Raw genomic sequence first — 131651 nt, 5'->3', positions numbered from 1 at the left:
ACTTCCTGTGCTCCCCTGCCTGCTCCTTAACTTGGTGGCCCAATCACAAGGCTTGGTGGTATTTGGAAAGCTTTCACAGAAGTGATATTCCAACACATATTTCTGCCATTTCCTTTTTTTTTTTAAATTTTGTTTGTTTTGAGACAAGTTCTCCTGTAGCTGAGGTTGGCCTTAAATCCCCTATGTAATCTGAGGATGAACTTGAACTCCTAATCCTCCAGCCTAAGTGCTCAGAGTCCAGCTGTGAACCACATTGCCCATTTTCTGTGGTGCTGGAGATCAAACCCAGGGCTTCCTGCATACTAGGCGAGTACTCTGCCAACTGAGCCAAAGACCCAGCCCTTTGTTTTATTTTTTATTACTTAACTAACTAAGTTTTGAGACAGGGTTTCTCTCATAGCCCTGGATGTCCTGGAACTCACAATGTAGACCAGGCTGGCCTCAAACTCAGAGAACCGTCTGCCTCTGCCTCCTGAGTGCTGAGATTAAAGGCTTCCCCCAAAGTGCCTAGCTTTTTATTTTATTTTGGAGATAAGATCTCTCTAGGAGCCGGGCGGTGGTGGCGCACACCTTTAATCCCAGCACTTGGGAGGCAGAGGCAGAAGGATCTCTGTGAGTTCAAGACCAGCCTGGTCTATAAGAGCTAGTTCCAGGACAGGCTCCAAAACCACAGAGAAACCCTGTCTCGAAAAACAAAAAAAGATCTCTCTAGGAAGACCAAGCTAACTCGAACTCAAGATCCCCCAGTCTCAGCCTCCCGCGGGCCAGAAGTCAACCATGCAGTATCATGCCGAGTCCTAGATACTTGGGATCGTGAGCTCTACTTGTCACGATACAGAATACCCACATGCTTCAGAGTGGAGCTTCTGTTTTGTTTTAGAGACAGAGTTTCACTGTGTAACGTTCTAAAGAGTGTCACCCTCCACTGTGATGACGAAAAGAGAGGTGATGGGTGGCTTCCAGCTTGTTCTCACCTTCCTTGGGTCTATTTCCCAGCAGAGGACACCATTGACCCACAGTGACCGCGGGCCATCACAGTCTCAGCTAAAAGCCAGAAACGCTGGTTATTGGTTACGTGCTGACATCCCTGAGACTGCTCTGGGAGAATCCTCCTGCATCTTTTTCAGGAGATGAGGCAGTGACCCTGAGTCCTTCTCTAGTCTCAAGCCTCCTTTGGTTACCCTCTTCCTTGCTGTATCCACAATGGTGTGAGGCCATGCCAGATCAGGAGTATCCAACCTCATAACCTAAAGGTGATTCTGACTCCCCCAACTGACACAGTAACTGTTTTTGTGGCCTCCCATTACGGTTTTGTAGGATAAAGAATAAATCCTGTATTCTACTTTCATAAATATAAAAATCACTGACGATGTAACTTGGTTGTAGAATTCTTGTCTACTGTGCACAAAGCCATGGCTTCCATCTCTAGCACCACATAAAAGCATAAACTCTTGTGCAGGATCCTGGCTGGAGCAGCTGGGAGCCATAGGCTTCTGCAGGTTTGGGGGCGCTTATTTTCCCTTAAGAACTCTACACAGCAGGGCGGAACCTGCTAGTCCCGCTGAAGCTCAGGTCCTGGACACACGGGGGAGCCAGAGTCAGTGTAGCGCTGCGGCAGCTTGCTGGTGCTGTAATATGCGTAAGCAAGAGTACAAGGATCTGTCCTCAACACTAATAAGACAGTGACTCGGGCCCGCTACAGGGACACGAGGAGGGAGAAGCTATGGATCAACCGGTAAAGGAGGAGACTCCGGTGGAGGTCAGAGGACATCTTATAGGGATTTGGTTTCTTCTTTCTACTACATGTGTCTTGGGGATTGAACACAGGTCTTCTGGTTTGGCAGCCTTATCTGCATGCAGGCCCTGTTTTTTGTTTTTAACAAGAGCTCATGTAGTCCAGGCTGACCTCCTTCTCACTATGTAGCCAGGCATCAAACTTCTGGTCCCCCTGCCTCCTCCTTTCATGGTAAGGCCTGAGATTCCAGACCTGGGTTTTGTGAGTACAGGAGACTGAGACCACTATTTCATCTAAGACCCGGCCTTCCTCCCCAGTCCTGTGTTGGTTTTTGTTTGTTATTTTTGTTTTCCTTTCTTTCATTCGTTCCTTCGCTCTTTTCCAGATAGGTTTTCTCATGGAATAGGCTGGCCTCCATCTGGTTACATAGCCGAGGATGACCTCCTGCCTCTACCTCCCTGAGTGCTATGGTTGCACCATCCCTGGTTTAGCCTGCCCTTTATTAATTTATTTTTTTTTTGAGACAGGGTCTCACTAAATTACTAAGGCTGCCCCTGAACTCACTCTGCAGCCCAGACAGGCTTTAGACTCCTGATCCTCTTGAGTGCTAGGATTACAGGCGCTATCATGCCTGGCTCCAAACGAACTTCCCAGAAGCCCAATTTCTAATACAGACAAGCAAGAGGGAAAGAGATGCTTCTAGAAAACGGATGAGCTGACATGGACACATGCACATAATTTGAAAATACACATAAAATAAAAATTAAAAAAATAAATGAGGGATTAGAGAGACGGTGCAGTGACTACGAGGCACGGAACGCTCTTACCGTTCGGTTCCCAGTAACCATAATTCCATTTCCAAGGGATTCAATCCCCCTCCTGTGGTCCCCGTGGAAACCAGGCATGCACATGGTATACATACATGCCCACGGGTAAACACTCATAGACATGGGGTTCTTTTTTATTTTTAAACTAAAAAATAAACCTTAAAATAATGATGCTAATAATACCTGTACTGACTAGTTTTATATCAACTTGACACAAGCTAAAGTCATCAGGAAGGAGGGAGCCTCAACAGAGAAAATGCCTTCAATGATCAGGCTGTAGGCAGGCCTAAAGGGCATTTTCTTAATTAGTGATTGATCAGGGGCCGGTGAACTCATTGTAGGTGGTGCCATCCCTGGTCTGGTGGTCCTGGGTTCTGTAAGAAAGCAGGCTGAGCAAGCCATGGGGAACAAGCCAGTGAGCAGCACTCCCCCATGGCCTCTGCATCAGCGCCTGCCTTCAGGATCCTGCCCTGAGTTCCTGTTCTGGCTTCCTTCAGTGATGGACCATAATTGGTAAGTGTAAACCAAATAAACAAACTTTTCCTTCCCAAGTTACTTTTTGGCCGTGGTGTTTCATCGCAGCAACGGACACCCTGACTAAGACAATACCTGAAGCTGTTGTGAGAGAATTCAATGGCCCAGTGTTTCAGAAAGCCTCTGCAGACCGCGTAAAGCTGAAGTGGAACTTTTTCTCCTAGGAGGCCTCCTCCCGGATTGCTCTTCTCTGGAGGCTCCTGGCCTGGTGTCTGCTGCCCTCACTGTCCTCCCATCCCAGCAGCAGGGTCCCCACCCAACTCCCGGCCGGAATGTGACCTTTTTAAGATGGAGACCATGACTGACTCACCAATGTGTTCTTTCTCAAGTTGCTTTTTGGTCATGGTGTTACACAGCCTGGTAAGATTCAGCCAAACTATACTAAAACTCATCAAAGAGAAACAAGTCTGTGACAGCGACATTAGAAAGCAAGCAGGGTGTGAGGAGATGGTGGTGCCAGGTACTGACACGCGGAGAGGGGCTGACAGGTCTTTGTTTTTATTTTTTTAATGTGCAAATGAAAATACCAGTGTTGGGAACTGAGATTGGTGGTAGTCTTTTCACCAAAGGCCCTAGGCTCAATCCCCATCCCCGGAAAAAGAAAACAAAATGCATGCTCCTTATGACAACAGCTCCCTGAGAATCTGTGTCTCTACAGGTGTATGGGGGCAGGAGGTGTTTGGTTTGGCTTGGTTGTTTTATTAACTGCAGCAAAGAACTGGCAACAGCCCAAGGGTCCATCAATAGAACCCATCCAAATAAAGAGAGGTGCGGCCACACAAGCAAGGCTGAGCAGCTACTAAAGAAAAAGGAACGGGTCTGTGCTTGCTGGGCTAGTAACAGCTTAGAGATGGGGGACTCAGCACAGGAAGTGCTGGAGAAGTCTCTCTTTCATTACTCTTTTCTTTTCCTTCCTTCCTTTATTCCTCCCCACCCCCACAGGGTCTCTATACAGCTCTGGCTGCCATAGTGTACATATAGAAAAGTCAGAAGATAATTTGAAGACGTCAGCTCTCTCCTTCCATGAGTAGGTCCCAACAATCAGATAATGGATTTGGCAGGATAGATCTGTGCGCACCTGTAATCTGGTCCTTAGGAAGTGGAGGCGGGTGTGTGTGTGTGTGTGTGTGTGTGTCAGAATTTCAAGGTCATCGTCACCTAATATGAAGTTCGATAGCCTACAGACTAACCTGATCCTGTCTCTAGCCTAGCCAGACCTTACACCAAAAATAAACAGATCAGGGCTGGAGAGATGGTTCAGCGGGTAAGAGCACTTGTTGCTCTTGATGACCTGAGTAGGCTTCTCAGTACCCGAATGGTGGCTCACAACCACCCATAACTCCAGTTCCAGGGGATCTGACACCCTCTTCTGACCTCTTTAGGCACCAGGAACACACTTTGTACACGGACATACATACAGGCAAAACAATCATACACATAAAATAAATAAAGCTTTAACTATACATAACTCGGGGTTTGTCAGGGCACAAGGATAGAGGTGCTGATGGTGCTGAGGTACCCCAGGAGAGGCAGTGTGAAGGGATAAGAAGCATCTGGTGTGGAGGTAGAATCAGCAGGCTTTGCTGTGAGTGGGGCTGGGAGGCAAGGGTGACTTCGAGGCTCAGGACTGCTAGCAGGGTTGCTAGCTATCATCCCTGAATCCACCCAGCCCAGTAATCAACACCTCTTTCTCTGGGACCTATGTATACACATGTCTACATGTATACACATGTACAAGACTGTGTACTCCAGACCAGCGCCCTCGCAGGTCTAGAAAGGCACCAGCCTTCTCCAGGAAAGCATCCTTCCATGGGCCACAGTCCTCGCTACTTGTGGCTGGCTGCCTCCTGGTTCTAGTCTGGGATGGGGCACGGACTCAGCCTGGTGGGTACTAAGAAAGGAAGCTATATCTGATCCCAGAGGCTGCCCCAGGTAACTGGCCACTGGATTAGTGCCCTGCTTTGGGACTCCCAAACTCCTGCCCTTGAGCCTAGATCTATGGGTGTGACCAGCGTCCTGTTCCACTTGCTCCTGAGCCTTGTATGAAGAACCTGCTCAGAGGTGGCCCAGTCCCCCTATCTCAAGGCTCTGGGCAGCCCTTGCCTCTCCTGTTGGATATGGTCTTTCAGAACCCTGTTTTGGGGGCTCTCCTTCTCAGCATTCTGCTTAGAGCACCCTGGCTGGACTCGCACTGCCTGAGACCCTGCATTCAGGGCAGCAGTGCCTTCCGGTTGGCGGGGCCTGGCCTCTGTTGGTAACAGCACTACCGCTCTGCTTTCTCAGAACTGGCTCTGCATTCAGCTCCACATAGCCGATCCTCTCAGCCCGGCTAGCGTCTGTGCAGAAGGTGCTGGGGTCTGGTGGAATTGCATGCATCTGTACAAGGCCTATGTCAGGGGATTTTGAGTTGGAGAACACCCTAAGCTACTTAACAAGACTCAAAAGTAAATAAGGATCTGGTTCGACAGCTCAGAGGGTAAAGGTGCTTGATGCAGAGTCTGACCACCTGAGCTCCGTCCCCAGGGTCCATAGTGGTGGAAAGTGAGGACTGACCCAGTTCCACCAAGTTGTCATCTGACCTTCAGATATACACCACGGCTCGAGCACACACACATACACACACACCTGAGCAAGTCAATAACACAATAAAGAAATACCTGAGGACGGAGCTCCGTTGGTGGAGTGCTTGCCTGGCACCCGCCATATTCTGAGTTGGAGCCCTAGCACTGCATATACTGGGCATGGTGATGCATGCCCATAACCTCAGCACTTGGAAAGTGGTGGCAGAAGGATCAGAAGTTCAAGGTTGTCCTCAGGTACATAGCAAGCTGAGGACAGCCTGAGCTGTCTCAAAAACAAAACAAACAAGCAAAAAAAAAAAAACAAAGTAAGAAAGTAAATGAGAGTGGACTGTGGGTACGATGAGCTTGGCTGTTCATCTGTATGTGGCTTCGGCCGATCACATGACTTCTCCACATCCTCACCTGTCTGATAGCATCCCCAGCACACCAGAGGCCCTTGTAAGTCCTCTCTGTATTGCCTAACAGGAAGCCTTGCCTGGAGCACATGCACAAAGTCAGCTACTCATCTCCACCTGCAGATGCCGACGCAGGGCTCACAGGGAGCGTCGTAGCTTGCAGGGACTACAAGCCGGGAAACCATAAGGCCCGTCTGCTGTATCCTGACTCATCATCCATCCTCCCTGCATCTGTCTTGTCATTTTGGCCCCGGGAGGCAAGCACACGTGTTGTCAGCCCAGGATCAAGAATGCAGAAGCCAAAGTTTAAACTCTCTGAGAACCCCTGAGGAGACAATTGGAGAGGGGAGTGGCTATCATCTCTCCTATACAGGTGAAGCTCTTGCAAGTTGAAGCATGCAGGAAGGCCTCTAGGTTTACGGTTGGCCACGGAATCAGCAATGTCACAGAAGGACCATCAAGATGGTTCACAGGTAAAGACACTGCCACCAAGTCTTATGATGAGAGCACCAGAAAGGAGAAAAGTGATCCCTACAAGTTGTTCTCTCTCAGAAACAATTAATAAATGGGACCTCCTGAAACTGAAAAGCTTCTGTAAAGCAAAGGACATGGTCAACAAGACAAAACGACAGCCTACAGAATGGGAAAAGATCTTCACTAACCCCACATCAGACAGAGGTCTGATCTCCAAAATATACAAAGAACTCAAGGAATTGGACACCAAAAGATTACATAATCCAATAAAAAAAATGGAGTACAGACCTAAACAGAGAACTCTCAACAGAAGAATCTAAAATGGCTGAAAGACACTTAAGGAAATGTTCAACATCCTTAGTCATCAGAAAAATGCAAATCAAAACAACTCTAAGATTCCATCTTACACCTGTAAGAATGGCCAAGATCAAAAACACTGATGACAACTTATGCTGGAGAGGTTGTGGGGAAAAGGGAACACTTCAGCATTGCTGATGGGAATGCAAGCTGGTACAGCCCCTTTGGATGTCAGTGTGGCGATTTCTCAGAAAATTAGGAAACAACCTTCCTCAAGACCCAGTAATACCACTTTTGGGTATATAGCCAAAGGATGCTCAATTGTGCCACAAGGACATGTGCTCAACTTTGTTCATAGCAGCTTTGTTTGTCATAGCCAGAACCTGGAAACAACATAAATGCCCCTCAATCGAAGAATGGCTAAGAAAAATGTGGTACATTTACACAATGGAGTACTACACAGCAGAAAAAATAATGACAGCTCGAATTTGGCAGGAAAATGGATGGAGCTAGAAAACATTATTTTGAGTGAGGTAACCCAGACACAGAAAGACAATTATCACATATACTCACTCATATGTGGTTTTTAAACATAAAGAAAGCCAGCTTACAAACCACAATCCCAGAGAACTTAGACAACAATGAGGACACTAAGAGAGACTTACATAGATCTAATCTACATGGGAAGTAGAAAAAAGACAAGATCTCTTAAGTAAATTGGGAGCATGGGGACTTTGGGGGAGGGTTGAAGGGGGGAGGGAAGAGGCAGGGAGAGGAGCAGAGAAAAATGTAGAGCTCAATAAATATCAATAATATATATTTATAAAATACTGAAAAAAAACAAATTGTTCCTCCCTCCCTTTCCCCCCACACCCACACATACATACTAAATAATCACATAAATAAATAATGTTTTATAAACAGGCACAAGAACCAGCTCTGGTGGGGGATGCGTGTAACTCCAGCACTCAGAGTCTGAGGCAAAGCAGGTCTAAGTTTTAGATCAGCCTGGGTTGTACAGCAGGACTTTGTCTCAAGAGGGTTGGGGAGCAGGGACAATAGCTAAGTTACAGAACCAATTTAAGTGTCCAACAACAAGGCATTGGATAAGGAAAATGCGGCAAATGTACACAACAGGAAAATAATGTTATATTGTTTCCAGGAAAATGGACACAACTGGAATCATACTAAATAACTAAGCCAGTTTCAGAAAGTAAATATTGTAGCTTTTCTCCCCTTTTTGGTTTTTCTCTCACTTTAATAAAAAGATGTGTGTGTGTGTGTGTGTGTGTGTGTGTGTGTGTGTACCTGAATGTATATATGCACATAGACCACATGTATGCAAGTGCCTGAGATGCCTGAAGAGGGCATCAGATCCCTGGACCTGGATTACAGACAGCTGTGAGCTGCCCAGTGTGGATGCTAGGGCAAGAACCCCGGTCTTCCGCAAGAGCAATGAGTGTTCTTAGCTACTGAGACATCTCTCCAGCCCTGGTTTTTCCCTCTTTCATGATTTTCTAGATTTTTTTTTCTGGTTTTTGAGACAGGGTTTCTCTGTGTAGCCCTGACCGTTCTGGAACACACTCTGTAGGCCAGGTTGGCCTTGAACTCACAGAGATCCACCTGCCTCTGCCCCCAAGCACTGGGATTAAAGGTGTGTGCCATCACCACCTCCACCCCCACCAATGATTTTCTAGATTTTTATGTAGTCATATACAATCATGTATGTATGTACGTGTATGCGTGTGTTGTGTGTGTGTTAAAGGAAAGTAGAAGTAAAGTTGTCTAGGAGACAAAGGGGATTAAACAGGAAAAGGGAAGGCAGAGAGGAGAGGAGATCTCACGAATCTGCAGAGGAGTGTGAATTGCTGTGTTCCAAGGTCACCTAGGTGCCACAAAACTGGACCTGGAGCCTTGGATAGCAGGCAAGGCCTCCTAGCTGGCTCCCAGGTGCCCCTCCTGGCCACCTAGACTTACCTGATACTCTGAACCTGCCACACACTGCCTTTGCCAGTCCCAGTTCCTCCGGGTCACCTGCCCACCCTTCCCTCCCTCCTCAGAAGCATTAAACCCTGTGCATTGTGTTTTTTTTTTTGTTTGTTTGTTTTGTTTTGTTTTGTTTTTTTCGAGGCAGGGTTTCTCTGTGGTTTTGTAGCCTGTCCTGGAACTAGCTCTTGTAGACCAGGCTGGTCTCGAACTCACAGAGATCCACCTGCCTTTGCCTCCCAAGTGCTGGGATTAAAGGCGTGCGCCACCACCGCCCGGCAACCCTGTGCATTGTTTAGAAGCTGACTCAGATGCCACCTTCTCTGGGAAGCTGCCTCCTGTCTTACCAGCGAGCAAAGAGCTTCTCTGTGGATGCCTCTGTCTCACAGCCTGAGGAGCACGGCCATAGAACTGGTACCTGGGCCAGGAGTCAGTCAAAGTGACCAGGCAGCACTCCCTTCGCCGTCCCAAACCCTGGGTAGGTCAGCCATTCCAGTCACCTCCCTAATGAGCAAACACGCTTAGGGCCCAAAGACTATTTTGCCCCTCCTGGCAAAATTGTCCTGTCCCTCCCCTCTCCTCTAGGAGCTGTTGAGGAAGGCAGAGTCATCTCTAGGGACAAGCCTGACTCCTTCACGAAGCCTTGTGCCAGCCTGTGTACCTAGCAGCTGGGGACTCAGGTGAGCTCCCTACCGGCCCCTCATGAAGAGGCCCTGTCACTACAGCAGTTATTTACCTGAGCAAAGCATCTGGGGCTGAGGCAATGGCTTAATTAGCAAAGTACCCAGCACCCACAGAAAAACTGGGTGCTGTGGTATGTGACTGTAATCCCCCTGCTGGGAAATGGAGACAGGAAGGTCCCTGGAGCTTGCAGGCCAGCCAATTTACCGAATTAGCGAACTCCAGAATTAATGAGAAATCTTGTTTCAAAACAATGAGATGGCTCAGTTGGCTTTGTGAGTCCCAGGAACCACATGGTGAAAAGAGGGAATTGACTCCTCCAAGTTGTCCTCTGAGCTCTGTGTGTGCATCATGATGCGGCCCCTATCTACACCAATAAATAAATGTAGGTAAACTAAAAAAAAAAAAAACTTAGAGCAATTAAGGTAGATATCTGACATTGTTCTCTGGCCGCGTGCGTGCATACACACACACACACACACACACACACACACACACACACACACTACTTCAGGGATATAGGATATGAAGGAAGTCATCCCCACTGAGGGAAGAGGGAAGTTTTCTCCTTGGCTCCCCTCAAAAGCAGATCTCCCAGGGTGGCTTGATCGGCTGCTTCCGGCTCAGCTTGAGGGCTGAAGGCTTTCGCTAATTTGCAACCAGTTTCACACATTTTGTGAGCCAGCTGAGGGGGTTGTACCCTGGGCCGAGACAGGGAGGTGACTCTGAGACCATTTGGTAAACAGGCAGTCCAGCTGAGCTGGGAGCCTCTGACTTGTGCCCCAGCATCTGTCTCCTCTTCAGAAACCACTAAGTTTACAGTCAGGACACCAAAAAAGAAAACAGAGGAACGTGAGACTCTGGGTTGGATAGATAGATAGATAGATAGATAGATAGATAGATAGATAGATAGATAGATAGATAGATAGATAGATAGCCAAATAAGTATAAATAAATATAAATAAAAGTAGACAAACAAAACACAGAAAGGCTGGACAGAGCTCTTGTGTGCCAGGCACAATTGTAGGCACTGAGATAAAGCAGGGGAAAAACCAGGTCTACTTCTTGCCCATGTGGAGGGGAGAGTTTATGTCTTGCCCAGGTTATCCTCAAACTCTTCCACCTCCCAAATGACAAGATGACTGGCCAGCATAGAGTGTGCTAGGATTTACGGAACATTCTCTCTTTCTCTCTCTCTCTCTCTCTCTCTCTCTCTCTCTCTCTCTCTCTCTCTCTCTCACCCTCCTCTGTGTGTGCGTGTGTGTATGTGTGTGTGCGTGTGTGTGTGTGAATGTGTGTGATACATGTTTGCATGCAGGTGTGGCTACTTATACTTTTGGAGATCAGAGGTTAAGGTAGGGTATCTTCCTAAGATGGGTTTTGAGTTTTGTTTGTTTGTTTTTGTTTTTTCGAGACAGAATTTCTCTGTGTAGCTTTGGAGACAGTCCTGGAACTCACTCCGCAGACCAGGCTGACCTTGAACTCACAGAGACCCGCCTGCCTCTGCCTCCCTGAGCCCTGGGATTAAAGGTAAGTGTCCCCGCCAAAGTTGTTTTTAAAATACATTTTAGCCCAAACAGCTAAGTACTCAGGATATAAAAGGTAGATCCTTCCTAGGAGATCCTGGCCCCATGGGACATCTTGACCACTCATTTCAAGCCTGGCTTTTTTCTTTTTCTTTTCTTTTCTTTTCTTTTTTTTTTTTTTTTTTGAGAAAGAGGGTTTCTCTGTGTAGCCTTGGCTGTTCTGGCACTTGCTCTGTAGACTATGCTGGCCTCAAACTCACAGAGATCCACCTGCCTCTGCCTCCATAGTGCTGAGATTAAAAGCATGTGCCACCACTGCCCAGCTTTTTTTTTTTTTTAATGTGCATTGCTGTTTTGGCATGGGTGTTGGGTCCCCTGGGACTGGAGCTACAGACAGCTGTGAGCTATCATGTGGGTGCTGGGAATTGAACCCAGGTCCTCTGGAAGAGCAGTCCATGTTCTTAACCACTGAGCCATCTCTCCAGTCCCTTGTTTTGTTTTTTACTGTACCCACAGTTCACTGGTTTAGCTGGACTGGCTGGCCAGCAAGCTCCTTGGATCTGCCTGTCTGTGCTCCTATCTGTCCACACAAGAGCAGCTGACACACGGCACAACTCCAGCTTTTTGTGCAGGCCCTCAAAACTCACCTCTCCAGTCCCTTAAGCGATTTTTTAAAACAGTAGTTTTATACATTCAGTAATGTGTAAAAACACATTACATGGATTCTACGGCGTAATTCTCACCAACATCCCTATGAGGCAAGGCCCTAAAGGATTCTGAAAGTCCTTCCTGGGTGTGGGAAATTCCCAGTTCAAGGAAGAATCCAGCTTCTACCCTGGAGGTGAGCCATACCCAACACACCCCCTTTCCAGCTGCCCTTGCAGCTAAGGCACGCGCCCAGGTGTGTCAATCACCAGGATGACCCCAGACCCTGTGAATATCCAGATCAATCGCTTAGAGCAGTGGCAACACAGCCTGTGGCTTTTTCATCCCCTGCTAGTGCGGCCAGCCTGTCCCTCTCGCTCTGCAGCGGGAGGTTGAGAGTGGCCCCTTAACTAGGAAAGAAGAACAAAGTCCTGCCTGCCTGGGAGGAGGGTAGGACACACAGACAGAGGGGGTCTGGGTGGAACTTTCTCTCAGTCTGAGCCTAGAGTCCTGCACTGGACTAGAGGTGGACACTGTCGTCTCAGAAGCCTGGTGGAACCTGAGTCCCCTCAGCTTCTCTACTCTCAGCCCTGTTCTTCCACGTTCCTTTCGGTCCTTCCTACTCCCGAAGGCCTGTTTCTAGCCACATGACCTTGTCCTAGACACATCAACAGCTCCTCCTCGAGTGACCTCTGGAACGTGGGGCTGACAGAACCACACACCCCTCCTTTAGGACCTACTAGGATGCCTTAAAACCTCAGCCTCACCCCAGAGCTCTCATGTAGCCCAGGCTGATGTCCTGCCTCTACTTCCTGAGTGCTGGGATTTACGGGTATGTCCCATCTTGCTACACATTATGGGAATTGAATCCAGGGCCCCATGCATGCTAGGTGAGCCAACTCAGCCACATCCCCGTCTGATTCCATTTGTTCTTTTTCTTTCATTCATTTTACATACCAACCACAGTTCTCCTCCCCCCCCCCCCGGCTTCCCCCTTTACTTCTCCCCCACCCCACTCCCCATCCACTCCTCAGAAAGCAATTCCATTCCTTCTTAAAGCAGCTTCCAATATCATCTCCTCTGGGACTTTCCTCCCAGCCACCCAGACTCCCAGGAACCCTGCTCCTGTCACATTTTATAGGCTCACAGCGTGCCACTGTTTGGATCAGCTGCTTTACTGTAAAGATGAGTGTATCTGGCCCCAGGGTCTAATCCAGACTTTGCCACTGACATGCTGAGCTGCTGCAGGCAAGCCCCCCATTTCTTTGGCCCCTCTTATCAGAAGAATCAAAAGCAGTGTCTAGCCACTGAGTGGTCATGAGTATGCACCCTGAGCAGTCCCCAGTGGGTGTTTTTCCTGCCAGTCTATCCTGTTGGGGCAGGAGAAGATCCTCCAGGTTCCAGGATGGGAGGACACTAGCCACAGGGCCTGGCTGGTGTGTGGGAACCTTTCTGAACTATAACAACCGGCGAGAGGCCGGCCCGGTGTCCTGGTTTCACTTCCTCTCCTGAAAGCCATTCTCTACCATGAAATGTGCTGTGGGTCAGAGGGCACAGGGTGTCAGCCTCAGCAGGGCATCTGGAACCAGTGGGAGCTACAGCTGTGTTTCCATCTATGGTATGCTTGCTAAGAGCAACAGGTGGCTCTGCGCATGTGCATGCAGCTGTGTTCAAAGTAGGGTGTGTGAGGGTGTGTGTGCGTGCGCGGGTGCGTGTGTGCGTGTGTGTGTGTGTGTGTGTGTGTGTGTGTGTGTCCGTGCATGCGCGCGCGCGTGTGTATGTGGGAGTGTCCGTGCCCGGGCGCATGCGTGTGAGTGTGTGTGTAGCTGCTGTGGTTGTCAACTCAGAGTGAAGAACCCACTCTTCCTGTTCAGAGTCAGAGCATTTTTCACAGCAGCCCTGATCTCCTTGTGCCATGCAGGGGGTGGTGACAGGGAGGATGGTTTCCCCTGAGCGGGGTCAGGAACTTAGGTTCTTGCCTCTCAATACTGCTAAGTCACCGCATGACCTAACCTGCTTGGCCACATCTGGGCTTCAGTTTCTACTTCTACTTCTGTGTGTGTGTGTGTGTGTGTGTGTGCGTGTGTGTGTGAGTGTGTGAGTGTGCATGTGTGTGTGTGTGCGTGTGTGTGTGTGTGAGTGTGCATGTGTATGTGTGTGTATGTGTGTGTGTGCATGTGTGTGTGAGTGTGCATGTGTGTGTGCGTGTGCATGTGCGTGTGAGTGCGTGTGCACGTGTGCGTGTGTGTGTGTGTGTGTGCATGTGCATGTGTGTGTGTATGTGCACGCGCCATATGTGCCAGATGATCTCTGACTTCCTCCCTCCGTGGAGACTCAGATTTGGATCCAGAAGGGCATCTGGTGATGGAGACACCAGGCGTGTTGCCCTCCCCCACCATCTCTGGAGACACCTAGACTCTTCTCTCTGAGGTCTGAGGAAGAGACAATGAGGGAGTTTCCAGCCAGGGAGGGCTCCCTGGCAGCTAGTCTCCTACCCTCAGCAGCAACTTCCTCTCCACCCCATCCATATCTGGGTCCCCAGTCATCAACCGGAAGAGAAACAGAAACCAGCAGTGCAATAGGAAAAAGTTAGAGCCCTCCCCGGACTCCCCTGCCTCTGCAGGGAGGGAGAGGCCGTGGAAGATGGATGGCCCATTTCATACAGCTGGCTCCTGCATTTACACATGAGAAAACCTACGTCCAGAGAGGCTGTGGCTTGCTCAAGGGCACCCAGCAAGACAGAGCCAGTGTAGGATGGGGCTCCAGTCAACCCACCTGAGAAAATGCCGGACCCAACCCCACATCCAGTGAGAACAGGAACAGTAGGACAGGAGCTGACACTGCAGCAGGGAGACTTAGGGAGGACACCAGGAAGCACTTCCCTTTGGGACTGGTATACCTGGGCACAAAAGCATGCTCACCTCCCGCTATAGTAGGACCTCAGAGGAATGCAATGGCTACCAGCTCATATGCCCTGCAGGGACAGCAGCAGGAGCCTGAGGCAGGAGGAAGGCACCCATGGCTAAGCTGTGTGCTCAGAATCACTGTACCCTGCCACAGAAGGGGGAGAAAGGATCCCATTGTGTAAATTAAGAAAGTCTGAGGCCAGCCTGATCTACAGAGTGACTTCCAGGACAGCCATGGCTACACAGAAAAACCCTGTCTCAAAAAACGAAAGAGAGGAGAGAGAAGGAAAGTGAATTCCAGAGAGTCCAAGCAACATTCCCAAGACAAGATCACACAACAAAACAGAGGGACCTATGTGGCGTGACACCAGGACCTTTATTCTCTCCACTCATTCCCAAAGCATGGACTGCAAGATAAACTTTAAAGGGTCTGGAGAGATGGCTCAGTGGTTAAGAGCATTGACTGCTCTTCCAGAGGACTTGGGTTCAATTCCCAGCAGTCAAAAGAAGAAGAAAAAGATAAACTATAAAACAAGGCCTGTAGGTGCACATAATCCTTACAATGCTAGCTAGCGCTAAGGAAGCAGGCAGATCTCTGTGAGTTCAAGCCAGCCAGCATGGTCTACATACAGTTCCAGGCCAGCCAGAGCTACATAGTTTGACTTTGTCTCAAAACAAAACAAGCAAAGACAGACCGTGAACCAAGTGTGGTAGCTCATACCTGTAATCCCAGCCCTTGAGAAGTAGAGGCAGGAGGATCTAGAACTCGAGGTTGCTCTCAACTAAGTAATGAGTTCAAGACTAGCCTTGACTGCCTGAGACTCTGCTTCAAACAAATAAACGGGAAGGGGGGGAGATCCACAAAGCAAGTTTGTGGGTGAACCATACATTGATTCAAACGATAATCAGAAAAAACAAATTAGCTCCTTAAGCAATGACTTTACAGATAGACAGCATATCTTGGGATTATAGGCTTAGATGTTTTATAGACCTTCTGTGAGTGCAGTTATGAGTGTGTGCGGGAGTCCTTACATGTGTGGGTCAGAGGGCAATTGTGGGAGCTGGCTCCTTCCACCTTGTGAGACTCTGGTTATCAAGCCTGGCAGCAAGGCCCTTTACCCAACAGTGAGCTCTCTTGCCTGCCCAAAATTTGTCTGGGGTGTGTGTGTGTAGAGAAACCACAGGATCTCATGTAGCGGACGCTGGCCTTGAACTCCTGATTCTCTTGACTCTACTTCTCAGAGTGCTGAGAGTTCATGTTTCATGTACCACCCTGGATGGTCTTTATTATTATTGTTAGCATTTTAAAGACAGTTTCATGATGTAGCCCAAGCTGGTTTTGAACCCCTCACCATCCTTAGTTCAGCCTCCTGAGTGCTGAGGGATCACAGGTATACACACCGTGTTCCACCTAAGCTATTTCAAAGAGCTGGCTGTGGGGGGACATATTAAGTGGATAATAATTTAGGGAGCAAAACATCCGGAAAGCAGTGAATGAATGGCTCAAGTTTCACGATGGTGCTTAGAACCCATGAAGTCCAAGGCAGCTTAACTGATCCTGTCTGGGCCCTACGGTTGCCATGCGCAGTGGCTTGTGAACATGGTCAACCCGTATGTGGGGGTAGGTCATCCCTGGTAATGCTAGCCCAGGGAGACAGGGTAAGAGTCAGCTGCTGCCCTGAGGTGGGCAAAGGGAAAAGGGTTAGACTCTGGGCCTGAAAGTATGGCTACCCAGACTTGGCTCTGGAAAGGGGTGGGAGCTCCTGGCCTGCCCTGTGTGGGTGCCCCTTCCTCTCTCAGTTTGAGCTCCTCATTTTGGGTCCCAGTTCCTAGTCTCTTGACAGGCTTAGTTTCAACTTTGCTCACTGTGACACCAAAAGCAAGAGACAGAACACTGGGCCTCCCTGAAGAGGCAGGTCATTTCTAGGCCTCCTACACCAGCCTCGAGGCCTGGTCAGAAATCCAACTGCATGGAGCTGAACATCAAAACTGGCAGCCAGCCACCTCTGGGCCCCAGGGACCGAGGGAAGACTCAGGGCTCAACCAGAGCCTGACCCTCTGACCCTGCAGTCTTCGGTCATCCCTGGAGGGACAGGCCATTGGGGATGTCAGGCACACTCTTTCCAAGGCTTGACACAAGGGGAGCCTCCAGGGAAGTGCCTTGCCTGTCAGAAAGCTCATGATGGAGGCTCTGTCCTCCTTGAGTGATGACACACATCTTTAATCCCACACATAGGAGGAGGGGGCAAAAGGCTGTGAGTTTGAGGTAGCCTGATCTACTTGGTGTGTTGAATGCCATTCAGGGCTACATAATGAGACCCTGTCTAAAGAAAAAACAAACAAACAAAACAACCAGGTGGTGTTGGCGCACAACTTTGATTCCAGCACTCAAGAGGCAGACACAGGCAGATCTCTGTGCATTAGAGGCCAGCCTGGTCTACAGAGTGAGTTCTAGGACAGCCAGGGCTACATAAAGAAACCCTGTCTCAAAAGGAGTGAATTGTCTGGGTTTTTCTTTCCTCTCTCTCTCCCTCCCCCCCTTCCTCCCTCTTTTCCTTCTTTCTTTTGGAGCTAAGGTCTCATATAGCCTAGGCTAGCCTCGAACTTGTTATGTAGCCAAGGACGAATTTACCGATCCTCCTGCCTCAACCTCCCGAGTTTTGGGATTACCGGCCTGGGCCACCACACCCAGTTCCAATCTAAACTTGATTGCCGGTTTCAAAACAAACCCAGAACCCCTGGAGGAGAAACCAGCCCCACAGTGCTCTTGGCTGCAGGCACTCGGTGTCAGCGAGCTAATGATTACTGTGGCCTCAGATCACAAATGTTTCCCCAATGACCACATCATCTAGTCCATGCCAAGAGGAACACACATCACTGTTCCCCGTTCACAGTGGAGGAAACTGAGACTGAGCAAGGTGCCTCCACCAGAAACTGCTCCCAGCCACTTTGTCCCCACCACAAGCCCCTCTCTCACCCCATTTTCCAACAGCCGCACAGGCGGTAGGGTGAGGACCCTGCACTCACACAGGTACAGGAAACTACAGGATAAAGCAGGCCATCGAGAAATTCCCCAGGTTCACTTCCAATCTCACATCCCTTTTCCCAAATGGCAACTTATGCCTTGAATCCCAGCACTCAGAAACGCAGGCTGAAACGGGAGTGCGGGCATTAGTTCAAGACCAGCCTGAGCTACAGAGTGAGTTCTAAGCAAGCTATGCTCAGGGGCTGGGGTGGGGACTATCTGACGTCCTCTCCTCCAAATGCTCCAACATCCACCTCTTTTCTGGCCAACATTCCCCGTTTCCTTTAACTCTTCCTCTTACGGCACTGATTCATGGTGACTGCATGTGTATGAAGAAAAACACGGGAGAGCTCCAGGTTGTTCCGACGCGAAGTTAAACAGTGTCAATGCTTTGGGGAAGGTTTGTGATGGACTGTTAGCAGCAGGCACTTGGAGAGCCGAGCCGTGGATTGCTCACTGGTCAGCGCTGAGAGTCTTGGAGCTGAGCTGCATTCCACTAACCAGGATGCTCTCAGCTTTCTGGTGACTAGAAAATGGGCTTTAATCCCAGCACTCTGTCAGTTCAAGGCCAGTCTGGTCTACAAACAGAGTTCCAGAACAGTCAGGGCTACACAGACAAACCCTGTTTCAAAAAAACCAAAAAACTAAAAGACAGAAAAAAGAAAAGAAAATCAGGACCTGAACTGGAGATGGCTTAGTGCTTAAGAGTGCTTACTGTTTGTTTGTTTGTTTTTGAGATAGGGTTTCTCTGTGTAGCCCTGGCTGTCCTGGAACTCTCTATAGACTAGGGTGGTCTTGAACTCAGAGATCGGCCTGCCTCTGCCTCCCAAGTTCTGGACTAAAGGTGTGTGTTCATTTCTTTTTTTAAAAGTTTATTTATTCTTATTTTATATACATTGGTGTTTTGCCATGGGTGTTGGGTCCCCTGGAACTGGAGTTACAGACAGTTGTTAGCTGCCACGTGGTTGCTGGGAATTGAACCCAAGTCCTTTGGGAGAGCTGTCAGTGCTCTTAAACACTGGCCCATCTCTCCAACCGCGCTTACTGTTCTTGCAGAGGATCGGAGTTCAGTTCCCAACACCCATGCCAGGTGGCTCACAACTGACTGCCTGTTAATCCTATTTCCAGGGAATCCCACTTCTGACCTACGAGGGTATTGAACTCACATGCCCAAACCCATACACTGGACCTTTGTGAATTCAAAGCATTTAGGACAGCCAGGGCTACACTAAGAAGCCCTGTCTTGAAAAAACATAAATAAATAAATAAATGTATAAATGTATAAATAAAATAAAATGTAGTCATCCAACAATTATTAGTGGAATTTTTAGTTGTTATTGTTTTTGGAGGGAAGTTCTAAGGTTCAAACACAGGACCTTACACACGCTGAGCAAGTTCTTTGCCACTGAGTTAATTCATAACCCAAACATATATTTTCTTTGTTTGTTTGTTCTTTGAGGCAGATTCTTATATATCCCAGGCTGGCCTCGAACTCACTGTGAAGGTGAGGATTACTTTGAATTCCTGATTCTTTTGCCTTCATTTCCTAAGTGCTGAGATTACAGGTTTGGGCCATCATGGTTAGCTTCTACTGTTTTTTATTTTATTTTTTTTCATTAGATTATCTTATTTATGGTGGAAGATGGTGTGTCTGTGTGTCTCTCTCCTTTTACCATGCGGGTCCCTGAGAGCAAACTCAGGTTGCAGGATGAGTGGCAAGTGCCTTTACCTGACGAACCATCTTGCCAGTCCTATGATTTATTTTATAGATGTGTATATCAAATGTAGAGTCTGCTTGAATGTCTATGCACGTAAATGCCTAGCAAATAGGAAGCGCCTAGCCAAAGGCCTCAGGAAATGGGGCCTGTGTGCCCGGGCCTGGACTTTTGCTGTGGTTATACCATTTGGCATCAAGCCAGGTCTTTCCCCATAACCAGTGGTTTCTGTTTCTCTCACACTGAAGCTGCCCATGAGGGGAGCTATCACTTCAGAGTTGCCTTGGTCCACAGCCCAGCAGCACAGAGGCCCCGCCCCCAGCACATCTCAAGCCCCCCCCCCAGGCCCTCAGCTGCCTGTATCCTGGGAATCCCCTCCCACCACTTCCCCTCTTGACTCATCGCAGGTCACATGAGGAGCACATTTGTGAGCCCATGACTCAGCCAGCGCTCACAGACCAAGGAGCCTGCTGAGCGCCTCGCTGGTGTCAGCCAACAGAGGTGGCATCTTCAGAGCACAGAGGACAGCTGGAAGCCGGAGAAGAGCTTCTATCCCTACAGCTCCTCCTAGCTGATCCTGCAGACCCTGGACCCAGGCTCTCTCTCCTTTGGCCAAGCTCTGTCATCCAGCCATCCTCCCGGCCCTCTGCCTTCCCTCCCAGACCTGTCTGTCAGATTCCATCAGTATCTGCAGCACATGTACAGACCAAGGGCAGAAAGAGCCATGTTTAAGTTTGGGCGCTGGTTAGCTAGAGAGGCCTCTGCCTTCCTCAGTGACCTCATCTGTCCCATGGCCACGCTGAAAGTGCCACTCCACCTTTCATTGCTCTTAAGGGGACCAGAAATAGTTTGACCATGAGGAGGAATCATCTCGAACCAGATAGAACGACTAACACCAAAGTAAATAAATAACCAGCGAGATGTCGGCTTCCCGTACACTGTTGGTGGACATGGAAATTAGTGCAATCACTATGGAAAACAGTATGGAAGTTCCTCAAGAACTAAAAATAGACGTATCATATGATCCAGTTATCTCACTGTGCTGTGTGCCCAGAGGGAAGGAAGGAGATGGCTACACGCCCATGAATTACTGTATTATCCACAGGAGCCAAGCTACAGAATCAACCAGGTATCCATGGATGAATGGATGCAATAAAATGGAACACACACAAACACACATACACACACGTACACACACAATGCACACATACACACACTATTTGAGCATAAAAAAGTGAAATTCTATAATTTGTAGCTCCATGGATAGAACTGGAGGGCATCGGGCTGGAGAGATAGTTTAGAGGCTCAGGTGCCTGGTGTGTAGGCTTGAGGACCTGCGTTTGATCGCTGCTACCCCGTGAGGAGGAAAAAGTCAGTTGTGGTGGCATGACCTCGTGTCCCGTGTTGGGAGGTGGAGATAAGAGGATGTCCGGGGATCAACTGTCTAGCCTAGCCAATCAGTGACCTTCAGGTTCAGTTTAAGACCCTGTCTCAAAAGGTAATGTGGAGGATGGTGAACAACACCCAGTGTGAACCTCTGGCTTACATACACACATGGGTGGGCAAGTACACAGGTATACGTATACACACACACACACACACACACACACACCGAACAAACGCCAACCATAACAACAGGAGAACCGAGGGATAGCACAGTAAATGAAATAAGCCAAATACAGAAGGAAAGGATCACCTGTCTCTTATCTGAAGCTAAGACAGTTCCTCTTAGAGCCAGCGAAATAGCCAAGTGGGTAAAGGTGTCTACTACCAAGCCTGTCGACAAAAGTCATTCCTGGGACCTACATGGTGAGAATTGATTCTCAGAAACTGTCCTCTAACCTCCATATGTACCCATGGCATAGGTGCCTCCCCACCCACCCACCCAAATAAATAAAAATATAATTCAAAAAAATACTTGTTTTCAGATTGGGTCTCACTATGTATCCCTGGCTGGCCTGGAACTCTTCTGCAGACCAGGTTGACCTTGAACTCATAGAGATCTGCCTGCCTTTGCCTCCCAAGTGCTGGGATTTAAAGATGTGCACTAACTATCATGCCTGACCCTAAGTATTTTTTTTAAATTTGATTTTATGCTGAAGAGATGAATCGATGGTTAAGATCGAGTACTGATCTTTCAGAGGACCAGAGATCGGTTCCCAGACCCTACACAGGATGTCTCACAATTACCTGTAACTCCAGCTCCAGGGGATCTGACACCTCTAACCTCTATAGACACCTGGACACTGACACACACATACACATAATTAAAAATAATAAAAATGAAATTCTTAAAAGTTGACTTCAAAGAGGCCAGAGAGACGGCCCTAGGCTCAAGAGCACATAATGCTCTTTCAGAGGACCTGAGTTTAGTGCCCAGCACTGGGGTTGGACAGCTAGCTCACAGTTGTCTAATCAAGGACTCTGACACCCTCTTCCAGCCTGTGGGCATCCAGCCACACAGATATAAATAAATACTCATACATAAAAATAAATATTAAAAACAAACGAACAACCCGGTCAACCAGGTTACCAGAGCTGGGGGCAGTGGGGACTGAGATGGTGGTTAATCACACAGAAGTGCTTAGATGTTCCGCTGTTCTGTAGCATAGTGAGGTGACTCAAACGGATGCAGACAAAACACTCACACACATAAAATAAAATGTTTAAAAAGAAAGAAAAGCTAATTGCCCTGATCTGATCATCGCATATTATACACGTGTCAGAACATCGATTATTATGTATTAATTAGAAATTAGGAGAGTTTTAGGGATGGACTGGTGACAGACAACGTATCCAGCACTCTCACGCACCTGTGCCTGATCCCCAACCCTGCAGAAAGACTATACAGTTTTATTCACTAGAGGCAAGCTCTTGCAATATAGTCCTGGCTAGACTAGAACTCTCTATGTAGACCAGGCTGGGTTTGAACTCACCAGTGATCCACCTGCTTCCGTCTTCCCAGTGCTAGGATTAAATACTTTCTGGGATAATAGGCACGAGCCACCACACCCAGCTTATAAACACACTATGAAGCCCAGCTGTAACATGCTTATAACCGTGTTTAGGGATGGGGCATGTGGCTCAGCTGGGAAAGAGCTGCCGCGCAGGACACCCTGAACCTGAACTACAGCACAGTGCAAACAGGTGCACTGGGAGGCAGAGGCCAGAAGGTCAGCACTTTGAGGTCATCCTTGGCTATATAGTAAATTTGAGGGGTAATCTGAAGAAAACAAAACAAAAACAACCTCCTTCCCATGTCGGTGTGAAAGTACTTCAGGAACTATAAATCATTTTCTTTTTTTATTTTATGTTATTTGGTTTTCTGAAACACAGTTTCTCTGTAGCTTTGGAGCCCGTCCTGGAACAGGCTGGCCTTGTAGACCAGGCTAGCCTCGAACTCACAGAGATCCTGTCTCTGACTCTTGATTGCTGGGATTAAGAGCGTGCGCCGCCACCGCCTGGCTCTATAAAGCATATAAAGCATTTTCTTTTTCTTTTTTTTGTTTTTTTGAGACAGGGTTTCTCTGTAGCTATGGAGCCTGTCTGGAACTAGCTCTTGTAGACCAGGCTGGCTTCAAACTCACAAAGATCCGCCTGCTTCTGCCTCCCGAGTGCTGGGATTAAAGGCATGCGCCACCGTCCGGCTTCTATAAAGCATTTTCATAGCTCATCTTAGGACTCATAGCTACGTGATTTGATGTGTCTCAATTCTCAGGAATCTAATGGGGGAATAATACAGAGGAAGAGCTTCAGTGGTGAGAGTTCAGGCAGATGGAGAAAACCATGTAACCCGTAGGCCCTGCCACACACTCGGCCTCACCCCTTCCCTAAGTCACACACCAAGGTCTGCCCGTGGAGGCAGGCTCTCTGCCCACTTAGTCTGGGTAAAAGCTGGATGTGACTCCACTGAACTCCAAACAGGAAGTTGCCTGGGGAAGCAGGCGTCAGGCCTGCTTCTGCTTTAGATGTGATTTGCACACTTTGTCTTGGCAACCACAGCGGAGCTCAGAAAGCCATGTGAGAGGAAAACTGTTTCTGAGAGTGGATGCTGCACTGCCGGGCAGAGCCTGTGGCTTCCGGGATGCCTGGATTCCTCTTTCTGCTCTGCCACATGCTGCTTGCCTGTGGGGAGATCGCAGGTCGTCTCTGGGCCTGCGTTTCCCTGGGCTGCAGCAACACCAACTCAGCAGGGTCTTTTTACACATGGCACAGATGTCTGCAGCTGACGCAGCTGGGTGGGATGCAGCCCCTGTGCTGCCAGGCAACCTTGCCCATCTCTTTGGGCAACTTTTAATCTAGAACTTACTGTGGGGGCAGGACCAGAGGCCCTGAAAGATGCAGACTGTGTGTCTGCGTTTCCTTTGTGTTCAGAAAGTTCATTAGCTTTCCTTCCTGTAGGCTCGGAAAACTCCAGGCCCTGCCACCAGTTGTCCCGGGGCATTTCATGAGTGCCCTGCTGCCCCTGGCTTTTTTGTTGGTTTTGGTTTTATCTTTCAAGACAAGGTCTCATGCTGGCCTCCAACTTGCTGCACAGCCAACAATGACATTGAACTCCGTGAGTGCTGGGACTGCAGGACGGAGTCTCCACCCTTGGTTTTATGCTGTGCCGTGCTATCCAACCCTGAGTTCCGTGCATTCCTACTGCCCTGCCAACTGAGCCACACGGCCAGCTCCATAGACTGTTTTTAAATGAACTCTAACTGCCCTGCCAAATCCCGCAGCTGTGTTTCAGGAAGCCAAGGCCTGTGAGTGGATGTCAGGAAGGACAGTTCCTATCTCTTGTTTCCTGATTCCAGGCCTGGATGGAGGGAAACAGCCGGTTGGTATCTGGGGCTCTTACTCCCAAAGTACAAATGTCAGGGCTGGGCTAATGCCCTGATGGGAAGAGAGATGAATGCAACGGGTGCATTCTGGCTTCTCCTGTGTGACCTTCGCCAAGACCCTTCCCTGGTCTCTCCATCCGTAAAATGTAGCTTGGTTGCTTCTTCCCGTTTATTTTATTTCTTCTCCCCCACCCCCATAATGTTGGGATTGAACCCAGGGATCACCTACCACCTCTGGGGTCTCATGCTTGTAAAGTAAGTATTCATCACTGTGTCTCTGCTGGGCCTCGTCCTTGGCTGTGGCGTGCAGGCCTCTGAGGTCCAGCCTCATACTTTGTCTTGTGTGTTTCTCCACCTCTCTAGCACTGGGATCACAGGGCTTGCTCATCACTACCTGTGGTTTTATATAATACGGTGCTAGAAATGGAGCTCACGGGCTTGTGCAGTCGGACAGCACTTAGGGGATAAGCACTTCCCGATAACGCTCCCTCTGCAGCCTGTAGACTTTCTGTCTTAGAGATGCCCAGGCGGCCCGAGAGGGACAGACTCTCCAGAGAGGTGCATTCATAAATACAGTGGCATCGAACACCTTGATCCCAGCACTCAGGAGACAGAGGCAGGCGGATCTCTGTGAGTTCGAGGCCAGCCTGGTCTACAGAGAGTTCTAGGACAGCCAGAGCAGTTACACAGAGAAACTCTGTCTTAGAAAACAAAGCAAAAAAGATAATACTGTGGCAAAAGAGAAAACTACTGCTTCCTGAAGCCCTGGGGCCAGCACTACCGAGGTGCCCAACAGGTATGGCCTCATTCTGTCCTCAAGCCTTAGGTGGATATTATTCTCTGACTCTACAGAAAGAAAAACAAAACTAGATTAGAGGGGTTGGGTAAAGATCACAGAGCTGGAAGGTCCATGCCACAAATTCAACACTTTAAGAAGGCTGAAGAACTCTAAGGATCCCCCCTGGGGCTCCCAAAAGGGACTGAACCCTGGGTTCCCAGAGATCCTGCCTCACAGAACCTCTGTATGGCTGACTCTGGCTCCGGCCTGATGGGTGACTCTGAGCTGAGTTCCTCTCAGGGAAGAACAGAGGGCCTGGGGTGTCCTCTGCTTCCCCACACCAGAGACCCTCCATACTGTGGGTCTTCTCCTCAGCATTCTTGAGCCAACAACACGCTCCCTACCCCACAGAACGGCACACTTCAATGCCGCATCAGGCCCTGGGGACTCTTAGGACATGCAGACCTCAGCCTCTGAGCAGCCTGGCACCGACTAGAGCAGGGCAGGCCAGCTTCCTTTTAGACCCAAGGCCACAGGCAAGGAAGGAAATGGAGGTGGGTGGGTCCCAGAATGCTGACTCAGCTAGAAGGCTTCACGGAGGGAGGCGCCAGAAGGGCTGGCCTTACTTGGGCAAAGCCCATTTAGCTGTCCTGGCCTCTGCAAATTCAGGGCCACAGAGATCCCGTGGCTGCGTAGGCCAGATTGTGGACAGGAGAGGGGCAAGGAGGGTCCTGAGTATGGGCCTAGGAAGGCTGACTGGAGCCGGACTTGCTGTGCTGCATACAATACAGGGCTTTGTGTTTACCAGCAGCTATGGGATGGATGATAGGCAAGGAAATGCGAAATGCCTGAATCTTTTAAAATCTTCTTTTGAAGGGTTGTCTCAAAAAATAAATAAATAAATAAAATTTAAGAAATCTTTTAAGTGTGTGCGCATGTTGTGCAGGTGTGCACAGGCCGGAGGAAGAGAGCAAACAAAGCCTCTTTGCTGCTGTGTGAGAGCGGGAACCAGTCAAGCCGGGACAAATCTGACAGAACCCCAGATTGATGGTCTGAGCGGCTGCTGAACCATCCTGACATCATAGCCTGCGGGGCACAATCTTGCTGGTTCATAGAGACAAGACGAGCCATTCACTTTACAATCCGTCCAGTTATGGCAAAGGGACCATACATTGCCCGGGAAGGTCACAGTTCTCAACCTCAGCATTGCTGACATGTTAGGTCAGAGGTTGTGGATTGCAGCTAGGATGGCCAGCAAACCCCAGGGCTCTCTTCCTGCCTCTACTTCCCCAGTGCTGGGATTACAAGTGTAGGCTGCCAAAAAAATAAAATAAAATAAATAAAAAAAACAAGTGTAGGCTACTATGTTCTGACATTTTTTAATATTTAAAAATTTCGTATTATGTTTAGTAATGTTTCTGAATGTGTGTGAGTATGTGCACGTAAGTGTGGTGCTCCGAGGAGACACCAGACGCCACGAAGCTGGAGTGACAGGTGGTTATGAGTCACCTGATGTGGATGCTGGGAGCTGAGCTCAGGTTGTCTGATGGGGCACAATGTATTTTTTTTTCTGTTTGTTTGTTTTTTGTTTGGTTTTGTTTTGTTTGCACGATGTATTCTTAATCACTGAGCAAGCATTCCTGTAGCCTTCATTTATTTAGAGAGAGAGAGCTTGGAGCACACATGTGTGCAGATCAGAGAACAACCTCTCTTTCCAGCATGTGGTTCCCAGGATCAAATGCTGGCCTTCAGGCTTGGCAGCAGGGGCCTTTGCCCTCTGAGCCATCTGGCTGGCATGAGACGACTGGATTTGCAGAGGAGAGACATGAGCTTGGCCTAACTCTCCAGGAGCCAAAGGTCACTGTCGCCCTAAGTAACAGACAAAACTCAATGTGCTGTTCCCCACTGTCCAGAAGTCTGGGACTGCCTGCCCTGTCTAGGCCAGTTCTGGTGCCACCAGACCCCTCCGTGTGGCCATCATCCTTTATCTCGCTCTCCCACAGAGTCCCTACCCCAGAAAAAAAAAGAAGAAGTACCCGTCCCTTCAGAACTGGAATAGGCATTTCTAACTTCAATCCTCTCTACCTCCATAGAGTATCCAAGTTCCCCTTCAAACCCAATTCTGCCTCCTAAGAGAACCCTCCCAATGCCACTTCCAAGACGGCCACGCCACTGAGGTCTACCAACCCTCACCCACTCTACTATGGCTGCCTCCTAGTGGGTTTCCTTCTGCCCAGGTTCCACCCCTCCGTCTTTACCTGCCATCCTTGACACCTTCGAGGATAAAGTCCACGCATTCTGGGTGACCATCTTAACCTTCAGCCTCCTCCTACCGCACTGTCTGGTCCCTCTCCATCCCTTAGTGAGGCCTCCGCTACAGGATGCCTTCCAATGAACTCACCGTAGGTCTAGAACCTGTTCACCTGTCTCAGATGTTCTCCCTGCTCCTGTTGGGTGAACTCTTAGTCATTCTACACATCCCAGGAAAAGGTCACCTCCTCCATGAGGCCACATCCCATCCCCCACCCACAGCAGCCAAGGATCTCTGCCCTTTGCTATAGCATTTGACCATCCAATGAAGAACATGCCCCACTGCATTTACTGTCTCCTGAGTGGCAGGAAGCAATATGCAGGAGGGTCCTATTTTCTTGTACTTGGCATCTTCACACCAATGCTGGTAATGAGTATATGATTATCCATTTACTAAGTCCTTACTGTGTGACAGACCCTAGGCTAGATGCCTTACTAAAATGATCCTCAAAAAAAAATCCCTCCTTGGGAAATAAGACAGATTCAGAGGGGCTGAGCAGCCAGCCCTGTCCATGCAGCTTATGAACATTGCTGTTGGAGACCAATCCTCTGTCACACATGGTTCCACACATGGTTCTCCCTTGAGATATGGCCTCGAGCCAATGTTGACCTCCTGCCCCCCAGATGTAGTCTCCAAGGACACACCACTCCTGCAGCTAACTGGAGCTGAGTGTGCAAAGCCTTTTGCTTCTGTGCAGCAATCAGGTTGGGATTTCCTCTTTCTTTGCTGTTTAGTGTTGGGGATCAACTCCAGGGTCTCTTACAAGTGAGGTGAGCCTTCTACCACTGGCCCCCATGTGTAACCTAATTGGGGATTATTTTTCTTGTTTTTTGAAACATGGCTTCATTTTGCCCTAGCCAGCCTCAAACTCAACAGATAGTTTAGGATGACATTAAACTCCTGACCCTCTTGCCTCTACCTCCCAAGTGTTGGGATTACAGGAATGCACCGTCACGCCCCGTTCTGGTTTGGGATTTCTTTAAAAGGAACTTTGAAGAAACCAAAGAAAAGCCAAATATACACACATACCACACACGTTTTTAGCACAACAGATAAGCAAGTTTGGGTCCTCCCTCATAGCTGTTACTTCCCTCATCTAAAACTGGTAATTGAGACGAGATGGTCTGTAAGATGTTTATCAATCCCCGCATCCTGTGACTCCATGATTGGTTTCTCAGCTGGACAGTGGGGCTGGTGAATTCTGGGGACATGAACTTCAGGAGGGCTACAGGGTGAAACTGTCATCTGACCAGTACCCGCCCTCTCCTGGCCGAGGAACCTCCCTGAACCCTACTCGGGGCCATTAGAGAATTTAGCCAGCTAAGCATCAGTGGGCTGCAGCCATCCAGGCCTAAAACCTAGGGTCTGGACCCCCACCTTTCTGCTCCAGATGGGTTCTGTTACTTCTCTTTGCTTCAGTTTAGTATGTCTGTTCCTTTCTCTGAGCCAACCCTCCCACTCCCAGTCTCCCAGGCCTTGCCTGGACCCTCCTCTCATCCCCAGTCCTACCAGTGGGACTTGGTGGAAAGCCCCACTCTGAGCAGCTCACACAGGATGGGGACAAGAGAGGCTTGTGGGTGGGTTCCTGCAGAGGCTTGGGGCTCTCAGTCATTTCCCTTCCCCCGCCCACCCAGCTGGAGACCGTGAGGTTTCATCACAGCTAAGTTGTTGTCCTTATAAGGGAAGGCCCACTGAGCCGCAGCAGCACACTCTCTGCCCGTGGCCTGCTGGTGAAGAGCCAGGCAGGGCCTCAGGGCATCCTCCAGATGTGGAAATGGAGATGGCCCAAGCCCAAATGTCCAGGCCGAGCATCCACCTGAAGCACAGACCCTCTAGAGAACTAGAAGGAAGCCTCCAGTCATGGGCCCAGGCTAGGCCCTGCCAGAGAGAGGGTCAAATCCCCTGGTCCTAACAACTGGTCTCCTAGGCAAATTGCTTAATCCTTAATGTAGGCTGTCAAGCGGGATAACATTATGTCTTTCTCATGAGGGTTCTGCAATGAGAAAAATTCGAGAGGCTCAGCAAACATAGGTGCTCTGTGAGGATAGAGTTGGGGTTTATTAAGTGCTCTGTAGTAGACTTAGCACCCCCAGAATCATCCACATTACAGACAGGAGGAATTGGGGTCTCTGCCTTGAACTGAGGCACAGTTTGTCTTGATCCCTGTCTCCACCTCCTGAACACTGGGATTATATGCCACCTGGCTGGATTTTATTTAGTGCCAAGATAGAACTGAAGGCTTCATTTACAATAGGCTTAAACTACATCCTCAGCCCTATTCCTGGGGATTGAATCCAGGTATATTCACTTCCAAATCTAAAATCCTTGTTTTTTTCTCCTTAGACCCTGTTTCCTTCAGAATCTTGTCTTTGTCGTTTTGGTTTTTTGAGACAGGGTTTGTTTCTCTGTGTAAAACCCCTGTCTGCCCTTGAACTTGCTCTGTAGGCCAGGCTGGCCTCAGATTCACAGACATCCACCTGCCTCTGCCTTGCAAGTGTTGGGATCAAAGGTACGCTTTATTGACCAGGCAGTGTTGGCACTAGGGAGGCAGAGACAGGCGGATCTCTGTGAGTTCGAGGCCAGCCTGGTCTACAGAGTGAGTTCCATGACAGCCAGAGCTGTTACACAGAGGAAACCCTGTCTCCATGAACAAAGAAACAAACAAAACCAACAAAGATATATATTACCAACATGCTTGGTTAGAGTGAATTTTCTACGGTCTTTTTGTTTTGTTTTGATATTTTGACAACCCAATTGACTAGGCCTGAGACTTGGAGGAAAAAAAAAACCTGTGTGGCTCCAGACACACAGGGGGCTTCCGGGGCTAAGTGTGCATGGAAATGGAGAGGACTATCCCTGCTCGCCAGGACCTCCTCTTGTTGCTGGGTTCTATGCAAAAGAAACCAAGTCATGGTTTGCAGAGCTGCCCACAGGACTTCAGGCGCCCAAGGTGACAGCAGTGTATGTTCAAAAGAAAGGCTCACCTTTTCTGCACAGGCCCCCGGTCCCCGAGACCAGAGGGAAAGTAAGTTCTTACCACATCCTTCCTTAGCCACCAGCACCATCCCAGCAAGCTAGTTCCTGGGTCAGGGCTAACCAGAGACTCCCATCAATAAGAAGACCCTCCCAGACTGAGGGGCTATATGTGTGAAATGTCATCTGAGGCCTCCAGCATCTGCAGACCCCTGACTCCTCACCGCCGTCACATGCCAGGCTGGTGGCTGGGGAATTCACAAGGGTCATGGCCACAGTTCACACATCCCTGGTCAGGTGCTTCCTGTTATGCTGGCCACAGGGCCTGGCCAGCAGGGTCACAGAGGAGGACGGGAGCCTAGCCTTGGCAAGCTCAGTGGTGCTTCCCACACAAGGGGGAGAGCTTCGCAAGCTCCTTTTGTGGGCGAGGAAAACGAGATTCCTCCTTAAAGCTTGAGACTCAGAGGCAGTTCCTGGGTGGGACTTACACCTTGACAGCCTGACTGGAGATCTAGCACAGGGCTTTCCTAAACACAACGGGGCTATGACGGCAGGGGTCCAGGTTCATCCCTAACCAGGCCCAAGCTCTGAGGGTTAAACAGAACCAGCATTTTGGAATTACTGTGGGTAAACACTTGTTCTGCAAGCATCATCAGTAGACACTGGGGACTTTGCAATGGGGTCCAACATATTGTGCTTGCTTTTCCATACCTCCCAGAGCTAGTTGCAAAAGGAAAAATTAAAACAAAGAAAAACACCAATTACACAGCAGGGAATAAAAAAAAGTCAGACTCATAGCCCAGGTGATCAAACTAAACAGTGACGCTGGGGATGGAGCGCCATGGTGGAAAGGACGCTTACAACATGTGTGAAGCCATGTAAACATATGTAAACCCCCAACACCATGAAAGAGAGAGAGAGAAAGGCACCAGATGTCACGGTTTCCAGATGGGATACCCTGAGAAAGACTGTTGGCACCCACACAATTCTAACTTCCACTTAAATCATGAAAAAATCCCAAACCCAAAAGAGGTCTATTACTAAAGGCGGAGGGGTGGCTGTCATCTCAGCACACATTTTTGTAACCCGAGCACTTCTGAGGTGGAGGCAGAAGGCCAGGGTTTTAAACTCATCCTCATCTACAAGCTGAGTTAAAACGTCAGATTGAGTTAATGTTAAAAAAAAAAAAAAGCCTGAGGGGCCAGGCACTGGTAGCACATGTCTTTAATTCCAGCACTAGGGAGGCAGAGGCAGGCAGATCTCCATGAGTTTGAGGCCAGCCTGGTCTACAAAGTGAGTTCCAGGACAGCTAGGGCTGTTACACAGAGAAACTCTGTCTCAAAACAAAACAAAAACAAAAACAAGGGCTGGAGAGATGGCTCAGAGGTTAGGAGCACAGGCTGTTCTTCCAAAAGTCTAGAGTTCAATTCCCAGCACACACATGGTAGCTCAAAACCATTTACAGTGAGATCTGGTGCCCTCTTCTGGCCTGCAGGCAGTACACTGTATACATAAATAAATCTTAAAAAAGAAAAAGAAAACAAAAAAGCCTGAGGGGTTAGGGCACAACAGGTATACTTGCTCATATGTCTATCCTTAACACTGAAAAGACCGAGGCAGGAGAATTGAGTTTAAGGCTGTTTGTGCTTTATATCAAGAGCCTGTCTGTCTCAAATTAAAAAGGGGAGTGAAGAGGTGGGTGAATCTCCGGAGTTTGAGGCTAGCCTGATAGGCAGTTCCAGGCCAGCCAGGGCTATCTAGCGAAACTGTATCAAACAAGACAAAACCACAAAAAAGCTGGGTGAGGTAGAACATGATTTTAATCCCAGCGGATCTCAGAGTTACAGGACAACCAGGGTCAAACAGAAACCCTATCTAGGGGTGAGGGAGCACACACGTACATACAGTAAGACAACACCCAGAAAGGGTTGGAATTATTAGGTGGAGGAGGGATATCTGCCTGTAATCCCAGCTCACAGCAGGTCGGAGGCAGGAGAATCAAGAGTTCTAAGTCATTCTCATTTCATAACAAGATTAAGGACAGCAGAGGGTACTTGAAATAAAAAGAAGAGAAAACAGGCTGGAGAGATGGCTCAATGGTATAGAACACTAGCTGCTCTTCCAGAGGGCCCTGGTTCAATTCCCAGGACCCACAGGGCTGCTCACAACTGCTTGTAACTCCAGTTCTAAAGGATCTGACGCCCTCCCACAGACACACACGCAAGTAAAACAAATAAATCTTTAAAAACAACAAAAAGTCATTGTTTATGAAAAAGAAAGACATGCTGAGGAAATACTGCAAATTAAGGGAAACTAAAAAGAGAAACTACGGCACAGGCCAGGCAGGACGGCACAGGCCAGGCACACGGCACAGACATGTAACTCTACCACTCTGGGGGCGGAGGTAGAAGGACTGTTGTGATTTGTGACCAGCTAAAGCTGCATAGAACTTTGTCTAAAAAAAGAAGTGAAATTAAGAACTGATGTAATGGTACACTCCTTTGATCCCAGAACCCGGGAGACAGAGGTACAAAGATCTCTGTGAGTTTGAGGCCAGCCTGGTCTATATAGCGAGTTCTGGGATAGCCAGGGCTACAAAGTGAGATCTGTTATTTCCTCAAAGAAAGAAATAACAAAACTATTATTCTGACTTTAAGTCTGCTGTGGTTTATCACTTTATGTTCCAAAACACACAGTAGGTTTGACTTGACTTATTTATTTAAACTATCTATCTACCTATCTATCTATCTTGGTTTTTTCAAGACAGGGTTTCTCTGTGTAACAGCTCTGGCTATCCCAGAACTCACTCTGTAGACTAGGCTGGTCTTGAACTCAGAGATCTGCCTGCCTCTGCCTCCCGAGTGTTGGGATTAAAGGCGTGAGCCACCACCACCCAGTTGAGATTGACTTTTTAAAAAGTACATATTTAAGTGTATAAAAGCATGACAACTGCCTTTCCAGAACTGAGTTTGGAAGGCTGCTAGTGCCCCTGATCAATTGCCACAAGCCCCTTGCTCCCTGGGGGCCGGCCTCTGTGCTCGTTCCCATACCAACATACAGGCTTGGGGCAGAGAAGTTCCATAAAATGAGATTTATTGCCAAATTTCAAGAAAGATGGTTGATAAGCAGAAGACACTGGACGCCTCCTTCCGCAGTGACAGGGAGGCAGCCCTGAACAGTCCCCATCCCCAACCCACCCCTCCAGCAAGGGAGCCAGTGGCATTTGGCCATTAAGGTAGTAACCCCAGGACTGCTTGCCCAACTAATCACTTGACAGTACAGACTGGGGCTCTAATTCCTGGAAGCAGGTGACTTGGCAGAAGTCCAGCAGCCTTCTTGCTGCTGTAGAAGGCGATTGTTCTCAAGACGATGGCAAGGAATCAGGACTGGACACCTAAAGACATTCTTGTTCTTGTACAGGAGATGGAGGGACAGGCAGGCTGGCATAGGAGCCCCAGGAGTGTGGCTTGAGGCTGACAGTGTGGGGGGGGGGGGGCTCAGGAGCCAGACATTGCTGTTCGCTCTGCCACTGACTGCGACCCACAGCAAGGCAGTGACAGCACAGAAATGAAGGCATCAGCCTGCACAGGCCGGCAGGCCTCGGTGGGCACAACTGGTGGCTGGGAGCAGGGTGAGTGGAAAGGCCACTGGCTGCTGTGACCCTCCCTTCTCTTCCAGTAAACAAAAGTGCACATGCAGATCCCAGGTGAGGGCTCCTCCCCCAGCGTCCCCAGCCCAGGCTCCAGCCTCAGTCCTGCTGGCTGCCGCAGTGGGTTGAAAACTCTAGGGTAGCCCCCAGAGCCAGAGGCGATGGGGAAGGGAGGGAGGAAGGCGAGGGGAGAAAACACTCCTCTCATTAAGAAAGGAGGGGCAGCCCACCAGGGGCCTGAGAGGTGGGTTGTAGTCACAGACTCCAGCATGTGAAGGAAAGGGGGTGGATATCAGAGCATGTCTCAGCTGAGGAAGAACCACAGAGACCCAGATAAATCCCATCTGGGAGGCACAGGAGGCGGGGGTGGGGGCAGAGGCCTGTGAAGGTTGATTAATGATAATTGCATACAGGTTTTTCCGATGGTAACACAGGCCACACTCTAGGGTTTTCATCTTCGGAACTGTGCAAGGCTGGATAGAAGCTGGCCTGGGAGCAGAGACTGCACCAGGAGGCTGGCGTTCCTCTTCTCCCCTGAAAGCCTTGAGATCTGACCATCTAATGACAGCTCTCCAAAGGGGAAGGGACACTGCCGGAAAGATCCGGTTTGCAGAGCAAATGGCTCCATCACCCAGACGCTTACCCCTCTTTAGGCTCCAGCTAAGGGCCAGATTTCACTCAGCTGACAGATGACCCTACAGCCTGGACCCAAGGTCCCTATAGCTACTCCAAGTGGGTGTGGCTGGGTGGAAGCTGCCTGATGAGCAGGAGATGGGAGCCTCAGGCAGCTCAGCTGTGCTCTCCACAGAAGTCAGGAATGTAAACTATTGGGGTGAGAACCGAGATGATGCCATCCCGGAAACTCCAAGCATGGTGCCAAAGGCCTGAGGCAGTTTGCAACAACCACAAAGACCACAGGAGTATGTGCTCCATCCTAAGCCCAGAGCCTGGGAAAGAGGCCGGAACAGGGAGCCGGCCAGGTAGCCCCAGGTGATACCTGGCACCACTAGCCAGGGTAGGGTAGAAAGGACATCAGGAGCTTCAAGGCCTGGCCAAACTTGACGGCTCCGATGATGTGTCCACAGTCTGTGCTGTAGCTCATTTCTTAGCAAGGCTAGGCAGTGACGTGCGTGTAGGTGAGCTTGTGCCTCAGGCTTGGCAGGCCTAGGGTGCACTTCTCCTGTAGAGGGTCACCAGCTCCTTCCGTTTCTGTGCTAGCCCAGGCGCTTCTTGGTTCAGCTCTCCCAAATCCCTCATTTCCTGCAGAACCTGGGTAGCCTGCCTCAGCTGCTCCACAGCCTGGCTGAGCAAGGACTCAGCACATACAGGTTGTGGTTCGCTGCCCAGCACCTGGTTCAGCAACTGCTCTGTCTGTTTCGAGGCCACCTTCACTTCCAGCTGGGCCCGATACAACTTTTCCTTGGGCAGCTGTGCATGCCGAGGCCCGTCTCTGAGTAGGTCCCCAAGGGAAGAGGAGCGAGGATGAAACTGGGATGGCAAGCCCCAGGAGGGGTGTGCTGGGGCTGCTCTTGTCTCCTGTGGAGCAGTTCCAGGGGTGCCCATTGCAGACTTAGGACCGTCATCCATGCCATTCACAGAGACCTGTGTTGGGCCTGAAGCAGTGGTCTCAGGGGCCTCAGAACTCTGGGATGGACCAGAAGCATCCACCCCACTAATACAGGCCTTCATCTTCTCTGAAAGGATCTTGGGAGGGGGTGCAGGGGGTTTTTTGCTCTCCCTGGGGGCAGTCTCTGGAGTCTCCGAGGAGAGCACCTTGGGCAGCTGGGCACTCTCAAGAGCAGAAGACTCCTCTGGACTGGGGTTCTCCCAGCTCACCTTCAGTTTCTCAGACAATGTGCTGTTAGGGAGCCTCTTAAAGTCACTGTCCTCCTCTGCTGGGGTCTCCGCATCTTCTGGACTCTCAGGATTGGCCTCGGGGCCTGCTGAGACAGGAGTCGGGGCTCTCTCTCCTGCAGGAGTCCCCATACTGTCATCAGCGCTGGAAGTCTCGGGTACCGGGGAGGGCTTGGCAGGAGGCATGAGAGCCCGGGGTGGCTCCTGGGGCTGAGTTTCATCTGCTTCACTGACAGGAGCAAACACTGGTGGTCCACTGTCCGGAACATCGAGGTCCAGGCGCAAAAGCCCGTCAGAAGCCGCACTGGCTACCTGGTGTGAGGGTGGTATCCAGGTGTCATCTTGGATGGCCACTGGGTCAGATACAGGCTCCCCCAAATTGTTTACTCCACCTACTTCTACTTGCCTAGAGAGCTCTATCCAGCCTTTCTGCCCTTGACCTGGCCTGATTCTGGGACCTTCCTCACAGTACAGGGACCTTCCAGGGAGCTTCAGAGGTCACAAAGTTGGGCTGAGCAGGAAGCCAGTGCGCTTGAGTGGGGAGGGTGGAGTCCAGGCTAGGACTCTCACACACTTTTGCACTCACCATGCGGTATGGCCAACACTTGGGATCACTACTGAGGCAGGGCCCTCCCTAAATTCTCAGAGTCTCTTCTCTAAGGCTGGGTTCAACCTCCTGCACACCCTCTCCTGGCTTGCCATTCCTTTCTCTCTGCGACTCTTCTCTCAGCTGACAGATAAGAGCAAGCTATCTCACTACAGAACAAATCTTCCAAGGACCCTGTGTCCTTCCGGCCTGTGGTTCTCTGTTTTGGGGGCCCCCTGCAGCTGTACCTGGCAGCCCTAACCTGACTCCTTCTCTGTGAAAATATTCTGCACACATGGCCACTTTCTTTCCCCTCAGTTCTTCCCTTGCTCCTGCAGCTGCCTGGTCCTGTGCTGATGTCCCCAAATCCTAAGCCACCCAAGTCCACTTGCTTCTACTAGTGTTTCCTGACGACCTCTGTACTGGCTACCAGCCCTCTCCTTGTCAAAAGCCTTCTCTCCCGCGGCAGCCATTGCTGATAGCCTTAAGTGTCTTATTTGCTGAGCATTTTTTCCTGGCCTTTAAAGTCTCTCCCCGACAGTTCTACTGTCGAGGCTACTCCTTACCACTTCCCCTTGCCCAGACCTTTTCCCAAATCACCTGTATCTGGGCCTGTGACATCGCTTGTTTCCCACTGTGTATTACCAATCCCTTTCTCTTCCTCTTCAACCCCTGACAGAGCCTGGAATCCTTCTCCCTTCATTTCTCCCTCCTTCGACCCAAATCCACCCTAAGGATCTCAGAGAGATCTCCGAAACATTTCTTCAATCATATCCCCAACTCCTGCATCTAGGCCTCCATAGCTCCTCCCACTTCACGTCCAGTCTAACCCCCAAACCAACAGAGCCCTGCAGCACAGCCTCAATTATTAAGCCGGGTGCCTTAGCTCCTACTAACTCCTCCAAGGGTCCCTCTCACTCCCACCCATCAACTAACCTGGTGCCAGCTTCAACTGTAACTACTCCTCCATGGTCCCTCCTGCCCCAGTCTCCTGGATCTGTCCCTCTACTGAACTAGTCATAGCTAATGGGAACAGGCCTACCCTCCTGCTGGAAGACGACCTCTAAGTCACAGGGACTAGCTTCTCAAGCCTGTTTCCTCTGTCCAAGTTCACTGTGTGAACCATAGTTGGAAAAGGGCCCAAACATCTCTGTTGTCCTTCCTAAGCACATACCACTTAGCAAGCCCCAACTCCAGGTTAGCCCTGAGTGTCGATTGCCACCCTAAGGACCTGGAATCCCAGGTCCGCTGACCTCCCATTATTCAAACCAAGTGAAGGCCTTACCTCCTTTAAGTGGATTCTTGTTGGTGGCCGGCGCCGTTGACCCCCACGAACCCGGTTCCGTGTCACATGCTCGAGGGCACAGGTCTGATCTACTTTTACCTGGGAAGGAGTTAGAAGCAGCTGAGTCCCTGCCAGGTCTTGGGAAGACAGGAAACACTCACTGCCCAGACTCAGAGTCAGGGTCTGCACTCAGCATCCTCACTGCCCATATGTGTCTCCCTACTGTGACCTCCACTCCTCTCTGTGTCCACCCTGTCACCGGTGTTCCCTCTGCTGAGTGTGACAGTTCTCATTCTCCACAGCTTTCCTTCAGCTCAGTCTAGCAGATACATTCCTAAGCAGCCCCAAGACTGCTCGGGGGCTCAGCTGGGACAAGAGGGGAGGCCAGATCAGGACCCTCTGGGACCTAGCATGCATCAAAGTCTTGCCCTGACCTCTCTTACTCTCCTAACCCATGCCTAGGCCAGGAAAGGGGACGGCCTCTATGGCTGGGTCTGGCTGTGTAAAAGGCAGCCTCTCTTCCCTGAGTCAGGAAAGGTGGGCCCATCACATGGGAGGTCTGGACTCTGAATGCCGGAACTGCCTGTTCCTGGGAGGGAGCAGGACTCTTATTCCACTGAGGAACAGAGGGAACCTGCCAAAACTGCCAGAGACCTGTGAGGTCATGGCTTCTGTGGCTACTTTACCATCCATGATGTGGCCCACCATCCCTTCTCCCATATAGAGTCACTTTTTCCATACAGCGAAAGGCTGGGTGTGATACAGTGACGCGGGTGAACACACAGGACTCACAAGCTGGGGCAGGGCAAGGAGGCGGCTCTCAAGTCTCGTCTTCTGCTATCCAAATTTGTTTGTTTGCTTTTTCGTTTTTTGAGACAGTTTCTCTGTGTGGCTTTTGAGCCTGTCTTGGAACTTGCTCTGAAGACCAGGCTGGCCTTGAACTCACAGAGATCTGCTACCACCGCCTAGCACAAGCCTAACTTTTTAAACCACCATTACCCTATGGCAATGCACAGCACAGGGGCCTCAGGAATGAAGGTCATTGCAGACAAACAGGGAAACCCTGCCCAGCTCAGGTCCATGGGCCAACTGAAGAAGGAGCTCACAGGCTAGGCAGTGGTGGCACACTCCTTTAATCCCAGCACTCAGGAGGCAGAGGCAGGCAGATCTCTGTGTTCAAGGCTAGCCTGGTCTATAGAGTTTCAAGACAGTCCACGCTATACAGAGAAACCTGTCTCAAAACAAACAAACAAACAACAAAAAAAACCAACAAAAAAAAAAAAAGAAAGAAAAGAAAAGGAAGGTGTTCATGGGCTCTAAGCTCACCCCAGCCCTCAGCCTTGGAGCTGCCACTGTTTACCCAGTGAGGCTGGACTGGAAGGACAGACAGACTGTGCAGCCAGTTAAATCCCACCCACTGCGTACATTCCCTTTCTTGGGTGATCCAGCCCAAGACCCTGTGCAGATGCTCTACCACAATTATGCTCGCAGTCCACATGCTTTTCAGTTTAAAATGAACCATTAAGGGCTGGGAATGTGGCTCAGCTGGTGGAGCGCTTGTCTAGCATACAGGAAGTCCTGGCTTAGTCTCCAGCACCTCAGAAAACCAGGCTGGGTGGTACACCTGTAATCCTAGCACTCGAAGAACCAGAAGTTCAAGGTCATCCTTAGCTACACAGTGAGTTCACAACCAGAGTGCAAAAGATAACATTCTGTCTCAAAGAAACAAACAAACAAATCCTGTTTACTCATGCCTTAGTTTCCTTGGTAGAAACTGGACACTACCACTCACGTTGAAGGGCTTTGAGATTAAATGAAGTAGCCCCAGTGTTTGTAGCCATGATGGAGCTGAGGGGCAGTGTGGAATGAGGAGGGGGGTGGGGACAGGTTTCTCCTAAACTGAAGGGTCAGAGAACAAAGAACCCTCCAGAGCACCGCACCCCATACCTCATCAAAAGCCTTGTTCTTGCCCCGGTTGATCCCTTCGTTGAGGGCTTTGATCCAGGATTCCTTCTCTTCTCCACTGGGGGCCTGGAATTTGATGTCACTGACCTGTGAGAGACAGGTGGGGAGGATGGCAGATATTTTTAGGGCTCACATTTGGGGTCTTTAGGAAGCCATTCCAAAGGGAAGCCTGAGTGACCCAGAGCGGTTCTGACATCGGGCTTTAAGTGGGGAGGGGCGGCATCAAGAGAGAGGCCCCCTCCAGCCGGCAGCTTCCGGAGGCGTGGAGGCAACCAGCCTCGTCCTGCAGAAAGGATTCTGATACCGTCCTGCTTCATAAGGCTCTGTCTGGGGATAAGATGCATAAATAAAATCATGCTAAGTGAAGAACAAGTCCGAGACTGACTGCCTCCCCCTGTGAAGTACCCAGAAAAAAAAAACAACCAAAGACAGAAAGTAGACCGGTGACCGTGAGGGACTGGAGAAGAGAGAGTGGGAGCCAGTATTTAATGGATTTGGTTGCAGTTTCGTGAGTTTTAAAAGTGTTCTGAAGAAGGATGGCGGTGATGGCACCACCTGAAGAGTGAGGCTAGTGCCTCTGAAAGTTCACTCAAAATAGTTAAGGAAACTTTGGTCAGGAATGAAGGTGCATGTCATTTATCCCAGCACTCAAGAGGTAGAGACAGGCGGGTCTCTATGAGTCTGAAGCCACTCTGGTCTACATAGAGTTCCAGGCCAGCCAGGGGCAGGGGCTACGTAGTGAGGCCATGTCTTTAAAAAAAAAAAAAATTCCGTCTGTGTGTTTGATCTTATACTCGCTGCGGGGACTCTGGTAGAATCTGGAGCTCCCCAGTGCTTCTGCTCTGGCTAGCCAGCTTACTTTAGGGATTCCGTGTCTCTGCCTGTCGTGCAATGGGGTCACAGGCAGGGCACCATACCCACATGGGTTTTACAGGTGTATTCAGGTTAGCACAGTCAGCCCTTTACCACTGAGCCACCTCCCCTGTAACAAAATTATTTAAAAAGATGTATCTAGGGCTGGGGATGCCGCTTAGTTATTGGTTGAAGCCCTGGCTTCAGTCCCCAGCACCACACGAACCAGGTGTGGCTGTGCATGCCTGCAGTCCCAGCCGTTGGAAGGCAGAGGCACAGGCAGGAGAATCAAAAATCCAAGGCCAGCTTGATTGAATACCTGAGACTGTCTCAAAAGAAAGTTCCGAAGGAACTAGATCTGGAGCTGACCAGAAGGTGTGTGAATAGCACCCAGCCTTCACCTGGGCAGTCTTACTTTCTCATTCATGAAATGGGATAACTCAGTTTACTACAAAGCAATGCTGAAAGAGTTAAACATCATAACTAAAGCCCGGCACACAGTAGGTGTTCAGTAAGAGTAGGTGAACGAGACAGCCCATGAATGAGCCGGCCTAGGTTCCTCCCTCACCCTGTTTCTGGGCGGCTGCCTACTCTCTGACCTCAAGACGCCCTAGTTCTCTGTTGGTGTGGCCAGTTTGCCCATTCCCCGCCCTGGTATTAGATAGCGCCTCCTGCCACTCTGCCAGTTAGTTATGTAACACCACAGTACAGTGCACTTGGCCTGGCCCCCTCAGCATCCTCATTATATAACTTCCTCCTGGCAGCACCACCTCCTCCTCATACAGGACCCTAGGTCCCCCCTCCAAGCCGGCCACAGCCAAATGCTCATTTGCATGACCGGGCTAAATTAGATCCCAGCAGCAGATCTGCAGTTAAGTCAGAAAACCCTAGGGCACCCTGGCAGCTTCCTCTCACCCCAGCCTTCAGGGCTGCAGGGTCTCAGGCAGGGGCCACAGGGCATACCGGGACTTCAAAGGCCACTCAGTCCTGTGAGGTGCCAGGGGTCTAGGCAGCCCTTCTGACCCCTGCTGTCATACCTGTTAGGGGTTCAGAGTTTATGGGGTCCCCTCCCTGGTACAGACTGGCATCTCAGAGTTGAGAAACACACACTGAAAGTCAGCAGCCGCAGGAGTGGAGTAAGGAACAGTCAGGCGCTGAGTTCTCTCTTTGTAACTCTGGCCTCAAAGGGCTGAGGACAAAACTACTAGACTCAGTTGCCCCTTCTCCACTGGCCCAGTCCGCCAGCCACGGTTCCCTCGGAGAGATGTGGCCTCAGGAAAAACCTACTGTGCTGGCCAATGGACTCACAGGGACGAAAGAACACCATGTCTGGGGATCCAGTTCTACCGTAAAGTACAGTGTGATCCTGTCTCAGTGAGCGCTGCATACCACAGGGATGACTGTCACAGGGACAACCAGAATGGACTCCAAGCAGCTATGCCTGGTGGGCTCAGGCTACAGCTCCATGCCACAAGCCCCCTGAAGAAGCTCTAACAACACAGGCTCTAGCAGGAGAAGCCATGCTAATAAGAACGGCTGCAGAACAGGCAGCCAAGGCCTGGGAAAGGGGGAAGGGCAGAATGGCAGATAGGAAAAGGGGGGAGGGGAAGAGGAGGCCGGAAAGAGGAAAGGGCCAAGCTGGCCGAGATCAGCAGGGCAGCAAGGCCCAGCAGTGGCCACCCTGCTTCCTGGCAGCCGCTGTCTGTGACCTCATGGACAGGGGCGTGGGGATGAAGCAGCAGGGGGAGTGGGGCACACAAGACACTGGAGTCTTTGTTTATTTGATTAGAAAGGAAAAAAAGGCAGCCTCAGGACCAGACAGCCAGGGTCACGTGACCTCCTGGCCAGCTAGAGGCCACAAGGAAGTTGGGGAACACCCAGGGCGATGGGAAAAGCAGGCAAAGGAGGAGGATGTGCACGGCCTCTGGGGAGCCCCACTCTAGTGCGGAATGATGAGGGTCAAGGGCCCTTGAGCAGGAGTCTGGTTGTATCTTCGTCTCCACAGCTAGCACTGCTGGCTCCAGTCCATCTCCCAAACTGTCCTGTTCCCATCCCCCAGAACCAGCCTCAACTCTTGGAAGGGTCATGGGTGGAGCAAGGCTGTTACCACAGAAGCTGAGAAGCTGCTGTATGGATGGACGGGCTCCTCTGAAGGGGTCCTACTGCTGGGTGACCCACCTAGCGCACAGCACTGGCTGAGTCCCAGAGCGAGCAAAGCAGGTGACAAGAGACAAAACCTCCTGTCACCCCACATCGGCAGAAGACACGCACACAGTGGTCCTGACATGGCTAAGTGGTATCCGCGCATGAGGAAGTGCGCATGCATGGACAGACAACAGTGCCGACCTGTGTGTACTTTGCACCTCTCAAACAGCGCATACTCTGCTCAGGGGGACAGCAGGACTCCAGGACAAGAAAGGGCTTACAAGGCCTGAAAGACCATTCTCTCGTCCTCAAAGTACCCTAAACAACAGGCATTAAATGAACCTTGACCTTCAGGACACCATAAACCTGACCCCGTCAGACTAATGAGGAACGAGCACTGTGATCTCTTCCAGCATCCAGGACCGCAGGGACCACAGAAGTGTAAGTCTCAGCCCCCCTAACGGAACCTGCAGGCTGCCTTCTTCCCCAGGCTAATCCGCTAATCTTCCCAGGCAGATCCTAGACTGGCAGGGAGGCAGCCTTCAGGATTGCCCATACCTTGTTCCCGGGGGATCGCAGCAGGATAAAGCGGTGCTTCCGCTTGAGGACGGCACGAAGGTCCTGGCACTTCTCATAGCTTCCGAGTTCCACCGTCTCGACACACTTCTGCTCGTCCTGGAGAGGGAGAGAGGCCAAAGAATTGAGATGAGAGCCAGATCCTCTGAGAACCTCAGTCACTGAATATACATTCCAGACTCTGATCCTACTGGGCAGGAACACTGCATCACCAAGATGTGTTATTCAAACCCTGGCAAGGAAACAGCGCCAGCATGTGCCGGCGGCACATGTCCATAAAGTTCACCATGCAGATTAAGAAGCGAATACAGCCAAGTGGTGGTGGTGCATGTCTTTAATCCCAGCTTTTGGGAGGCAGAGGCAGGCGGATCTCTGTGAATTCGAGGCCAGCCTGAGTTCCAGGACAACCAGGACTGTTTCATAGAGAAACCTTTTCTCGAAAAAACAAAACACACACACAAAGACACACACACAAAGAAGTGGGATACACAGTAAGGGGTGGGTTTGTGCCTAAAGATTGGGTCTAGTGGTCCTAAAACGAGAGGCAAAAATAGGAGAAGCTAGGGAGGTTTAGAAAAGGATGCCTGGGGGTCTGTGCAGGCACAGTGGCCAGACAGAGATGTGTGGAAGAGGCAGCCTAGAAGAATCCAAGATGACATGAAACACGGTGAGAGCTTCCCATGAAGAATGTGAACCAGACACACGTGGGCTCACATGCCCTGACTTCAGCCCAGTGATCCGGAGCCAACCTGCTCCCTCACTTAACATCTTCCCATTCTGATTGCTAGCTAGAGGGAGGGGCCTCTCACCCCAGGCTGAAGGCCGCACACAACAGAGAGGGCAGGAGCGTAAGAACACCCCCCCTCCACCAGCCTGTCACTTCGGCCTCATCACTATGTAGGCCAGTGGCCAAACAGTGCCTGGTCTCCGCCACTGGCTAGTTGTCCTGTGACTGACTCATCCAAGACCGAAACATTCCATCCTTCCGTGGAGCAGCTCAAGCAGGGAGGTAAACAGCAGCAGCAACAACAAAAAGGCTTCAAGATCTCCCTGAAGATGACTGGGTTCAGAAAGCCCCTTCCCTACCATGGTAAGCAGAGCCCAGCTGCAAAGACCCAGACAAACTGAGCTGCAAAGAAAAGCTACCTGGGAGAGGTTTGGGCCAACTGAGGCACCCAAGGAGGACGCTCTCCAACCCACTATGCTGCTGCTGTGCAGTGAGCTCCAAGTTCCCAGCTTTTGTGATCGGTCGCCCATGCTGGGTGGGCTGTGGTGATGCAGCTGTCTCTGAGTCATTTCTGCTCCTGTAAGTGACCTCGAACCCATGTTCCTGTAAGTAACTCCAATAAAACTCATTGGTTCACCAAGCTGGACTTTGGTGGTGTCTGTATTTTGTCTGCCATGGGTTTCCTATCTGGGCTGACTGGATGACTGTTTTGTTTCCCCAGGAAAATTTTTGTCACACAACACCAGGCTGCCTTCTAAACTTCCTGCCTGCCAGCCCTGACACTAGAAGATTTTGGGCATAGGATACCTCTCGGGCAAGCTGCCTATAATAAGCTCTCCCTTAATAGTGGTTAACTGGTTCCTCTTCTGGAGGTGACCCAGTTGGTACAACTTCCTGGGGAGCAGAAGCAGGCCGTGTGTGTATGTATACACACACAGAAAGAGAGAGAGAGAGAGAGAGAGAGAGAGAGAGAGAGAGAGAGAGAGAGAGAGAGAGAGAGCGAGCGCTCTGGATGGCCGTGAATTTGCTGTGTAGACCAGGCTGGCTTTAAACTCACAGAGATCCACCTGCCTCTGCCTCCTAAGTAATGGGATTGAAAGTGTACACCACACACATCCACACATGGCTGCATGAATGATGCTTCTTCTTCTTCTTTTTTTCTTTTGATACAAGGTTTCTCTGTACAGCCCTGGCTGTCCTGGAGCTCAATTTGTAGACCACGCTGACTTCAAACTCACAGAGACCCACCTGCCTTTGCCTCCCAAGTGCTGGGATTAGAGGCGTGCGCCACCACCAGCCAGCTTGATTGATGCTTCTTTGGTTGCTCTGTGCCAGTGGCCCTCCAGTGTAGGATCTAGTGCTCTCAGCCTTTGAGGGCCCCATCACTTAGTGCCAGGGTCATGCAAGCAACTACAAAAGCACTGACCAACGCATCCAATGCCACTTGATAACTTGCTAGAGATGCAGCTTTGTGGGTACCTTCTGATCCAATCATAAACTTGGAAAGCATGGGCTGAAAATGTGAATTTGTTTGTGTGTTTGTTTGTTTTTTTTTTTTTCAAGACAGGGTTTCTCTCTCTGTATAGCCCTGGATGTCCTGGAACTTGCTCTGCAGACCAGGCTGGCCTCAAACTCACAAAGATCCACTTGCCTCTGCTTCCCAAGTGCTGGGGATAATGTGAATTTTAACCATCACTCCAGGTGACCCTGGTGTAAGCAAACCCCTGAGAACTCTTTCTTTATGCCAGACATATTCAGTCCCAGCAGCCTTGAGGCTTTTAATAACGTCCAAATCTGCTAAAGGCACTGCACACTTTGGCCACAGGACAGAGAAATCATGGAACTAAGCAGGAGGCTGCCTCCCAGCTGGCTACTTTCCATTGTGCTGGAAGGTGTTATGCAGACTGCTGGGAGAAAACAGTCATCAATGGTCTTTCCCAGCTAGAAACCTGCAAGTGACAAATCCATCAGTCTGGCAAGATGCGCTCGTTGGTGCAACAGAGTCACAACTGCTACGGGTACAGCCAGCTTCTCTCTGACCAGATCTGAGGCTTGCCCTACAGAAGAGAATTCTTGGCTGCTATTATTAACCTATCGTGCTCTAGAGAGGTGGCTCAGAGGTTAAGAGCAATTGTTGCTCTTGCAGTTGCTTGAGTTCAGTTCCTAGCATCCACATGGTGTTTCATAACTATCCATAATTCCAGGGAGGCTATGACCTTCAAAGACACCAGGCATGACTGTGGTGCACATATACACATGTAGGCAAAACATCCAAGCACATGAAATAAAATTAACTTCTCTCTCTCTCTCTCTCTCTCTCTCTCTCTCTCTCTCTCTCCTCTCTCTCTCTCTTGAGACAGGGTTTCTCTGTGCAGCCCTAACTGTCCTAGAAACTCACTCTGTAGACCAGGCTGGCCCCAAATTCACAGATCCTCCTGCCTCTGCCTCCAAAGTGCTAGAACTAAAGGCATGCGCCACTGCCGCCTCACAAAATAAATCTTAAAACAATAACAACAAAAAATAAAATAGAATAGAATAAAAAATGCCTGGTCAAAGACCATGTTGGAGAGGTCCTAGCTGGGAACTTACTACTATTGCTTCCCTAATGCCTTTTAAATATATGTTTATAATCCATAGATTAGTGCTGCTCTCAGCCTTGGCCGGAGAATTTCTATTTACACCGACGAACTTTAATGCAGAGAGTCAAAACTGATCAGTGTTTCAAGAATGACTAACTGTTGAGTGCTCAACCCTAAACAGGACATCTCCATCAATCCCTTTAAGGAGCAGAGAGCATCATGGAAATGGGGGTGGAAAGAATGTGAGAGCCAGAGGGTAGGGAGGAGAGCTGTGGAACACTGTCTCCTGGACACGTCCGACTGTTGCAACCATCCGTTCATAGCAGCAGTGGCTACCTTTATAAGACTCCACCAACATTCTGTCATGGGTGGGGAGGGGAGCATGAGCCCCCACTCAGCCCTGAGGGGCTAGGGCAGCCAGCCAATGATTGCTGAGAAAGAAGTCTTTTTCCTGGTGGTGTAATCATTGTTAACATACCCTTGCTTAAGTAAATGACCCTCTACTTATGGCCATGTAAGTAACCCTAGTTAAATGTAGTGGGGACACACTACACACACACACAAATATTGGGTATGGTGGTGGCATATATAATAAATTATATATATATGTATATGCATGTATACACACATAAACACACACATTAGCAAGATGGCTAAGTAGGTGTACTGGCTGGTTTTGTGTGTCAACTTGACACAAACTAGAGTCATCAGAGAGGAGGGAGCCTCAGTTGGGGAAATGCTTCCATGAGGTGCAGCTCTAAGGCATTTTCTCATTTAGTGATCAATGGGGTTGGACCCAGCCCATGATGGGTGGTGCTGTCCCTTGGCTGCTGGTCCTGGGTTCTATAAGAAAGCAGGCTGAGCAAGCTATGGGAAGTCAGCCAGTAAGCAGCTCCCTTCCACGGCTTCTACATCAGCTACTGCCTCCAGATTCCTGCCCTGTTTGAGTTCTTGGCCTGACTTCCTTCAGCAATGCTGAAGTATAAGCCTGATAAAAACCCTTTCCTCCCCAACTTGCTTTTCGGTCATGGTGTTTCGGTGCAGCAATAGAAACCCTGACTAAGATGGTAGATGAATGTTCTTACTGCCAGACTTGATACCCTTGGGTTCAATCCGCACAACCCACATGGTGAAAGGAGAGAAGTGATCCCTCAAGCTGTCCTCTGATTGCCACAATAACAGTATGGCATATGTCCCTCCACACCACAAGTAAGTAAGTAAGTAAATGAAAAGGCAAAAGGACTTTTATAAGAACTCCCACACCCAGATAACTCAGATCAATGTTAGGGTGAGGCTCAGACCTCAGTACTTTTCTTTTTTGGTTTTTCAAGACAGGGTTTCTCTGTGTAATAGCCCTGGAACTAGCTCTTGTAGACCAGGCTGGCCTCGAACTCACAGAGATCCTCCTGCCTCTACCTCCCTAGTGCTACGATTAAAGGCGTGCACCACCACCGCCCTGCTGAGCTCACATGGCTGACATGTTTTCTCCTCAGCCTCTCAGGGGGAAAGCCTGCTCACTCTGCCCAGGCGCCATCACGTGTCATTCCCATTTTTGCTTCCACGTATCTCTTTTTAAGCCCTGATCCTTAATCCTGTTCAGGTTCTTCCATGACACATACAGACCAGAAAAATTCTTCTATTCTGGGAATCTCCCCTAATAACCTGCCATGATCCCCCAAATCTTAGTGCTCTTGTGTCTTACCCACTACGGGGGGCATGCAGACACCTATAAAGCACTTGCCAATTACCAGGCTAGATGCCAGGAAGGCTGAGCCTCGACACAGAAGATCACAGTTCTATCTCACCCTTGCCTGGCTCTCTCCTAGTCTCTGTGTGTCTGTCTCCATATGCTCCCCAGCGGCACTCCACATGAAGTAGCTCTCAAGAGAGGAATACAGGGGTTGTAGCTATAGCTCTATAGCTCTATAGGGTGCTAGAACACTTGTCTCGAATATACAAAGTCCTGGGTTTCTTCCTCAGCACCACACAACCCAGGCATGGTGGCTGTCTTAATGGCTGACAACAACTGGATGGGGGATCACTTCCCTCCTTCTACCATGTGGGTTCTGGGATCGAGTTTAGGTCGTCAGTCTTGGCAGTTGTCTTAGTTTATCATGTGATAGACACCATGACCCAAAGCAGCTTGGGGAAGAAAGGGTTCGTTTCATTTTACAACCTGAAGTCCATCATCCAGGGAAGCCAGAGCAGGAACAGGAATCTGGGTGTAGGAGCTAATGGAAGCCATGGAGGATGCTGCTTACTGGCTTGCTCCCCATGGCTTGCTCAGCCTGCACCCAGGACCTAGTCCAAGGGTGGCACCACCCACATCAATAATCAAGCAAGAAAATGAAGCCCAGGCTTGCCCATAGGCTAGTGTGGTGGTGGCACTTTCTCAGCAGAGAGTCCCTCTTTCAAAGTGACTCCAGCCTGTCAGGTTGACACAATTAGCCAGCACTGTGCACACACCTATAATCCCAGCACTTGGGAGGTAGAGGCTAGAGAATTAAAAATTCAAGGACATCCTTAGCTAGTTCAAGGCCAGGTGGGGTCACACAAAACCCTGCCTTTAAAAGCACACACACACACAGTACCAGTTTGCCAGAATGGTGCCCAGCCTAGAGTAAGACCTTGGCATCCAGGAGAAGCTCCAGCAACAGTTCCACACCCACACCTACCCAGGCTCCCCAGTGGACAACTACCAGCCCAAATGCACCCTCTTCTTAGGAACAAATTCACTCTGTCTTCACTACCCAGCAACCCAAGGCTGCCTGGCTTGGGACAACTCAACACTGAAGTGCTGAATCATCCAGGGCCTTCTGCAGTTCAGAGAGGATAAAGCAGGAGGCACTGGGCGGGGGCAACAGTTTTGGAACATCAGCCTCTGACAGCAGAGAAGCAGCCAAGAGCCGTCTGCACTCGCCTAGTTCCTTACATCAGAAAGAGGAATTGAACTAATAAGCATTTCTCAATTCCTTCTCCTGAGCCAAGCTCCATCCCTGGGTGCTAAGTTCTTGGAATCACATTTAAGTTTTTCATAGTGATTTTTTTTTTAAAGTATGATTTGGATTTTTCATCTTTAGGGAATGTGAAACCCTGCCCGCTTCCCAGCTGTGGCCAGATGTGGAAAGGCAGTCTAGGACAAGTATGGCAGCGCCTGACGGGCTGACAGCCGAGAGCCTGTCACTCAGCTCCTGTAGCAGCTGGCACTGGAAAAAAACATATCAACCATCCTCTCCCCCCCCCTTGCTTCTTCTAATAAAAATATCCCTCGTCTGCCACTTTCCCAGCTGTGGCACATCCTAATTCGGTAAGTGCGGAACATCTGGGAGGCTGTCTGCTCATCGTCATTCCTTACTGTTCTCCCACGGCTCCTCCGTCATCCAGACTCCTGGGGACTCAGCAGGACATGCAAGGTGTTTTTCTTTTCTTTCTTTCTTTTTTGGAGACAGGGTTTCCTCTGTGTAGCTCTGGAATTCATTCTATAGAACAGCCTGGCCTCAGACTCACAGAGATGGCCTGCCTCTGCCTCCCGAGTGCTGGGACTAAAGGCGTGTGGCTGACAGGAAGCTTTTCAAAGGCACTCCTTGAAACCCTTAGATCAGGCTACTTGTGCTTTCGTGGCCCAGGGCACTTAGGGATGTGTGAAACTGCCTTAAAGGGCCTGAGAGAGGCTGATAGGTAAGATGCAGGCTCCTTCTATCCTCACAGAATCTATGAAGACATACAGTATCGCCCCGTTCTCAGCCAATGGGCCTCTGTAGCCTCAACCCCAGCACCAAGAAGCATAGCCACCTTTCCTTCGAGTCTTTGTGTAACAGCATCTCTGATGCTTCCTTAATTAATAATTTTAGCTTTTGTTTTGAGACAGGGTCTCACACTATAATCTAGACTAGCCTCGAATTTAGGGCAGTCCTCCTGTTTTGCTGGGATTATAGGTGTAAGGCTGTCAATTTTAGTATTCTTAGGTTGTCCAAATCTTAAGCCTAGGAAAGGGGATGAGAATCTGAGTGTAACCCCAGCATTTCTGCCATGAGATGGGACACAGAGACAGGAAAATCCCCAGGAGGCTGTGGTCCAGCTAGCCTTGAGTATGCAGAAGGTGAGACTGACACCCAAGGCCGTCTTCCAACTTCCATATGTGTGCCTTGACAATACAAGCCCTCACAGATGAACACTTACGCGTACACACGTGTTGTGCACATGTAAATGTATAAAGAAATAAATGTTTAATAAGTATCAACTGTTAGCTCAGTGTTAGAGGAGAGGAAGGCTGCAGCTTTTCAGCCTTTGGAACAGCCAGGCAGTTACAAAGTCGGAAAAAGGACTCCAAGCCTCAGTGCAAGTTTCTAGTACCAATTCCAACTGGAAAGCCCTTCAGGCGACATCTGCTGTTGGAGGCGGCAAGGAGTATTTAACATTTTATTTGTGTGTCCTTTCCTTTGTTGTTTTTGAGACAGGGTCTCTCTATGTCGTCCTGGCTGTCCTGGAACTCTCTATATAGACCAGGCTGGTCTCCAACTCACAGATAAACCCCCGCCTCTGTGAGTGCCGGGATTAAAGGTGTTCATTATCACTCCTGTCGTTTATTTAACATTTTAAAGTTTTTCATCTGGATGGTGGTGGTGCATACTTTTAATCCCAGCACTCAGGAGGAAGAGGCAGGTGGATCTCTATGAGTTTGAGGCCAGCACTCAGAAGGCAGAAGCAGGTAGATCTCTGTGAAGCCAGCTTCGTCTACATAGAGTGTTCCAAGCCAGCTGAAAGGTGAGAGCTTTTTTTCAATCAATCAATGGGGGCCTGGTTAGATGGCTCAGCAGTTAACACTGCTGGTCTCACAAAGGACCCAGTTTTGGTTTCCAGCACCTATATCACAAGCATCTGCAATTTCAGTTCCAGAGAATCTGAAGGCCTCTTCTGGCCTCCCTCAGCACTGTACACAAGGTACACATATACACATAAATGAAAATGCTCATACACATAAAATAAAAATTATATTTTAAAAAAGGTATGAAGATTAAGGGTTAATTAACATTTTTCGTGCCAATGCTAACTGAAACATCTTCAGTTTTTTTTTTTTAAATGCTTCTATGAAACTTTGGCCAAACCCAGGAAGCTCCAGTGTATAGGTAGGTAGTTGAGGAGACTCAGTACAACATGCACAGAGGGCCACAGACTCCTCACTGAGGAACTCTAAGTTTGAAGTATCACCCCCATAATACACACAGAGACCCAAAGGAGATAAGAGGCTTGCCCAGGGTGACACAGCATGTCAGCGGTGAAGTGGGGTCAGTGTGGGCAGCACACGCCTCTAACTCTAGCACCCGGAGGCAGAGGCAGATGCATTTCTATGACTTTTTAGCCAGCCAGCCTGGTCTACATAGTAAGACCCTGTCTCAAACCAGACACAAAAGCAACCAAATCAAAAAGCAAAACGGAACGAGTCTTCCGGCCCCAGTCTTAGGGTCCTCCTGCTGGCCTGCCTGCCTCGCTCTGTCTCTGCTGTCAGGGTCAAGCAAGCCCTCACCTCATTCTCGTAGACCAGCAGCTGGGCTTGGCAGAGGAGCAGGTAGCGGTCTTTCCATAAACCCAGGAGCCCTCCACTGCTCTTCTTGATCCAGCCAGCCTTGTCTGCTGTCCGTGCTCCACGAGGCTTCTCGCTCCCCTCCTTCATACTCTGTAAGACAGGACCAGGACACATCATGAGGGCTGCTGCCATGAAGCCATATGGTCCACAGATCACATGGGGGATGCATCTAGTGTTGGGTACATCACTACTATGTGAAGTTTCCCCAGGAACCCTCCAGGCAGATATCAGAAAAAACAGCGGTAGTAATAGCCACCACCTTACACGTGAGCCCTGTACTGTGCATGTCACGCATAGCTTCACCTAACTTTTATAACTGCTCTCCAATATGGTAGCACTGTTACCCACAGTCACAGCAAACTGAAATTCAGATCATGTGGCTAGAGAGACAGAACCAAAATCCAAAGCAGGTCTCTCTGAACTCATTTTCTTCCCACTCCTGTGTCTCCCTGTGTTTATTAAACTGGTGAACAAATGTATTGAGCCCATATAATGTCACATGTCACTGGGGAGAGAACAAAAGCGATACAACCTTCCTTCATCGAGTACACAGTGGGGAGATGGAGCAGCTAAACAAGCAAATGCCCAGGAACGCACACATTAACTAGCGTAAAGTGCTATGAAGGGGCAGGGGAGATGGCTCAGCGAGTAAAGGTGCTTGTCACCAAACCTAGTGACCCGAGTTCGATCCCCAGAACCCACATGGTGGAAAAAGAGAACCAACTCTCACAAGCTTCTGATTTTCATATGCGTGCACACATGCACACACACAAACACACACACACACACACACACACACATGCAATAAAAAAGAAAAGGCCACAAGCAGGCACTGGTATGTAAGAGGATACTGGGGACCTGGTGGCCCAGAAAGACATCCTGAAATAGAGGATGTTTAAGACAGACCTAGAAGGACAGGAGGACCAGTCAGTGTAAGGCACTTTCTCTCTCTCTCTCTCTCTCTCTCTATATATATATATATATATATATATATATATATATATATATATATATGTAGATAGATAGATAGATAGATAGATAGATATAGATATAGATATACCTTCCTGACTTTCGAGAGACTCCAATACAGCTTCCTGCCCTGAAGCAGGGGACTCCTTAATTCTCGTGCCCATGCCAGGGTAGGACTGTGGGGTGGCTACTTCCTCTGATGAAGACTCTGGGAACTGTCTCTTTGGTCACAGGCTGGTGTTAAGTTCAAATCATTCTGTAGAAGGTAGCTACACGGTAGTCTCAGGGTCTGTCATGTCCCATTCACAACCTGCTCAGATGGCTGGGTGCTAGGTACACAGGAACACAGATGTCTACATGTCTACCCGATGGGGTCAGATTCACCCCTGAGTCCTAAGCACTTAATCTTGTTCTCTGATACCTAATGAACGCCAAAGTTCTATTTGTAAAAATAAAAAGTTAAATATACCCTATTTCTAACCACTGTGCTAAACTTAGAGGTTCCTGAGGTACTGAGTGTGCGAAAGGCTGGCAGAGAAAGGATCAAGAGTGCATCAGAATCGAGAGGACACTAGAAGGAAATCAACACCGACTAATTTCAACTACGTTATAATTTACATAGAGCTCCAAAAAGGGCCCCATTGAAAGGCACGCCTCTCCCCAGAGATACCCTGTGGCCACAGATGTCTTTGGAAGGACAAGCCCAGGCAGATAGAAGTGTGGTGAGCTGTCAGGAGCTGGGCAGGGCCTGGCTTCTGTGTTATGGCAGAGAGGCTCCAGCCAGTGTCTCTCTATAGTCCTTCCTCCTGGAACTTCACACATTCTGCTTCACTGGGAGTGTGGGCTTTGGAGCCCACGTCCCACAGACCAGAAAGAGATGGCGCAAATGATGCCACTTCTTTCTGTCTCGGTTTGCTCACCTGGGGAGCAGAGATGCTAACAGTTCCTGTATAAATAGGAATCCATTTGTTTTTCTGCCTTTTGACTAGGACAATATAGAAAATAGGATTCCATGAAGACAGGGGACTTTGTTTTGTTTACTGCTGTTCTTGGACAGTGCCTGGCACACAGTTAAGGGCTGGATACACGTTTGTTACTAAATGAGAACAAGACACACGTCCTAGCATACCTTGAGCTTAGTAACTGGCAGCTGTCACTCTTGTTACTGTTGTTCTGCCCAACATTGCCAGCCCCCCCACCTTTGAGTCTCAGGGACCTCTCTCTAGATCTGGTTCTCAATTTAGAACGAGAGCTGAGCTATATCTGCCCGTCCCACACCTCCAGGAATGTGGGATATCCCTTCTAGTCTTCTAACTTGGTGCACGGCAAGAGAAATGGGGAAGTGGGCTGGTTCCAAATGATCTTCCCGGATGCAGGAATGAGGAAGTGAGGAGGCTGACAGTAGCCACCCTGCCAGGGGAAGGAGGAAGAGACTTCAGGGCCCCTGGACAATAATGGGAGATTCTCCCATTCAGCCATGTACCTAATTCTCCTGAGCCACTGCTCACAGCATGCTCTCACAGGCTGGGGGATGTCCAGGGACCTAAGTCTCTCAGTGACCCAGGCAGGCTGCCACAAGGTCCAGGACTGGAAGAGAATTACAGAGTGGGAATCCCTATGTGCGCACGTGCGAGCACACACACACACACACACACACACACACCTATCAGCATGCCAGCACTGCTGGCCACCCCTTGGGCCCTGAGCTCTCAGTGTCTCCTGAACAAGGTTGTGGGGACTGTGGAAGCTGCTGTTCACATCGCCCATCTCTGAGTTCCAAGTTTTTCTTCTGATTCCAGGGAGCACAACCCACCACCCACCCTTTAAAAGAGATCTCACGCCCCTGCGATCTCCTCTATCTGCCTCCTCCACTGTCTGCTACGTAAAACTTCACATCAGCTGGAAGCTCTGGGGGCCAAGGTTAGAACCTAGGCTTTGATTGCTGTCACCTCCGGACAGGGAATGCACACCAGAGTGCCTAGTGAATACCAAGACTAGATGAGCTAGGGAAACCAGTGCAAGGTCTGTAAGGTGGGTGGGGACAGTATGGACTGGGCAGGAGGGTTAGAGGAGGTTAGGGAAGGGAACAGTTGAGGGTTTGCAGATGGTGTGAGGCAAAGCCCAGCCATCCTATGGGAGGCCTGGCTAAATGCCAGGGTCCTACTTGCCTCCACCCTCCACCAAACTCCCTCCCTGCCTCCTTAGACCTCCTCCCACCAGGGGTCTGGCTACACCCCAGTAAGTTTTAACATGGCGCCCCTCCCCTTGGCAGGGTTCACAGGGGAGGTTTTGTCTTGTTCAGCCCAGTCTCTCCAGCTCCTCTCTTCTTACTGACCAGCTGACCACTGTTTCTGTTCCCCTCCCAGCCATCCTCAGCAGGCCTTCTCCTGCCTTCTGCAAGCAACTCCTGACGTACCCCACGGCATCAGTCTGGCTTCCTAGGCCTGACATGGGAGTGTATCAGGGCTATTCTTTCAAAAAGCAAGGAGGAAAAAGAGACAGGTTGCCTTGACCCTGAGTAGGAAAGAGAGACACAAAAAGCTACAGTAAAGATACAACAGACAAAAGAAACCTTGTTGGCATGGCACATGGCAGGCAGCTTGTGATGACTAAACCCGAGTCCAAGACAAGCATGATGGCAAATGTCTTTAAGCCCAGCACTTAGGACGCAAAGACAGGAGGATCTCTGAGTTCAAGACCACCTTGGTCTGTATAGGGAATACTATGCCACCAACCAGGACGACATAGTGAGACCCTGTCTCAAACTAAAAAAAAAAAAAAAAAAAATTAAGGATCTATTCTATCAGAGGCCTAGAATGAAGCATATGGAAAAAGGAAAAAATACAGCCCCTGCCCTAAGGAATCATCTAGGTTAATAAAGACAATACACAGCCTGCCTGAGGGAAGCTTTAGGAGGATGGGTGGCTACCTCCTGCTTGAGGAAGCACTTGTCTGTGAGGAAACTCATGGCACTTACCCTGAGGGAGTCCCCCATCCTAGCCTTCTGCTGCAACAACGGCCTGGGATTGATACAGAAATTCTTTCAGAAGGCAGGTGTACGAGGAGAAGTAAAAGGCAAAAAGGCATCAAAGACTTCCCACTCTCGTGGCTCTAGAGACGTGGCTCAGAATTAAGAGCACTGGCTGCTCTTCCAGAGGACCTGGGTTCGATTCCTGACACCTACATGGCAGCTCACAAACATCTTTAACTCCAGTTCCAGGATATCTGGTGTCCTCTTACGGCCTCCAGAGGCACCAGCCATGCAAGTGGTTCACTTGCATGCAAAACACCCATGCATATAAAATAAAAAGATTAAAAAAAAAACACTTCATATTCTCAATCCTTTTGCTACAGAAGAGACAAAGCACAGCAGAAAGCGTGAGAGGCTGGCCCAGTGTCATAAAACCTGCGACAAGATGCTGCCACGCCTGTCTCAGTAATGGTCAGGGCAAGTGGGCAGTCTGGAGCCAGGAAAGGGGTGGTTTGGGGTGGGCAATGGGGAAGAACCAGGGAGGCCGAGAGCTAAGGTTTCTAACCTTACTCCAGGGCCAGCAGCAACACCTCCACTGATATTTTTGGTTTTCAAAGCTTTTGCACACACATTATCAGATTTCTGGATTCCCCTTCCCTTCTCATTTTACAGTTGAAGACCAGAAAGCACAGAGAGTCAGATGCTAGAGCCCAACCCAGCACTTCTCCAAGCCTCAGTCTGACAGGGACCACCATCCTACATCCTACACAGAGGCCAAGGGAGGCTTGGCCCCAGGGTCCTGGGACCCAGGAAGTGCAAAGCACGAGGGCGGGAAGCAGCTATGTGAAGGTGAGGTGGAAAGGTGGCCTGAGGGTCAGTGGCCATAATTAAGAGGCATTTAAGAGAAGCATGGACACAGGCATGGGGAAACAAGGGAAAACTGTTAAGTAGGAAGCAACAAGAGTCAGGGGTACCAAAGAGAGGACAGGCACAGAGAGCTCCCGACTCTGTGGATGAGACATGGGGTTGGACAGGGAAATAGCACGGGCAAGATGTTAATGAGCCGGATAGTCAGGAGTTTTTGGTATCTGGAACCAGAAAGCAGCAATGGTAGCAGTTCTGAACCAGAGAGAGCACAGGGCAGTGCTGAGCCCAGGAAGCCCCAGGAGGACTTCCTTCGACTGGGGACCAGAGCAGATCAGGAGATGGAGTAATCCTGACCCACACATCCTCTGGGAACAGGGGAGGGGCCTTGGACAGAGAGCACAGCCATTGCAGGAGGGGAACGGAGGGGCAGGCAGCAGCCCCACCCGTAACAGCAAGAGAAACCACAGCAAAACAGGGGCCTGCTTTTGCCCCTTACCTGGACCCACTCTGAGTTCAGGGACCACAATCAAACCGTCAGGTCTAGGGGAGGAGGTTAGGCCCTATGTTTTATAGAAGAGGAAACACAGACTGAGAGGGGAAGTGACTTATCTACCATCCCACACAAACTCAGGGTCCAGCCTACAGGGAACAGAGCCTTGCTGCTCCGGGAAATACGCAAGGGGACACTGACAGGAACGCAGGCAGCTGAGCTCACTGAAGGCACCCCAGCTGGCAGGGTGGCTCCGGAGGGGAAAGCTTCATCATTCTTCCCCACCCTTCAAAGGATAAGAAAGTCTTCTTTTTACTCATTTCATGAGCATGCAGCAGGTGACTGCTGTGTATTGGAACCTTGGATAACGGGACCGCTGAGAGAGCAGAGACAGAGGCATCTCAAGGGGCATGGCTGATGCAGCCCTTGCTTCTGAGGGAGGTAGCTGGCCTGACCCTTCAACTAACATCCTCAGATAGACAAGGGCAAAAGCAGTGAGGACTTTTGAGAGATTTACACATGGAAGACAAAAGCAATTTCTTCGGCCCTGCCACCAGGCTCCATTACAGTCTCATTCCTTGAGACAGTGACCTAGGACCGCTAAGAACTTTCCTCCCCTAACACACACATAAGCATAAGCAGTCTGACTCCTCAGGAGTCTTGGCAGGCAAGAAGTCAAGAAAGGGTGTAACGGGATTCAGGCACAGCAACCCAATCTACTTTCAGCAAGTCACCCAACTCCCCAGGGCCTCAGTCTCCCCTCCAATCCAATGGGAATCATGACAGGCACTGTTGCCAGTTGATGAGAAAAGCCCAAAACATAACGGACGATGCTGTCGGCGAGATGCAGGACTAGACCTCCACCCCGTCCCTACCCCATCGGTCCAGGCTCTGCCTGAAGGAAGGAAGGGAAAGAGTAGGTAGAGACCCGTGCAAGTAGAGCGGGCAGGACCCCAGGCCAGCACCCTGCTCCGTCTGGCCCAGCCCTCACCTCCTCCTCCATGGCGAGTCTGTGAGGTCCGGCCGTTTAGCCGCTTACTGCTGCCCGCGCCGCGCGGGCTCCGCTAGCTCCATCTATGCGCAGCCGGGCGGCGGCTCGCTGTTTTCTGTCCCGCCGGCCGCCCGAGGCCCAAGAAACTTCGGGGGGCGGAGCCGGGGCCGGGGAGGGGCTTCCGGGGGCCGGGGGCGGGGCCGGGGAGGGGTACAGCGACCCCCAGCTCAGTGGAGGAGCGTGGCCGGGTGGGGGTGCAGGGGCGGGGCCGGGGAGGATCCTGGGAGGGGCTGGTCTTGAGCTCTCGGAATGGACGGAAGAACCCGGCGGAGCTGAAGTAGCAGGAAGAGGGCGGAGAGAGGTTTCCCGGACCCAGGCAGGGAGAGGGACTGGGAGGGGGTACAGACTGGGGATATGGGGGATACGGAGGGGGAGGGGGCTTCCGGCCCAGAGGCGGAGGAGAGGGATGCGGGCGGGGTGGGACAGGGCGGAGGCGGGGCGGGGGCGCGGCTGGCAGAGCAAGCCTGGGAGGCGGTGGGTGGTTTATCCCTTTGAGGTTGCCTAACCGAGTGGGCCCGGGTTGCGGGACTGGATCCAGCTGCCGGAGCAGTTCAGAAATGAGTGCACAAAGAGGTCCTTCCTCTTTCCTTATTTATTTTTTTTGGAGTGGGGGTGGGAGGGTTTGAAACAGAGTTTCTCTGTGTAACAGTCCTGGCTGTCCGGGAACTCACTTTTTAGACCAGGCTGGCCTCGAACTCACAAAGATCCGCCAGCCTCTGCTTCGCAAGTGCTAGGATTAAAGGCGTGCGCCTCCTCTTTCCTTTCCGAAGTCGGAGTAGTGGCGATGGTTTCTAGTCTGTGGAAACTTATGGGTGAGGCCCCGGCCATGAGCTTGGGGTTTATGACCAGAGTCGAGGGGTCTGCCTTTGCCTCTCTGAAATCCCAAACTCCCATATCGCTTCTCCCTCGTCCAACCCCCTCTTGGTTCTCAAGTTGTCTTCATCACCCTTCCTCCTTCCAGCCCTGAAGTGACCACGTTGCTGGAGAGTGGGGTGAAGAAACCAGCGAGAGAGCCTTTCAATTCTGTCATGCACTTTCATTTTATATTGGGGAAACAGGCCTGGAGGGTGACTGCTACATCCGCCCGCACGCACGCACACACACCACACACACACACACACACACACACACACACACACACACACACACACACACACGAGCGTTCCTGTTCAGGTGTGATCCATGCTACAGCACCTAGGATTTTGTGCGTGCGGGATAGATCAGTGGTGACCTTCTTTGACTCCAGCTGCCATAGCCTCAGCTACGAGGCCAGTTGCTCAAGCTTCTCTTTCACTGCCCTCTGCTGGCCTTTGGGCTCCTGGGTCTTTTTCAGCTCTTCATGGAAGAGGGTGGAGCACACAGCCGCTCATTTCTAGGACTGGAGGGTGGAGAGGGTTAGTGAGATGATGTCTCATTGGTTAGGAGCACTTGCTGCTCTTCCAGAGGACCCAGGTTTGATTATCAGCACCCACACAGTGGCTCGCAACTGTCTGTAACTCCAGTGCCAGGAAGATCTAAGGCCCTCTTCTGGCCTCAGACACCTGCAGGCAAAACACTCCTACACATAAAATAATAAATTAATTTAATTTTTTGAAGGACGAAGAAAACAATGCGCCAGTACCCCAGTGTTGAATAACAGCTTCCTCCAAGATTGAAACATTCTGCCCTGCATGAAATTCCTTAAACAGGAAAATAAACAACTCAAAATCAAATCCCACTTGTGCTAGGCCTTTAATTCCAGCACTCGGGAGGCAGAGGCAGGTGGATCTCTGTGAGTTCGAGGCCAGTCTGGTCTACAGAGCTAGTTCCAGGACAGCCAGAGCCACACAGAGAAACCCTGTCTCCAAACAAACAACACTGCTTGCTGCTACTTAGAGAATGGGTTGTTGTAAGAGTGGAAATTGGGACTCCAAGTAGCTGGGAGACTGTTGTTGTAATTCAGGGTCGGGGTGATACCTTCTAACCACAGGATGAGGAATGAGGATAGGAGGAAATTAATAGACTCTAAATACATTTTGGAGGGAGATCAAGTTTCAGTGGTAGGTGAGGAGGGCATCAAAGATAGGGTGTAGGTTTTCAACTGGAGCCCCAAATGTTAGTGCTATTTTAGTGGAGGAAGGCAGGAGAAAAGCAGGTGTGTTCGGGAGCAGTGGAGAAGACTAAAAAGCTCTATTCTGGAAAAAGTGAGTTTGCCATGCCTATTGGTGTTTTGCATCAAGATATATCAGAAAGCTGAGTGAAGATGGGCAAGCTCGGGTAAGATATTGGTAGTCAGCAAATGGAAATTAAGTCATTAAATTAAAGAGACAGGGACAGAGGTGTGTATGGGAGAGGGGAGAAGGGGGCAAAGAGGCAGAGGTTGTAGGGGAAGGGAGGGGGAGAAGCTGTACAAAGTGAGGTCCTACTCTGTTTGGGGATTGTGTTTATGTGGGGGGGGGCTTTGCTTTTGAAATTGGGTCTCACACCCTAGCGTAGCTTCTACCTCAGTGTCTGAAGGGCGATTAGGGAGGCATGAGCCACTGTGCCTGGTTTGGGCTCTGGAAGCTACAAAAATCATAAAATTAATATTCTGTACTCGTTCATCTCTTCTAATCACACTTCGCAAGCTTCGGATTTCAGAAGAGGGAAGGCAAAGACTTGGAGAGAAAGGATCCTAAGGTCTCGGAGGGGTGGGGCTCTCGTTAGTATCACATGATACCGCCCTTTGCTAAAGTTACAGTTGTTTCTTTAGAGCGGACTGGGACCTTGCTGTGGGAGAGAACGGGTAAAACCTGGAAAGAGTTCTACAAGAGGAAATTTTATAAGGGAGAAACCCCTCCCTTCAAGTGTGTGCCTCCAACCCTGGACTGGGGTTTACAAAAGGAAATTCAAAAGCAGCTTTGTGCCTCCCTCGAAACTGACCTCAACCCTAGCAGCAAGTCGAGCCTCGCAGATGCGCATTACAACCCAAAGCGCAAAGAAGGAAGTTGGATCGCAGATCTGAGGGCTTCCTCTGGTTCCGCCCCTCGCGTCCGTCAATCAAGACCTAAATGACAGAACTGCCAAACTAGGGCGGGCAGGAGGGCGAATCCAAGGAACGTTAATTCTCCACAGTGACCAAATTGAGCTCTGGGGTTTCCTTTGCTACAAGGACTCGCTGTTGTTGCTTTTACAAAAACTTAGGTGGGAAAATTGTCTAACACGTTCAAATAATACCGAATAGTACCTAGAATATCCCAGAATTCCTTGCCCACGTGCTTATTTAAAAGACATTAAAATACAAGTCAGAAGACTCAGATGATTGGATTGGAGAATTGGTTTACAGAGGACCTGGGTTCCATTTAGAGCACCCACAAGGTGGCTCACAACCATCTGTAACTCTAGTTCCAGGTGATCCAAAGCCCTCTTCTGACCTCAGCAGACACATGGTACACATTCAGGCAAAACACACACACAAAATAAAATGCGTCAATCTAATAGTTAAAACAAACAAACAGCCGGGCTATGGTGGCACAGGCCTTTAATCACAACTCTCAGGTAGCAAAGGCAGAAGGATCTCTCTTGAGTTCAAGGCTAGCCTGGTCTACAGAGTGAGTTCCAGGACAGCCAGGGCTACACAGAGAAATTCTGCCTCAAAAACAACAACAACAACAACAACAACAACAAAACACACACACCAAAGAAAACAAAATAGTGGTACTGTAGGTGTTTCTCAGTGGTAGAGCACTTGACCAGCATGTGTGAGACCATGGCTTTTATCACTAACACACACATATATACATGTATATATGTGTGTGTGTGTGTGTGTGTATATATATATATATATATATATATATATATATATATATGTATGCATGTCTGTGTGTGTGTATACATACACACAAAGTAAGCTCTCATCTGGGTGGTGATGGTGCACACCTTCAATCCCAGCACTTGGGAGGCAGAGGCAAACAGGACTCTGTGAGTTCAAGGCCAGCCTGGTTTAAAAAGTGAGTTCCAGGACAACCAGGGCTGTTACACAGAGAAATCCTGTCTCAAAAACAAAGTTACAGGGCTGGAGAGATGGCTCAAAGGTTAAGAGCATTGCCTGCTCTTCCAAAGGTCCTGAGTTCAATTTCCAGCAACCACATGGTGGCTCACAACCATCTGTAACGAGATCTGGTGCCCCCTTCTGGCCTGCAGGCATGCACACAGACAGAATATTGTATACATAATAAATAAATAAATTTAAAAAAACAAAATTACAATTGTGGGGATGGGGGGTGCAAATGTGGAGGTCAAAGGACAACTTAGGAGGTTAGTTCTCTCCTTCAACCATATCCGTCCCTGGGATCAATTCAGGTTGTCAGGTTTGGTGGCAGGTGCCCTTTCCTGATGGGTCACCGCTTGCGTCTTTGTGGCAGGTGCTTTTACCTGATGGACCACCGCTTGTGTTCTACTGTAAAATTCTTTTAACCTTTTTGCTTTGTATTTGCTTGAATATTTTCATAATAAAATGTTTGAGTACCAGGGTCTGAGAATAAAAAATTGCAAATTTTTGTTTCAGTAGGTATAAAGTTTCTATGTGAGATGGTGAAAAAGTCTTTTAAATTTTTAATATTTATTTAATTATATATGTGTATATGAGTGCTTTTCCTACATACTTGTATGTGTACAGAGGATGTTGGATTCTTTGGAATAGAAGGTTATGAACCAATATGTAAATGCTGAGAACAAGTACTTTTAACCTCTGAGCTGTTTCTCCAGTTCTGATGAAAAAGTTTTGAGGGTTGGAGAGATGGCTCAGTAGTAAAGAACACATTTTGCTTTTTTAAATTTATTTATTATGTATATAGTGTTCTGGGATGTATGCCTACATGCCAGAAGAGGGCACCAAATCTTACTGTAGATGGCTGAGTCACCATGTGCTGGGAATTGAACTCTGAACCTCTGGAAGAGCAACTAGTAATCTTAACCTCTGAGTCATCTCTCCAGCCCCACATGTTGGTTTTGCATGGGACCTAGGTTCAATTTCCAGAACTCATATGGTGGCTCCCAACCATCAGTTTCAAGGCATTCGACAGGTACCCAAGTGGTTCATATGCAGGCAAAACATTCATACACATAAAGAAGAAACAGCTTTGCATGTAGAATGTAACTGTGGTTGTACATGTTGCACCTCCTAACTAGCTGGTCATGGTGGTGGATGTATGAGGTCACATTTAGATGGACGCAGAAAGATTAGAAACCCAGTGTCATGTCCCTGCAAGTAGCAACTTTGAGAAGTTTGAGGTCAGCATTGGATACATGATATCCTGAAAGGGGGAGGGAGAGGAAAGGGGGCAGTTTAGTCTGTTAGTGGTTGTCATTATCTGTAAAATGAGGTGGCTTGACTCACCTAGAAGATCCCTTCCAGCTATGTAATTTCAAACTTCAGTGAGGGAAAAATAATAATTAAAAGTAAGTTTTCAAAACTGGATTATGTCAGGTGCCTGTAGTCACAGTTTCCTAGGGGCCTGAAGAAGGAGGATCCATTAAACCCTGGAATTCAAGACCAGCCTACACAATGTAGCAAGACCCCAACTGAAAAAGATTAAATTCTCTGAGTGCAACAAGAGGAATAAGAATTCCCTGAACGCCGGGCGGTGGTGGCGCACGCCTTTAATCCCAGCACCCGGGAGGCAGAGGCAGGTGGATGATCTCTGTGAGTTCGAGACCAACCTGGTCTACAGAGCTAGTTCCAGGACAGGCTCCAAAGCCACAGAGAAACCCTGTCTCAAAACAAACAAACAAAAAAAAAATTCCCTGAAGACAAGGAGTTGCTGGCTACCCTCTTGACACTTGACACTGGTCTTAAAAGTCTTTATCCAAGAGATAAGTGTATAGAATAATTCTTAGGAGGGCAGAGAAGAGTGAAAAAAATTAGGGAACAAGGAAGCAGACTTGGCTGGCAAGTGAATGGCCTGCCCTGAAGACTACAATGGTTCTGTGGGTGGGTTCAGGGTGTGCAAAGGACGAGGGAGATTTTCCTTAAAGCACGTCACAGAACAGGACAGTGTTAATAGAAGGGTTCTCAAATCTTCAGAGCCGCTTTGGGTGACAGTACGCCTCGCGCGGCGCAGCCACAGTCACTTTCCTACCCCACCACGCCCACTCGTGTAACTCCAAAACGCGTGCTACTCCAACAAGATAAGCTCAGAGTCAAAAAGCCCAGGAAAGGCCCTCCCGTGGCCACGCCCCCACCCCTGATTGGCTAGAGAATTTAAAGACCAGGCCGGCGATAGGGTGATTTTTCTATTTCTAGTATTTGAATGTTCTCAGTACTGTAGCTTTGCTGCCGGCCGGTTCTGATCGGCTTTTTCCTCCGAAAGCAACAAGTGAGTTGGATCCCTGAGGTAGGAGGCAAAGAACGTGATTATTTTAGGGATTCCCTCCGGGTAAGGTACAGATGAGTGGGTCGGACGGGGAGACAATGGATTGCTGGGTCCGGAGGTTTCATAAATTCCCAAGCTAAGAATTCATCCTTTCCGAAGCACGGGAATCATTCTGACCCTGATACTTACTAATTGGTGTATGAAGGGGATGTGCCTGTCTCAGCCTGTTTCCACCTTCAGCCAGTTTCCTTCCCATCGCCCTGCTTCCTTTACGAAGGTCCGGTAGTGACCTGCGTAGGACTCTTCAAACAGGCTTCCTTTCTGAGCAGGAATCACTTTATGATGTGGTCATTGCAGGATAACAGAGGCTTGCCAGCCCTACGTGCATTTGATGTCACCTTCCACTGCCCCGAGAACTGCAGCAGAGGACATTTCTAGAGTGTTTTCGCCTCGCTCCTGAGTGCTTGTAGTATCTTGGTGGCTCCTTCTGTTACCAGTGACAACCTCTTCACCCTAAGTGTTCTGGACAGGTTTTTTTGTTTTTTTTAAGTTACGGCGTCCATACCACCTATAACATCCCGATTTTCCGTGTGCTCCGGTCTCCGCAAGCCTACAGAGACAGTGGAGATGCTTTCTAGCACCCAGGCGGCCACCGGTGAACGTGACGACGCGGAGCTGCGGTGCCGGGTGGCCGTGGAGGAGCTGAGTCCTGGAGGGCAGCCTCGCAAGCGCCAGGCCCTGCGCACTGCCGAGCTGAGCCTAGGCCGAAACGAACGCCGAGAATTAATGCTGCGACTGCAGGCGCCGGGACCTGCGGGGCGGCCACGCTGCTTCCCGCTGCGGGCCGTGCGCCTCTTCACCCGCTTCGCTGCTGCCGGGCGCAGCACGCTGAGGCTCCCCGCCGATGGCGCCCCCCGCGCTGGCTCAGTGCAGCTGCTGCTCTCCGACTGTCCCCCGGAGCGTTTGCGCCGCTTCCTGCGCACGCTGCGCCTGAAGCTGGAGGCGGCCCCGGGACCAGGACCTGCCTCTGCCCGCGAGCAGCTGCTCGGCCCGAGGCCCCGAGACTTTGTCACTATCAGTCCAGTGCAACCGGAGGAACTGCGGCGTGCTGTGGCCAACCGGGCTCCAGATTCGGCGTTGGAGAAGCGATCAACGGAATCAAAGCCTAGTACGGTGAGGACCAGAAAGGGAGTCGGTGTGCTACTGTTGAGATAGAAGAGACCCAGGAGGCCCAAGGTTGGGGGAAGATGGTGTATTAAGGGGACCGCTGGTGATCTGAAATGCCAGTCGTACATCTGAGTATGATGACAGGGACGTGGAAATCGTCCATGCTTCCCCGCCAGTAATTCCCGAGATTGGGATAAATTGTGAACTGGAAACTGTGGTCCAGGCAGGCCACATTCAAAGAGAAAGCTGCAGAGAAGACTAGGCAAGGAAATTTAAGAAGGAAAAATGGGTATTACAGCCTCCAGAGAGAGGAACTTTCAGAGAATGGAACTGATAATAGTCCAGTCGCCATCAGGCGGGTCTGACAGAGCTTATAGATTCGATCAGAGATGGTCACCACTCTAAGATGCCTGGCACTGAATTGGCGAAAAGCCAGAGGTGGAGGCTAGTATTTGTTGGGACGAACTCCAGACGAACCAGACCTGCTCAAAAGTTCGAAGTGAAGTTAACAGCAAGGCAAAGGGCTGTCATGCAATGTAATTCATATAGACCAAGCAGCATGGCAGGAGGTTCTGAGAGAGCCCTGTTCCTCCCAGGAAGCTCCAAGGTGGCCCCTGCCTGTGAAGAAGCTGAACATGCACCCCAACAAACGGAAGCTTTCTGAGGAGCAGGCAGCTGTGCTGAGGATGGTCCTGAAAGGCCAGAGCATCTTCTTCACAGGGAGTGCAGGTACCAGAGACAGCATGGGTGGAGCTGGGGAGCAGCTCTAGGGTGGCGGGGAGCAGCAGCCAACCCTGACTCTGCCTACTGCCCAGGGACAGGAAAGTCCTATTTGCTGAAGCACATCCTGGGCTCCCTGCCCCCTACTGGCACAGTGGCCACTGCCAGCACTGGGGTGGCAGCCTGCCACATCGGGGGCACCACCCTGCACGCCTTTGCAGGTAAGTAAGAGCCTATGGGAAAGGAGGAGAGATCAAAGGGTTGGGGTTTCAGCAAAGACTGAAGAGTGTCCCTCTTAGGCATTGGCTCAGGCCAGGCTCCCCTGGACCAGTGTGTGGCCCTGGCTAACCGGCCAGGTGTGCGGCAGGGCTGGCTGAACTGCCAACGGTTGGTCATTGATGAGATCTCCATGGTAGAGGCAGACTTGTTTGACAAGTTGGAAGCTGTGGCCAGGTCAGTATGGACAGCAAGGGCAGTCTCTGGAGTTTGAATCTGGTAATGGTCCCAAGGAGCCTCCCCATCCAACCTCTCTAGAGCACTCTCTGCCCCTACCCAGAGCTGTCCGGCAACAGAAGAAACCATTTGGAGGGATCCAGCTCATCATCTGTGGGGACTTCCTACAGTTGCCACCAGTGACCAAAGGCTCCCAGCACCCTCGATTCTGCTTCCAGGTACTGCTCACACCCTGGCCCCTGACCTGTGCTTTTGGGGGAGTGACAACCTGACTCTGACCCTATGCTTCCGGGGGAGTCTTCTTTGCTCCATGGCTTAACCTCTCCCCTTCCCCACTAGGCCAAGAGCTGGAGGAGGTGTGTGCCAGTGACTCTGGAGCTGACTGAGGTGTGGAGACAGGCAGATCAGACCTTCATCTCTCTGCTGCAAGCTGTGAGGCTGGGCAGGTGGGTACTGGGAAAGGGGCCATGGGTTGAGGAAGCGAGGATGGTTTGCTTGGGGGTGGCAGGCCTGCTGTAGCCTAGACTGGTCTAGAAGTGGCTGTGTGGCCAAGGATGACCTTGAACTACTGATCCTCTAGCCTCCACCCCCTCAGTCCTAGAATTTTCAGGCTGTGGTAACCACACCTGGCCCAGGGAAATGGGAGAGATGCTTCTCCTCTGGAGCAAACGGTATATACAGGAAAATAAGATTTGGATAGGGCACTGGATAACTTAGGATGAAATCTAGTCAAGAATGTTATGGCATTGGGCCATAACATACAGGCTGAGGTACTATAGTGAGTTTGAGGCCAACCTGGGCTGTTTAGGGGGGACACTACCTCAAAAACAAAACAAAACAAAATGAAAAAAGCTAAGCCAAACCAAGCAACAAACCTACCACCTTTACCATACCTCACATAGAAGCATAGGCTAGCAGGCTGGGGAGATGGTTCAATCAGTTAAGCACGTGCACCTGCGTTTGGAATCCGAATCCCCAGTGCCCATGTAAAAAGCTGAGGGTTGACAGCACACGCCTATAAATCCCTGTGCTGGGGAGGTCAGACAGGAGAATGCCTGACCTGGTGAGTAAGCTTCAGACTCAGTGAGAGACCTGTAAGCAATAAAAGAGATAAAGTGCTGGGCATAATGGCACAGGCCTTTCATCCCAGCACTCTGGAGACAGAGGTAGGCTTCTGTCATCTCGAGGCCATCCTGGTCTACAAAGTGAGTTCCAGGATGGAGAGAGCTAAATAATGAGACCCTGTCTCCGGGGGTTGAAAGAAAAAAAATGGCTAAAAGTAAAACATTTACTTCCAGCCTGTGAAATGTGAGCACTCTTCACACACACACACACACACACACGCACGGGAGAAAAAAAAAGAAAAAATACTCAGGCTAGCTATTTCAGCCAAGGCAGTAGGCAAGTGGCTAGAAGATTGCACCCTAAAGGCCAGTCTGATGATAGGAAAGACTAGTATTACAGGGTGTCAACACCAGTGTCTTGTTCCAGGCCTGCAAACCTCTGGCCCGAGCTCACTCATGATAATCCTGCTTCTTCAGGAGAGCCGTGGCTTCAGAGGTGGCTGATTCCTCTCAGGGCACACACAGGAATAGCTCCACTTGCATTCAGAGTCCAGCATCCCTAGCCCCATGCCCACAGTCCACATCTGAGGGAAAAGTAGACCGGCTGGGGGTTGGATAGCAGCAAATCCTGTCCTGGTACCCTTTTAGGGTTCCAAGGCTTTGCCTGTGCAGCAGACCATTCTGCCCCCACCTTTTCTGGTGTCCAGGGGATCTCTAGTCTGACAGTTGCAGCCCCCACAGATGTTCAGATGAAGTGACCCGCCAGCTCAGGGCCACAGCTGCCCACAAGGTGGGAAGAGATGGAATTGTAGCCACGAGACTCTGCACCCACCAGGATGATGTGGCCCTTACCAATGAGAGGCGGCTGAAGGAGCTTCCAGGTAAACAGAAGGCTTGGGCCTGGCGAAACCAACTGGGAGGGCCATCAGAACAGGTGTGACCCCCCCCCCAACATCCCCAGAAAACTGGGCCCAAGCTCTATGTGCATTTACAGGTGGAACTATGACCCAAACACCGTGGTGAGCTGATTCCAAGGTTGCAACTGAGCTGTCCCCAGCCCATCCCTGCAACCGTCTTGATCTAATACAGTTTTGGAAGCTGAGTCACAAGTCAATACTATATAACCTGTTTTCCCAATTCTCCTTTTTCAGGTGAGGTACACAGCTTTGAGGCTATAGACAGTGACCCTGAGCTATCCCGGACCCTGGATGCCCAGTGTCCCGTTAGCCGTGTCCTTCAGTTAAAGCTGGGGGCTCAGGTGAGTAAGAAACGGTGGTGGGGGCTGGATCTCTGATTATTAAGGCTCTAGCAGGGCCACTTGACAGTGATGGACCTACTGTGACCACTTTCCCCCACTTTTCTGTCTTCAGCCCCTTTTCTCTTCAACATCAAGAGCCCTGTTGAGCAATGCCACTTTGGGCAAGTCCCTTTTCCTTACTGAGTTCAGTTCCCAGGTAGAATGTCTGCCCCATGATGGTCTACAGTAGTCTACCTCACAGATGGGCAAGAATGGTAAATTTTCCTCAGTGTCCATTGGGCACCCATGGGGAAATGCAAGCATTATAGCTGAAAGAGGTGGCAGGAGCTAGTATCATTCCTCAAGATTTGTGGTCTTCTTAGCAGACATAATCCCTCTCTCTCTCTCTTTTTTTTTTTTAAACAGGATAACCAAATAGCTAAGCTGGCCTGGAACTTGTTAAAGTTGACCAGGCTGGCCTTGAACTCATAGAAATCCGCCTGTTTCTGTTCCCAAGTGCTGTCTTTTTTTTTTTAAATATTTATTTATTTATTATGTATACAATATTCTGTGTGTATGTCTTAAGGCCAGAAGAGGGCACCAGACCTCATTACAGATGGTTGTGAGCCACCATGTGGTTGCTGGGAATTGAACTCGGGACCTTTGGAAGAGCAGGCAATGCTCTTAACCTCTGAGCCATCTCTCCAGCCCCCCCCCCAAGTGCTGTCTTAAAGGTGTGCGCCACCACACCCAGCCGGGCCTAGTTCTTCTTAAAGTCCTGTGATACAGATGACCCTCCTTGCTTTACCACCTTCTTGCCAGGCGATTTGATGAAGTCGAAACTCTTTTGACACAGATAAGGTCACAATAGTTGCAGGAAAACAGGCAGCTTGTCTGAGAGGTCAGTCAGTTAGGGTTACACTAAGAATTGGGACTCAGCTGAGTGGTGGTGAAGCTTTTTAATCCCAGCACTCAGGAGGCAGAGGCAGATGGATCTCTGAGTTCGAAGCCAGCCTGGTCTACAGAGCGAGTGCTAGGACAGGCTCCAAAGCTACAGGGAAACCCTGTCTCAAAAAAAAAAAAAAAAAGAAAAAAAAAGAATTGGGACTCAACTCAGTAATAACCCCCATTTTCTCTCTGAATCCTAACTGCCAGAGAGGAATCAGGCACAGGGAGGCTCCCTCTCCATCCCTGCACTTCTTCCTCCACAGGTCATGTTGGTGAAGAACTTGTCAGTGTCTCGGGGCTTGGTGAATGGAGCCCGGGGAGTGGTAGTTGGGTTTGAGTCAGAAGGAAGAGGTCAGTGATGATGGAGGGGGGTTGTACTCTTTGGCTTTATTTCATGGCAGGACAGACCCCATAGGGTGGCTGTCTCCATGCCTTCTTCGTGTCTTCCTCAGGGCTTCCCCAGGTACGGTTCCTGTGTGGTGTCACTGAGGTCATCCGCACTGACCGCTGGACAGTACAAGTCACTGGGGGTCAGTTCCTCAGCCGGCAGCAGCTTCCCTTACAGCTGGCCTGGGCAATGTCCATCCACAAAAGCCAGGTGACTTACCCAGTGCAGGGGTGGGCAAAACAGAGCAGAGAGTGGGCGGGTAATGCTGGGACATTCTGGAATATGTCTTAAAGGTTTTAGGGGGATTGAATAGCCCCTGGATGGAATATTCCAGTTCAGAAGCAAAATAAATCTACCAAAGCCGGGCGGTGGTGGCGCACGCCTTTAATCCCAGCACTCGGGAGGCAGAGGCAGGCGGATCTCTGTGAGTTCGAGGCCAGCCTGGTCTACAAGAGCTAGTTCCAGCCGGGCGGTGGTGGCGCACGTCTTTAATCCCAGCACTCGGGGGGCAGAGGCAGGCGGATCTCTGGGAGTTCGAGGCCAGCCTGGTCTACAAGAGCTAGTTCCAGGACAGGCTCCAAAACCACGAGAAACCCTGTCTCGAAAAAAAAAAAACCCAAAATAAATCTACCAGTCTTCCTTCCTTTTCCCTTCTTTCCGTGGGCTCTCATGTAGCCCAGGGTAGCCTCAAACTCATTATGTAACTGTAGAGGGCCTTGAACTTCTGATCTTCCTCACTCAGTCTCCTGAAAGCTGGTTTGACAAGTATGCACCCCGCCATGCCTACTTTATGTGGGTGCTGGGGGTGGAACCCAGGCCTTCATGCCGACTAGACATGACGTCAGCTGAGTCACACCCCCAGCCCTAAACTTCTCTTTAGTGCACCTCTTAGTACATTCTTCTCCCCCTTTCTAGGCACTCGTCTGCCACTTCCTGTCCAGGACTAGAATACATTAATCCCTATAGCAACCATATGAAATGCAGATACAACTAGTAATAGTTGGTGTTATACAAGGTAGAGAACCAAGGTGCTAAAGAATCCTGTCTGGCCACACCGTTAGTGGAGAGGCCAAGGTTAGCTTGGTACAGATTTACCTCTGCACTTCTTTGTAATTGGAGGTGGAGGTTTTTTTTATCCTGACCACCCAGTCCCAAATAAACACACAAAAGCTTATATTAATTACAGAATGTTTGGCCAATAGCTCAGGCTCATTACTAACTAGTTCTTACATTTACATTTCTATTAATAACCCATTTCTATTAATCTATGTATTGCCATGTGGTTGGTGGCTTTACCGGTCCTCTGGCATCTTGCTTTCTGGGCAGCTCACTGGTATCTCTCCTTGACTCCGCCCTCCCTCCTCTCTCTATTTTCAGTTTGGCTTTCCCCATCTAGCCTTATTCTGCCTTGCTATAACGGCCAAATAGGCTTTATTATCAACCAATGAGAGAATAATAAACACAGCATACTAAAGGATTGTCCAATGGCATCTGTTTGACCATTCCTAGAGCTCTTTCTCTCACCCTGTCCCTCAACTCTTACCCTGGATTTCTGTCCCCTGCTCCCCCCCCCCACTCAGCTCTCCCTTGTTTGGGACTCTGGATGGGATGATAAAAACCATCCGGATGCAATAGACTTCAGGCTAGATTGGCTTTAACTGTCGCTTCATCACCCAGGGCATGTCTCTGGACTGTGTGGAGATCTCTCTGGGCCGCGTGTTTGCCAGCGGTCAAGCCTATGTGGCCCTCTCGAGGGCCCGCAGCCTACAGGGCCTACGCGTGCTAGACTTTGACCCCACGGTGGTTCGCTGTGACTCCCGAGTGCTGCACTTCTATGCCACCCTGCGGCAGGGCAGGGGCCTCAGTCTGGTAAGGAGTCAGCTGGGTGTGGGCAGACCCCTAGGGCAGCAAATCTTTCTGTTGACTCCTTCGGGGTGGAGGCAGAAGGAAAGAGGCAAGAGGCGTTGGCCTTCAGGCTGTGGCCCTGGAGATGGGCACAAGCCTGTGACTGGCTTTCTGGTTCTGACCTAGGAGTCCCAAGATGATGATGAGGCAAACTCAGATCTGGAGAACATGAACCCAAACCTCCGTCTCAGCTGAAAGAGAAGACAAACGGTGGACTACCCAGCTGTGGCTTCCTCCTAGGTCAAGGCCCTAGGAATAACTGGGGGAGGGGCCTGTATTTCTTCCCTCATTCAGCCTTCTGGTGGGGGGACAGGACAAGGTTTCCGACCTATTTACCAGCTTTGTCTCCGTGTCACCCCTTCCCCTGGAGAAACTACTCCCAGGGTCAGAAGTTGGAAATGGTGATGTTAGAGAGCACAAAGCTCTCTGCAAGGGCTGGACACAGGCAGAGTTCTGGGCTGTAGACTGGAGAGGCAGTGCAGACCCCACAGGCAGGGCCTGTCTTACTACATTACATTCATTTATTTAGTTTACATGTGACGATCAGAGGACAACTTGAAGGAGTTCGTGTTCTCTTTCCCCATGTGGGTCCTGGGGGTTAAATTCAGGTCATGGGCCTTGGTGGCAGGCTCTTTTATCTCGTGAACAATCTTGCCAACCCCGGGATCTGTTTTCATTTTCTTTGTGTTATTATAAATACATGAGGCTGGGTACTTTATGAAGAAAATGGTTGCCGGGCAGTGGTGGCGCACGCCTTTAATCCCAGCACTCGGGAGGCAGAGGCAGGCGGATCTCTGTGAGTTCGAGACCAGCCTGGTCTACAGAGCTAGTTCCAGGACAGGCTCCAAAACCATAGAGAAACCCTGTCTCGAAAAACCAGAAAAAAAAAAAAAAGAAAGAAAATGGTTTACTTAGCTTACAGTTCTAGATTAAGAGCAATGTCTAGCCATGTTGGGCTTCCCAGCAGCTGGTACTACACAGCAGGGGCACATGCAGGCATGATCATATAGAGACAAGCGGCAGAAGACAGCAATTCTGTGGACTGGCATTAATCCATTCCTGAGGGCGGGACCCCTTGCTTGAGTCACCTTCCGTATGCTCCATCTCTTAAGAGTTACATCATCCTGACACTGCTGCACCGGGGACCAAGCTTCCAGCACACAAACCCATAAGGAAAACCGTCCAGACCATGGCAGGAGCCTAGAGGGGATAGAGACCAGACGCAAACCCAAGATAGAAGTTTAATTACCTTCGCAGCTGAGCTCAGCCTCACACAGGCCTGAGTAAACACCTTTCTGAGCCTGTGCTGTTTTTAGGGGTTTTAGTGCTGAGGGCCCTGAAATGGATGTTCTCAGGTTGTATTTATTTAGGCCAAATAAACCCATGAATTGTGTAACTGTGCCTCCTGCCTGGTCTCTCTTCCTCACCGAGGGAGTGCACACAGAGAGCACCCTGGTGTGACGTCTGTGAGGTTTTGTTCATAGTAACTGTCATCTGAAAAACGGAGTTATCTGAAGGTGGTGACAAACAGTGGACCAACAAGGTGCACAACTGTCATCCAAAAGCTAAGACAAAGACACCCTGGAGAAGTTCTAAGTTCGGGTTCTCCCTGAGACTCTGGCTTTGACAGCCTGTCTGATCAGGAAAGAGCCATCAACAAACTACCTTCAGTTTATCAGAAAGCATGATAGAGGGGCTGGCTGGAGAGACAGCTTGCTGGTTAATAGCCTATTAATGCTCTTGCAGAGGATTGCACTTCGAGTCCGAGTACCTGTATCAGGTTATAGTTATAGCCACCTGTAACTCCAGCCTTGGGGTGCCAGAAAGGCAGGAGGTGTCGGGGGCCCCCTGAAGCTGAAGTTACAGGTGTTTGGCTTGGGTGCTGGGAATAGAACTGGGGTGTCTCTGAGATAGATATTTAAAATAAATTTTAAATATTCTATTTAGTAAAATAAATATTTTATTAAATATTTGTTTTAAATATATATTTAAAATAAATTTTAAATATTTATTATGCATACAATATTCTGTCTGTATGTCTGCAGGCCAGAAGAGGGCATCAGACCTCATTACAGATGGTTGTGAACCACCATGTGGTTGCTGGGAATTGAACTCAGGACCTTTGGAAGAGCAGGCAATACTCTTAACCACTGAGCCATCTCTCCAGCCCCTAGCAGTATACTCTTAACCACTGAGTTCTCTCTCTAGCCCTGGAAGAGATGTTTGCTTACTTCTCAGAAGACATCTGCTTAAAGATGTCTCTCCCTGAGACCATCTGGGTGCCTGGAAGTCCTCTCCTTAGCAATCTCCTTGTGAAGATGCTCCCGGAAGGCCTGGACAACAAAGGCCGGTGTTCCCTGAAGGGCTGCTGATATTCCTGCCCCTGAGGAGGTTTACAATAAACCTAGCAGTTCTTTATGGGGGGGAGGGGGCATCTAACTTAATCTCTCCTGGAATGCGTATCCCTGAGGGGTATAGTGAAACCTCACCTCAGTCAGGAGTCAAGACTCTTCACACTGAGGATGACACAGATTCGGCCACATCAACCAGGGCTTCCTGGTGGCTACTGACACCTGCAATGGCCAGCATCCACAAGCAACAATGAGGTCTGCGGAGTGAAGACGGGCAGCTTATCTAGGTGCCTCACACCCCGGTGATCCTGTCATCTTCCTGTCACTCTCTCCCCAATCTCAAGGACCCACCTTTCTGTCTTTTTCCCACGGCATCATCTCAAGGGGCGGGATCTAGAGAGTGAATTCAATCAAGACTCCTTAGGCAGGTTCAGGATTTTATTTTTATTTATTTCTTTTTAAAGAAATGAATGAAATATATTTTGTATGTCTGTAGGCCAGATCTCGTTACAGATGGTTGTGAGCCACCATGTGGTTGCTGGGAATTGAACTCAGAACCTCTGGAAGAACAGCCAGTGCTCTTAACCTCTCAACCATCTCTCCAGTCCCTAGCTTCAGGATTTTTTTTTTTTTTGGTTTTTTTCGAGACAGGGTTTCTCTGTGGCTTTGGAGCCTGTCCTGGAACTAGCTCTGTAGACCAGGCTGGTCTTGAACTCACAGAGATCCACCTGCCTCTGCCTCCCGAGTGCTGGGATTAAAGGCGTGCGCCACCATTGCCTGGCTAGCTTCAGGATTTTAAACAAATAATCCAATGTGAGGACTGGTTTAGAATGGGGGGAAAAGAAGGGGAGCAAGAAAACCAAACAAAGGCAAACATAGTCTCAGTGTTCATCTCACTGTATGTAGTAAGAGGACCCACCTGTCCATCTTGTGTAATCTTCTTTTTTCCATGAATATTGATCAACCACCCCCAATGTGTTAGGTGCTGGGCTCTGCAGATCCCACAGCACACAGAGCTGACACAGCCCACCTCAGGGTGCTGAGGGAGCTCTATTACAATGGGAAAACCTGGAAAACAATCCCAGAAACTGTGACAACGTTTCACAATCAGAAAAAATAAAATACAATAAAAGAGTTCACTAACAAGATGGCATACTAGTCAGGGTTCTCTAGAGAAACAGAATTTAGAGAACGAATACACACACACGTAAAGGAATTATTAGAATGGCTTACAGTCTCATCCAACAATGGCTGTCTACCAATGGAAGGTCCAGTCACCCAATGGTTGTTCAATGTATGAGACTGGATGTCTCAGCTGGTCTTCAGTATATGCCAGAATCCTGGAGAAGTAGTCTCTAATGCCAGCGAAGGGATGGCTTTGCCAGAAGCAGACCTAGCCGCTTCCTTCTTCCATGTCCTTTATATAGGCAGCCAGCAGGAGGTCTGGCCCAGATTAAAGGTGGATCTTCCCATCTCAAAAGATCTGGATTAGAGAGAAGTCTTCCTGATTCAAATGATTAAAGAAAAAAATCCCTCACAGGTGTACCCAGATGCTTGAGTTTTAGTTAATTCCTGATGTAGTCAAGTTGACACCCAAGAACAGGCATTATGGACTGTCACAGAAAGGGACTCAGGAGGGGACATTTGAGCCAAGACTGGAAGCAGAGCAAATGGGGGCCCTGTAAAGGGAGGACTGGGCTCAAGAGCCATGTCCCAGGATTTAGGCTCTCCAGGCAGAACGGTCCTTTTCTGGGTCTGAGCAAGTGCACTGGGCTGTTCTTAGCTATGGGACTGTTTCCTTCTTCAGAAAGCCTCGCAGGCCAATGGTGGAGCACCTGCCTCTCTGCAGCACAAGGCTGTAGGACGTGGAGTGGGGCAGGCAACGGCAGGAGGATGGAAAAGTAAAATGATGAAGGAATGCAAAAGGCTGCCGTGAAAGGAGCCTGCACCTGCTCAAGGATTCTGCTGCTGCTAGGGGACACCTCTCCTACCTTGGTTTCCATCCTAATAATGGAATTTCCCAGTCCCGCTCTCCAATGGGAGAGCTGGACAATGCCAGGCGAATGAGAGAAAATTATTAAGAGAGAAGTTCAAGGGGCATTATCCCTCTTGGTGATATTTGTTTGTGCTCTAACAAACAAAGCTTGTCTGAAGATCAGAGTGTGGAGCTAGCCACTAGTTAGCCACAGAAGCCAGGCAGTGGTGGGAGGCAGAGGCAGATGGATTTCTGTGAATTCAAAGTCACCCTGGGCTACACGAGATCAATCCAGTCTAAAAGAGAACCAGAGCCAGGCGGTGGTGGCTCACACCTTTAATTCCAGTACTTGGGAGTCACAAGCCTTTAATCCCAGCACTAGGGAGGTAGAGACAAAAAGGAATATGGCTTGGCAGAGAGAGGAATATAAGGCAGGAGGAGAGGGGAGCTCACGGCATTTAGTCTGAGGATTTGTAGAGACAGGACTTTGCCTGTTTGGTTTGAACATTGGGAGAAGTAAGAACTCTAGAGACTGGCTGCTCTGCTTCTCTGATCTGCAGGTAAACTTTATTTGTTAGATCGTAAACAAAGTATCACCACAATCCTCTGTGGAGCCCAATAGTCCACTTCTTTTTTTGTTTCCCCCCCTCTTGGTTTCCAAGACAGGGTTTTTCTGTGTAGCCTTGGCTGTCCAGGAACAAACTCTGTAGTTGAGGCTGACTTCAAACTCATAGAGACCCACCTGCCTCTGCCTCCCAAATGTTGGGATTAAAAGTGTGTGCCACTACCACCTGGTTCCACATTTTTTTGTTTGTTTTTTGAGACAGGTTTTCTCTGTAGCTTTGGAGCCTGTGTTGGAACTCTTTTTTTTTTTTTTAAGATTTATTTATTTATTATGTATACAGTATTCTCAGTACTCTGCCTGCAGGCCAGAAGAGGGCACCAGATCTCATTACAGATGGTTGTGAGCCACCATGTGGTTGCTGGGAATTGAACTCAGGACCTCTGGAAGAGCAGTCAGTGCTCTTAACATCTGAGCCATCTCTCCAGCCTCCTCCTGCCTGCCTCTTAGCAGATTGTCTCACCCTTGTGCTAAACTCTCATGCCACCCTTTGGAGGACAGGTACATTTCTTGCTTGGAATGGACTATCATTGGGCTAGGCACAAAGCTCAGCTGGTAGAGTGCTTGCCTAACATAAGGGAGGCCCTGTATTCCATCCCCAGACTGGTGGTGTACCCTTTCATCCCACCACCCCAGAGGTGGAATCAAAAATTCAAGGGCATCCTACATAAGGAATTTAAAGCTAGCTTTGAATATAAGACCAGCCTGGAATAGAAGTGATCCTGTCTCTATAAAAAAGAGAAGTGGGGGGGCTGGAGAGATGGCTCAGTGGTTAAGAGCACTGCCTGCTCTTCCAAAGGTCCTGAGTTCAATTCTCAGCAACCACATGGTGGCTCACAACCATCTGTAATGAGGTCTGGTGCCCTCTTCTGGCCTGCAGGGATACACACAGATAGAATATTGTATACATAATAAATAAATAAATAAATATTGAAAAAAAAAAAAGAGAAGTGGATAGCCAGGCGGTGGTGACAAACACCTTTAATCCCATCCCAGCACTCAGGAGTCAGAGGCAGCCGGATCTCTGAAGTTTGAGGCCAGCTTGTTCTACAGAGCGAGTTCCAGGATAGCTAGAGATGCACAGAGAAACCTTGTCTTGAAAAAAATTAAAATAAAAAATGGACACTCTGAACATGTCATAGACTGAGGGAAGGGCATTTTTGCCCCGATTGGGTGGGGTGGCCAGTTATGTAGGATGCTAGGCCTTGTAAGACCCTGGTATCTTTTTTCCTTTTTTTTATTTATTTATTTTTTTATTTTTTATTTTTTTTATAAATCCCTACTGGCTAGTGACCATAGCCAGGCACTCCTAATCTACGCACTTCCACCACTAGGGGGCACCAAGGAGTCATCCAACTCCTCTCTGGAGACCCTGCAAATCCTTTGTCCCAAAGTCTGAGTAGGACACAAACTCACCTCAGGAGCGGGAAGTGGGGGCTGAGTCAGTGTTGAGATGGAAATTTCCTTTTTTCAGATGCGTCGCTGGGTGTTAAGCTCGTGTTTGGGGTTCCTTAGCCCCATTGTTCTTTCCCGAGAGAAGGGCGGGGCAACTGTTTCCAACTTTATGGAGAGCAGCTAGGTGATTCGGCTGAGGCTGTGCTTGCTAGCTGGGTCTGGAACTCGAGCCCCAGATATAGGGGTTCCCATAGGCTGATTCCTATGTTTAAGTCCTGGTTCTATCCCTTCCGGACTGTGACCTTGGAGGTTCTGCTTGAATCTTCTGAATCTTGGCTTCATCATTAGTGAAACAAGACAATCAACGGAATCAGAACCATTAGGCCTAGGGACACAGCTCCAATAGTAGATGCCTTTAATTTCAGCATTCCTGAGGCAGAGTTGGATAGGTCTCTGTGAGTTCAAGGCCAGCCATGACTATGTGCTGATACTTTGTTATTTGTTAAACAAAATAAACGCCAGAAAGGCTGAAGGAGGGCCAGATTGGGACCAGCATGAGCCAAAACCTCCAGACTGGCTCATATTGGCCTTGTTATAATCACCTGAAGGTGATACTCCCTACCCCTTTCTCAGACTCACTCCTTAGGTGCCTCCGGGGATAACAAAAAGAATCGACAGCAGGCAGATTTCATCTGGTCTACAAGAGCGAGTTCCAGGACAGGCTCCAAAGCTACACAAGAAATTCGGTCTCGAAAAACAAAACGAAACGAAACGAAGGAAGGAAGGAAGGAAGGGGAAAGAATTGAAAGTACTGGAAAGCTGTCCTCTGAAGCCTTCCCTCCCACCTGTCTCCAGCGGGACCAGGCAGGGTGGGGAGAATCAAGTCTTGCCTCTCAGATTCACCCAACAAAGGGGAGATCCACCCTATCAATCCCTCTTCCCTCTAGCCACCATCTCACCAGAACGTGACAGAGTAGACTCTGAGCTAGTTTACAGATTGTGGGCCAAGGTGACACAGCTGTAGATGGAAGAGGGCACCCACGAAAAAGACCGAACACAGATTTATTTCTTTTCAGAGGCAGGTTTCTCTGTCAGCCCTGGCTGTCCTGGAAGTAGCTCAGCAGAATAGACCAGGATGGCTGGCCAGCCTTGAACTCAGAAATCTGCCTGCCTGCTGGGACTAAAGGATTGGACCACTGCCTGGGCTCAGAATATTTTTTTGTACCTTAAATTCCACAAGTAAAATTTTTTTAAAATATTTATTTATTTATTATGTATACAATATTCTGTCTGTGTGTATGCCTGCAGGCCAGAAGAGGGCACCAGACCCCATTACAGATGGTTGTGAGCCACCAAGTGGTTGCTAGGAATTGAACTCAGGATCTTTGGAAGAGCAGGCAGTGCTCTTAACCTCTGAGCCATCTCTCCAGCCCCACAAGTAAAATTTTTGTTTTGTGTTGTTTTTCTCTCTCCTGAGGGTTTTGCTGGGACATCATGCCCGACAAAATACCCATTTCTTTCTTTTCTGTTTTATTTATTTTGCATAGAGTGTATCCCTGGTTGGCCTAGAACTTGCTATGTATACTAGGCTGGCCTTGAGCCCACAGAATTCCACCTCCCTCCCAAGAGCCAGGATCAAGGGTGTGTGCCACCATACCCAGTCAAGGCTCCCCTTAGTGCATTCCAAGAGTCTCAGCAGGTCCAGGTGGGAGCAGCAGGGCTGCTGGGTGCTAGATCACATGTGCACCTGTGTGGGTCAGCCCACCTTTCACTCTTCATCCCCTTGGTTCTAGCTCTTTCCTTCAGCCGCTCACAGTCCAGGCAGAAGCCTGCCACACCCCTAGGGTGGCCCTTGGGTTCACTGTGCAGAGCCCTAGCTCACCTAGGGAGATGCAGAGTGAGGCAGGTATCCAGTTACAAGCTAGGGCTGGGAGGGCAGACAGCCCAAAGCAGGACTAAAGCTCTAGAAGTTGGTGTCAGGAAGGCACACAACCGCCCTCAACACTTGTTCCCATTCCTGGGGTATAAAGACCACGGCATCGGCTGGGTCAGTGGGGCTGCTCACAACCCTAGGGACGCTGTTATCCTCTACTGTGACCAGCTCCTCTTTCTCCTCCACCAGAGAGGCCTCCTCCCCACCCCTCATCCTCGGCCCTGGCACAACACACCATGCCTATTTAAGGCAAATCTCCTGATCTTTTAAATAACATTTACTCCTTGTGAAGAGGGCAGGCTAGTCCAGAGTTTAGGAAGAGGGGGTGGGGTGGGACGAGTAAGAGTGTGGAGGTGCAGATGTGAATTTCTCTCGTCCACAGAGTGCCTTGGGAAGATCCTGGTGTTCGTGTCCCCCCTACCCCACCCCCACGTTCTCAGGACTGGCTCCCATCCAGGAGGTTCTCTCAGAATGCTACAATGTGTCCCTAGCTTGGGTCCAGGGTGGGAAGGGGTAAGATTTTAGCTTGCAGAAGGGATATATGCTTGGGTGAAGAAACACAACCAGGGTGACCAGCAGGGGAAGTGGGAGAGTCTGCAGTAGAACTGACCTCATAGACACAGTAAAGATTGAAACTCAACAGCTGTTCGATTCTTTACCTCAAGGCTCAGAGTTCAAGGGACCTGCCAAGGACAACACAGCTAGAAGTCATGAGGGTTATTTTCTGCCCTACCAGGCCAGGTTTCTTTTGCTTGGGACACAGTAACTTTTATCATAGGCCAGGGACCATTCAAAGCCCACCCACTCCCCTTTGTTGTGACAGCTCCATGTAGGCCCACCAGATCTTTTCTCTTTTCTGTAACTCTGCCCTAGACCTACCTGGATTTCTTCTTTTTCCCTTATGATTTTGGTAAATTTTCCCCCAGGCAGGTCCTCGCATGACTGAGATGAGACATCAAGGATCTTTTACAGATCAGGTTGCCTTCTAAGGACCAAGCACTCAATTCAGAGGTGTGTAAGCCACAATGAGAGCTGGTCCCATCCCTGTGTCAGACTGGATTCGGGCTGGGGAACAAGAGGAGGAAAAGCCCTGGCTTGGCCTTCTTCTAGTCACTTAGAGCTGAAAGAGCCATAGTGGTCCAATGCAATGGCCTGGGAGAACAGAGGAGCAAACTGTGGCCTTCAGAATGGGGAGAAAGCCCATGGGGGTCCTGAAGTAAGAAAAAAGCGTAGGTGGGTCTGATTGGGACCCCAGATGACCTCAGGTGAACCTCAGTCCCTAGGGTCTACTCTAGGAGATTCACCCAGTCTCAATGTCTATGTGGGGGGGGGGGGCTGGCTGCAGAGGAATGAACGTCTAATATGGGTCCTTAAACTTGTTGCCTTGTTGCGGTCTTTTCAATCAGGCTCTACTAGTGACCCCTTTACATCCTTGGTCAGTCTTCTTTCCCCCTTTGGGCTTCTGTACATGGATGGATTATATAGATTGTTTTGTTTTTGACAAGGTCTCATGGAGCCTTGGCTGGCCTCAAACTCTGTATGCAGTGAAGGACGGCCTTGGCCTTCCAATTCTTCTGCTTCCACATCCCTGGTGCTGTGATTACTCTGGACAAGTGTTGGGGGTGGGTCGTTCAGGGAAGCCAATTTTAGATCTAGCTAGAAGTGGTCAGAAAATAAAGTAAAAACCTGTCTCCAACATGCTAAGCAACCTACATTTATCATCTGACCGAAATCTGTTTCTTCCTCAGGAGTCTGAGACAGAAGTTTCCTGAGTCCTCTCCAACTCGCTGAGAAGTATAATAAATGTTTTAATACTTTTCACTTTATCAAATTAACTTCTTTCTTGTTCTGTTTATGCTCTAATAGTTGCTTTGTTTTTTGGTCCTGGAGACTGAACTGGGACCTGGGGTATTCTAACAGTTGTCAATGGTCACAAATGGGTTTGGACCCAGAATGAGGCAAGAGGCTGTACCTTCCGTTCGTTTGCTCTTGTGCCGGTCTCGCTGGTTGCCCCGAGTTCCCTATGGAGAACAAACAGGCATCCAGTGTTCAGGTCCTCTCCAGGGCTGGGATTAGAGGGTGTACTGCTGTGCCTGGCTGAGACTCTGCCTCTTGAGAGTAGCTGGCAGCACTGAGAAGAGCTGGGAGCGCTCTGTCTCTTGAAGGCAGTGACATCATGGAAGCTTAGCTCTGGCTTCTGCCCAGCATCCGGTTCTGTGGGACGATGTGAAGCGCGAGGCTTGGGCCTGGAATGTGTCAGCCTCCACCTGCCAGCCCTCCTCTGGCCAGTGTGTGTGTGTGTGTGGTGTGTGTGTGTGTGGTGTGTGTGTGTGTGTGTGTGTACGCACGCGCGTGTGTGTGGGGAAGGTCCTGCTGTTGTCACCAGAGACAGCATAGCCGAGGGAGACTCCAGAGGAGGGCGCCTACGAGCCAGGCTTCCCCAGTTTGTACTGCTGGGTGACAACACTGGGAAGAACCCAGAGTCTCGTTCTTTCGCACACTCGTTTGTTCACCTTCGCATTCACACACTCAAGTCCCAGCAGCTGAGCACGACTGTGCACACCTGTGATCCACGCATTCAGAGGCGCAGGTACGTAGTTAATTCAAGGCCTGGGCTACACGAGACTTGGCCTCAAAATAATCACAACTAGAAATCAAAAAACAGCGCAAACATACATGTACGCCACACCTGGCCCTGAAATGGCTCCAGGGAGTTAGACAACACTTCCTGTCCATAGTCTAGTAGAAACAGCTGAGTGTGGTGGTTCAGGCCTGTTTTCCAGTAGTTGGGAGGCTGGGGCAGATTTCAAGTTTGAGGCCAGCCTGGGCTGAAACACAAAATGAAACAGCAGCAGCAGCTGCAACAAAACAAAAGAGAGCAGGAATGTGATAGACAGTAACAGAGATGCAGTGTTCTAGAATCGTCTAAGAAGCCTTTTTTCCTTCTTCGTCTTCTTTTTTTCTTTTTTGGTTTTTTGCTAGACAGGGTTTCTCTACATTGCCCTGGCTGTCCTATAACTGTAGACCAGGCTGGCCTCGAATTCAGAAATCGCCTGCCTCTGATCCCCAGATGCTGGGATTAAAGGCGTGCGCCACCATCTCCTGGCTAAGAAAGTCTCTTTTCAGATGAGAAAGGGAAATATGGCTACAAAGAACATTCTAAACAGAGAAGAGGGTTTATATAAAGCCCTGATAGGAAAGCTTTGGATGTTTGCTGAGCCTAAAGACCAGTGTAGAGTGGGCAAACTCCCTTCTAATGACAACAGAGCAAAAAAAAAAATGATCATAGCTGGGCGGTGGTGGTGCATGCCCTTTAATCCCAGCACTCGGAAGGCAGAGGCACGTGGATCTCTGTGAATCTGAGGCCAGCCTGGTCTACAGAGTGAGCTCCAGGACAGGTTCCAAAGCTACACAGAGACACTCTGGTGTCTCGCAAAACCAAAATAAATAAATAAACGAATAAAAAACGAAAGAAAATTATAATACAGAAAAATATCTCTAATACAGATACATTTAAATTTTTTCTTCCTTTCATATTTCATGTTTGCACTGTTTGCTTGCTCAAGTCTGTGTACAGCATGCATGCAGTACCTGCCAAGGCCAGAAGAGGGCACTGGATCGCCTGGGTCTGGAGCTACAGATGATTATGAATCACCATGGAGGTGCTAGAATTTATCCCTGGGTCCCTTGCAATGGACCACCTCTCCAGTCCCTTCAGGCTTTTAACACTTGGTCTCTAGTCGGGCATGGAAGCAAACACCTTTAATCTGGAAAGAGTAATCTATTTCCAGCCTCTCACAACAACGGAATTAATACACAGTGCACTCCTGTGTTACTAGCATGTCCCATCCTGTGGAAGAGGTTGACCCACAGCCTGGCGTTGTTTCACTGGGACAGTCGTGCCCACTTGATTTTCTATTTCATATGGCTGCTTTCCTACTATAGTTACAAGGGTCGATGGGAGTAGTTATAACAGACATGTAGTTTTTGGCTCAGAGTCCTGTGAAACTAGCTCTTTATGGTGATAGTTTTAGCTGAGTCCTGGTTGTTTTTTGTCAACTTGACACAAACCTAGACATATCTTGAAACGGGGCATCTTTTGTTTGTTTGGTTTTTACTTAGCATTAATTTCTTTATTGATTCTTTGGGAATTTCACCTCATGCACCTTAATTCTGCTCACCTCCCAATCCCCCATATTCTCCCTTCACCCCTGCATCGCCCCCCAAAAGAAAATTTTTAAAAATCTGGGGGCTGGAGAGATGGCTCAGAGGTTAATGCTCTTCCAGAGGTCCTGAGTTCAATTCCCAGCATCCACATGGTGGCTCAACCATCTGTAATGAGATCTGGTGCCCCCTTCTGGCTTGCAGGTAGAGCACTGTATACATAATAAATTCTTTTAAAAAATAAAAAAAATCAAAACAAGCACCCCAACACAAACAAAACAAAACAAAAACCCTCTTCGATCCCCCATCTTTCCTGCCTCTCCACGCTTCTTCATTTGTCCTGGTGGCATTGGGAGCTGTGGTGTGTCACACAGTTGATCCTTTTGTGACCAGCTTTACTTGCAAATGTTCACTGCAATTCATCACTGGTTTGGCTCAAGGCTCTGGTTTCTGGTCCACCATCCTCAGTGGATCCTCACTGGAGCTCCTCTGGGATATTCCATGGGCGCCCCAGGCATGCAGATCCTGAAGGCATCTTTCCACAGCACCAGTCCCTTCACAAGCAGGTTCTAGATGGGGTAGATGCTAGGGTTGGGCACCTCAAGGTTTGGCTGTGGACTTTGGTGGTAGCTGAGCTTGTCAGTTCTGGCCACTGGGGCCGGCCCTTCCCCCAGTGGGGAGGGTCAGTTCTCCCTCTCCTGTGGTGGGTGAGGGTAGGAACATCCCTCCAGAGTAGGGGGTAGGTAGCTCTCCCATGACGGTCAGGGCCAGCAAAGGGCAGGGCTGGCTCAGCATGGCCCTCTGATTCCATCACCCACAGTTCCCACAGGCCCCTAAGGTGACACAGGCCACAGACATCAACACAGACCCCAACTGCAGCTCTGGCCTGGATGTTACCTTGAGAACAGGGAATCTTACTGAGAAAAATGCCTTCTTAAGATTGGCCTGTAGGGGTTGGAGAGGTGGCTCACCCGTTAGGGGCTGACTAACTGCTCTTCCAGAAGACTCAGGTTCAATCCCCATACCAAAAAATAAACAAGCAAAACAATCAGACTCATCTTTTTTTATTTTATGCATATGGATGCTCTATAAACTTATACCAGGCCGGGCAGTGGTGGTACGTGCCTTTAATCCCAGCACTCAGGAGGCAGAGGCTAGAGGACCTCTGTGAGTTTGAGGCCAGCCTGGTCTACAAGAGCTAGTTCCAGAACAAGCTCCAAAGCTACAGAGAAACCCTGTCTCAAAAACAAAACAAAACAAAAAACTTACACCAGAAGAGGGCATCATTTCCCATTACAGATGGATGTGAGCCACCATGTGGTTGCTGGGAATTGAACTCAGGATCCCTGGAAGAGCAGTCAGTGCTCTTAACCTGAGTCATCTCTCTACCTCCTAAACCTGTAACACACGTTTAATTCCAGCATTCCCGAGGCAGATTTTGGTAAGTTCGAGGTCAGCCTTATCTACACAGTGAAACTTTGTCTAAAAAAACAAACAAAAAAAAAAAACCAAAACCAAATTGAAGCAGTTACTGCTTATGCCATAGCATGCTTACGGGAAGTCTGAAGACAATTTGTGGGAGCTGGTTCTCTGTCTCTTCTTTGAGGGTATGGGGACTCAACTTCTGTTCCCAGGCTGCCAGTGCTATTCCCTGCTGAGCCATATCATAGGCCCAAGATTAGTTTTGAAAATACTTGCTACCATCAGCTGCTGCTGGGTCTGGTGGTTGTAAGGTCATTATGAGTATGCACACCTATGCACACACACACATATTATGTATTCTCTGTAGCTGCTATGACATTTGAAGAGAGCTCTCACTACATAGCACAGACTAGTCTCAGACTTTCAATCCTCCTGTCTCGTCTCCTAAGAACAGAGGTATGTTCCACCACACCCAACAAGTCACACCTGACTGTAAACTCTAGTTCCAGCTCTGGTCCTGGGAACAAGCAGGGAGACTGGGGAAAAGTCCCTTTAGAAGAAGAGGGAAGGAATGGGGTGGGGGTGGGGTAGGGCTGTGGAACAGGAAAAGCTCTGGGGAGTGTGAGTGCTTCAGCAGTCAGAAACTGCCTTCTGGAGGGAGGATGAGGAAGAGGGAGCAGACCCAACTCTGAGGAATGGGATTGGGGTACAGTTGGCTCTTCCACTTTTTAGCATATGAACTTCAGAGTTCTTTCAAATGTGTACAACAAACAGGCCCTATTTTTGCAGCTGCACAGATCCTGAAGCTGAGCTGGGGAGGGAGAATTCTTACCTAGGCCCTGGGTTCGTCTCCTGCACCGAAGAGAGAGGGAGTAAGAAAGATAGGGGGCTGAGTTCAGTCTTCAGCCATGCATTAAAAAAAAAAGGGGGGTGAAGAAAAAAACCAAAAGGAATGTTCAAAATATAAAACCCAGCAGCTTTGTTTAAAATAGCAAAAGATAGCTGGCCCACGGTGTCCCATTCCTTCAATCTCATAACTCAGGAGGCACAGGCAGGCGGACGTCTGTGATCTCAAGGCCAGCCTGGCTTACAGAGCCAGTTCATGAACAGTCAGGGCTACAAAACGGCAGACAAAACAAAACAAAAAACTAGTAACAAACCTGCAATAGATTGAGGAAAACAAAAAACAAAACAAAACAAAAGACTAGTAACAAAACTGCAATAGACTGAGGGGGAAAAAAACAACAAAAAACAAACCTAAAGGTCAACTGGGACAATCCAGAGGATAAACCAGAGAGCTTCCATCAAATGGCAGCTGAATGAATACAGCACATGGCCAGTGCAAACTCCAGACACAGACTCACCACCACGTTCTTTGCTGACTACCATTGACATCAAAACTATACAGACAAATGTCTGTATATGCTTCCTGCATCCCAGCGATCTCTAAGTGTTCCTGGAGGACAAGACTAGGTACTGGAAGGTTTAAGGATCTTAGGGAATCAATATTCCTTTTGTCATACTGAGTAAAGTTCACTTAATACACAATTAATCTTTTTGTATTAAAATGTTCATATTTCTTATTGGGCTGGAGAGGTTAAGAGCACTGGCTGCTCATCCAGAGATCCTGAATTCAATTCCCAGCAATCACATGGTGGCTCAGCTCATAACCATCTATAATGAGATCTGGTGCCCTCTTCTGGCCTGCAGGCATGCAGGCAGAACATTGTGTACATAACAAAGAAATAAATCTAATAAGAAAAAAAATTTCACATTTATTATTGTTGTTGTATGATGCCTGCCATGTAGCGCCGTGGAGTCAATTCTCTCCTTCCACCAGGTGGGTCCTGGGGGTTGAACACAGCAAGTGCCTGTCCCCACTAAATTGCCTTGATGGCCCTATATTAATTATGTCAAACTACAGAACTTCAGTTTAGCACTGTTGTTTATCATTTCTGTCTTGTGACAGAACACTGTCATTCCACCACAACAAACCCCCAAGCAATCACTTTTAGCTTTCATCTCCTCAACTCCCAGCAAATTCTAACATGTATCTTGCCTCTTTCCAGATATTATTTTTGCTTTTTTTTTCTTTAAAGACAAGGTTTGTCTGTTTAGCCCTGGCCGTCCTGGAACTTGCTCTGTAGACCACACTGACCTCAAACTCACAGAAATCCGCCTGCCTCTGCCACCCAAATGCTGGGATTAAAGGCGTGCGCCACCACCACCTGGCAGCCTGGATAATCTTTATAAATGGAATCATACAATGTGACTTTTCAAGTCTGGCTTTTTCATCTCCCATATTTTTCTCATTCTTTTTGTTGATGAATTTGCCAGTTGGCAAACATTTAGGTTGTTTCACTAATATCAACAATCACATATGGAATTTGTTTGAAGAGAAACTGTTCACCAATTATTTGAAGCATACGCTAGCATTGGAATTATTGGATCACATCTAGTTTCTTTTTAAAGATTAATTATTATGTATACAGCATTCTGCCTGCATATACACCTGCACGTCAGAAGAGGGCACCAGATCTCATTACAGATGGTTGTGAGCCACCATGTGGTTGCTGGGAATTGAACTCAGGAACTTTTAACCTCTGAGCCATCTCTCCAGCTCCACATCTAGTTTCTTATTTTGTTTTGTCAGCACTGGGAATCAGACCCAGGGCCGTGGACATGTAAAGCAAGTGCTCTATCACTGAATTACAGGCCCTACTGGTCACATAGTAATCATGTATTTAACTCTTTGTAGTGGCTTTATCCTGACTAGCCTTAATCTTGTAATACTCCTGCCTTAGCTCCTGGAGACAAGTTTCATGTAGCCCAAGTTGGCCATCCTTAACCCACATGGAGGTTTTATTCATATGGAAACACTGACTTCTCAAAACAAAACAAACAAACAAACAAACAAAAACAAAAAGAGAGAGAGAGAGAGAGAGAGAGAGAGAGAGAGAGAGAGAGAGAGAGAGAGAGAAAAGAAGAAGGCATACCTTCACGGAAGGGGAGTGTGCTGTAAACACAGGAGATTATTATTGTGAGATAAGAAATGAGCAAGCCGCCGGGTGGTGGTGGTGCACGCCTTTAATCCCAGCACTTGGGAGGCAGAGGCAGGCGGATCTCTGTGAGTTCGAGACCATCCTGGTCTCCAAGAGCTAGTTCCAGGACAGGCTCCAAAACCACAGAGAAACCCTGTCTCGAAAAACCAAAAAAAAAAAAAAAAAAAAAGAAATGAGCAAGCCTTTCTTTGGATAACTCCTGGGAGGAAACTGCAAGTTGAACTCAGAGATCTCAGTTCAGATTAAATTTGCTTCCTGTACTCTGGTCTCAGGAGTGACCACAAGGCATCCTGGGTTCAAGTCCTGACAGTTGCAGCTGTGCATCCTGTGCAGGTCACCTGACCTCTCTCTACCTCAGATGTAGAACAGAAAGTTCGCCTCACAGAGCAGTAATGAGGAGTAGGTGGGCTCAGATACGGGAGCCCAGCACAGAGCTGGCGCCTGTGTTGGTGGTCTTCTACTGGCGGGGCACAGGAGCTCCTTCCTTGCAGAGCATTGCTGTCCACAGCGGATTAGAGCTGCTCTGACGTCTGTACTCTCAGGAAACTGCAGTGGGAGGCCTGGCCCAGCTACACAGAATTCCGATCCCAAAATATTCAGAAGAGTGGACAATTCTACTTTAGGATGACAGGAACCATGGTCAGATATGAGGGAGAAGGCTTGCTGTCTGCAGAGGGCTGCCCCATGGCACATGGAACCAGTGGTTATCATGTAGGGAAAAGTGGGATGAAGTTATGGGAGACAGTTTCCCAGCACCCACAACAGGAAGTTTATAACCATCTGTAACTCCAGCCCCAGGGGCTCTGCTGCCCTCCACACACATGGCAGACACTCGGACACATACACATAAATAATAATAATGAAAAACTTCTGATATGCAGGTAAAAATGGGGTCAGCTGACTCTAGATGATCACTATGATAACTCTGACAGGTTCTATGGTCTGCAGCTCCCTGTGCCCACCACTGAGGGGTTATCTAGGTTAGGGTCTTTCTCTCTCCTTCACTGTCTGCCTTTAAGTTCTTAGAATGAGTGTGCCCTCCCCGTCATGGGAGTAAACATGGAGGGCACAGAAGCTGCACTGACACCTTCAGAGGGATGGATAGACGCTGCCTTTCTTTCCTTGCCCCACCTCATTTTATACAGTGCTTCAGGACCCAAAAGACTTGCCCTATAGCCGGGTGGTGGCTGCGCACTTTTAATCCCAGCAATCGGGAGGCAGAGGCAGGTGGATCTCCCTGAGTTTGGGGTCAGCCTGGTCTACAAGAGCTAGCTCCAGGACAGGCTCCAAAGCTACAGAGAAACCCTGTCTCAAAAAACAAACAAACAAAAACAAGCCAAAGGAAGAAAGAAAAAAGACTTGCCACTTTGCTCACTGGACATTGTGGTGGTTTCAATGCAATTGGTCCCCACCATCTCATAGGGAGTGGCACTATTAGGAGGCATGGCTTTGTTGGAGTAATTCAGCTACTCCTCCAGCACCACATCTATGGGCATGCAAACCATGCTCCCACCATGATAATGGACTGAACTTCTGAAACTGTTAGGGAGCCCCCTCAATTAACTGCTTCCTTTATAAGAGTTGCCATGGTCGTGGTGTCTTTTCATGGCAACAGAAACTCCGAGACACTGGTCAAGAGCAATGACTCCCATGTCAATTCCCGGTCTTTCTTGGAAATTTGGGATAGCAGGGCCAGCCTGCCATACCTGGTGAACAATTCTGTAATGTGTCTGGCTAAGAGGGTGGAGGTCAGGGAGTCACACAGGGAAGCAGGCCAGAAAGGTATTTTCAGTGACCTTTGGTTCCCTGGGAAGGACTCAACAGTCAGTAAAACTTTAGCAAGTGCTGCTTAATGAATGCCAGAACTTAAAATCTATTTCAAACAAAAACAAAACCAGAGAGTTTTTGAACAAAACAAAATCACTTAGAGTTCCCTACAAAAAGATCTTTGATTAATTTTACTTTTTTCCTAGAAGGAAATCTTAGCCCAAACTCAAGATCTTTCTGCCTCAACCTCATTAGGAAAAAAATTCTATCACCTTCATTGTTTTTTTAGTTATCCCCTTTTAGTTCATTATGTGTTGATGTAAGAAAATACCCGAGATTAGATAACTTGCAAAGGAGAGAGGTTCACCTTGCTCTTGGCTCTGGAGACTGTAAGTCCAAGAACATGCTCGGCAGCTTAGAGCCGCATCACATACAAGACTTTAACATATCAATTTGGGGAGTAAGTTTCCAATGTGTGAACATGGGAGTGGGCACTTCAAAATGATGGTACTTACTATCTGCTTTTGATATTAGATAGAAAGGGAAACAGAGGCAGGAGGATTGTTAGTTCCTGCCCAGCCTGGACTACACAGAAAGATCCTGACCTGACCAAACCAAACAAAAAACCAAAAACAACCAAGATGAACAGCCACAGAGGAATGACACCAGAATTGACCTTTGGAGAGAAACGTAACTATAAACTGGTACTAAGTATCTTGTGTGTAAAATCAAGTGACTTGATGTCAGCCACTGAACCTCAGTTTCTCTATCTGCAGAGACCACTGTGGCTACACAGAATTCACAGGTGCTGGCTGCTGAGGAGGTGTTAGTAGGGTTGTCAGTGTTGAAGCCAGAAACCTTTAGTCTGCTCAGACACCTCTACTGGGACGTCTCTGGATTCTTTTTTATTCTCAGACAGGGAGTCACTATGTAGCCCTGGCTGGCCTGAAGAGATTTATTTAGCTGCCTCTGCCTTCCCAATGCTGTGTTTAAAACAGTATGCCATCACAAGTGGCTTATATTATTTCTTCAACCCTTGTAATTGTCCCATCCAGGTTCCTGGAATTCTACTCTCCCATTTTGAGGTAGGGGAAGTAGTCACTGATATGCTAATTAAAAGTACTTCCAGAATTTTTTTCATGGGAAAACTAGCTTTCCTTTCCTTTGCTCTTTCTCTCTTTTTTTTTTTTTAATATTTATTTATTATTTATACAATATTCTGTCTGTATGTATGTCTGAAGGCCAGAAGAGGGCACCAGTCCTCATTACAGATGGTTGTGAGCCACCATGTGGTTGCTGGGAATTGAACTCAGAACCTTTGGAAGAGCAGGCAATGCTCTTAACCGCTGAGCCATCTCTCCAGCCCCTGCTCTTTCTCTCTTAAAAAAAAAAAAAGAGATATGATCTCAAGTAATCCAGGCTGGTTCAAACTCACTACACAGCTGTGGTCTGAGGCTGACCTTGAGCTGCTAGGACAGGTAGCCAGTGCTGTGACCTTACACAGTGTTGGGAACCACATTTAGGCCTTTGGGCATGTGTTTTAGTTACTTTTTTTTTTTTGAGACAGGATTTCTCTGTAGCTTTGGAGCCTGTCCTGTCCTGGAACTAGCTCTTGTAGACCAGGCTGGCCCTGAACTCACAGAGATCTGCCTGCTTCTGCCTCCCAAGTGCTGGGATTAAAGGTGTGTGCCACCACTGCCTGGCATAGGAGACACTATGACCAAGGCAACTTTTAAAACATAGCTCTTAGCCAGGGGCGATGGTGGCGCAAGCCTTTAATCCCGGCACTCGGGAGGCAGAGGCAGGTGGATCTCTGTGAGTTCGAGACCAGCCTGGTCTACAGAGCTAGTTCCAGGACAGGCTCCAAAAAGCCACAGAGAAACTACAGAGCTAGTTCCAGGACAGGCTCCAAAATAGCCACAGAGAAACCCTGTCTCGAAAAAACAAAACAAAACAAAACAAAAAAAACCCAAAAAAACCACAACTCTTTTTTTTTTTTTTTTTTGGTTTTTCGAGACAGGGTTTCTCTGTGGTTTTGGAGCCTGTCCTGGAACTAGCTCTTGTAGACCAGGCTGGCCTCAAACTCACAGAGATCCGCCTGCCTCTGCCTCCCGAGTGCTGGGATTAAAGGCGTGCGCCACCACCGCCTGGCAAAACCACAACTCTTAATTGGGAGCTTGCTTTAGAGTTTCAGAGCATTAGCCATCATGGTGGGGAGTGTGGCAGCAGGCAGGAGTAGTAGCTGAGAGGTGATCCTGATCTATAGGCAGCAAAGCCCAGAGACATATCTACTCCATCAAGGACACATATCCTAATTCTTCCAAAATAATCCACCAGCTGGGAACCAAACATGTAAATATATTAGCCTATGGGGGCCACAAACATTCAAACCATCACAGTATGCCAGACAAGCACTAAACTGAACCATGTAATGATCTGTCCTGTCCCTTTAAGAGTCAAGCCATGCTCCCCCCTCCAGTCTGCCGAGGCAAGCTGATCTTCAGCTGCCAGTCTGAGTCCCTCCCTTTTCTGTTTCTCTCCCAGAGAGGTAGCTGCTGCTGTGGCTCCTCTCCTCCCCCCTCTGTTTCTTTCTCTCTCTCTGCTCTTCTCCCCTTCTTCCTTTTCCCCTCCATAACCCACCAAATAAATATCCAACCTCACTCTGCATGGCATGCCTATCGGTCTGTAGACTCTGGGCAGCCGCGCATGGCTCCCTACCCGGGATCAGCCACCTTTGGAGACCTGCAATGTGGTCTCCTGCCGTGTGGTCTCCGAGCATGCCCATCCGTCTGTCTCTCCTTGTTGGACTGGCTTCCCATCGAGGTCTCTCATCTACCACATGGCTCCCTGCCTGGGACTTGCTGCTCCTTGTGGGCCACTGCAGCCATTCAGGGAACTGCACCATCCCTGCCTGGGACTCGCTGCGGTCTCATGATGCACTGCCCACTGCCGCCACTTGGGGATCCACAGCATTTTACTTTTACCATTACAAACCACACACCTTGCCCCTAGACACTCACTCTTCCCAGTCCCTGAACTCTTCCTGTCAGGACCTGGGGAAGGCACTCAGAAGTCACAGATGGGCGATAAAGAAGAAAGACACATTTCTCTCTTCTGGTTGTCTCCTAATTTTCAGCCAATGGTGGAGAGAGGCAGTACAAACATCTTTTGGTGTGTGTTGGGGAGAAGATAATGTCTTTCTAGAAGTCTGGGCTTGGAGTGAAGTTCCTAATCTATCCCTCCCCTGATCTTATAATCATGTCTCCCACTGCCTTGGACTCTGTGGTCATAAATGACCTGTCAGGGTTAGGAGCTCATACACTACTCAGGAAACGAGAGTGACCCTCTTGCCAGTCCCTTGAAGAAAGCAAAGTCTTGGAGAGTAAATGTCCTGCCTGAGGGTACACAGTTGCCAGGTGACCTGGATGCAGACCCAGGGCTTCTGATAAATCTACTCTGGGAGGAGTAGTATTGTGGATGACTCAGGTATAACTTGACCTGCAGATGCTGCTAGCTTTTAGCTGACCTTCCTGCAACTGAACACTACTATTGCAATTCTATAGATTTATTTGATACTTTGGCTAGTGGCTTGCTCAACATCCCACAGTCAGAGTCCCATGTTTGTATCCTTGAACTCACAAAGATTTGCCTGCCTCTGCCTCTTGTGCTGGGACTAGAGTATGCAGGGACATTAATTCTTCAGGAGCAATTCACCTTTTTCTTTGAGTACCTCACTGGGACCTGAGCTGGCTGATAAGGTGAGGCTGGCCTGTGAGCCTCAGGAATCCTCTCTGTGTCTCTCCCCACTGGGATCACTAAGGTGCTTTTTAGGAGAGTGCTAAAGAATGAAACTCAGGTCCTTTCCCTGATATCCAATGATATTTACCAAGGGCTAGGAGAGCTCCTCCAATAGTTCTGAGCCCCAGTTTTCTAGCCTGTGACCAGAGAGCACAGGAATAATAAAGGGATTAGAGAACAAGGTGTTTTTAACAGGGAACAGCCCCTTGTCCCCTCCCCCAGACCTATTTCACCTAAAAATGTTGGAATTTAAACCCCATTAGCAGCCAAGAAAATAAGCCTCAAAAACACCTCCTTTGAGCCTCAAGGTCATCCTTGACCTGTGCTCAGGATTTTGCAGTGGAAAGGTTGAAGTCAAAATGCCTGACCTGCTTTGGAGTGCCCAGATACACCAGGGAGGTGTTCCTCACAGGAGTGAGGTTATCTGATTTTTTTTCCTACTTTTTTTTTTTGTTTTGTTTTCTTTTTTTTAGTGGGAATTTTTTCCCACTCTTGAGAATGAAATATTGCCAGGGGTGGTGGTGGTAGTGAATGACTTTAATCCCAGAACATGGGAGGCAGAGGCAGGTGGATCTCTATGAATTCAAAGCCAGCTTGGTCAACAGAGGTAGTTTCAGGATAACCAAGGCTACAGAGAACGCCCCCCCCCCAAAAAAAGAGAAATATTGTGGCCGGGAGTGATGGTATATAACTTTAATCCCAGCACTCAGGAGGAAAGAGCCGGAGGATTTCTGAGTTTGAGGATAGCCTGGTCTACATAACAGGCTCCAGGTCAGTCAGGGCTAGTGAGACCTTGTTGCAAAATAAGTAAGTAAACAAATACATAACAAGAAATACATGTATAGAAAATCTGAGAAAGGGGCTTAGGCACCAGACAACCCTGAAGCATCCTGTAGAAGCAGTCCCAGTATTATTCAACTAAGGAGATTTCCTACTGGAAAACCACTGGTCAAGTTCTTCAGGGTGGCTACTCCTCCAGCAGGGTACTCCCTAGAATTTGGCAGTAGGCAAAATTCCAAAACAAGATTCGACCTTTCCCAGGGTAGAAAGAGAGAAGGCACCGTGAGCATGTGGAGAGGAGAGGGAGACTGCAGAGAATGGAAATGTGAGAAGCTCAGAGGTGAGGCTGGAAGACACTCAGGAGACTGCTGGAGGCTGAGCTACTAAAGCCACAGCTGGAGGAGACAGGTGAAAGTCCCATCCTCAGGCAGGAAGTCAAACTGTGCTCCCACAACTCCCCTTCCTAGCCTGAGTGGGCTGGGCAGAGTCTCCCGGTCTTTCTGATCTCAAGTCTCTTTGTGGTTGGAGGTGCCTTCACACCCTAACCCTAACCATAACCCTAACCCCTAACCCTAACCCAACCCTATCCCTAACTCTAACCATAACCCTAACCCTAACCCTTACTGCAATACAGATCCACATTTACAAGATGATAGCTGCCTTAACCCAAACCCTAACCTTAACCGTAACCCTAACCCTAACCCCTAACCCTAACACATATGCAGGGCGCTTTTCTGACATGTTCAGAATCTTTATGATTCTGGGGAAATGGCTCAGCAGGTAAGAGATTTGCTGAGCAAGTGTAAGTTGAAATCCTCGGCATGGATGTAAAATGCCAGACATGGCTACGTATTTATAACCCCAGCTTTGGGGAGCAGAGTCAGGTAGATTCTGAGAGCTCCTTAGCCTAGTGGAAAGAGCAGAGCTTCTCTTTCAGCAAGACCCAGCAAAGAGAGACAGTGAGAAAGACTCAATGTCTTGCCCTGGCCTCCAGATGCACACAGGCATGTGACCTGCACACTCCCTGCACAGACACATGAATCTTCCTAAAAAGTGTTATTTATGAGGCTAGAGAGATGGTTCAGCATTTAAGAGAAGCTGCTATTCTTCTAGAGGATCCAACTCTAGTAGAACTCTGGGCAGTCTTCCCATCTCTGTGGGCATATGAGCGTACTACATACACTCAGGCACATAAGCTTACACAAAAGGAATATTTGTTGTTGTTTTTCCTGAGACAGGGTTTATCTATGTAATCTTGGCTGGCCTGGAACTCACTCTGCAGACCAGGCTGGTCTCAAATTCAGAGCTCTACCTGCCTCTGCCTCCTGAGTGCTGGGACTAAAGTCATGCACTACCATGCTTATGAAAGCAAATAAACAAGAAAAATGAAAATAATGTTTAACAAGAGATGGTTAAAAAAACAAACAAACAGACCCTGTCTCGAAAAAGTGGGGAGGTGGACACGAAAAATTAAGAATCTGTTAAAAAAAAAATGCAGCCAGGCAGTAGTGGCACAGGCCTTTAATCCCAGCACTCAGGAGGCAGAGGCAGGTGGATATCTGTGAATTCAAGGCCAGCCTGATCTACAAGAGCTAGTTCCAGGACAGGTACCAAAACTACAGAGAAACCCTGTCTCAAAAAACCAAGAAAATAAAAAAATAAAAAGGTGCATGTTCAGAATAGAGTGTAATTTTTGTTTTAAAAGTATGCATAGAGAATGGACTAGAAGGATATAATAATCTCGTGCATCAGACAGCAGGGCTGTTCTCCATTTTTCATATTTCTCAGTATTTACAAAGTGCATACAACACTAGAAAAGAAGTATTACTTTTAGAAACATTACCAGCTCCTAACATGAAAAATGCAGAGATGGGGCTCCAGAGGCCCCTGCCTCATCTGCCACTTCTTTGGGCCTCAGCTTCCCCATCTATAAAACGGAGTCCTTAACTACAAGAAGACTCTCTATTAGAAAACTTCAAATCAACCCTATAGAGGATACCTAAGTTTAGAACACTGACTGGGTTTCTCCTCTGGAAAAAGCCCAAGCTACAACAGGATACTGAGGGAAGGGAGGAAGGGGAATTTCTCTTTGGCAAAGGAAGACTTCAAGGGTCTTATGGTCTGCAGGAGCGGAAAATGTAGAGGTATCTGAGTTTTCACAAGATTGGTATCACCTGGAGATACCGGAAGCTGGAAGTACGAAAGCTCTGGCATAAACCTCGGATCATCAGTACCTGATTTCTACAGAAAGCAGGCCTGAACCAGGCTTTGGTGTGGTGGGAATTCTGTGCCAACAGTAAGTATAGCGCACCCCCTCAGGTCACAGTAGGGGTTCAACAATATTTCCCAAATGGGTGAATATACCACTGGCAAAAACCTCAGTTTACCTACCCGTGAGATGACATATTAGGACAAGTTATCAGGAAGGTCGGCCACAACAGCTCTCACGCTTGACAGAGCTAACTATTTGGCAGGTCGTCACAGGGAAGTTCTCAGGGACTAAGCCACTGCCCAAGGTCAAGGTTCCTAATTGGTACAGGGGTGCAGACCAAGGCTTTCACGTCCACCGTCTCTAAGCGCGGCCTCTCGCCCCAAATACCGATACTAAGACCCAAGTTCCATGCATTAAGTCGAGGTAGCAGATCGCGCCCGGGGACGCCTGACCCGGGCCAGGACCCCTCACCTCTCAGCTATGGCTGCTCAAAGATGATGAGGGGGCGGAGAAAAGGACCCCAATGCTCCGTCGGCTCCGCAGGGCAATCAGGGCCAGGGGTGGGTTTTACAAGCTGCAAGCAGCAGACGGTCCTGGTCAGCATTTATATGGTAGGCGGGAAAATCCGACCCTAAGGCCGAGCCCCGGGCCACCGTGGGGTGGGAGTCTAGGTGACCCCGCCCTAGGCGTCAGCCCGCTCTTCCCTCCCCCACCCTGGGGTTCGGAATTGGAGCGGAAAAAGAGCGAGCCGTGAGGAATCTTAAAAGTGGGGTGGAGGTAACGAACGGAACCTTCTAGGTCATTCGAGGTACCCTTTTTCGTAGCGGAAAAAGAGTAGGCTCCCTAACATTCCTCTTTGAGTTGGGGGGGGGGGAGAATTTGTACTCTAATTCCCACCCTCTGGGTTGGAAGCCTCCGGCCAGAGAGGGGAAGTGATTTCCTCAAGGTCACTCAGCACAACCACTCGGTGCGGCGCTCAAGATCAGGTGTTTGCCGCCCTCCCCCTTCCCCGCCTTCACCCCGAGAACCCGGCCCCCAAGCCGCCGCGCGTGAGGAAAAGCGCTGGGCGGGAGCCCCCAGGAATCTGGGGGTAAGCAGAGTGCTCAGGACAGTCTACAACCCCACATCAGGGCACGGTAGCGGGAGCACCGCCGCCCTGGCTGGGGATGCAACTCGCCTGCGGGGCACCTCAAGTTCCACCCAAACCCGTGCGGCTCCTTTAAGAAAAGTTCTCTGAAAGAGTTCATCAAAGTTTAAAAACTTGTCTCGGAGAAGGGAATGGCGAGGGGGTGTGTGTGGGGGATTGAGAGCCGAGTGCGGGAGAGAGAAGTGGGGGGCGACCAGGGAAGCCGAGAGGGGAAGACGCCCGGGCTGAGCGAAGCGGAGAGGCCGGAGCGGCGCGGCCGGGGCCGGGGCGAGCCCGCAGTGGGCTGCGGGGATTGGCTGCGCGTTCCCCCGGAGACCGCGGGGCGGGGGAGGGGCGGGCCGGGCCCCAGCTGAGGCAGGTTCCGGCGCCCGCCCCCTCCCCCGGCGCCCGCCCCCCGCCGCCGCCGCCGCGGGCGCACTCGCGGGCCGCACTGAAAAGCCGGAGGCGGCGGCCGCTCGGGCTTCGCTCCGGTTCCCGGTGCCTGGCCCCCTCGGCCGCCTCCCGCACCCGCCAAACTTAATGTGACCCCCCCTCCCTTTCTCCTCAGCCTGACGCGGCAGCCGCCCGTCTGTCTCCTCACCAGCCCGCACTCTTCCTCGGGGGCGCACTGCTCGCCGCGCCCCTGCCCACCTCGGGGCCGGGCGTCCCGCTCCCCTCTCCGCGTTCCCCCCTCACCATGAGCACTGCGAAGCCGGACGTCGAGCACTGCACCGGCGCGGGCACCGGCACGGCTCCCAGCGGCCCGCTGGAGGAGGAGGTGGGTGTGCGGCCGCGGGACTCGGCGCGCGTGAGCTGCACGCGGAGGTGGGCGCGCGGGGCCAGAGGCGGCGCGAGGTCTGGCGGCCCACCGCTCCCGGCGCCTTCCCGCCGCTGTCCTTCGCCTCGGGGAGGAGCAGCCCGTGGCCAGCCGGCGGGGGCGTGCGGCCTGGACTGGCCCGGCGGGACCGGCATTGTCTCCCCGCCCTCCCGGGAGGGCTCAAGGAAGGTGCGCGTCGGCCGCCGTCCGTGCGTCCCCCGTGGTGGGCTTGCGGCGCCTCACACGGAGCCCACCGCCGCTGCCTTCGTTCCCCACGCCGGGTCTGGCTCGCGCGCGTGTGCTGCTGAGGAGCGCCTCGTGGGTGGCCTGGACCCCTGCCCCGGCTGGAGGGAGCAGAGGAGGGATTCTCGAGGTGGGCACGCGGGAGGCAAGCTCACCCTCCGTCTCTCCCACCCTGACCCCTCCCCGTGACCTTGGAGGCCGGGCCAGCTGCCCTGCGCCTGGGTTCTCGAGAGCCGTAGTCTCGGGGGGGCGGCCGAGCGGGCGGGCTTCCCTCCCAGCTCCAGAGCTTAGGCTTCCACCGAGATGAGCCGGCAATTTCATTAATTACAGTCAGAAAAGAGAGGACTTGGAAACACTGAGAATTCCCTGTTCTCGCCCTTTGACCTAGTAGCTAAGCCGGACCCCACACAGCCCTGGGTGGGATCCTCCGAAGAGAGGTGACATCACTGTGTTCAGCCGCCCTGGGCTGAAAAAAGGGCTTAGGAGACCGCGTCGAGGAACCCCCAGCGCCCGCCGGTTGCCTGGACTGGCGAGGACGACGCACACGTGGGAGATAAACACTTGAAAGGTAGCCGCGAATGGAAGCCAGGCAGGGCAGGCGAGCAGAATTAGTGAAAAGGGAACAGGCTTCTGGGCTCCTAGGCAGATTCTTTGACGTGTGCTGTGTCACCCCAGGGCTGAGAGACCCTTCCTGCCCCGCCCTGGCATGCTCTTACCCAGGAAACCAAGGGTCAGTTATCCAGCCCTAGCGCCCTTCCCTTTGGTCAGGGGTAGAAACCGCAGAGGCCCTAATGTTTCTTGCTGGTTGTGCTATGAGTCGCCCGCCAGTGACCCACTGTTGGGCAGGGCCAGCAGGGGCTTGCTTCCAGCCTCAGTGCACCAGTGACCTGCCATCTTGATAACCTACGCTCGGATCCTGCTTGGGCACACGGAGGCAGAGAATTCGCTTCTCTCAGACGATGCTAGGAGCTCTGGAGCGTGACTGGTTTTGGTTTCTGTTGGCTTTGTCCTCTTTGGACCTTAATGTCTGCAGGCCCCTTTTGCTTTGGGGTCCTTCACCCCATCCTGATCTACCCGAATTTTAGATTCCTCCCTGAGATTTGGGGGAGTGATGAGCGAGTTGTTTGCTGGTGTGTCTGTGATCTCAGCTTGTTTTCGCCCTTGTCCTGAAGTTGGGAGTGGGCAGTGCTATGCAAAGATGACCCCAAATCCTGCATCCGGTGAAAGGTTGACCCTCAGCAGGGGCTGCACAGATCCTCAGACCACTGTTGTGGGTGGTAATTAACCATGTGACTACTTTTGCTTGTGTTTGTTTGGTTGGTTGGTTTTTCGATACAGTGTTTCTCTGTGTAGATCCTTATGCCCTGGACCTCACTCTGTAGACCAGGCTGGCCTCTCACTCAGAGATCCTCCTGCCTCTGCACCCCGAGTGCTGGGATTAAAGGCTTGTGGCACCACCGCTCAGCTGTGTCTTGGCTACTTTTAAAAATTCCCTTTCTGGGAGAGAGGGTAGGATATTCAAAGTGTAGAGCCACCACTCTTCCTCCTATGGGCCTTGAGGTGTGTTGTAGCCTTGGTGGTTCAGAGTCCTGAGTGCTTCCAGCAGAAGGACGTGGACTTGAATTTAGTGTTTAGCAGGTTTTTGGTGGTCAGCAGGTCCTCATTTTGGTAACACATACACTAAAATTAGAACAAAGCAGAGTAGTTAGCATGGCTTTGTTAAAGAAGAAATGAAAATTCACGAAGCATTTCGTATTTAAGAATAAAATAGAACTGGTGAAATGGCTCGGTGGGTAAAGGTGTTTGCTACCAAGTCTGATGATAGCCTGGTCCTTGGAGTCCACACGGCGGCGGAAGGAGAATGGATTCCTGGAAGTGTGCACCCTAGCAGTCATTCTCCACCACAAAAAAAAACAAATTAAATATAATTGAAAGTTTTTAAATAAAAGGGAACTGAGGGCTGGTGATCTCCTGGTATGCTGTGTCTGTCTGGTATCCCTTCCCTCAGCTGCATTCTGACCAGTAGCCCAGAAACTCAGCTCCTCCCTTGGTTGCTTGGGGGAAGCTAGTCCCCCTTTAGTTCACGTGGTCTCAGGCAGTCAGATTTACAATCCCTAAGAACCATCATCCAGATTAATACTGTTCACATTGGTGATTTAGTGCTGTGGCTGAAACTGGCTCTTCCCAATCATCTATTGATTGGCTATAACAAGCCTAGAGAAGTAAAAGCTACTGTCCACTTTTAACCCCTCACTTCCTAAGAGTCCCATGTTGCAGGAGATTGATGCATTTTCTTGGTTCTGGACGGAATCTCTTACCTTGAACAGCATGTTCCCCTGCTGGCTTCCTGCTCTACCAAGGGGCTTCATCCATACTGTGATCATCAGGTTCCTTCTCTGGGATACAGCTGAAAGGAGTGGGGGTGGGGTGTGTGTGAGAAGGACTTGCCCGGCAGTCGTGGCACTTAGTGACCTCTCTCTGAGATGAGGAGGTTGTTAGTGAGTGAAAAGGGCATTCCAAAAAGTATTTTTTAGTTATGCATGTAGTACATATATGTATGTGTGAGTCATTGTATGTGAGTACAGTGTCCATGTAGGCCAGGAGGGGGCATCAGATCCTCTGAACTGGAGTTATAGGTGGGTTCAGGGAATTGAACTTAGGTACCTTGCAGGCTCAGTAAGGCCTCTTAACTGTTGGGGCATCTCTCCAGCCCCCATCTCCCTTTTTCTCTGACGTCAGATACAGAATGTGATGGGGTCATGCATCTAATTCGAGCTCTTCAGAAGTAGAAACAGGGAAACTGCTTCAAGTTCAAGGCCAGCCTGAGCTACACAAGGATTTCTAAGCTAATGAGGGCTGCAGAGCAAAAGCCTGCCTCAACACACACACTAACACTAAACTAAGCTGGATGTGGTGTTGAATCCTTCAAATCTCAGCGTTTGGGGAGTACAGGAGGGATGGGAGTTCAAGGTCATTAGCTATATTGTAAGTTGGTGTCCTGGTCTGTGTTCTGTTGCTGTGAAGAGACACTGTGACTACGGCAACTCATATAAAAGAAAAAAAAATTGAAGCGTTTAATTGGGGACTTGCTTACAGTTTCAGAGGTTTGGTCCATTATCATCTTAGTGGGAAGTATGACAGCAAGCATAGTGCTGGAGAAATATTTGAGAGCTACATTATGATTCGAGGGGGGAGGGGGGAGCGAGAGAGACTGGGTTTGGCATGGGCTTTTGAAACCTCAAAGCACAGTGACACACTTCTTCCAACCAGGCCATACCTCCTAATCCTCTCAAATAGTGCTACTTCTTGGTCACTAAGCACTCAAATACGTGAGCCTGTGGGGACCATTCTTATTTAAACCTCTGCAGTTGGATTACCATGGGCTACCCAAGACCCTTTCTTCCCACAAAAGGCCAGGCATGGGGTGTACACCTTTAATCCCAGCAGAGGCAGAGGTAGGCAGATAGCCTGTTCTTTATAGCAAGTTCCAGGCTAACCAGGGCTACATGGGGCGGCGGGGGGCAGGGGGGGGGGTGCAGAGGGAAGCAAGCTACAAGAACAGAACAAAACAAACCCTAACAACAAACAACACATGGTTAAAAGACCCTGGGACATCTTGTTGTTTGTTGGCAAGCTTTTCAGTATGAGGGAAGGAAGTCCTCTATACTTCTAAGCACTTACTTAGGCATGACCCAGCCTTGTGGACCCGGGAGGATTCTGTGTGAGGTCAGTCTCCTCTCTAGGGGTTGTGTGGATGTGTCTGTCTTCTGGTTGCAGAGAGGCCAGATTGTTGGAGTAAGTCTGACTGTAGTGCGTGTGCTCCGGGCATTCTGCTGAGTATCCTTCCATCTTGTTTCCTACTTTCACAATAGCATTGAGAAGTCCTTACAGTATCACTTTTATAAAAGAGGTTTGCTTTCACAGGACTGGTAAGTGGGGAGTTGAGTCTAGTGTTAGCTTAACCACATATTGTACCTTTTCTGTTAGGGCTGGTGAGGTAGGGTAGGGAGGGGCAGGAAAGGTGTCTGTAATCAGTTGCTGTTTTTCCTGGTGCTGGTGATCAAACCCAGGGCTTTGTACTTACCAATCAGATATTCAATGTTTGAGCATCTACCCTCGTAGTCCCCTAAAAAGAAAAAAAAAATTGTTTTGTTTTGATACAGGGTCTTTGCTTTTGTAGTATTAGAAAAGTAGACCGGGCTAGCCTCAAACTCACAGAGATCTGTGTGCTTTTGCCCCTGGAGTGCTGGGATTTAATCATCATCATACCCAGCTGCAACCACAAGTTTTGAGGTTGTGCTCTGGGTCATGTCTGTTTCCCAAAAGTAGAGGAACCTAGTGAATGAGTCTAGGCCGTTTGTTGGAGGTTGGTGGCAACCCAAGACCTGGCAGTAGAAGGTGAAGGATCAGCTCCAGCCAAAAGAAGGGTTTTATCATGCATGTTTAGAATTGCCATCGTCTGGATATAATGGAAATGACTCAGTTACATTTTACATTCTCTGCAGGAGTCATAGCCCTTACTCATCTATTCATGGGGCCAATTGCTTTCATACCCCGTTGCCACAAACTGCTGTGAGCATCTTAATTAAAGAAATCAATGGTCTGGCTCTCCAGTGACCGCTGCCATACTGGAGACATTCTCTTGGGTCTCCTTATGCTCTCTTTCCCTATATATGTAGGCAGCCTGGCTGGTTTGCTTCTTAAGAGAGTCAGCTTTTAAACCCCATTTTGTGTTTGCAAACGATGGCTTCCTCCGCCTTCTCTGGTTTGGGGTTGCTAGGTTCCATAAGTAGGGCTGCAGCATGGGCTGAAGATGCTGCCTTGTCTTTGTTTTAAGCCATCTATCCCATTGGGTCCTGGGCAGATGGCGAGGGGAGGAGAAGGCAGTCCCGGATTCAAAGCTATCCAGAACTAAGTTGCTGTGTGGTGGCATGGTCTGGCAGTTGCTTGCTTCTGTTCTGCTGTTGGTCATAGGCAGTAGCCACATTGAGCTCCATGTCAGCTCTCCATGATCTGACCATGGCCACCCCTTGCCATATGGATGCTTAGTCACTGGGGAGTAGAACTCTTTGATAGGATTAGAAGGATTAGGAGATGGCTTTATTGGAGGAAGTGTGTCACTAGGGGTGGGCTTTGAGGTTTTCAAAAGCCCACATCCTGCCAGCGTTTCTCTCTTTCTTTGACCAGGACGTATGGCGCTCAGCTACCGCTCCAGGGCCATGTGTGTTGCCATGCTCCTGCCATGACAATAATGGACTAAACTTCTGAAACTGTGAGCAAGCTCCCAAGTAAATGTTTTATTTTTTAGGAGTTGCTTTGGTCCTGGTGTCTCTTCACAGCAATAGAACAGTGACTAAGCCACTAGGCATACAGGCAAGTGATAGATCCTGATAGCCGACTTGTACACAGCAGCAAGAGAAATGGGGCAGTAAGTGGACTTGAGACTTCTTTAATGCCCAGGGAGCCTTGCCTCTGGGTGTGGCTTCTGATTCTGCCTGGGCCCATCTCGTCTGTCTCCCCGCATCCTGCTGTAGCACCAACTCTGCACAGCACGGCACTTCATGTCAGCTCTAGTTTTCTCAATGAGACATAGGTCAGTGCACATGACAGACTTTGACTACTGGTGTTCATAAAACATGAAGCCTCCCTCCTCCTGAGGCTAGGAATAGCTTAGAGGATGCAGTCTGAAGCCTTAAGTAGTTCTTTATACATGACCAGCTGTGTTTCTCCCCTTAGATACCTCGCTTGGTTTTCCCCAGTCTCTGCCCTTCCCATTCCTATACATAGCCAATACTCTAGGGTATGTTTTACAGCCTAGAGGGGAAGAGCCCCAAATTTTCCGAGCCATTTGGACTTTAACCCCCAGCTTTTGGCCACACACCATCTAATGAGCTGATTGGTCTGTAAAATGGGGGCCGGTACCTGTTTCACCTGCTGCATGAAAAGGAGTGTCCAGCTTGCAAGCCCGTGGCTGGCTCATATGGATGAGTGTAACTGCAAAGTGTGGGTCAGAACACACCCTCAGAACCTCTGAGGATATGGAATTGGGGGCCGGAGTTTGCCGGAGTCAAAATGATAGGACAGACACAGAGGCCTCAGACTTTCTACCAGTTCTGATTTAGTGATAGTAATGGATCCTAAACTGTGGGATAGTCTGTCATTTGGGCGGGAACGGCCTGGAAGAGATCTGGTTGGTGATGGAGGGAGCCCCTGAACCACCCCAGAGCTCTGTAGGAAGCAGAGGAAGCCTGTCCTCAGAGCACTGGACTCCAGGGAGCCTGTGTCTCTAGGTTCACAGCCACTGCCTACACTGCTGCTTGTTCTTTCCCTCTGTCCTCTCTTAGTACCTTATAAGTCCTGGGTCTGCGGCCCATGTTGCTACATTCCATCCACCCCGCGTCAAGTGGCCCCACTCAGGGCCGTCTTTCCCTGGGAGGGGTGAGAGTAACCTACTGTGCCAAGACCAAGCCTAGGACCCAAGCAGAATCTGCTCCACCCTGGAGCACACCAAAGGAAAAACGGAACCTGACCACTGAAGTCAGGGTGTGGACGCCCCGAGGTTTCTACCTGGCAACCTCAGCACGACCCAGCAGAGACTCCTCACCCTCGCAGCCCTGTGCCCAGTGTTCCCACCACCTGGCTTTTACCTTATTCTCAGTTTTGCCTTCTCTGTCCCTTTGCACACCACACCTTTGCTTTCTTGTGGGCAGAAGGAAGCACTGAGACTTTCAGAAGAGGGATAGAGGCAATTCTTGCATCTTACCCTGAGTTTGTTTGTGTTTCGAGACAGTCTCTTTAACCCTGGCTGTCCTGGAGCTCACTCTGTAGACCAGACTGGCCTCGACCTCACAGAGATCCATCTGCCTCTACCTCCTGAGTGCTGGGATTAAAGACATACACCACCATACCCAGCCCTTATCCTGAGTCTCAGTCACCTTCTCCTCTCCCTCCCTTTATGAAAGGAGTTGGCAAGTGGTTCTTTCTCTGCTGTTGTCCTTGCTGCTCTCTATGCAGTGCACAAACAAAGTCAGATGGTGTCTGCTCATTAGTACATACATCCCTGTTGTCCTAGATGCTTTGAGAGTGGAGAATCATCAAGATGGCTGAGTTCAGGGCCTGTCTGGGATAAATGGTGACAGATTGTCTAGAAAGAAAAAAAAAACTGACGTTTTCGAATGTTGGAGTGTGAGGGAACGGTTGTTTATATCTGAGGTAGGAGGGAAGGCCTGCAGCCACTTGTCCTTGTTGGTGATAGATAGGGCCTGCGACTTGACCCTAGGCCTTCTGAGTCTGGTTGGCAGCTGCTTTCTGGTCAGGAGGTGAAGCCCAAGACCAGCGTTGTGATTCTTCTCAATGGAGTCTCTCCTGCGGTGATCACTTCACATCCAGGTGAAGTGATGGCATCTTTATAAGGTGTTGAGTGTTTTACTTGCTCTGTACATAGCCTGCAGCCATTCCAGCGATTCACCACATCCTAACACCCAGTGCTGCCCATATACAGAGGATGAAGGTGACAATCTGCCAGATTTACTTCCTACCTATTCATCCATTTATTTATTTAGGCAGGGCCTGACTACATCACTCTGGCTGCCTTGGAACTTGCTTTGTAGACCATGCTGACCTGGAACTCAGAGATCAACCTGCCTCTACCTCCCTGCCTTCCCAGTGCTGGGACAAAAGGTCTGTGCCTCTAGACCCAGCTTTAGACTGTCTTAGAACTCCAAGCTGAAGCTGGGCGATGGTGGCGCACGCCTTTAATCCCAGCACTCGGGAGGCAGAGGCAGGCGGATCTCTGTGAGTTCGAGACCAGCCTGGTCTACAGAGCTAGTTCCAGGACAGGCTCCAAAGCCACAAAGAAACCCTGTTTCGAAAAACCAAAAAAAAAAAAAAAAAAGAAAGAAAGAAAAAAAAGAACTCCAAGCTGGTCTCAAATTCTCCTGACTGTCTTCTTGTCTCAGCGTCCGGAGTGTATTACAGGTGTGAGCTACCAAGATTGTCTGGTTCCTTCCACCTTTTTGAAACCAGCTCTGTGGCGCCTCCCCACCCCCACCCCAGTGTTCTGTGAGGTACTCCTCTCTTCTGTGGTCCCTGGCTGTTTCCTACTTGGGTCTAAGCAGACTGGCATATGATCAAGGTCTGGAAATGGGCACGAACTCATGAGCCAAGCACCGGGGGACCTTAAAGTTACTTTTCACATGTGCAGTGGCTGCTAGAAGCTCTCTGGACCGGACCCCTGGGTCCTGGTTTTCTCATCTAAAAATACAGTATCTTCCAGCTCAAATATTCTTTATTTAGGTTACTGCTGAGGGCTAAGAGTGGGGGAAGGATGTGGGAAGGGCTTACAAGAGTCTTGTTTTTCCCAGTTTGGATTTCCCTCCTCTCCCCTCCCCCATACAGATGACACTGGGAGCCCTCGCTCCAGCCGCGAGTAGGCGGAACTTGAGCAAGTAGTTACTTGAGCATTGATGGAGTGGATGGTTCAGCTGCTTTTCCTTTCCAGTTTGAATTCTGACTTGTAGAGATGCTAAAAGATTTCCGGGGATAGCTCAGTGGGGGAGCACTTGGCTAGCAGGCACAAAGCTTTGTGTTAAATCCCTAGAAATGCAAAATAGACTAAACCAAATAAAAACCAAAAAAAAAAAAAAAAGGAATTTACAGAATAAGTTTCTTTTTTTAAACCCTTGTAAAGTTTTGAGCTTTACTTTGTGTGTGTGTGTGGGGGGGTGGTTGTCACAACATATGAAGCAGTCAGGACAACTTCTGGGAGTCACTTGCCTTTCCTTTGTTGGGGCAGGATTTGATTTCTCTTGTTTCTATGGTGCTACATCAGGCTACTTCTTCCACAAGCTTTAGGACCCTTTTTCCGCCTCACAATCTGCTGTAGTAGTCTTGGATTAGTAATATACATCAGTGGGTCCTGGAGATTGAATTGAGATTACTAGGGATGTGCTCTAGTGCATTTAACTGCTGAGCCATCTTCCAGACCCTCTTTTCTTTTTTTTTTTAATCTGTTTATTTATTATATATACACCTTCCAGGAGACAGTGCCAGATCTCATTACAGATGGTTGTGAGCCACCATGTGGTTGCCAGGGATTGAACTCAGGTCCTCTGGCAGAGCAGTCAGTGCTCTTAACCTCTGAGCCATCTCTCTATCCCTCCTTTTTGGTTTCTTGAGACAGGGTATCTATGTAGTCCTAGCTGACTTGGGTTCTCTATGTAAACCAGAGTGGCCTCAAACTCATAGAAATTATCCTGCTTCGGCCTCCCAAATGCTGAGATTGCAGGTGTGGTGGCACATGAATGCCAGTCTAAAGAGAAATAAAATATTTCTTGACTTGTTTGTTTTTCGAGACAGGATTTCTCTGTGAAACCCTGGCTGTCCTGGAACTCACCCTGTATACCAGGCTGGCCTCAAACTCAGAGATCTGTCTGCCTCTGCCTCCCAAGTGCTGAGGTTAAAGGTTTATGCCACCATGCCCAGTTTTGACTTTTTTGAGTCGATGTCTTAGTATGTGGTCCTGGCTGATTTAGAGAGCTCACAACCTTCCCAGTTAAGCCTCTTGTCTACTACCATCCCCAGCTTGAGATTCAATTTTTAAAAATCACTTTTAGTAGGTGTGATAGCACACATCTGTCATCTGTAATTCCAGCACTCAGGAAATGGAGGCAGGAGGACTAGGGGTTCAAAGTCATCCTCATCTACACAACAAGTTTGAGGCCAGTCTGGGCCCTATGAGAATGATATAAAATTATACATACATACGGGGGTTTTCTAAATAGTAATTGTGAGTGTGTGTATAAATTTTATCTCTTTTGTAGGCTATTGCCACAAAGTTTCCCTGTCTACTTTCTCCTTGAGTTCCAATCCTTGTGGCAAAAATTTATGCAGGGCAGACTGCCGCCTAGTGGGTTCGTGGGGTTTCTGAGTTGCAGGCTAGCCCTGGTGTTCTTTAGCATTTTTTTAGGGAAGAAAGCTCAGTCCTCTACAGAGCAATCCCTGGAGTTATACACAGGTCCTGTCTTGACTTTCCTAAGGCTCGGGTTTGAAGGAGGCTGGGGTTGTCCTTCAGAGGACTTAATGCGGGTGTCACACTGTTCACTGTTTTTGAAAGCAGTGTTTACTCTTCCCATCGATTAATAAAATCTGGCATTTATGGAGCCCATCCTCTTAGCCGGTAACTGAGCAGTGAGTGTTTAATGCTCGGTATGAAGGAGGTCTTGGAGGGGTATAAAAAGTTGTGTAGAAAAGAAACTGAGCTTACAGTTGGGAGGTGGAGGCAGGAGGTAGGTATTCAAGGTCATCTTCAACTAGGGGGAGGTGGAAGTCAAGTTGGCATCTATGAGACCCCATCTCAGAAAACAAAAAAGTGAAATAGGAACCCTCAGTGTCAGCTCTACCTCCCTTTACAGAAGAGGACACAGACCTAGTTAGCAACTGGGTTCCTTTCAAATTTCTGAGTATAGTTCCTCTAATGAAGAGGACCTCCCCACTTCCCTGGCTAGGATCCTGTGTGAGTCCCTAAGAGGAGGGACGTCTGAGCAGCTGCTGTTTGATTCCAGACCTCCAGGCTGCCTCCAGTGTTCCTGGCTGCTAGAAAAAGCCATGCCTTACCTGGAAGCTGGTTTCATTCAAGCTGAATTTGTGCTGTTTGGCAGGTTCCATGGTTGGTTGTGTAGTCACTAATACTTTGTTACTGAAAGCTTGTTTAGTCTTTTTTTTTTGGAATGTATGGTGTTCTGTCTGCATGTATGCCTGCAGGCCAGAAGAGGGCATCAGATCTCATTACAGGTGGTTGTGAGCCACCGTGTGGTTGATAGGAATTGAACTCAGGACCTCTGGAAGAGCAGAGCAGTCAATGCTCTTATCAGCTGAGCCATCTCTCCAGCCCCTTTTCTAATCTTTTCTTTCTTTCTTTCTTTCTTTCTTTCTTTCTTTCTTTCTTTCTTTCTTTCTTTCTTTCTTTCTTTCTTTCTGTATATGGGTGTTCTATCTGCATGTACATTTGCACACCAGAAGAGGGTACCGATCCTACAGGACTTCGGTTGTAAATAGTAGTGAACTACCATGTGGGTGCTGGGAATTGACCACTGAGCCACCTCTCCAGCCCTGGTAATCTCTCTAAACAACTGAGTTTGTGTGGAGGAAGACCTTCATTGACCCTTAGATGTGAGTGGGCTTGTTAGAGCCCTTCTTCCTATTTTTCTTCAGAAAGTGACCTCTAGCCAGACCTGGTGGTGCACACCTGTAATCCAGGAGCACTTAGGAAGTGGAGACAGGGGAGCCAGGAGTTTAAGGCCATGGCAGAATGATACCCCACCTCAAGAAAAAAACAAACAGGGTTTCTCTGTGTAGTCCTGGTTGTCCTGGAACTGACTCTGTAGACCAAACTGGCCTCAAAAACTCACAGATCCATTTGCCTCCCAAGTGCTGGGATTAAAGGTGTGTGCCAGCACCGCCCAAAGGTGCCATTCTAAAAGCGATATAGTTTCTCTTTACCTTTTGGGACAGAAAAGAGACAGTCCCTTGGGTTGTGTTGCTGCTTCTCCAGAAGAGACGTGTGAGAGAGAGTCCCGAGAAAGCAAATGTGATAGCTTCTGCCCTCCTAAGGATGGTACCAGCCACCCTGATGCTTTCCTCAAATAATTTCAAGGGGCGCTGCATGTGTGTTCACTTGTTAAAACACTGTGGAATAGGCCAGGCAGTGTTGGCGCACTCGGGAGGCAGAGGCAGGGGGATCTCTATGAGTTCAGGCCAGCCTGGTCTACAGAGTGTGCTCAAGGATAAGCTCCAAAGCTACAGAGAAACCCTGTCTCAAAAAATCAAACAAACAAAACAAAAAGTATGAAATAGGTAGGCCTTGAGTTCTTAAGTTCGTTGGTTGATCTTTTTTGTTATGGTATCAATTAGCTGTTAGTGCCAAATCCTGGTCTTCATCTGGCCTCTCCTGATGGCCCAGTTGCCCTGCAGCTGGCCCCGGAAAGTGGCTAGACAGCCTTTATAAACAGATAGCTCTTGGCAGCTGACAGGTAAGAGTTTGTGGAGGTAAATGATTTCATGCCCTTTGTTGAGCCTTGTGTATGTGCTAGGCATAGAGTAAGGGTGGCTCTTGGTTTTGGAGGTTCAGAAAGACAAAGCAGCTTTTCTAGGCCAGCGCCTAAAGATGAGATGTAAACGCTCATCCAGCTAGCTATAGCCTGCTCTTTTGCTGTTTGTGGTGCCATTTTTGCCTTGCTGGGCCACAGCTGGTCTCTGGATGAGTTTCTTTAGAGGAACTGAATATGGAAGAAGGGAGGAAGTCTTGAGTGACAGGACCCGAATCCGTGCTTTGGAAGGTGAATGAATTTTGAGACTGGTTTCTTGTCTTTGAGACTTTGTGTAGTTGGGATGTCAGATCAGCTCAGACTGGTGAGAGCAATACAAAGCACAGGGCCAAGGCCCATGGCAGGACTTCTGGGAATGAGAGGTGAGGAAACCCAGCCTAAAGGATGGATGCTGTGTAGATAGCAAATAAGGAAGGCCAGGGTGAGAGGGAAGAGCACAAGCCGTGGCCATGAGATGGGAACCTGGAGTGCGTGGGGATGTATGGGGTTTGATAGCGAAAGCAGCCACTGGTTCTGTGTGCTGTTAGCCAGCCTGTCGAGCTCATACCTTTCCCTATTTTTAGTCTGCCGGTTTCTACTTTTTCTTTTCTCATCACTCTGGCTTTCCTATCATCTGGAATGTGTAGTTTGGGAAGGGAGACCCAGCTATGGGCTAATAATACAACTGCCCAAGTGGGTTGCTGGTGGCACAGACAGCCGTCTGGATATCTCAGTCTCACTCTGCTCCGTTCCTTGGTGAACCGAGTTGTGTGCCTCTTACAAAAGTTAGCAAAGCTGATGGTGATGGCATGTACCTGTAATCCCAGTTCTTGGAAAGCTGGTGCTGCATTGCTGTGAGTTTGGAGCCAAGCTGGGCTATACAATGAATTCAAGGTCTGCCCAAGATACTTACTGAAACTCTGTCTCAAAAACAAAGACAAGTTATCGATCCTTTCTAACCTTACTGTCCGTCTCTGAACAAGGGAGGTAGAAGGGTGTAATTGGCTGGGTGGGATGTTCAGATTCTACTTCTGTTACTTAGTCTCCCATACTTGGCTTCCGCAAAGGGCTGGTGGCCTCACAGTTGGGACCAGTCACCTAATTTAGAGCTGCTGTGTTTCTGTCAGGGTAGCCAGGGACGCACTGGGAGTTGCGTTGCGCTTGTAGTCTTTGAGGAGGTTTAGAACATCAGCGATGGAAACCAGAAGAAATGGACCCTGTGGCTCAGAGAGAAGGCTACATAGGAGGATCTGAGTTGGAGATAAGGAAAGATCCCTGAGCTCATGCCCCACTCCCACACCATGCAGAAAACTTTGTCCTGAGAACTTGCTATTTAAGGGGCCTCTGGGGAGGTCTGGCCAAAGAACTGTTTGAGGGAGTAATTAAAATTAGCCTGGTCTGAGATAGACAGACTGGAGAGGGCTGAGGCTGGAGTTTCTGGGGAGGAAAAGTGGCCTGCTGAGGTTTCCTTGGTGGTAGAGAGTTGCATTCAAAGTCCCATCTACTGGGACAGACCCCAGGCTACTCAGAGGGTTGGCACTGAGGTCTAATCCTTTCCTGGTAACCCAAAGCAGGTGTCTTGTTTGCCAGGCTGTGTAGCAGAGTGACTTGGATTTTTGAGTCACTGGTCTTCTGTGTGACATTAGGTGTTCCACAAGTGCCTGGGGATCCATTTGTATACTTGAAACCCTGCCAACAACAGGCAGAGACAGGCTAGTCTACCCTGGAGCCTCGGCTATGCAGTTCCCAAAGGGCAGAGCAGAGGGATACTGCAGGGTTACTGAGCTCTGAGGACTGGGAAATGCAGAGTCTTCTCCCAGGTAAAATGCTGTGTGTTTAGCATCCAGAATGGCCAGAGGCCCTGCTGTATGTGCTTGGCAAATTTCACAGGAAGTTTATTCTTCCCTTGGCTGAGAATCACTCTTGTATAGGTGGGTGAGGTAACATGGTAACCAGCAGCTATAGGATTGGTGTTGTGTGATGTTTTATTCTTTTGGCTTTTTGAGGGGCCCATCACTTAACTCTCAGATAAATCACACATGGATTCTTATTCTTATTTGATCTCAGCTTGGCTTGTTTCTTGCCAAACTTTTCTTAAATTATCCCAACTACCTTTTGTCTCTGGGCTTTTTCCTTTTCTTACTTCTGTATGTCTCACTCCATAGCTGGCTGGATGACTGACCCCTACTGTCCTCTTCTTGTTTTTGTGCTCCTTCTCTTGCTCATTTCTCCTTCTATTTATACACTCTGCCAGCCAGCCCCACCTATCCTTGCTCCTGCCTTGCCATTGGCCATTCAGCTCTTTATTAGACCATCAGTGTTTTAGACAGGCAGAAATCCCAGCTTCAGAGTTAAACAAGTGCAGAAAACAAAAGTCACACATCTTACAATAATATTCCTCAGCAGATTGATTTTCTTCAACAGTCTTGACTCTGTTGAGAGAGACAGAGACTGTGTGTGTCTGTCTGTCTTTGCCTGGCACTCCTTTAGGTTCCTAATTCAAATCAGTGTCCCCCAAAAGCTGGCTGTTCAACACTTACCATATCCCTAGAACATGGAACACAATTCTCCTCCACCCCAGAATTTTATGGATGTGTGCCTGCCTGTCTGTGTGTGTGTGTACTGTGTGCATGCACATCCCCATGAAAGCCAAAAGAAGAATCCCATTTTGACCCAATCAGTATGGGTATGAGAAACTGAACCTGGGGTGCTCTGCAAGAGCAGCAAGTGGTCTTAACCACTGAGCCACCCGCCGGGCGATGGTGGCGCACGCCTTTAATCCCAGCACTCGGGAGGCAGAGGTAGGCGGATCTCTGTGAGTTCGAGACCAGCCTGGTCTACAGAGCTAGTTCCAGGACAGGCTCCAAAGCCACAGAGAAACCCTGTCTCGAAAAACAAAAACAAAACAAAACAAACAAACAAAAAAACCACTGAGCCACCCCTCCAGCCCTGGAGCATACTCCTTCTTCCCTGCGGACAACCATGGGACAACCAAATACTTTCAGGAATGATTGCATTGTAGGTGGGGGAATGAAAACTTTTTATTTAAAGAACATCTTTTTAAATTTTGGGAACCAAGTTAGAGTATATTAAAAGAGATTTTAATATGCTTTTTTTTTTTTAAAGCTAGTGTAACAGCCCTAGCTATCCTCTCAAACTGAGTTTGTAGACCAGGCTGGTCTTGAATTCACAAAGATCCTCCTGTGTCTGCCTGAGGTGCTAGGATTAAAGGGTGTACCACCATGCCCAGCAATTTTTTTTAAAAATATTTATTTATTCATTATGTGTACAATATTCTGTCTGTGTGTATGACTGCAGGCCAGAAGAGGGCACCAGACCCCATTACAGATGGTTGTGAGCCACCATGTGGTTGCTGGGAATTGAACTCAGGACCTTTGGAAGAGCAGGCAATGCTCTTAACCACTGAGCCATCTCTCCAGCCCCACGCCCAGCAATTTTAATATTTTAAAGCACAAAGATTAAGAGACAGAGGAGAGATAACCTTAAAAAAGAAATAAAATTTTTAAAAATTAATAAAAGCACTCATACATATTAAATATATCTAAAAAATTATTTTAAACAAAACAAATATAAAATACTTGGGGAAAGTAAAGCTTCCCTGCACACATGACTCCTGTTCTGAGCCTCATCTCATACTCCTATGCCCAGCAGCATCTTGAGAAGCTGGGCATGTGACTCCGTGAGGAGAGTACTCGTCTTGCATATAAGACCTGACATACGGCAGGTGCTGCTAACAGGTCTGCAGTTCCAGCACTGACCGACAGAACGACCAGAAGATCAAGGCCATCCTCAGCTACACAGTGAGCTTGAGGCTATCCTGGGCTATATACATAAGCGCCTATCTTGGGGCTGGAGAAACAGATCAAAGCACTGGCCAATCGCAACTGTCTGTAACACCAGTTCTAGGTGATCTGGTACCCTTGCAGACATGCATTCAGGCAAAAACCACCAATGCACATAAAAATAAAATAAAAATCTTAAAAGACACCATCTTAAATTTAAAAAAAAAAAAGGAAAAACACAAGCCAGGCATTGTAACTCATTCCTCTAATTCTAACACTTGGGAGACTGAGGCAGGATTACTGAGTTTAGGGCCAGTCTGAGCTAAAACAAAATGACCCTGTCTCAAAATTTAAAAAAGGGTGACTCTCCTTTGAAATAACCATACCCACGCTCTTGGATGTGTCTCACTGATCCCCTCCCCTGTCTATTTCTATTTGTTTGTGGGAGCTTTTTTTAGATACTATGTAGCCTTAGCTGGCTTAGAGTTTGCTCCATAGACCAGGTTGGCCTCAAACTCACAGAGATCCATCTACCTCTGCCTTCCAAACACTGGCAGAGGGAGACCAAAGGTGTGGACCAACATGCCCACCCACCCCTCCCATTTTTTTTAGATCTTTATCTATTAGGTATATAGTGTTCTGCCTGCATGTATGTATGCCTGCTCGCCAGAAGAGGGCACCAGATCACATTATTGATGGCTGGAAGTCACCATATGGTTGCTGGGACTTCAACTCAGGACCTCTGGAAGAGTAGCCAGTGTTCTTAACCGCTGATCCATTTCACCAACCTCTAGTGCTTATATTTATGAGCTGTCTGTGTCTGTGTATATGTATATCTATCTATCTGCCTGTCCGCCTGCCTGCCTGCCTGCCTGCCTGTCTGCTCAGAGACCAGAGGACATTAGATCCTCTGGCATTGGAGCTACAGATGGTTGTGAGCCACAGGTGGGCACTGGGAACCAAGCCCAGGTCCTCTGCAAGAGCAACAAATGCTCTTTACTGCTGTGCCACCTCTCTAGCCTGACGAGGTGTGTTTCAAAGGCTAGCCTAAAACTTAACTGTGTAGAGCAAAGGCTTGAATTTGTGCTGACATCCCTGGTTCTGCCTCTCTAGTGGTGATATTATAAACCTTAAAGTGGTTCTGGTTTTTTAATCTTTAAAACATTTTACACTACAGCCGGGCGGTGGTGGTGCAGGCCTTTAATCCCAGCACTCAGGAGACAGGGGCAGGCGGATCTCTGTGAGTTCAGCCTGGTTTACAAGAGCTAGTTCCAGGACAGGCTCCAAAGCTACAGAAAAACCCTGTCGTGAAAAGAAAAAGAAAATTACACTATGTGTATGTTTACAGGTATGCCACAGACGCACATGGTGGGGTGGGGTGGGGAGGGTCAGGGTATCAGTTCTCTCCTGCTGTGTGGGTTCCAGAGATCAAACTCAAGTTATCAGCTTTGGCAGCAAATGTCTATCCATTGAACCTTTTCTTTTGTTCTTTTGAGACAGGGTTTCTGTGTGTAGACCAGGCTGGCCTCGAACTCACAGAGATCTGCCTGCCTCTGCCTTCCTAGTGCTGTGTGTATATACACAGATACCATGAGAATAATTATTTAAAAATAAACGAATGAATAAGATGTATTTTTTTGTTTGGTTTTTTTCTTTCTTTTTTTTTTTAAATATTTATTATGTATACAATATTCTGTCTGTGTGTATGCCTGCTGGCCAGAAGAGGGCACCAGATCCTATTACAGATGGTTGTGAGCCACCATGTGGTTGCTGGGAATTGAACTCAGGACCTTTGGAAGAGCAGGCAATGCTCTTAACCTCTGAGCCATCTCTCCAGCACCTGTTTGGTTTTTTTCAAGATAGGGTTTCTCTGTGTAGCTTTGGAGCCAGTCCTGGAACTCGCTCTGTAGACCAGGCTAGCCTTGAACTCGCAGAAATCCACCTGCCTCTACCTCCTGAGTGCTGGGATTAAAGACACACACTACCATTATCCAGCTAAGAGATGTGTTTTTAATGTATGTAAACCATAAGACTGGGCTGGAGAGATGGCTCAGTAGATAAAGGCTTCTGCCTTCAAACCTCTGGAGCCCACGTGGTAGAAGGAGAGAACTGACTCCCCAAGTTGTCCTGTGACTACATACATATGTACATACACATACATAAGAATACGTTTAAAAACTGTAGGCAGGGTGCGGTGGCTCACATCCTCAAGCCCACCCTGGTCTACAGAGTGAGTTCCAAGACAGTCAGGGCTACACTGAGAAGCCTGCCTGCCATAGTCCCTAAGGGATGTCCCTACTTTAACACGAGGTTATTTGTATAGCAAAAGCCCCTGTGACATCCTGTAATCCCAGTGTCTGGGAGACAAAGGATTGAAAGTTCAAGACCAGTCTGGGCTTTTTAGCAAGATGCTGTCTCAAAGATTTTTTTTTTAAAGATTTATTTATTGTGTATACAACATTCTGCCTCCATGTATGCCCACATGCTAGAAGAGGGCGCCAGATCTCATTACAGATGGTTGTGAGCCACCATGTGGTTGCTGGGAATTGAACTCATGACCTCTGGAAGAGCAGCCGGTGCTCTTAACCACTGAGCCATCTCTCTAGCCCAGATTTTTTTTTTTTTAATCTAGGAATTTGAGACCAGCTTGATCTATAAAGTGAGTTCCAGGACAGCCAGGACTGTTACACAAAGAAACTGTGTCTTTAAAAAACAACAACAACAACAAAAAGCTAGGAATTGGCTGGGCATAGTGGTGGCCTGTGCCTTTAATTCCAGCACTGGGGAGGCAGAGGTACTTGGATCTCTGAGTTCAAGGCCAACCTGGTGTATGTAGAGTTCCAGGACAGCCAGGGCTCCATAGAGAGACCCTGTCTCTAAACAAACAAAAAAACTAGGAATTGTAACTCAGTGGTAGAGTGCCTGCCTTGCACGTACAGGGTTTTAGTACCACAAAAACAAATAAATGAAATAAAAATAGAAGTTGGATAAGGTAAACAGTTCTCCTGTCATCTCAAGTGCCCTCCCTGTGGTTCATGAGGCCGGGAGTCACAGGATGAAACCTGGTGTTTAGATCTGACTTCATTACCAACTGGTACCCACAAGGAGGGCACTCATTACAGCATCACCCTCTTGCGGGAACCTGGCAAGATTTTACTTTTCAAAACTCAACATATAGGGCTGTAGAGGCAATGAGCAAAACACCGCCTTGCCTGTTTGAGGACTAAAGTTATGATTCCCGGAATCCACATCAAAAGCCAAGTCGCAGCCGGGCAGTGGTGGTGCACATGCCCTTGGTCTCAGCACTCCAGTGACAGAGGCAGGTGGATCTCTGTGAGTTTGAGGCCAGCCAGGGCCACAGAGAAGCCCTGTCTCAAGAAACAAAACAATAACAACAACAAAGCCAGGTTGGGTATTGGAGAGATATCTAAGAGGTTAAGAGCATTGGCTGCTCTTCCAGAGGACCTGAGTTCAATTCCCAGCAACCACATGGTGGCTTCCAAACTTCTGGATCTCTACTTTCAGAGTATGCAACACTCCATTTTGGCCTCCAAGGGCACCACACACGCATGTGGTGCATATACATACATGTAGGCGGAACGCCCATATGAACAAAATATTTTAAAATCCAGGTGAAAGCCAGGTGGTGGGAGGCAGAGAGGGGCAAGCGAATCTTTGTATTTAAGGCTAGCTTAATCTGCATATCGAGTTCCAGTACAGACAAGGCTAGGACTACTTAGAGAGACCTCTTTGAAAACCAAACAAACAAAGCCAGAGGGGCAAGGTGGCCAGCATTTAATCCCATTGCAATAATTGTTTTATTTCCAGTTTGTCACCTGCTCACATATCCAGTAAACTTTGGTTTGTTTGAGACAAGGTCTCTTGTAACTGAGGTTGGCCTCAAAGTCACTGTAACCAAGGATGACCTTGAACTCCTGCTCCTGTTGACACTACCTCCCAGGTGTTAGGATTAGGTATGAGTGCCAGCATACCCTGCCCAGTAAACTTGGCTTTATTTTTGGTTTTAGAGATGAGGTTTCTCTATGTAGCCCTGCCTTTCGTGCAGCTTGCTCTGTAGACACGGCTGGCTTTGAACCTGAAGATTCTCTTGCCTCTGCTGGGATAAAGGTGTGCACTACTGCTAGACTTCGGCCCTTAGTAACATTTTAATAGCATTTTCTAAGCGCTATCTAGGTTTAGAGACAAGATTATAACTCACTCCCAGCTACTGTGTGGAGCCAAGTGCAGAAAACAGAAGCCGCACGGGATCGGCAGCACACCCGCCTGTGCTCACACTGTGTGTGTGTGTCTTTGCCTCCCTCCAGACCAGAGCGTTCCCACCAAGGGAAAATAGAACTTTTAGTTTTAAAGATCTATTATCTGTGTGTGTACATGCCTCTGTGTGTATATGCTCACACATGTGAGTTTGTGTCCATGAGTGGTGGCCAGAAGAGGGTGTTTCCACTTATTTCCTGAACCTAGGCTGAAATTCAGATAGTTACAGTAATCTTTCTGTCTCCATCCTTCTCAGAACTGTAGTTACAGGTGTTCTTGAGATGTCGAGCTTATGATGTGGCCGCTCATATCCAAGCTCTGGTCCTTGTGACTGTGAAGCTAGTGCAAAACCATTAACAGTTTATGCGCTTATTTTATGGAGTGGGGGCACGCTCACTATCTCAGGGTGTGGGGGTTGTGTGTTGTGTTCTTTGATCTGAGAAAGAATGGTACATTCATGTACGAGGGGCCCTCCCACCTTGCCTCTGTTGTCAGGAGGTTTGGTGTTGGCTGAAGCCTAAAGGATGCTTTGACAGATTATAAGGCCACGGAACTGTGTGTATAAAGGAGGCCTGGGAGGCACTCCGTTTCTCGGTGAGCCCTACCTGGTGGATAAACAACCCTTTCCTTCCTGTCCCCTCTGACCCTGACCACTGTGGTCTCTGTCTCCAGGTCCGAACACTGTTTGTCAGTGGCCTCCCTGTGGATATTAAGCCTAGAGAACTCTACTTGCTCTTCCGGCCGTTCAAGGTGAGTCAGGACCCGGGAGCCCCCAGAGCCCAGGATCAGGGATGAGCAGCAAGCATGAATCTCTGCTGTGGACTGAACTGCAGAAAGGTGTATCAGAAACTGAGCTCACAGACCTGGCTCTATCTATGACGGTTCTGCTGAATCTCGTCTTGTGCCAGTTTCCTGGCCCTGCTGAACCTCAGTTTACTCATCTGTAAAGTGGAGACGGTAAAGAATCCTAACAGACTTTGCCATGTGAGGAGTTCTGGAGATTCAGTGTGTACACACACACACACACACACACTTAGTAGAGCATTCAGGAGTGCCCTGGGTACCACTGTACCATGTGATTCAGAACACAAAGGCAGCAGGAACTCAGCCTCGGTGATGGGGTTGCCTCCAGGGGACCACTGAGGAAAGATGAGGCTGATGGGGAGACAGTGCTAGGTTAGCACAGTAACAGCTTCTGACCCCTGAAATGGCCACCTCTCTCCACAGGGCTATGAAGGGTCCCTGATCAAGCTCACTTCAAGACAGGTAATTTCTCTCCTAGGTTTTTCCTCCCAGCCCAGACTAACTGCTGGCAGAACTGAAACCTTTTTCCTACTGTTCGAAAGCATCTGAAGGCAGAGACCCACTCTATGCTGTCTTGCTTCTGTCCTGACAGGACAGCCTCCACAGTTCCCTCCTCTTTTCTAGTCAGCTGGGCCCTGTCAGCTTCTGTCCTTGTCTGGCTCTGGCATTCTGCCTGACCCCCAAGGCAGAGATATTAGAGATAGTAGCTGAGCTCTGACCTCCTGCAGGAGACCAGAGCCCAGAGCCTTCAGGGGCCAATGGGAGTCTGAAGTCAGTTTTCAACCTTCCTTGTCTGCATGCATTTGCAAAGACTTCTGTGGTTGTGGTTACAGCTCAGTGATAGAGCACTTACCAGACATGTGCCAGACCTAGGTTTAATCCTCAGATTTGCTTTTAAAAAGGTACAGAAAAGGTGATATTAAATGGTATTAATGACCCACGGAATAGTGCTGCGTTGACATCCTTTCATGGTGTGGTACCCAGAAGGGAGACTTAATATAGATGCTTGTGAATCCTGAATCTTCCAGACTTATCTTAGGGAGGATATGCCCAAGAGCTTTATTTCTTCTGTGTTCTCTAACCAACAGGGCAGATAGTGTTTCTAGTTAGGTGATGGATTTTTTTTTTTTTTTATATTTGTGGTACTGTGGGTGGGGAGGTCGAGTCTAAGGCCTTGAACATGCTGGGTGAGTTCTGTGCATGGCGTACACACATGGAAGGCTGGAGACATGTAAGGATGTTCTTTCTTCCTTCCTACTAGCCTGTTGGTTTTGTGATCTTTGACAGCCGGGCAGGAGCAGAAGCAGCCAAAAATGCGTTGAATGTGAGTAGACCCACAGACCTCTGAAGCAGCGATTGTCCCATTTCTGTCCACTACAAATCTTCCTCACTGCACTCTCAATAAACACATGGATTTTTATTTCCCACCCGTCCCAGGGCAGAATCTCTGACTGCCTGGTTTGTGATGCGTGTCATTACTCAAGGTCAGCGCAGTATTCCCTCTGCTGCAGCCCTGGGTGCACGTCTTAGAGGAAAACTTGCTTCTGGGGTCCTGTGTATTGATGGCAGTTGGCAGTATGGGTGCTTGTACGAGTCGCTCTTCCTTTTCTTCCCATTCAGGGTATTCGCTTTGATCCGGAGAACCCACAGACCCTGAGGCTAGAGTTTGCCAAAGCCAACACCAAGATGGCCAAGAGCAAGCTAATAGCGACACCTAATCCCACCAGTGTCCACCCTGCCCTAGGAACACATTTGATTGCACGGGACCCTTGTGAGTGGACCTCTGATCTTCTTTCTCCTGTCCTTCGGGTTTGTCCCGGCCAAACTGCATATATTCAGATCCCAAGAGAAGTTATCAGTGATGTCTCCTTTTCTGGGGCCTTCTTCATCTGTAGCCACCACCTTGAGACTTAGCAATCTACTTCTTCCTCTGTGGCCATTTGGAGACTCAGAAAGGCTGGGCTCCTGGGCGGTCAGGGCTGCACTATTTTCTTGAAGCCTTTTTGTGATTTCTCTTTCTTAATACAGGCTGTCTATGGCCTGCTTCCAGAAATAGGGTATTGGCCATGCTGAGCAAGTTCTCAGGGCTTCTTTCCCTGGCCTCGGGGCATGGGGAGTATGGTTCAGTTATCGTGCTGGGTCTGGGTCCCCTTTTCTGTTTGAAAGTATGAGGTGAGAGGAGGGACCAGTGTTCTGATGATGGAGTGCTGTCTTCTGTTGTAGATGACCTGATGGGGGCTGCACTGATTCCTGCATCCCCAGAGGCCTGGGCCCCTTACCCTCTCTACACCACAGAGCTGACCCCAGCCATTTCACATACTACGTTCACCTACCCAGCTGCTACTGCTGCCGCCGCCGCCCTACATGCTCAGGTAAGCTATTCAGGTGGACGAGAAGGCTCAAGACAGACAAGTGGGGGTCTGCCTACCTTGGCATAGGCTGCTCCTGCCCCTGGGGCTGCAGCAACAGAAGTGTCTTCTGCCAGGAATGTTAGCTCATCTTATGATTTAGGAAACTGAGACAGGAGGAGATTGCTGGGATTTGAAGACAGCCTGGAAATGTGAAACTTGGTGTACAAAGAAAAACAAAACAAAACAAAACAAAACCAATCCCATAAACTGTTGTCTTCGTGGGTATTTTGAAAGCTCAGGCTCTGGGGATCTATCTGCTTGTCCGGAGTACAAACCAAACTGGGGACACGTAGGTGGATCTGCTCTGCCTTTTCCTGTCTTTATAAGCTTTATTAAGCTTTTAAAGGCGTTATTACTCTGAGAATTAGAATAATATACAGATTGTTCAGAGTTAGAGAGTTACACAATAAAGGCCAGAACTTTGCCTGGATATCTTAGAACTCCTGCTTCTTCTGTTATTTATTTATTTATTTTTGTGGTGGTGGTTTGTTTTTAATTACATTTATATGTGTGTCCCGTGTGTGCAGAGACCATAAGACAATTTTTGGAAATCAATTCTCTCTACCAAGTGGGTTGTAGGAATCAAACTTAGGTCATCTGTTTGGGAGCAAGTGTTTTTACCCACCCAGTCATCTTGACGGCCTGTTCGCTGGTAGATTTTGTTTGTTTATTTATTTTGTTTTGTTGGTAGATTTATTTAAGTTTTTTTTAACAGGATGAGTGGGGAGACTCATCTAGCCCAGGCTTGAACTCCTGATACTCCTGCCTCTATCTCAAGTGCTGGGGTCATGCAACAGCATGCCTACCTATGTTTTACTTTTTTGAGACAGTCTTGCTATGTAGGCCAGGCTGGCCTTGAACTGTTGGTAATGCTCCTATCTCAACCTCCCAAGTATTGGGATTACAGGTTTGGGGACTGGACACTGGGGCAGAAAAAAAGACAGCAACCATTTGTAGGGGAAGTTTGTGAGAGAGGAGACTGGGCCCAGAGCAGGGTGTTACTGTTGTTTCTGTTGCTGGCCATGCAGACCATTACTCTGTTCCAACCACTGCAGACTGGGCCTTGACGTGGCCATCAGGGATTTCCTAGACTGTCAGGAGAAGAGCACATGGAGGTAGCTGCTTGGTCCTGACCTGGGTATCGGGAAAGGGAAGGAAAAGCTTGAGGGGGAGAGTTCACAGGGAGCAGGAACTGCAGTTAGCACAACTAGGCACACCTAGGAGATGACGCCCGGGAGGCAGCGGCAGGCCGATCTCTGCGAGTTTCAGGACATCCAAGACGGTTACACAGGGAAACTGTCTTCAAAAACCAAAAAAGCATCCTTGCCTGGGACCTGAGTCCACGTCCATTCCTAGGTCTTTGGAGGGGCTTAGCAACACAGGGGTTGTCCTCTCAATGTGGAAAAAGGAAAAAGGTCAGGTGCTACCATCTTAGCATGGTTTTTTTTTTTTTTTTTTTGGTTTTTCGAGACAGGGTTTCTCTGTGGTTTTGGAGCCTGTCCTGGAACTAGCTCTTGTAGACCAGGCTGGTCTCGAACTCACAGAGATCCGCCTGCCTCTGCCTCCGGAGTGCTGGGATTAAAGGCTGTGCGCCACCACCGCCCGGCTCATTTTAGCCTGGTTACCTCAGCAGGGAAGTCTGTTTTCATTGTACTGGGGCCACACTGTAGTTAAACGTGTTGCTTTCTCCAGCTGAGTGTCCTGGACAGCTGGAAAATTCCTCTGGGATAGGCAGGGTCTTCCAGAGGGAAGGTGTATTAACATAGGAGTCAGGAGGGAGATGGGGAAACCTTTTCCCTGTGTGTGCCCTGGGCAGGTCTGAGTGCTATAGGCTAAGCTGGTAGCTTTCAGTGCAGGAGCAGTGCAAGGAACTGGGGAGGATGAGAGGCACCTGCTTTACTGGTTCCTGGCCTGTGATCCCAGCTCTGCCACCAATTAGCTACATGAGCTTTACCTTTGGCGTGTAGTGTGAAGAGCCAGAGACAATGGTTTGTCAAACCCAGGAGACACCCCTCTGCTCTGCTGGCGGGGAGTGCTACCCTGCTGCCAGTCCCTGAACTCTGTGGTCTCCTGCACTCCCTCTCCCAGTTCCTGTCTGTGCTCTGCTCTTTTCCAGCTGGACTCCAGATCCTGGCTCCATAACTCAACCTCGGGGTGACTTTTGGGGGGAGGGGAGGTTCGAGGTTTCTCTGTAGCTTTGGAGCTATCTATTTATTTCAGTTTTTCGAGACAGGGTTTCTCTATATAACAGCCCTCGCTATCCTGGAACTAGCTCTTGTAAGACCAGGCTGGTCTGAACTCACAGAGATCTGCCTGTCTCTGCCTACTGAGTGCTGGGATTAAAGAGGTGCGCCATCACTGCCCGGCCCCGGGCTGATTGCTGTCTTGAGGCCCCCCCCCCAGATTGATGAGATTACAAGCAGGCAACACCCAGGTTTTACACGGTACTCAGAATAGAACTCAAGGCTCATACATTCTAAGCCAGTACTATCACGGATCTATATCTCAAGGGTCCCTTTTATTGTTTGTGTTCTGTGCTTTTTGAGACAGGGTTTCTTGTGGCCTAGGATAAGATGACCTTGAACTCCTGATCTGCCTCTATCTTGGAATGTTAGGATATTTCATACTCTACCATACCCAGCTTTTTGTCAGGATAAAGTACTACAGAAGTGTTGGGATTTGTGATTGCTGAGGCAGGAGGATGATTATAATTGTCTGGTTGTCTGAGATGCTGCCTTCTAGCCTTCTTGGGAGCAGGAAGGAGGCCACCCTAAGCACAGTGGTATATTTTAGAGGCAGACTAATGACTGAACAGTCTTTAGTTCTGATCTTGTTTTTCAGATTGACTAGAGACCCATTTCCTTAGCAGTCAATGAGGCCACGAGGAGGTAGTAATAGGCATGCAAGCCTGTTCCGTGGAGTGATACTTTGTTTCCCTCTCTCTTGTGTTCCATGACAATACTTCACTAGAAGTGTCTTATAACTAAGGAAGTGGACACTTTGAGCCCAAGTGAGAAGTTCTGACCCTGAGGACCAATAGAAAAATGAAGGGCAAAGAGGTGACTTTGAGAAAAGGTAGTAGCCAAAAAAACAGAAGGCAAGAAGGTGTGGGAACTAATCTCCACTATTGTTCCCCTGCTAGGCGCATCCCAGCTTCATAGCCCTGAGGCTGCACTGACCAGACCTGCAGGAGGGCCCTGAAAGGAATCGAACCTTCACCTGAGATAGGCATTATGGCCTCTGCCTTTAATTCCGGCTAGCATTAGGGAGGTGGAGGCTGGAGGGTCAGGAGTTTAGGGCCAGTTTTGACTGTATAGCAGATTTAAAGACAGCCTGTGCTGCACTGAAACTCTGTCTCAACAAAACTTTCCTTCTAAGCAAGAAGGCACGAAAGTATGTGTGGCCACATTCTTCCTTGCCTGTCTTCAGTGTATGTGGCTCTCGACAATCCAGGTGAAATTCATGAATGAAAATTCAGAGCAGCACATGGCACAAGCATCTCAAAAACATTCAAGCTCCTACAGATCTGCATTTAGCGAGAAAACCACACAGATTGGGTTTAACATTGGCCTATCCTACTTCAAGGAAACCTTTTTCTTTTTTGTTAAAATAAAAAGCCTTAAACTCTGGCAGTCCTCCTTCCTCTGCCTCAGTGCTGGAATTTTTTGGGTTGCAGGAACCAAACTCAGGTCAGTGGGCCTATGTGCTTGTAGCCACTGAGCCATCTCACTGATCCTGGATGAAATATTATTTTAGTTGGTTTTCTGGCCAGTGAGGCTCCCATCCTTATTGGTTATTTATATTTTTTCTCATATAGGCTCATTCCTTTTTGGTAGACTTTAGTCCTAAGATCTGTGAGGGGGACTGAGGCTGTATCCCCCTCCTCTTGTCCTCACGTTCTCTTCTTTCTTGGCAGCAGCCCTTACGTAGGATGGGGAGATCCCTCAGGTAGCTGTGAACAGCTGAAGGCCCCGAGAATCAGATGAGACTACAGGGTCCCTCACACGGCTGGGCCTGAGTGGTGCCATGCATTGAGCTAGGGCAGGAAGAGGAGAGGAAGAAAGAGACTGGGCTGCTTCTAGAGGAACCCATGCCACAGGCATATGCAGACATATTCCACGGCAATCCATTGAGTATATCCATTCAAGTGCATTCCCTCTGGATCAGTGACCTAACTGCTCTGAGTCCATAAATGCCCCAACCCCCACCCCAAGACACCCTAAGATATCTTGACTCGGGGGCTAAGGAACTGCTGCTGTAGTTTGAGCACCTGGGGGAGTGAGCATGGGGAGACTTTCAAACAGCCACCTGAGGTCGGTCTCAGCCCCCTTGTGTGGTCCCATGGGCTCCCAGCCAGGCAAGCACTAATGTGGGGACTTTTCCAGCTGGTTGAAGGGTGGCAGGCAGAGCCCGTGAGGAGATTCTGAGCGGCCTAGAGCCCTGAGCTTGTCTGGTGGCAATACTGCTTCTAACTCTTACATCCTTGCCTGTGAGTAAGTTCTAGTGTCTAGCTTGGCGTTCAGCTTCGAGGGTATCCCCAGCCCAGCCATGGGCCAGAGGAACCTACCTTAGAGCTGTCAGCCAGGAGAAGGAAGAGCCGGCCCTGCTATGTGCCAGGTGGCAAGTGTTAGGATAATCAGCCCTGACTTCTCGTCATCCTGGGAGGGTGTGCTGGCCCAAATGATGTTCTCTATGAACCACGTGTAGAGTTGGAAGTCACAGAAACAGCTCCTAGGGCAATCTCCTCGGCCCAGAGGGCCTGGCATTGGTCATAACTAAGAGCCAGGAATCACATGCAGCCAAGTGGGCCAACTGGGTCTGCCTGCCACAGCTTCATGGATGTTGTCTGTATGCCCAGCTTCTCACCCGTTCTCTACAGGGGCTCTTAAATACCACCCCTCTCTTTCCCAGGGGAACTCTAGGCCCCCCTGGATGCTCAGATCCCACTTTTCCACCAGGCAGCTTTGGGTCAGGCTGGGGGCTGACATGCTCCTTGGCGTGTGTAACTGGGGTAGGTGCCTTCCCTGAAGCGTTTGGCAGCAGCTCAGCTGTCCTTGCCAGGTGTCTAGCTCACAGAGAGGGATCCATGCCATTTTATTGACCATTCTCTGGGAATCCAACCTTGGGGCTGCTGCCCTGTGGGGCTTTCTGCGATTGCCACATTTTAGGTAGCTGCAGACCCAGGCCAGGATAACCTGAAGCTGTCAACTCCTGCCTGAAACCTCAGCAGAGGTTTAAAGTCTCTGAATTTATGTACCTTGTAATATGGGAAAGACGGAAAGGTCAGAAATAGCTGCACTGAAGAATTGCCAGGGCTTTGCGTGGAGACCCACGCCTTGAAGACCACACTGCTTACTCTCTATAGCCTTGTTTGTTTTGTAAATAGACCAAGAAACAGATCCAAGCCGGTGGTGGTGGCACATGCCTTTAATTATAGCTCTTGGGAGGCAGAGAAGGTGGAACTCTGAGTTTGAGGCCAGCCCGGTCTAGTTCCGGGACAGGCTCCAAAGCTATAGGGAATCCCAGTCTCAAAAAAAACCAAAACAAGCAAACCAAAAAACCCAGAACCAAGCTGGGTGGTAGTGGTGCAGGCCATTAACCCCAGCACTTGGGAGGCAGAGGCAGACGGGTCTCTGAGTTCGAGCCAGCCTGGTTTACAGAGCTAGTGTCAGGACAACTGAGTCTACCCAGAGAAACCCTGTCTCCTGGGGGGGGGAAGAGGGGATTGAAAACGATCCAAAGAAACAGCACAAAATGTGTCGAGCTCATTCTCCTGTTGAGACTTTCTCAGGCTAGGCATCACAGTTGGCAGAGTGCTTGCCTGACCTTCATGAAGCCCGGGTTCAATCCTCAGCGCTGCATAAAACACAGATTTTCACTCCTGTAATCTCAGCACTCAAGAGGTGGGGGCAAGATCAGAAACGCAAGGTCATTTATTTATTTATTTTGCAAGGTCATTTTTACTTATATTGGTAAGTCAAGGGATTCATGAGATCCTGTCTCAGAAAAATACCCAAACACCAATGGCCTGGTAGACATTTGCTGCCAAGCCTGATATCCCGAGTTTAGTCCCTGGAGCTCATGTGCCGAAAGAAGACCGACTCCCACAGGTTGTGCTATTTAACCTCCTCACATATGCTGAAGCATGCATATATATACTTGTGGGGTCCAAATGCTGGCATGTCCTCCTCATGGAACCCTGACCCGCAGAGGAGGCAGGCCAGCTAGTGTTTTTCCATTATCAGGAGAAAGAAGCTGATGCTTAGAGGTGAGTAACCAACTGGTGCTGGCTCTCACCAGGTGCTCAGTGACAGTCTGACAGCCTGGACAACCACAGGACCTCTGCTCAGATTCACCTAGCTCCTGCTGAGGGCTGAGGTGAGCAGGCAGCTGGCACGTGTTCCCTGACAGTGGCTTCTCTTGCAGGTGCGCTGGTACCCCTCCTCAGATACCACTCAGCAAGGATGGAAGTATCGCCAGTTCTGTTAGCTCCTCAGTAAGTGTTGGCTGCAGAGGTCAGCACCTCCACGCTGGCTGCTCACATGGCTGTGGGTCCTCTGTCTGGTGCTGAGCGCTTGCTTGGGCTGTTGGCTCCAGAGCCTGTTCCTGTCTGTCCTCTTCCTGTCACCCAGCATCCCCTTCTGCAGCCTCCACAGCCAGCTCCCATTCTACTCTGCTCATGGCCACCTTTCTCCCCTCCCTTCAGGTCTTGTCGCCCTGGAGTGGGGCCTGTGCGGAACTGCTGCTTTCCTCTAGATCTACACTGTGAATCTGAAGCCTGACGTGCTCCCAAGGCCTTCCAGGCGGGTTGGGAGGCTGTCTTGCTGGGATCCCACACCTAGGCCCAGCCTGCCGGCTTCATTGGGAACCCAGCACAGCCTGACCTCCTGCTCAAACTTCTTTAGTCCCCATCAAGGAAAAGGAACGTTTAATTTTGCATGTTTATGAATTGTGACACTTAAACTTGTGCATACGAGTGTACGGTTTGTTCCCGCACTGTCGCCATAGCAACAGGTCTTGGCACTGGAGGCTTGTCAAGCCTAGTCTCTCTCTCTCCACTCGGGAGGCCTGAGTGTCCCCCTCCGCCCCACCCCGCCCCTCACACGTGCTCACACACACACCTGCAGTCTCCATCCTCTCCTAGCAGCAGATCCGCAGCCTCTGACCTTCACTTCTGATCCAGAGTCCTGCGCTGCCTCCTTCTCCGTGGGCTGACAAGCCTAAGACGCCTTCTTTGTGCTTACCTCCCCCAGTGCACCCCACCTTGCCACTGCTCTTCATCTTTCTGAACTTTGAAATCAACCAAAACGTGAAAAGTATTTTTGTACCCTGTGTAACAAAATATTTATGGATCATAAAGGGTTTTTCATGTGTTTACCATTAATTATTGAAGAGACCTTGTTCAGCCTGTCGGATAAGTTTAATGTTTAGTTTGAAGCATGAAGAAAGGGGTTTCCGTTCCTTAGCAGTCGGCCTTTGTGCCGGGCGTTGGTTTAAGAAGAATGAGATGAAGGATAAATTGTGCAATTTTGGTTTATTTTAAAGCATGTCTGTGCTTTACCTTTAACCTCAGCTCGGGTGTTTGGCCTCTTTGGACTGTGGGTGATGTCTGGAGGTGGCTTTTGTAATTGCTGACCCTGTGAGAATGTGAAACTGGATCATAAATGAAATGCAAAATAAAAACCTGAAGTGACTGCTGATTTTTTTGCTTGTGTATTCCATGGGATCCAGGCTGCCAGGCTGAGGGATGACCAGAGGGGAGCCAGGAACAGTCTTGGCCCGGGGGCTCTCTGGCTGGGGGTACCTCAGAGTTGCTCCTGTTATTGTAGAAGTTATTGCCTCTTGTAGTTAGCTGCGAAATCAGTCCCAGAGTGAGGAGTGACCTGCACCAGGGTCATACAGGTGCCCGCTGACCGTCATCCCATCATGTATGATGAATTCTCTCCTTGGTAAAGAAATTCTGAGGGCAGAGAGCCTTAGTCCTCGTACCCAGTCAGGGACCTGAGTGTGACTTTATCTACCTTCCTT

At 49.2% G+C, this 131651-nt stretch overlaps 3 protein-coding genes across 9 annotated transcripts; 2 read left to right on the top strand and 1 right to left on the bottom strand.

The window, feature by feature from the left end:
* Window positions 1-33288: 33288 nt before the first annotated feature.
* Plekho2 (pleckstrin homology domain containing O2) lies at window positions 33289-58422 on the bottom strand. Its single transcript, XM_075965452.1, has 6 exons — window positions 58307-58422; window positions 51959-52108; window positions 43111-43227; window positions 39538-39642; window positions 37591-37689; window positions 33289-36031 (listed from the first exon to the last, which is right to left on the bottom strand). Exons 1-6 carry the CDS (start codon window positions 58316-58318, stop codon window positions 35030-35032), a joined length of 1485 nt encoding a protein of 494 aa, XP_075821567.1. The 5' UTR covers window positions 58319-58422; the 3' UTR covers window positions 33289-35029.
* A 6242-nt stretch (window positions 58423-64664) lies between these two features.
* Pif1 (PIF1 5'-to-3' DNA helicase) lies at window positions 64665-74073 on the top strand. Of its 4 annotated transcripts, none has more exons than XM_075965476.1 (13): window positions 64665-64701; window positions 65056-65871; window positions 66462-66594; window positions 66681-66806; window positions 66885-67038; window positions 67142-67256; window positions 67378-67484; window positions 68844-68983; window positions 69254-69360; window positions 70551-70638; window positions 70740-70885; window positions 72353-72544; window positions 72707-74073. In XM_075965476.1, the coding sequence occupies exons 2-13, from the start codon at window positions 65326-65328 to the stop codon at window positions 72773-72775; spliced, it is 1923 nt and encodes a 640-aa protein (XP_075821591.1). In that variant the 5' UTR covers window positions 64665-64701; window positions 65056-65325; the 3' UTR covers window positions 72776-74073. The 4 variants fall into 4 exon arrangements, with proteins under 4 accessions (XP_075821591.1, XP_075821594.1, XP_075821593.1 ...); XM_075965478.1 differs by having other exon boundaries at window positions 64675-64701; window positions 65249-65871; XM_075965477.1 differs by having other exon boundaries at window positions 64677-64761.
* Window positions 74074-98432: 24359 nt separating this feature from the next.
* Window positions 98433-131321, top strand: Rbpms2 (RNA binding protein, mRNA processing factor 2). Of its 4 annotated transcripts, XM_075965450.1 has the most exons (9): window positions 98433-98672; window positions 99756-99965; window positions 121081-121158; window positions 121636-121674; window positions 122474-122536; window positions 122833-122983; window positions 123436-123584; window positions 130050-130119; window positions 130330-131321. In XM_075965450.1, the coding sequence occupies exons 1-8, from the start codon at window positions 98556-98558 to the stop codon at window positions 130110-130112; spliced, it is 870 nt and encodes a 289-aa protein (XP_075821565.1). In that variant the 5' UTR covers window positions 98433-98555; the 3' UTR covers window positions 130113-130119; window positions 130330-131321. The 4 variants fall into 4 exon arrangements, with proteins under 4 accessions (XP_075821565.1, XP_075821562.1, XP_075821564.1 ...); XM_075965447.1 differs by lacking the exons at window positions 130050-130119; window positions 130330-131321 and adding an exon at window positions 123724-123999; XM_075965451.1 differs by lacking the exons at window positions 98433-98672; window positions 130050-130119; window positions 130330-131321 and adding exons at window positions 98784-98895; window positions 123724-123999.
* Window positions 131322-131651: the final 330 nt, after the last annotated feature.

This window comes from Microtus pennsylvanicus, chromosome 3 (assembly GCF_037038515.1).
Source record: "Microtus pennsylvanicus isolate mMicPen1 chromosome 3, mMicPen1.hap1, whole genome shotgun sequence".
Lineage (NCBI taxonomy): Eukaryota > Metazoa > Chordata > Mammalia > Rodentia > Cricetidae > Microtus > Microtus pennsylvanicus.
Note: the sequence above shows the minus strand (reverse complement) of the source record. Positions and strands in the feature narration are given on the sequence as shown.

Excerpts from the sequence above, each read along its gene's own strand:
- Plekho2 (XM_075965452.1), bottom strand. Across the intron at positions 43,228-51,958 it reads TGCTGGTCTACGAGAATGAG|GACGAGCAGAAGTGTGTCGA; the intron begins GTGAGGGCTTGC and ends CTCCCTCTCCAG. Across the intron at positions 36,032-37,590 it reads CAAGAATCCACTTAAAGGAG|GTAGCCAGTGCGGCTTCTGA; the intron begins GTAAGGCCTTCA and ends CCCTCACACCAG.
- Pif1 (XM_075965476.1), top strand. The coding sequence starts at position 65,326 with ATGCTTTCTAGCACCCAGGCGGCCACCGGTGAACGTGACGACGCGGAG. Across the intron at positions 67,039-67,141 it reads AAGTTGGAAGCTGTGGCCAG|AGCTGTCCGGCAACAGAAGA; the intron begins GTCAGTATGGAC and ends GCCCCTACCCAG. Across the intron at positions 67,485-68,843 it reads CAAGCTGTGAGGCTGGGCAG|ATGTTCAGATGAAGTGACCC; the intron begins GTGGGTACTGGG and ends CAGCCCCCACAG.
- Rbpms2 (XM_075965447.1), top strand. The coding sequence starts at position 98,556 with ATGATGAGGGGGCGGAGAAAAGGACCCCAATGCTCCGTCGGCTCCGCA. Across the intron at positions 98,673-99,755 it reads TCCTGGTCAGCATTTATATG|CCTGACGCGGCAGCCGCCCG; the intron begins GTAGGCGGGAAA and ends CTTTCTCCTCAG. Across the intron at positions 121,159-121,635 it reads TGCTCTTCCGGCCGTTCAAG|GGCTATGAAGGGTCCCTGAT; the intron begins GTGAGTCAGGAC and ends CTCTCTCCACAG.